This window comes from Syzygium oleosum, unplaced genomic scaffold (genome assembly GCF_021117445.2).
Source record: "Syzygium oleosum isolate NSW1041296 unplaced genomic scaffold, Sole_v2.1 Sole_v2.02, whole genome shotgun sequence".
Lineage (NCBI taxonomy): Eukaryota > Viridiplantae > Streptophyta > Magnoliopsida > Myrtales > Myrtaceae > Syzygium > Syzygium oleosum.
In genome coordinates, this window is record NW_026607486.1 from 16558356 (window position 1) to 16698551 (window position 140196).

The 140196-nt window shown below is 41.1% G+C and overlaps 10 protein-coding genes, 3 long non-coding RNA genes and 1 pseudogene across 28 annotated transcripts in view; 3 read left to right on the plus strand and 11 right to left on the minus strand.

The window, feature by feature from the left end:
- Positions 1-13728: 13728 nt before the first annotated feature.
- Positions 13729-15789, minus strand: LOC115672209 (uncharacterized). Its single transcript, XM_030593989.2, has one exon. It carries the CDS (start codon positions 15304-15306, stop codon positions 14008-14010), a length of 1299 nt encoding a protein of 432 aa, XP_030449849.2. The 5' UTR covers positions 15307-15789; the 3' UTR covers positions 13729-14007.
- A 3206-nt stretch (positions 15790-18995) lies between these two features.
- Positions 18996-22904, plus strand: LOC115683042 (uncharacterized). Its single transcript, XM_030607470.2, has 8 exons — positions 18996-20082; positions 20332-20412; positions 20505-20564; positions 21070-21113; positions 21734-21776; positions 21880-21951; positions 22035-22136; positions 22249-22904. Exons 1-8 carry the CDS (start codon positions 19720-19722, stop codon positions 22366-22368), a joined length of 885 nt encoding a protein of 294 aa, XP_030463330.2. The 5' UTR covers positions 18996-19719; the 3' UTR covers positions 22369-22904.
- Positions 22905-23261: 357 nt separating this feature from the next.
- On the minus strand, positions 23262-32509 carry LOC115682957 (choline/ethanolaminephosphotransferase 1). 5 transcript variants are annotated; one of them, XM_030607362.2, is made up of 20 exons: positions 32371-32509; positions 31737-31921; positions 31302-31311; positions 31153-31203; positions 30303-30380; positions 29472-29547; positions 29353-29375; positions 29172-29272; positions 28660-28754; positions 28461-28529; positions 27762-27831; positions 27363-27426; positions 27229-27269; positions 27063-27147; positions 25822-25884; positions 24845-24903; positions 24700-24752; positions 24387-24459; positions 23787-23832; positions 23262-23632 (listed from the first exon to the last, which is right to left on the minus strand). In XM_030607362.2, the coding sequence occupies exons 2-19, from the start codon at positions 31871-31873 to the stop codon at positions 23811-23813; spliced, it is 1170 nt and encodes a 389-aa protein (XP_030463222.1). In that variant the 5' UTR covers positions 31874-31921; positions 32371-32509; the 3' UTR covers positions 23262-23632; positions 23787-23810. The 5 variants fall into 5 exon arrangements, 3 of the variants coding, with proteins under 3 accessions (XP_030463222.1, XP_056163389.1, XP_056163396.1); XM_056307414.1 differs by having other exon boundaries at positions 31737-31925; XM_056307421.1 differs by having other exon boundaries at positions 23262-23696; positions 31737-31925.
- An 11441-nt stretch (positions 32510-43950) lies between these two features.
- LOC115682546 (protein STRICTOSIDINE SYNTHASE-LIKE 10-like) lies at positions 43951-47515 on the plus strand (annotated as a pseudogene).
- Positions 47516-47749: 234 nt separating this feature from the next.
- LOC115682708 (peroxidase 11-like) lies at positions 47750-49526 on the minus strand. Its single transcript, XM_030607041.2, has 4 exons — positions 49242-49526; positions 48883-49074; positions 48566-48731; positions 47750-48413 (listed from the first exon to the last, which is right to left on the minus strand). Exons 1-4 carry the CDS (start codon positions 49497-49499, stop codon positions 47989-47991), a joined length of 1041 nt encoding a protein of 346 aa, XP_030462901.2. The 5' UTR covers positions 49500-49526; the 3' UTR covers positions 47750-47988.
- Positions 49527-51777: 2251 nt separating this feature from the next.
- Positions 51778-53534, minus strand: LOC115682623 (peroxidase 11-like). The gene is made up of 4 exons (XM_030606933.2): positions 53249-53534; positions 52893-53084; positions 52582-52747; positions 51778-52427 (listed from the first exon to the last, which is right to left on the minus strand). Exons 1-4 carry the CDS (start codon positions 53504-53506, stop codon positions 52003-52005), a joined length of 1041 nt encoding a protein of 346 aa, XP_030462793.1. The 5' UTR covers positions 53507-53534; the 3' UTR covers positions 51778-52002.
- Positions 53535-54454: 920 nt separating this feature from the next.
- On the minus strand, positions 54455-59854 carry LOC115682782 (ceramide synthase 1 LOH3-like). Its single transcript, XM_030607157.2, has 7 exons — positions 59346-59854; positions 58102-58331; positions 57873-58028; positions 56662-56847; positions 55708-55892; positions 55273-55343; positions 54455-54958 (listed from the first exon to the last, which is right to left on the minus strand). The coding sequence occupies exons 1-6, from the start codon at positions 59481-59483 to the stop codon at positions 55312-55314; spliced, it is 927 nt and encodes a 308-aa protein (XP_030463017.1). The 5' UTR covers positions 59484-59854; the 3' UTR covers positions 54455-54958; positions 55273-55311.
- Positions 59855-65414: 5560 nt separating this feature from the next.
- LOC130137429 (uncharacterized) lies at positions 65415-66038 on the minus strand. Its single transcript, XR_008815872.1, has 2 exons — positions 65927-66038; positions 65415-65831 (listed from the first exon to the last, which is right to left on the minus strand). It is a non-coding gene; the product is annotated as an uncharacterized LOC130137429 (long non-coding RNA).
- Positions 66039-66611: 573 nt separating this feature from the next.
- LOC115682458 (chaperonin 60 subunit beta 4, chloroplastic) lies at positions 66612-71500 on the minus strand. Its single transcript, XM_056304384.1, has 14 exons — positions 71219-71500; positions 70946-71071; positions 70383-70520; positions 70063-70158; positions 69633-69875; positions 69327-69561; positions 69049-69218; positions 68671-68748; positions 68499-68570; positions 68312-68416; positions 67912-68004; positions 67681-67773; positions 67124-67256; positions 66612-67028 (listed from the first exon to the last, which is right to left on the minus strand). Exons 1-14 carry the CDS (start codon positions 71372-71374, stop codon positions 66994-66996), a joined length of 1773 nt encoding a protein of 590 aa, XP_056160359.1. The 5' UTR covers positions 71375-71500; the 3' UTR covers positions 66612-66993.
- A 4397-nt stretch (positions 71501-75897) lies between these two features.
- LOC115663020 (protein PHYLLO, chloroplastic) lies at positions 75898-91929 on the plus strand. 10 transcript variants are annotated; one of them, XM_056308452.1, is made up of 29 exons: positions 75898-76246; positions 76582-76791; positions 76990-77204; positions 78124-78241; positions 78410-78526; positions 79054-79155; positions 79449-79525; positions 79634-79694; positions 80193-80297; positions 80362-80556; positions 80886-80984; positions 81098-81649; positions 82094-82318; positions 82711-83013; positions 83743-83810; positions 83991-84149; positions 85394-85519; positions 85607-85744; positions 85976-86093; positions 86517-86672; positions 86824-87066; positions 88097-88264; positions 88526-88669; positions 88813-89271; positions 89879-90181; positions 90278-90435; positions 90546-90653; positions 90861-91135; positions 91750-91929. In XM_056308452.1, the coding sequence occupies exons 1-28, from the start codon at positions 76061-76063 to the stop codon at positions 91123-91125; spliced, it is 5178 nt and encodes a 1725-aa protein (XP_056164427.1). In that variant the 5' UTR covers positions 75898-76060; the 3' UTR covers positions 91126-91135; positions 91750-91929. The 10 variants fall into 10 exon arrangements, with proteins under 10 accessions (XP_056164427.1, XP_056164426.1, XP_056164428.1 ...); XM_056308451.1 differs by lacking the exon at positions 91750-91929 and having other exon boundaries at positions 82711-83017; positions 83747-83810; positions 90861-91328; XM_056308453.1 differs by lacking the exon at positions 91750-91929 and having other exon boundaries at positions 89882-90181; positions 90861-91328.
- Positions 91930-116604: 24675 nt separating this feature from the next.
- LOC130135443 (uncharacterized) lies at positions 116605-117138 on the minus strand. Its single transcript, XR_008814828.1, has 2 exons — positions 117010-117138; positions 116605-116879 (listed from the first exon to the last, which is right to left on the minus strand). It is a non-coding gene; the product is annotated as an uncharacterized LOC130135443 (long non-coding RNA).
- A 6535-nt stretch (positions 117139-123673) lies between these two features.
- On the minus strand, positions 123674-124154 carry LOC130135136 (uncharacterized). Its single transcript, XR_008814624.1, has 2 exons — positions 123996-124154; positions 123674-123898 (listed from the first exon to the last, which is right to left on the minus strand). It is a non-coding gene; the product is annotated as an uncharacterized LOC130135136 (long non-coding RNA).
- A 1990-nt stretch (positions 124155-126144) lies between these two features.
- On the minus strand, positions 126145-132369 carry LOC115670053 (WPP domain-interacting tail-anchored protein 2). Of its 3 annotated transcripts, none has more exons than XM_030591257.2 (5): positions 131985-132369; positions 129146-129679; positions 127920-129049; positions 127386-127574; positions 126145-126496 (listed from the first exon to the last, which is right to left on the minus strand). In XM_030591257.2, exons 2-4 carry the CDS (start codon positions 129648-129650, stop codon positions 127455-127457), a joined length of 1755 nt encoding a protein of 584 aa, XP_030447117.2. In that variant the 5' UTR covers positions 129651-129679; positions 131985-132369; the 3' UTR covers positions 126145-126496; positions 127386-127454. The 3 variants fall into 3 exon arrangements, with proteins under 3 accessions (XP_030447117.2, XP_056164647.1, XP_056164646.1); XM_056308672.1 differs by having other exon boundaries at positions 126145-126492; positions 127382-127574; XM_056308671.1 differs by having other exon boundaries at positions 127382-127574.
- Positions 132370-138980: 6611 nt separating this feature from the next.
- LOC115677952 (uncharacterized) overlaps positions 138981-140196 on the minus strand; it is a 2359-nt gene continuing 1143 nt past the window's right edge. Inside the window, exons 3-5 of the mRNA XM_030601235.2 lie at positions 139688-139796; positions 139278-139598; positions 138981-139189 (exon numbers count right to left, since the gene is read on the minus strand). Coding sequence (XP_030457095.2) covers positions 139139-139189; positions 139278-139598; positions 139688-139796 — 481 coding nt within the window. The 3' untranslated portion in view covers positions 138981-139138. The remainder of the gene's footprint in view (positions 139190-139277; positions 139599-139687; positions 139797-140196) is intronic.

Here is a 140196-nt window from a genome sequence, read left to right on the forward strand (position 1 = left end):
GACTATAATGTGTTTTAAGTGACCGCTCGCAAAGAACAACTCCTGTGTCCCTCCCACAAATCCAGGGCAAACAAGAAGCGAAGTCTCTGAAAGGGAGCTCCGATTCAACGTAGGCCACAACTTTTGACACGTGTGATGGCAGGGTCTTGTCCAGTAATCATCACAATTATGCATTCGGGCTCGGACCACGTGTTTCATATATGGACTTCTTCTAGCACGTTAAGTTAATTGTTACTTACACAATTTGTAGAGCATTATGATCTGGCCTTATAAAGAAAAGCATATATTTCGATGCTAGGATTGAAATTTGGTCATGGACCATATTATAACTATCAAATTCAAAGATGGGCAACCCCAATCTAACAAAATGGAAAAGTCTTTAGAAACAATCCCACATACTACAATGTGTTTTAAGTGACCGCCCGCAAAGAACAACTCCTGTGTCCTTCCCACAAATCCAAGGCAGACAAGAAACGAAGTCTCTAAAAGGGAGCTCCGATTCAACGTAGGCCACAACTTTTAACACGTGTGATGGCAGGGTCTTGTCCAGTGATCATCACAATTATGCATTCGGGCTCGGACTACATGTTTCATATATGGACTTCTTCTAGCACATTAAGCTAATCGTTACTTACACAATTCGTAGAGCATTATGATCTAGCCTTATAAAGAAAAGCATATATTTCGATGCTAGGATTGAAATTTGGTAATGGACCATAATATAACTATCCAATTCAAAGACAGGCGACCCAATCTGACAAAGCGGAAAGGTCTTGGGAAATAATCCCACAGACTACAACGTGTTTCAAGTGGCCACTCGCAAAGAACAACTCCTGTGTCCTTCCCACAAATCCGGGCCCGATAAGAAACGAAGTCTCTGAAAGCGAGCTCCGACATAATGTTGGCCACAACTTGTAACACGCGCAATGGCGATATCTCGTCCAGAAATGAGCTCAATCATGCAGAAGGGCTCGGATAAGAATGGGGCGAGGAGGGACCCGACGGGTGGACTCTTTCTCCATCGCAGCCTCGTTGATGGGGGGGAGTGGGGTGGTGAGGCGATACACGTGAAACAGGCAAAAGATCGAGGACGGAGGTTGTTGTTTTGTGGACGAAGTTGACAGATGTTTCTCTGTCGCGCCCCAACCCAACCCGTCATGTATTCATCCTCCCTTCTGCGCGACTTTCACATTTCACATTCTTCGAATCTTCCTCGTGTGTACCATGCGGTTCGCTAGAATCCGCAAGAAGAATTTGACCTGTAGCACTAATGTTTCTCTCGCTCTGTTCTCCCGGAAGAAAGTTTTGCCTGGACAATCATGCTCTTTAAGTCATACATCAGGTGAGCCCCATACATGAAAGGGAAGGCGCGGCTCGCGCAATCGACGGCGAAGACGGACCGGGTTTATACGGACTCGGATCCAGACGAATTTCGCCCCCAAGTTTGGGTTATGGTTCATTGCACTGGAAAAATAATTCACTCGGATCCTGGTCGTTTTTTGCGCATGTTCTTCGTAGGTTGTCCTTTTTGTTTTTATGTGGGGTGGCGGAAGCCAATTGGCTATCGCTTAATCACGATCGGGAGTGTAGCTGTCCACTCCATCTGCACCATATCGAGCAATTAATAGAGTCACGTGGGTCCTTGACTCTTTGATGGTAGCTCCCAAGCCTAAGGATTTGGCGATGGCGGATGATCGAACTTGAAACCCTTATGCCCAAGCACGCCGCCTCCGTTTGTTTCGCGAGAAACGAATAATTTTAAAAAATATTTTTATAAAAATAATCATATTTATTTCACGAAAAATAAATAATTTTATAAAAATAATTATTTATATCACTTACGAAGAATGAATAAACGAAAATTTTTTTATCGTCTACGAAAATATTTAGATATATGGTATTATCGATACTCAAAATAATTTTCAATTACTAATTATTTTTGAACGGTGCAAGCGATTATTTTCAAAAAAATATTTTATAATAGCACATGCGCGACTTTTTTTTATTGGACAAATATTCAATTTAAAAAGGATTAATATTACGAAAAACCTTAAACTAGTACGTCTGTAACAAATTAATCGCAAACTAATTTTTTAATCTCGAAAAACCCCAAATTAGTACACTTGTAAGGCTGTGACAAATTTACCTCAAATTATTTTTTTTTACAACAAAAAATTATAAATTGATACACCTATGACAAATTTATCCCAAACTAATTTTTTGACCACCAAAAATCCCAAAATAATAATCATGTGATTAATTTACCCTCCGTTAGCGGATCAATTTAGGGTTTTCTATGGTATTTATCCTATGGATTTTCACGTGGACTTACCACGTCACCATACCACGTCACCAAGCAAATTTAACGGTAAAATTTGACTGAAGTTAACGGGGGTAAATTTATCACGAGTGTGCTAATTTGAAGTTTTTCGTGATAAAAAAAATATACCGATTTGAGATTTTTCGTAGGATTAACCCATTTAAAAAAGCTATTTATAATATGTGACGTCACTTAAAATATCATTTCAGCATATGAGTTATGTGGGCCCGACATTACTCTATTTTCGCAATACACCACCGAGTGATCTTCGTCTATAAATGGAGGCACACGCATTGCCCTCTTCAACAACAACAGAAGTGACACACTTCCCAGCTCAACCATGTCTTCTTCGCTCCTCTTCGCTCTCTTTCCCCTCGCACTCTTGGCCGCGCTCTGGGCGGTCTCCTCCTCCCTCGCTCGCAGCGTCCCCAAGCTCCCCCCTCTCTCAGCCGCCGTGGCAGACCGCCTGTCCGCCCTCGCCGGGCCGCTCAAATGGGCCCTCGACTGCTCCCTGAGGTGCTCCGTCCTCGGCCACTCGCGCGGCCACGGCGAGCCGGGGGCTTTCGGAATGAACCACGGGCTCGGCACGGCCCGGTACGGCGGCGGACCTCCCGCGGAGTGCGCGGTGTGCCTGTGCGAGGTCCGGGTCGGGGAGGAGGTCAGGGAACTGAAGTGCTGCGACCACGTCTTCCACAGGGCCTGCTTGGACCGGTGGCTCGGCTACAGGAACGCGACGTGCCCGCTGTGCCGCAGGTTCGTGGCTTGCCGGGCGAGCGTGGGCGCCACCATCACCGAGGTCGGGGCGGAGGTCATATCCTTCGCGTTCTTCGACCTCGGCTCCGGCGGCGACCGCGAAGCGTGGTGGCTGCGGTGACTGCGGAGGTTGCGTCCGCAGCAGGAATAACCGCCTAGATCCCATGTGAAAGTCACCATAATGTGGGTTTTTCCCTCGAATATTGAATGTGGGCCGACCCATGCATACGATCGATCACAGTCTCTGTGTACGGTGGTGATCGACATCTACTGTTTTTCATGGGACAGAGTGCGGGTTGTCGGGGACGTCGACGCACGTTAATGAATGATGTAGTAGTAAAACTGAGTCTGAATGCTTTTTCTTTATCTATGGCTTTCTTCGCTTTAAGCAGTACGGGCTCATTATGATCTTTTTCGATGCATCTTTTATCAGACGAACCTCTCGAAGCTGACGACTTCTGAAGTTATCACACCATGCAGACTTTAAACAGGGATTTAATCCGAGGGCATTTCTTGCATCTGTATATACATACTTAAGCACACGCTACACGTATATTTCCATCGAAAAGCTAAGGAAAGCGATGTATGCTTGCGGCTTCGGCTCATGAAAATCTACTTGCCACCGACCATCTTCTTTACTTATTCAAACCTCACCCGTCTTAAGCATGAAAAAGGAAAAAACGGCTTGGTTAAGCTCGAAACGTTTCGAAATGAAAGAAAAAAAGAGAGCATGGTTTGGTTCGGTTCGGTCTCGAATTTTTCTAACGATATATCAATCTAAGTATATCTTTTCTTTCTATAAGAAATTTGTTGCAAAATATGGAAGTGATGTATTATAATAGGAAAAATACAATAAAAAATCTCAAATTATGTCACTTGTGACGTATTTACCATGAATTTTTTTTTGTGACACGAAAAATTTCAAAATGTGTCACTTGTAATATATTTATTCTGAACTTTTTTTTATGACACGAAAAACTTCAAATTATGCCACATGTGATATATTTACCTCATAATATTTTGATCCATAGGCATTTTCGTCTTTTTCCTTTTTCTGTTTTCTTTCCTTTTTTTTTTATTTCTTCTCCGGCGAGGGCGATCCTCACCGGCGGTGGGTTGGGCGAAGGTTGCCCTCGCCCGATGCCGGCGAGGGTCGCCCTCGCCCGACGCCGGCGAGGGTCGCCCACGCTTGGGCGATCGAGGGCAACCCTCGTCGGCGTCGGGCGAGGCTGCCCTCGCCAAATCTGGCGAGGGCAGCCCTCGCCCAACCCACCATTGGTGAGGACCGCCCTCGCCGGAGAAGAAAGAAAAAAAAAAGGAAAAAAAAACAGAAAAAGGAAAATGACGAAAATGCTCATGGATCAAAGTATTGTGGGGTAAAATGTATCACAGGTGGCATAATTTGAAGTTTTTTGTATCACAAAAAAAAGTTCAGGGTAAATTTGTCACAAGTGGCATAGTTTGAGGTTTTTCGTGTCACAAAAAAAAAGTTCAGGGTAAATGTATCACAAATGACATATTTTGAAGTTTTTTGTGGCATTTTTCCTATTATATTTGTATGACTACCTTTAAGCATGTATGGTTTTTTAGTTAATTAACTAACTAATTAGACATTGAACTTGTTAGAAAGTCCAATTTAGGAGTTTAACCTAATTGGTGGAGGGAGACCCATGTATATAAAGAACATATGAGTCTCGTTGTCAAGAAATGTGAAATTATTTCAACGGAGTTGAACATTCGATTTGGTTTTTATCATATTGGTCCCGAGCTTTGACCGAACGGTCCGAACCCACCAATTTGGTCCCAAACAATTCCTTGATTTGATTTTGATTGTCCGCAAATAGCATTGATTGGTTTCAAAACACAACTAAAGTGAAGTGTCCACGTTCCCGCCATCTTGAGAAGCAATATTCTCGTGCAACTTTGTCAAATCCACCGGCGACTAGACTCCAAAAACATTTCAAAAAATCTTTCGAAGCACGGTGCTCTTCCATCCCGTCCATCCAAGTTATGCATTGTACTTTTCACGCCGTGAGCGGTATGGGTGAACGGGGATGTCGAGTTCTTTGCACAAAAATGCCCCTGAATCGAATAATCCTTCCACCAACTACGGCCATTATCACCCCAAGATTTCACCCCACCTATGAGCATGTTTGATGTTGCTGTGTCCATTCAATTCAAACCAGAAGGGCTTGACATTTCACACTTGCCACAGTACAAACGTACTAAATTTCATGCTGCACGGAGAAAGAGTTGGGTCACTAATTGTGAATGGCCTGATTCTTCCATGTGGGGATAAAATCACTTAGCCTTTTCTCCCCGATGACTTGAACGCGACGATATTGTCGTATTGCCGTCCTTTTTCATGTCTATTTTCTTTAAACGAATGAGCTCCGCAGCCTCGCATGTGTAGACGTATGAAAAGTTTAGACAATAGGGGTGGTTTTTCATAGACCTTTGAGACCACATCTTTTTCGCGCACTCCTTTTGAGGGCTTGACTTGCGTGAATCTGAATTTAACTCGTCACAGGCGGGTCGGAGTTTGTTTCACCGTCATCTCTATCTCCGCAGGTGATTCTCCGTTCTATCTCTTGCATGAGCCACCTTCCCTAGATAGTTTCTGTAGGGAGTGTCTACCGTAATGTATCCTTCTCTTACGCCCAAACTAACCCCATCAAATATAGGTGAAAACCATTGAATGAGGGGTCCTAGAGGATCTGACACCTTCGGAGCCAAAATTAGGAACTACAGCGTGGATCCGATCCCGCAGAACTCGGGACCGGTCATGTGAGCTTTGATTGAACGCAGAATTTCGCTGCTGCAACTCAACCACTCTGTTCGCCGTCCCTTCAACCGCAGTAGTTAATGTGATGGAGCTGCGGTAGTTTAGAACACATCAGTAGATTCAAATGGCTCGATTGTTCAGCCATAGCACCAGCCAAATTGAGTCTCATGGGGCCACCCCTTGGGGACCCAAGAACGAACAAGGTAAAGAACAGTAAGCTAGACGTACATACAGGGAAACCTTCTCATTAGATATTTTTTCTGCTGTTTATTATGGCAGCTGCTTTTCTGTAGTCACTTTTGGTGAAAACTTAATTAGCCATGCTCGTTATGTGAGTGTAGTGGTGGGTGATCACTAAATTGCACTAACCAGCTCATGTAGCTTTCGAGGATGCAAGGTTGGGAACGAGTAGCCGGAGTTCATAACTTGTGGGTCATCTTTATAATAGGTAAGGATAACACTAAAGGAGAAATTTCTGTGCGGGCTTTGCTAGCGTAACAGCTTTTAGGACACTTTTAGAATAACAGCATGTTACGAGCCACAAATTATTAAAGTAGTGAACCTCATAACAATTTATTTATTATTTTTTTTGTGGCCCAAAAGAGACTGTTATTGTCACGCCCCGAACCCCGCGGGCGCACGACACCCCGATATGGTCGTTAAGATGCGACGTCCCAGAACTCGTCGCCGACCCTTCAGTTTATCTTTTAATTACGCATGCGGAAACGATCACAATAATCCCCGGACAACAATAATAAACAAGGATAGCTAGGAAGATAAAACACAACAGTCAAATAACACTATTTTGATTTTCACTTGATTAACCCCTGGGAATATTCTTACAAGCCCACTTCGGGCATTTCCACAGAAAGCCAGCAAAAAGACAAAGGCTAGGGTTAATCTACTCCATTAACAAGTCGAACTCCAAAAACCAGCTTCCAAACACCCTGAACCAACTGGGTACATCAACATGCTAAGGGCCTGAAAAGTGGTTAACAACAACAAATGAGACGAAAGTCTCAATAAGTTAACAGCCTAAGCCCCGCTTAGAAGGCCAACTCGCACGGGGGTCCCTAACCAGGCAATACAGCATCAACAGCACATCATTAAACAACCACAGGCATCCTTACCTCGCCTTGGGACACTCGTTGATGAAATGCACATGTCACAAACTCAAAGCATTTAAAGAGATTTTTCCATGCATTAATGCATCACAGTCGCGCGTGTCTCGATTATAAGGTAAAACCCACTTGGGCACGTCCCATACCATGCCTAGCAGTTTCTACCCCATAATCAAGCACTATGCATCACACGTATCTAGTTATTACGCCCCCTCGGGGCCACTACACATCAAGCGATCTGCAGCAAGATGGCAGTCTACCGGTATAACCGGGCTCCGTCCCGCCCCGTCGGGCACGGCTACGTCAAACGATACACAGGATGACGGCATTCCAATACGGCAACATCAAACGATACACAGTAAGATGGTATCCCGTAAGGAGCATCGAGTCCGGCCTCGGGCCGCGACAAGGCATCCGGGGTATCGGCACTCCAGATTATCCCCAGGCATCCGATAAATCGGGCAACGTCAAGCGATACACAGCAAGACGGCTTCGACGTGTGACCACACGAGCACACAAGCATTCCGGCCAATTATTATCTTTTCAATTAGCCCATGCGTACATGAATCGTGCTCTCATCAATGTCATACAATAATACCAAGTGGTCACACATGCAAACAGTCAATCAATTCTTGCAAGCTTCGATGCCAAACACGTTTATCAACCATAAAGCATCACTATCATCTCTTGGCATATCCATAAAAATAATTTAATTCCCAAAAATCCCATAAATTTTCGCTGAAAACTTCCATTCAAAACAATTAGTCATCTAATCAATTTAATACGACAATTCACGCCATAATCGTCACCATACAAGCTGGAAATCATAATTTGAGATTAAAGATTTTCCGAAATAATAATAAATAAATTCGGAATTTAATTATTTAATAATATCCAAGAATAATTTAATTTTCCAAAATTCAAAATACTTTCTCAAATCAAAATCATTCAAACCGTTTTCCAAATATGCCAACTTATACGGCGAAATCCAACATTGGCATCACAATTTGACATTAGAAATTTTCCGAAAATAATAATATTTAATTTTCGAAATTAATTATTTAATAATAAAATATTAATATTTAATCCGAAAATAATAAAATAATAATTAATTCCGAAAATATTACTATCTAATAAAATAATCAACAATCACAATATAATTGATAACCTATCACCACATTCGCGATAACTTATCGCAATCCAACAATAGTCTATCGAAACTATTACCGATAACCTATCGCCTAATTCTAATTAACTAAACATAATCTTAATTAAACTTAATCTAAACTACCCTAAGCAAGTTTAACACCCTAAACACGGGATTAGGGGTTAACTTACCCGTTTAACGACGGCGATAGCACAAGAACGATGGCGACGACGCGAGCTTGCTCGTGGCGGCCCCGGTTTTGCGTTACGAGCGACGAACGGCGGCGATCCGGGCACGGCGAAGGAGTGGCTGCTGTGGTGGCTGGTTGGGGCTGCTTGGGGGCTGATCCGGGCGTGTAATGGTGTCTGGTGGTGTCGGCTAGGTGGCTGGACAGCAGCGGAGCAGCGGCTGCAACGGCGGGGACGGACAACGGGCGACGAAGCTAGAAACTTGGCTGGAAAACAGCCAGCGACGGGGGCTGTTTCCGGCGAGAAATGGACCAATCCGGCGGCTGGAAATGAAGAAGCCGAAGGAAGCAGAACAAGAAGCAGCAACAGCAAAGCAGTGAGGGGCAGAAGCAGCAGCAGCAAGCAGAAGCAGCAACAGCAGCAGAGGAGCAGAAGCAGAAACAGCAGAAGCAGCAGCGGTGAAGAAGCAAAACCAACGAAGAAGGAGAAGAAAAGAATAAGAAGAAAGAGAGGGGGAAATGATGGGGAGTTGGTGGGTTCGGTGGGGGAGTCAAACACGCAAAAAGGGAGGGTGGACCGGCGGAAAAGAGGGGAGGAGAGAGAGAGAGTAGTCAAATCACAATAATCGCGATCTAACGGCCACGATTCGAATTCAAAAACGATCTAACGGTCCTCGAAAAGTCCTAATTAATAATTTGGGATTTGGCCAAAGGGTATTAATAAAAACACACCGCAAAAGAGATCTACCGGTCCAAATCCGCACCCGGTCAAAAACTCACTTTCCACATATCCCGGGTAATATCGAGGCTGGCCACAATAATATCGACACCGTCCAATTAAATTCGTCTCGTAACTCCGAGAAATTCAACACCAAAGTTTGGGCTCTAAATAACGGCCAAATTCGATCAAGTGCGATTCTAGCGAAATCTCAATTTTAAAATCAATAACCGGGAGTGATCAGTTCCCGAGCGAGATTTTACTATAAGCACACCGACGAATTACACGTTTTATAAATCCCAAAAATGGCCCGAAATTCAGAATGTCACAGTTATTCTCACAATAGATTTAACACAGTCACATAAGCAACCATAGACTTGGCGAAGAATAATTTAGGATTGGGCAGCTCAATCGCAGATCTGGCTCATATGAGGGCGGTGAGATTGGTGGTGATATCTATTTTCCGAAACTAACGAGTGGAAGAGTCTCGAACAACAACTATGGACTTGGCGAAGAATGCAACTGGATGACCACCGTGGAGAAACGTGGCCTATGTGGCTGGCATTGTTACTAGACTCAATGGCGCTTCCTTAGGATAAGGCTCGGTCGGTGTTGGTGTTGGCTGGCTATAATTTGGGGATCTGGCTTGTCTGAAAGTGATAAGTTTGGTGGCGATATCTGTTTATCGAAATGAGCTCGAAGTCCCCGCCACCCCTCAGATCTCAATCTAGCAACGACACTTGGAATCGCATTGCTGCCGTTGCCCTTCAGGCACGCCTCCTACACTCTTGCAACATGCCCCGTTCAGGCAATAGGGCTTTTGTAATACGCGAAGCAGCGATGAGCGATAGCTCTTCAATCGCTCTTGCGATAGCGAAGGCATGGTTCATCCTCTAAGTCTAAGAGAGAGTAGATGCGAAGGTTCAAATCGAAAATCTTCGTAAGACTGTCCATGAATCTCGAGAATCGAGCGGGTGCGCACTTGGGTGGGCACTGTGGAAAGAGAGATGTGAACTTTATGTACATTTTGATAGGTTAATAATGAAAGTATATGAATCTATTTATAGGCTCTACATGATGACTATTTAGAGTAACAGGATATTACAATATCAATCAAGAAGATAATACGCAATCTTAAGAGATATGCAGAATCATAATCATGGGAAATTTATCTCTAAAAATAATAATTGTTCATCCTTGCCTGATGCTCGGTTTGAATTATAATTACTAAATCCATATGTGAGACTAAGACTTGAGATTAATGAGCTCGTCGCAAAAACTATAACGCATGTGTAGGGATGGGCATGGGAAGGGTAGCTTGAGCTGCCCAATCCTAGAAGATAAATGGGTGAACTTGGGCAAAGGTCTTACGTGAGAAAGTTCGGCTTGCCCATCTCGGGTCCGGTCCTGATTGAGCCTGAAAATTCCTCTGTGAATTTTATGATATGGGCGGGATGAGGCAACGCGTCAGGCCTGATCCGAGCCCGATGATCACCTCTATCGAGTGTTGTAGTCCCATCCTTGCCATGGGGAGGTACAAGTGTTTGTACGACCGAAATATTTCACTGAACTAGTCGCACCCTTTCTTCCGCATTAGTCGGGTCGCATAAGTGCAACAGATCGGAAGTGGCGTAACCACGTTAGACAAACAACCGTGAAACTTAACCGAATAAGTAGCAAGAGTCGTAGGCACGTCGATAACACACAAAAGAGGGCTTCTTGGGGTTCGCACTCAGACAGTACATTCTGATATCATATTTGACAAAATCATATTCATAAAAGCTTAAACTTTTAAGGAAATGTGTCGAATAAATGTGTCGGTGTTGTACCGAATAAATCGGAGCACAACAAAAGATATGCGGTGGTGATCTTTCGGCGTTATTGACCCACACCACAAGGATGTCGCGGAAGCGTATGCCAACGTTGTTCTGCTGCGGCCAGGGAAGAGAACGCCCGCAAAACATCTCTTCAACGTTATAAATGTTCCCATTTTTGTATCCTTCGCTAAGGATGTTCGCTGTCTTTATTTTCGTAGTCACTTGTTTTTGGCCATGAAGATGGATAGAAGAAGTTCACGATATCAAGCAACGCACAATTGTTCTTTGTCTCTATTGAATTCTACCCTTCAAATACACCTAATTTCCTTACAGACTCTAGTACGACGACAAAAGCAGCTAGGAGATACGTCAAATCTAGGGGTAAGCATGGCCCGGATAGGCAGTTCCCACCTTGGAATCGGAAACGACCCACTAAAGACTGGTTCCAAAAAATTAGAACCGGGAATCACCTGTTAATTTCATGGACCCACTCGAGAACCAGACCGGCGGATCGGTTCCGAAAAATTGGAACCGAGAATCGTAAATCGAGAATCGTCCGTTGGTTCCCCCGAGCTTCCCTAGACAAATTAGAAAATGGATTGGTCTGAGTCCTGTGGCTCATGGAAGAAAGCGTCTTGGTGGGTTGTGTTGGAGTTAGAGTGACAGGTAAAAGAGGGTTTGAAGGTTGGAAGCATGTTTATGCATTTTGTTTGTTGCGATTGTGATGTTTCTTGCAACTCCAAGAAGAGGGCAGGGCGGGATAAGGGGAATGGCAAGGCATTGGTGCGGGATTTGCTCTGAAGTGGCTGGAATAGAGATGATATTGCTAGAGCAAGGAAGAACCAGGATATTGTAGAGACGACTGTTTTGTTTCTTCAATTTTCACTTCGCTGAAGGTGAATTGAATTTTTTTAACATATATATATATACCGGTCCGGTCAAGTGAGTGGTTGGACAGTTCCACACCTAAAATCGGGAACCAGATTTATACTCTCCGATTCCAATATATTGGAGTTGGGAACCGGACCTGTCCCCACAGGAACTGCCGGTTCCAGGCGGTTCCCGTTTCTTTAGCACAACTCTACTCGGATCCCTCCCTATCGACCTACAATCCTCGAAATAAACGGGTGAAATCCGAGGTCCAGAAAATTGGTCCGACTCGGACTACAAGTAGGGCCGGGCCGCGTCGTGTCTCCATGACATTTTAGTCGAAACTGGTGCACATACATCTGGAAAGAAAGCTAAAGAAAATATGGGTCCATTCATGGGCCAGAGTACCACGTAATTGGGCTTTGGACCGACTCCCCAAGCCAGTCAATTTTGGTTATTTTCCAATAGATAAGGCGGTGCGCAAATCCGGCCGCTACGCTTTGCCCATGTAATCTGCATGATGCACGCATGGATGGATGGCCCTCCGATACTCAAGTCAATGCGTATACGTACGGGAGAGGGAGAGATAACAGAATAGAGTGGCTATCAGCAAACAAAGGGCCTAAAACACTAGTTGGGCCTTAACCTGGGCCTAGAGGTTTCAAGCCCAATTATAGTGTCGCTCACTTTTAGAATCGAAGTGATCTTACGTTTTTATAACAATTTACACTAATAAAAAAGATGTCAATTTCACTCATTCAAATGGACAGTAGACCTCGGGTGGGTTCGGTCGAAAATGGTCCGACCCAAATTGACCATTTTCCATGCGACACGAATCTAGTGACTCATATCCAATTTGCCCATATTAATAAAACACTTCTATTCGAAAAACCCATACTCAGGCTAAGGTGAAAACACGGAGTGAGCTAGCGCGAGATCGAGTGAAGGCGAAAGAGAGAGTGAAGAGAATTATAGAGGTGGATTGGGTCTAAGTAAGTTGTTAAATCACTAACGCCCATATTAAATCCATTGATGACCCATAGAGTTGGGTCTAAATCCATTTATGACCCATTTATTGAATATAACTAATTCATATAACAACTTGGCCTATCAAATATAGGTTACAAAAATTTGACAGGTCTAATGGATAGCCACCCTTTCGTCTCCTCGGAGTGAGTAATTTCCACAACCGATGGGTTTTCGATTGGGCATAATAGGGCAAACGCCGCTCTGCACGTGAGATGGAACGGGGAAAGATATGGTCAGCCAGGGCCGGCAACCCCAACCTTCTTCTATCCGTAGTTTTTTCATCTATAAATCTTTGAACTTATTTTGCGAGTTATATCACTTTTCTTTAACAATGTATATGCCTTCTTTGTTCTAACTCGATTCCTCGTGAAAATTTTCCGAATGAAAGTCATATTTTCCCTGAATTAATTGCGAGTAGCCTTTTTATGAATTTTCTAGGTCTATCATGTAATGTCGAACTGTGCCCACTGAATATTCTAAAACTCGAGATTGAAGTGGAGGGGACAAAAATGGGGCAAAGGAACCCACATACTCGAAGGAGTAAGGATTATGGTAGGGAAACTTGCAGTGCACGGCGCATGCGGCAAGAAAAGGCGTCTCGCCTCCGCCGCTTGGAGCTGCCCCCATCGGACATCCCTAGCGATGCTGAAGCGAGCAATGCAGAGGGGCAGAGAAGATGCATACGCACACGAATCAATCTGTCAACTTCCGGGAAACCATTCATTTCCGACCTCTGTCTCGCCCCGCTCCGTTTAGACATCGACAGCCGGGACCAGGACAACCGTCGGGATCGGCGGCGCCGTAGCACGATCCTCTAAAGACAGTAATTTCAGTACGAGAATCAGAACACGGAAAGAAAGCGAATGAAGCAGATTCTATTTCCTCCGCGACTTAAGTCTGTCTATAAGCACGCTCTCTCTATTCAGCCAACAGGGCAATCAAGCAAAATTCCCATGCGTTTGAATAAGGAGAGAAAACAGAGAGCCAAAAGACTGTTTATTGTTTCCCACTTTGTTCTTAACTTATTATTCGTCTTGCATTTCGTCTTTCGACGATGATCCCACACCGTCACTTGAAAACCGAAACAACTATCAGATACAAGAGCTGGACTGGGCAAAAATATGGAAATAGCAGTGAAGTAATCGACTCGAATAACCCGAAAGGGACCATAGTGTTCGAGACAAGATCGATCGATCTGATCTGATCCGATCCGATTCATCTTCAGTCGGCACGGCATTGTCGTCGAAACCATCTCGTCCTTCATTCTCTGCACAGCACGGCTTCGTCTCTCTTCTTCGCGGCCATCATCCAATTCGGGTGCTGGTGGTGATGCCTGAAACCCCAACTCCACCCCATGAAGCTCCTCCTGCCCTGCTTCACCTTCACCTCCTTCTCGCTCACCGTGACCCGACACGACCCGCTCCTGAAATCGCCCCCCTGCGCTGCGCCGCCGCCGCCGCCCTCGCCGCCTCCTCTTATGCTTCCGAAAGCTGATCTCGAATTCCCGAGGGCGCCCATCTTCGGATCCTGCCTCGCCTCGGTCGAGAAGAACTTCAAGTCGATGAACCCCGTGTCATCCCCGCCGCCGCTGAAGTCGCCTTCCTTGAGAGAGAAAATCCTCCTGGTGGCGGGTTTGTTGCCAGTGGAGTCTAAGCTAGGAGCGACATGATGCTCGAGGGGCAACCCGTTCTCCTTCCTCTCGCCGCCGTCGAAGCCGCTCTTCCTAGGCTCGGCCTCGCTGAACCCGCTCCTCCTAGGCTCCGCCTCGCTGAAGCAGCTCCTCCTGATCGTGTCGGATTCGCTGAACCCGCTTCGCCTGAACTCCGCTTCGCTGAAGCAACTCTTCCTCTCGGGATCAAGAAGGAGACCGCCATTGACGCTAGAGGTCCTAGCCCCTGAAATGGAGCTCCTAGCCCCTGAAAACGTCCAGTGATCGCCCCCATCCTCTGAGCCGTAACAGTTCCTGCCTCCCCTGAAGCTGCTGAGGGATCTCGATCTGGACACGCCCGATTGGTGATCCACGACCCACATCTCGCTCTTCGCATCGAACCCATTGTCGACGCTCTTCTTGCGATCCTTCTTCTTCCTGAAGAGCTTCCCGATCCTCCAAATCCCGTGAACCCTCTTCATCTCCACGCAACTGCTACTGCTCCTCTTGAACACCATAGCTTCCTCTGCTTTGCTGTTACCATACTCTGTACCGCCAACTCTGGGCTTCGAGGATGTGCTGATCTGGCGCGAGAGCAAGAGCTCGCTCTTGTCGCTCTCGAGCAGGAAGGAGATGCGGCCGACGCTGCCGACCTCGACGGTGCAGGAGTTGCGGTTGGAGGAGATGTCGGAGGAGCAGGAGCAGGAGGAGGAGTGGCGTTGCTCGCCGCACTCGGAGCAGACGAGCCTCGCGAGGCGGTCCTTGAGGCAGTGGGCACAGACCCCGACGGAGGAAGAGCCCGGGTGCTTCCGGCACGGGTTCTCCGACGACGCCGAGTAGTAGTTGTCGGCGAAGAATCCGTCGCCGTCGTTGCCCTTGTACGCTTCCACAGCTTTGCCTCTGTCTTTCATAGCTTCTTCACTCACTCTCTGATCCAAACAAGGGAAAACGTCCGACTCTCAACCACAAAATTCAAGAACTTCAGCTAATAATACATTGCACAATTCAAGAAGAGAGAGTGAGAGAATGAGAGTGAGAGAGCAGGAAATTTTCAAATTGGAAAAAAGGGTATAGAACGAGAGCTTTTCTTGATGACAAAAGGGGGGGGAGTGCAAGGTACAATGACGCACATATTGGAGTTGGAGTGAGGAGGGACTGACTGACAGACAGACAGACAGATACAAAGGCGTCAACTTTACGTTTCCCTTTTTTCAACCGCGAGTACTGGAACAGTGGCCCAGTGGCGGAAGCCGAAAGATGATTGAAAAAGGGGCCAGTGTCGCATTGTCGCTGTTCCTGCTCTGCAAGGTTTATCATTGTGTTCTTAGGCAGGCCATCAGGAGGGGAGGAGGGCTTCTCTCGGTTCACCGCCAGGCATTCGTCGTCGTTCTCCGCGCTGTATCCCACCATATTTTCAATCGTCAAGAAAAGCTTTCCGCGAGGAATTTAAATCAAAGCCCCCCATTTTGTTTATGATTTTGAAGGGGGACGTGCGGCCTCGTATCTGTCCAATCCCTCTCTGCTCTGCGCTTCTGTTGACTTTCTTGTGAAAGAAGACGCGTGTCTTTTTTGCCTCTGAGAGAGAGAGAGAGAGAGAGGCACCTGCCTGCGTCTAACTTTTGACAGTCCCTGTTGGGCTGTTGGGGTTGGAAATTAAACCCAAGAAGCACGCACGCACGCATACGCTTTGTGTTTCCCTCTTGTCTGATCTCGCTTTTGCGTTCGACAGCGACGATGATGGGAACGTCGACATGAAGTGTCGTTTACCCCGGTGGATCTTCGGCCACGTGTTGTCCCCGACGGTGCGCTGTGCTCATGCGGGGGTTTGCCCTTGATATCTTTCCCCCTTCCCCAATCTACTTTCTCTGGAAATTGACAATTCCATTGATCTGCTAAGATTTTGGTTATGAGAATAGACCCCGTACGATTTACACCGAGATGTTCGACCGAACTCCTGCTGCTGCTACCGTTTGCTTTCGGCTTGAGATTGTGGTACGCGTCCGTCCTACTTCGGTATCGGATCACATCTCTCTCTCTCTTCGGCCACGGTAGATATCAAAGTTAGGACCCCGTGCAAATATTTTGTTGTCTCTATCGATGTTTTCCAAGAGAAGTCAATATATTAATTTGCCAATTTCGGAATGAAACCGCGAGAATCGAGTTGGATCGTCACACCGAGAGATGTTCGCGCGAACTCGTGCCACGACGGATTGCTTTCGTCTTTAAGATTGCTGTACGCGTCCATCCTACTTCGTATCCGATCACATCTGAAGAGCCATCTCTCTCTCGCTCTCCGGCCACGACAGAGAGTGCGAATATTTTGTTATCTCAATCGATGTTTTTCAAGAGTAGTCGATGTATCAATTTGCCACTTTCGGAATGAAATCGCGAGGATCGAGTTGGATCATTACGATACGTGTTGCGACACTAGATAGAGGGGGACCATCTTTTTCTTTCAAATGAGACCAACAATCGAGCTAAGGAATGCTGGGCGGGACCAGGGAAACCAGAGAGAGAGAGAGAGAGAGAGAGGGAGTGATATGAGCAGCATGATGGCTTCCAACTTTCAAGGCATGCCCTCGTTGGATCACGCTGCACGGCAGGAGTGTTTCGCATCGGATCACGCCAGTGCGGCACCAAAAGAGTCCCACACGAAATTTTGACGTTGATTAAGAAGACTTTGGTCAGCGTACTCCACGACCCATTAGAGTAATTAGGGTTCATCATTGAGATCTACCGAGGAAGATGTACGGATTCAACGACGGCATAGGTTGCTTGCTTCATAGACCATCCAAACTACAATCCTAAAATCCACTAAAACACGTAGGGACACTCCGATTTGAAGTAGGGAGTATGGATAGATTCGTATCGGTCGCGGCCTAGACAAGACGAGAGAGACGGCAGCGAAGGCGTTCCGCTAGCGTGTCGTGGTGGACCGGTGAAAGTAAAAATTTCGTTTTTCCTTGGTCGTGCGTTGCGGTTTTGCACGCAAATTTTTTTCCTTTTCGTCCTTTGTTTGTTCTTTCAAATAAGACACTACCGTGGGTGGATCAAAAACTCCAGCTACTGATAATACAAATCCCATGAATTCTGATGTCGGTAGCGGCAACAAAGAACGAGAGAGAGAGAGAGAATGGGGCGAAAGAACATAAAATAAAGAAAAACGAGAGGTCGCAATCGAATGTGGCCCGACAAGTCATTTTCCCGACGGACTAAACCGAGTCGGTCGATTATCTCTTCTAAACAGAGAGGATCCAACCATTTCGTACACGGAACGACGAGAACGACGGCGGAGGTAAAAAAAAATGACCACCGTACACGTTCGACGGTACAAGTACAGAGACGGTGATGATGCTCGGCCGAGAAGAATTTGTTCACGTCAAGGCTCCCTCCCGGAAAAAAGGATGGAAAAGAACCGAGGAGGATTTGGAAGCGTAGGGAATACAACAACATCATCCGGAGTTTCCAAAGCACGTCCGCTGCTGCTCTGCTCTGCTGGCTGCCTGGCTTGTATGGCATGATTGGGGGGGCGGAGGCTCGCATGACCCCCAAACCAATCATCATCATTCCAAACAAAAAAGCCTTTGTTTAAGGGGGGGGGAAACTTAAGTGCGGCAAACAGCGTTCCGCGATCGCGTCGTCCGTCGCCAAAATCATTGGCCAGTTTTCGATGATATAAAAGAAAAAAAAAAGAGAAAGGAAAGGGAAGGAAGGAAAACGAGAGGGACGACAGACCTCGCCATCATCATCATCATCGTCGCCATGATGTCCCTCCCCCCGCCCCCGGTCTAATCTCCACTAATTATTTTGTTGCTACTGCCATTAATGTCTCTCCTACGTTTTAACTTTTACCGCCACCACCACCACCACCCACCTACTAAAACAATCAATTACGAGGAAAGATGGTAAAATAATGGAAAAGGAATTGAAGGGTAATGGTGGTGGGGGGGAGATCATGATTACGGACAGCTTGGCCGACACGTTTAGGGAAGGACGCATAAATACACGACGCCGCTTTTTGTGTTGTGGGGGGGAGGGGGGGCCCCCTCTTTTCTCCTTTTTTTCGTTTTTTTGCTGCTACGTGCCCGTGGCAACGCCGCCGTGCCACGGCGGTGGTGCCGCGGGGGCGTTTCGTGTGGGTCGTCGTCATCATCATCATTAGCATTTTGCTGAATTAAAAGCTTGATGAAGCCAAGCCTCGACTTGAGGTTGAACCCCTCCTCCTATGTTTTCATTTCATTCATCCCCCTCGCGTGCGTATGTCGAGGAGCCGTGACGGTTCTCTGGCTCGGTTAGCCGTACGTGCTTTTTTCGGGGACAGCCGTGGCCCGTCTCTGCCCTATCCAGATCCCGAAATGCAAACGAGTAGATCGGAAAGTTCCTTTTTGTTTTGCGCATTTAAAAATCCCGGCAGGCGTGGCCAGACTCGATTCGGCTCGACGCGAGACCGCGCGTACTCCCAAAATAAATAGTAATGCCTACTCGGTGCACGATAAGGCATCGAGTTCGCTTTGTAAAGAGCTTTTTGTTTTCCTGGTTTTTCTTCGTCTTGACTAAATATAGGTAATCGAGTCGCAAAAAGATAAAGTCTAAACAATCTAAACCCTCGTGAGAATGTGGAAACTTGCCTAAATATATACACATAGTTTATCATATCTTTTAACCTTTTTTCGTACATTGAATCTGATATGCCTAATCTATCTTTGGTGTATGACCAAGCATTCCGAGTGGGCTTCAGCTCGAGTTTGTAGCTTTTTCATTTTCCAGCGGGATGAACTTTTCCGCCCGAGGCTAAAGTGTTTACCACGCCATCTCATGTATTCGCCGAGTTGCAAAAAGGGGAAGATTTTTACGAGTCCGACATTTCGTCACACCTTTCAATCGATCAGAGAAGGAGCATTCGAACAAAATATGATTCCTTGTTTCGAAAGCTAAAGACTCTTTCAACGTCGACCATTCGGTCCCATTCGTCCGGAAAAAAAGTAGAGCCACAGATGCTGAACCAAAACCAGCAGACGTATGCGTGTTTGGACAGAACCAAACAATTTTCATGCGAATCAACTTTCAGACATGCTAGTTCAGTAGTTCCCTCACACTGGAGTGGCGATGGTGGCGCTTTTCGGCTTTTGCTTGGCGACTCTTCTTCATCTACAAGCCCATGCATGCATCGTCTAACTTGGACCAGTTTTCCTGAGCTTGTTAGCATTGGCCCATGATTTCAACCAGTGTTTTGGGCTTGGCCCAGCCATTCTCTGCTCTCTCTGTGCTCTCTCTCTCTGTGTCTCATTGCGAGTTGGGTTCACTCTCACTGTGGTCTTTTCGCCATGAATCTCCTGAGAATTCACCATGACCGCACTCCCCTCCTCCTGCACCGCACCGCCCCTCGTCACCCCCGTCTTCCCTCGCCTCCACTTCCTCGGCCACCCAGGTTGCGCTCGCGCCCCGTCTCCACCTCCTTGTCGCTCTCCGCAATCTGCAGCTTCAGAGCTCGCGGCGTCTCGAAACGCGCCGCGCCGGCGTACGGCGATGAGAAGGGCGAGAGCCTCGACGGCGAGGCCGTGGAGATGGAGGAGGACTTGTCGGTCGACGGCGTCGTGTACCAGAACACGTTGAGACTGGTGGAATGCTCCATGTTGGCGGCGCTCTCCGGCTTGGTGTACTTCCTCAGCAATTCGCTCTCGATTGAGGTTAGTTTGGGCGGATATGGTAATGGGTCGTCGTTAAATGAGCTTAGGTCTCGACTCATGCCTCAAAGATTAGAGTTTCGGTTGCAATGCTTTGTGGTTGATCGTGAAGCATCGGTCTTGGTGGGTTGTTTGACCGGGTTTCTCGGATAGTGTTCGGGGCTATGGTTCGGTGCAAATTCCTTGATGTTCATTTAGCGATTATCATTTGGCTTTATGGTCTGCTGATGAGCAGTATTTCACTTTGTACAGAATTACTTTGGTTGCTTTTTCGGATTGCCAATAGTAATCTCCTCTATGAGATGGAGCATTGCAGCTGGGAGGAAAACTATGGTGCGAATCCTATTAGTTGTTAAAAATTTTCATCCTTTTGAGTTGAGTTGTGACTGATCGTATTGGCAAACACGTTGTTTTTCTCTCCACAGGTTGCGACAGCTGTGCTGTTACTTGTCCTCTCTGGTCCACTGAAAGCATTAACTTATCTGGTCAGTTCCCTTCCAGGATGCTACAGAACTCTGCCTGGTGGGCATATATCTTCGCGTGCTTGTGCTAATTCTGGATAGTGTGAAGATATTTATCAGTACTTATGTGTGCTTGGTTACTCTATTAATGGTTGAGCCACAATGCGATTTCCTGGGCGCTGACTCTTTTGGCCTAAAGGAGTATCATCCCTCATGGTTTTGCTGATAGTAAACTCAATACTTGTAGACCTTTTGGATTTTGTCATGTACTTATTCACATATCTCGCCGAAAATCGGTTCTCTTCCTAGGCTTGTTGAGGCAGGTTTTCTGGCGGTACCAAATTTGTCATTGTGTGGATACTGTTGTGGTCATTACCGAGAGACTGGTCTTTTTTATTCAGACATATTTGTCACTTAAGAAAGTGGTTTTCGATGCTTTATAGACTTCTCTGACATTTTAGTTCAGACTTTCCGGTCTAAAGCAAAATATTTGTAGTATACTTTGCTCAAGCAAAATTCTCTGTTGCAGCTTATGCACGGGTTACTTGGTTTGACAATCGGTTCTTTATGGAGGTATGAACGGAATTACAAGAAGTTTTTGCTTCTCTCTAGACAAGTAGTTGATCATGTTTAAACATCTTCATGCTATTTTAGCCACTGTGCTTTCACATGTACTACTACGACTATCCTTCTCCTTCTGCAAGTACATTATTTGATACAGTCCTTAGCCCCAAGTTTCCACATCCATCGAAATTTGGATCCATGAGATGCCCAAATAGGTTGTTATACTGCTATTAGATATTTGTTGTGCACAGAGACTTGTTTCATTTTCTGGAAACAAAAGAGTTCAACACGAAGATGTAATTGGTACAGAACTGTCCGGAGTATGTACTAATGCTGTTACTGTCTTGCCATATGACAAACTTCTTTTGATTTTCATAAAAATACTGACTAGTGCTTTTAGTTCTCAACATGTTGCAGTCAACTGGAATCTGAATTGAGAGCTTTCGTTTTGCGAGTACATAAAATCGAAGTCTTTCAGTTGACAGGCTTAACGCTTTTTTGATCTTTTTCATGGAGTCTGCTTCTTAATTCATGCTTTCTCAAATTGCTTCGCAGTTGCGTGTTATCCTGGTGAACTAAATGTCATTGATTAACAACTAACTCGAGCTTCACATTTGGCATTTAAACAGGTTGGGAGCCAGTTGGGGTGCTTCAATCTTCATCTGCACACTTGTATAAGTGCTAGTTATTCCCTGAATTCTTAGCATCTTTCCAAAGCCGTGGTGTTATATAGCTGTTTTCAGGTTATTCTGACTCATGTCGGTTCGACATGCAGGTTCGAGCGCTGTGTGCCATGGGTTATGTTTTGATATCCTCATTCTTAATAAGAGAAAATATACTTGATCTTGTAATTCCTTATGCCCTACATAGTAAATTATCTCAACTATTTTACATGCACCAGTTTACTGACAACATTCTCTATTCCTGTAGATCACCATAAACCTTCATGCTTCCATTTCCTTCTTGTTCACTGCTTCAGGCATCAACACAGTTCCATCAATGAATCTAATATATACAATATTTGGAGGCGTGGTATAATCTCTTCTCTCTCTTTCAATTCCTCCCATCATCGGATCATCTTTCCTGGCCATCCATTGTTTTCATGCATGAAAATATCTGACGTGCTTGGTACTTTGTTCAACAGCTTCTGCTGAACTCCATATTTCTAGTTTTCCTGCTACACCTACTGTACTCGGTGTTCCTTACGAGGCTTGGAATGAGAACTTCGCTTAAACTTCCAAGATGGCTGGAGAAGGCATTATAGAGTTGTTACATCTATTTTTTTGTTTGGGTCAAATACATTAACTGTTGTCTGATATCGAGGGGAACAGATGCCAACTGACAAGTACACATAATGAGAGCCCGACGCTCTCGCAATCACCTCTGCAAGCAGCAGCATCTCCTCATCCGCTATTAATGGTCTCCACCAGGTTGGCGTTCTCCATATTGCCCTGGTGCCAGTACCTCGGTGCGTTGATTTGGAAACATGAGAAGAAATTATATACTGGCCAGTGGACTGGGCTCGAAGTTGCTGACCCTCCAAAGGATGCAGGTGCAATAGTATGGACGCATTCATATTGTCTGCAAACTCCTTTCCTGCAATGCTAGATAGTACTTCGTTTAAGATCAAGATTGCACGAGACTCTTGACAAGCTGTTGATATCATGTATAAGTTGGAAAAGTTCTCATAGGTGTCTTATATCATAGTCAGCTTTACATAAAGTGCCCAGAACAAAAATCAACATATCGAATTGTAAATGGCTCTAGGAGGAATGTTTTTCTCCTCCTTTTCATCATAAATGATCCGCTTGCCCCGATTGAGTCGGGGCCTAAGATCAAAGCCTGAAGGCGTAGTCAAACACTGACTTCTCCACGACTTGATTAATGACCGCACCACTGAAATAATGAAAAATAAACTCCGGAAGCACTACGCTAAGATTGCTGCAAAAATCTAATGATCTCCTCACATGAAGTCAGTAGGCTCATGTTTCAAGTGCATCTTAAGCATGGGGTATCCAACATCGCTGTGTTTCCTTCAACGCGCAAAGTCAAAGTATAGACATAGGAGCAAGCACAATCAAAGGCCCAAAACACATTGGGCATTGTAATCACATGACACCGGTGCAAATATGTCTTCTGTTTAACAATTCACTATCCTGGGAAGAAGAAAAAACATAATAATATTAAATGCTTTGGATGTGTATTTCCGATAGTACAAAATGGTTGCGCAAAAATCGGGAATTAGCAGTTAAGGGATACTTAACAGTCAATAATTGCTCATAGATATCACTCGGCCCTCTAATCAAAAAGCTGAAAAACCTCTCTGCTCGAACACCCCTCTCAATAAGAAACCAATACAGTACACTGTTTTAGGATATTTTACATGCCTAAAACCCCAAATCCTATCATTAAAAAGTATAGTCCTGAGCGTCGTCGAGCTAGACCCTCATGCCACAGCTTCGCAACTGTAACTGAGCAAAAACAATGAGCCACTTCCTCCACTTTTTCCATCGGAACTTCTTGATCCGCTGCATAATTTCAACAAGGCAGATGACAGTAATAAAAAAGAACGCCTCATTAATAAATTTAACTCTGTAAAGCATATAATTGAAAACAAAAGTTTTCATTCCATCACCATAAAAGACAGAAAAAGCAGGAACAACGTAAAGAATGGAGATTTACCCAAAGGCCAACCGCGTCAAGAGTCTAAGCTTCCTTCCTAGTTATCCTGCAGGTTGAGAAATAACGATGAGTTAGACACGAATAATGGCATATTGTATCAACATGTAACAGTGATGTGAACAAGATGTGACAAATAGTCTCAAGGCAGAAAATGTACAGTCGCTAGGACCTGGAGGCAGGTCAACATTCAATTATGCAACTTCAGATTACCAAAAATGTTAATGCACACTAGAGTAGATACACTGAAACTGACCAAAGTAACAGCCATAAGTGATCCTGGCAAGTAGGAGAAAAAATCAACAGAAACGATCAAAACCACTGAAATCTTGTGACTTGTGACCAATCAAGGCACAGAAATGTGGAAGTCCGAGTATGTCGACATTAAACAAATACATTTGAATATTGTGATTTACCAGACCTCAGATTGAGTTCTCCATAAATCCTATATAAAATAAACATCAGAGCTTTCATGGACTTGTCTGTCCCCACTACCAGTAATTCCACTCAACAAATCTAATATTCAAGACAAGTTCAGCCGGGAAGAACATAACCAAGATAAGGAGCACATTGCATACTTTCTTGAATATATTGCATCCATACCTGAAGCAGTAGATTCCCAAGGCTGTTGTAATTTCATGTATAACGGATGTAGCAAAATGTAAGTAGAGCCCCGCTGTATTCAACAAGACAGTGTCAAAACAATAGCATATGAAACATGAAACTTTTATATGGGCAATTAAAAACAAGGTTTCTTACAGCAACAAATAAATTAACCTAATGCCAGAACAAGTAAATGCATATTGTGGCCACAAGTTTCTTTTAATGATTCTCAGACTTTATCATGTCAGTGACCATCAGAAATAGATTATTGCATCAATTATATTGAAAAGTCGTGTTCAAGAAAGTCATGTACCTGTGAAAATACAGTAACCCAGAAGAACCCACAACTCATCTACTAATGGAACTCTGTGATATGACAGTGAATGTAAGCAGTGGTATCTCATTACCAAAACATTCAAAACATAAACATTAATTAAGCGAACAACGCTATGACATACCCGTCATTCAGTTTAGCAGTCAGGACGTTGGCAAGGGCAAAAGGAAGGTACAACAAAGACTACACCGAAGTAAAGACAGATATTAGTAATTCTGTTTTCCATAAAAATCGACTCGATAACTCTCACAAATCAAATTCTCAAGCAACCGACAAGTACAATAAATTCCAAGGAATCTACCAACCATTTCCCTTAACGATGCTAAATTATCTGTCTCCTATACCTATCATCGGATTGGATAAAGTTGGCTTCCAGCGCCATCACAAATTACAAATATTAGTGAGCTTGTGTAGACATAACTTAGTCAACAAGTTATTCCTGGCTTAATTTTGCTGAACTTCTAGCTTATTTTCCAATTTCCAAAGTTAGCCAAACACTAGAAATAAATCAGTTTTTCCCTCACTGTTAAAGATATCAACAATGTCCAGGAGGCACATCATTACAAGCCCAACACCAGCCAAAGAGATCGTGTTTTTCACTTGTCAAATAGTTTTCCCTTGTGATGAATAACAATAACGTCTGAGAAAGAAATGCTGGAGCAGTGACACTCCACTAACTTCCCAGAGGCACATCATTAGTAAGCCCAACACCAGCCAACATGACATCTGCTTTTAACTTATCACCAAACCAAAAAGAAAAAAAGAGATCCTGTTTTTTGGGGTGAGTAAACTATGGACTGTATAAGAAGATAAAACATTAACAGCTTCGGCAATCAAGTTGGAGAATTCTGCCCAGAATCATTCATTTAAACTAATTCTGGGATGTTCTATGTCCATAACAAGTTCTCTCCCAGAGAAAAGGATCAAAGTCTTTACTAACTGAAATTGCCAAGTGCAATGCTACCTGGTTTCAATAAGAACCTAAACCATCAAATAAAGGAGCATATTTTCCTCTGAACATACCTATATTATAAATTCTGGCAAGGAGAAAAGAATAAAATGTCCAAACTAAAGTCATCTTAGCAATGAAATGCTTCTTACCATGCACATGTTAGTTTTTAAACCCTTGGGCTCATCGCACAAATGGGCCAAAATCATCCTTCCCTGTCAAAAGATCTTATGTCAAGAAATAATGTAGAAACAGAAAAGGAACCAATGTGCAGACACGCACTAGTTTAAAAATAACTTCGTGCATATTTGACACTGCAAGAGCAATAACAATGTGCTGTAAACTACATGTCACAATACAACATCCCATAAGGGCTGCTGTCTTTTAACCTATGTATAGGAAATAAAACATACCTAAAAACTAAATATCTAAAAAGCTCAAAACACAATATTTTCAAGAAGACATTTTAACTCATGAAAAATACTCATCAAAACCATGCTGCCCATAAAATCTAAAAGGGGGAAGTGCAGATTAGTAATTCTAAGAACCCTAGACGAGAACACACTAAATGTCACCTTTGCCTCATTCATCGAAGGAAAGGTGTAACCAACTGTAGGAGATGAAAATAAAGCTTTAATGTCTAGAGGCCAGAAAGCAGTACTCTACAGCACAAAGGAGTAGGGGCCATTCGGGAAAGAAAAAAGAAAGAGGAAATGTTGACAAAAGGCTGAATGTTAGATATCATAATTCTTATTAGGACCACCATTCTTCTAGAGAATAATCATTTGTGAATATCCAATTCTTCACAGATACATGAAACAAATTGCTGTCTACAGGTGGAATTGTCCCATGTATCAAGCAAGTATTTGTTGCCACATTTCCTCATCCTTGCCAAACTTGAATCACTTGGGACACATATCATAGCATATAGTGACGGCAAGAATATTAAGAGATGTAGAGCTACTACTCTTTGACAAAGTAAAACCAGCTGGCAAGCTATCCCGTAATTCTGGAGGACTTTTCATAGAAAGATTCCCGGATGGAAAGGAACAGGAGGTAAGAATTGCAAATGCTTTAAAAAAAAATGTGCCAAACTTTTTGAAACTAATTATTGATACCTATGTGTACCAGCTTTTTGTTCAACATAACAGAAAAAATGCAGTTTTCCTTGTCACAATGGAGCTTCACCACTTAAGGTAGATAAAATTGGATTACTCTCTTCTTCTAACATCAGCAATTTAAATTTTCATATGGTTTTCTAGTGAAGATGTAATCATGCTGATACTGCTAAGAATAATTAATCACCTCAATCTTCTTCTCATAGTATTTTCCTGCAAATTCTTTAAAAACAAGACGACTTGAAAAGTAGACAGCTGAAAAACATGTTACCTACCACAAGGAACCCAAATGCAAGTCCAGTTCCCACGACAACCAAATGAGGATATGTACCCATTATATCTGATGGGGACAAATAATCCCTGTGTAGTTCAAGAAGTAGCCATGAGAAGGACCGTTACACCACAAAAGAGTTTATAAGATGGATGATGGTTAAGCCATACCATGCGAGCACTCCTGCCAGGAGAACAGCAAAAGGGTAAAGCTGAGGGGAAAAGAAAATAGATCAGTCAGGCAATTGTACGCTCGCAAAACAAGTCACAGACTAAGAGAAAAAAAGAGCAGGTCATGTTAGTACCATCGCTAGTGCCAGCAACATGTTTCCTTTCCTTGCCTGAACTACCTTATAAACATTTGAGACGCTACAAAGACCATAACAAAGATGAAGTTAAACATATGAGGTACAGAAAGAGAATAGAGTTCATCTCTTTCTCCAATGATGATGTAAGTCAAGGTACAAGCTATCCTTATTTTAACTACTGTCTAAAGCACTGATGAGACTAGACGCCGCGGTTTCATATGGTAGTGTCTTCTGCTTAAATTTTCAAGATATGGCCTACTCAGTACTGATGAGCTCAGCAATAAACTGCTAGTAAAACACCTCCAAGAGGGGACAGTGATGATGAGACCAAAAAGATAATCTGTAACACAAATAAATGCCACCAAGGAAAAGTAAAAACAATAAAATTTTGCTTACTTGAATGTAACTGTGGGTATGACAGCAAAAGCTATCATCATATACAGCACAGCTTTATAGGTAGGAACTTCTGAAGCCAAAAGGGAAAAAATGCCACGTAAATATAAAGAAATAGATGATGTGAAATATCAAAAACTTGAAGAAAAGCAACCGCCAGACTAAAAAAAATTGCACAGAAAACAAATTTTACCAAGAAAAAATGTAACTGAGAAACGTTGATGAGACCTAAAATAAAAAAAAAGGCTGCATCTAGAAAATCATACAACGTAGAAACCATTTCAATCATTTTGTGTCCGGTAAGTCATTCCAGATGCGCACTAAATAAAACAAACACCTCCAATTTAAAGCATGAAACCATCTTAGGCTCACATAAATATAGTTAAATCATCCTCAATGTGGTGAATGGATGAAAAAGACATATCAAGCCTTTTCTACTATATGTCATGCATATCAAGCAACAGAAGGCTTCTCTTGGAACCCTTACGGCAAGTTTGACACCAACAAACATAACGTAGCAGGTGCTACAACAACTTTCTGCTGTGCACCCAAACGAATGAAAGGATTTTGAAACAAATAAAAATTTAGAAATCGAATGACTGTTACTAAAGGACTGATATACTCATTAATTTCGCAAATTATTAATATACACCATTCATTTTCACAGAATTAAAGATACAAGATGAACTACTGCAGTCTTACCACTTAGGAAGGGCACCCAACCAATAAGCGGAATAGATTTCCCAAATTGTTGGGCCCACCACTCAGCACCTGAATGAGAAAGATATATGCAAAATCTATTAACATCAAAGTAGAAAGATAGAAACAAAACCTAGCGTTCAAATCAAAGTTACAAGGACTACTTGAGCTCAAGGAAGTATCAGCTGCTAAAAGATCATACCAACAATAGCCGTGAAAAAATGGCTCAAGTAAATCATCATGAGACCCTCTGTTGGTCCATTAATTGCTGGAAGAATAAGAGTATTGGTAAAATAGCTGCATCCAAAAGACAATGAGGGTCTTCTTTCAGTAACTTCTTCCGATAGTCCATAGTACTAAAACCAAAGACAACAAAACTTCATACAAGTCCACAAACTAAGAGAACCAATATGACCACTCACATCTACACAAGCAAGAAAAGACATGAACTTATAAATAGAAAAACAGATATCCAGGGGAATAAAGAAGCCATTACAATTAACCTATAAAAGTTTCTCAACCTAAGGTCCCAACCAAGTAGTCACAATTCCTAGCAAAAACAAAAGAACATGAGATATATAGAGGAATGACAACTGCATTACACACAATGATGTAATGTTCAGATCATACAGTCCACAACCACAACTCAAATAACCAACTCTATTGACTCTAATTATCAAAATGAGAATAAAGATATATTTTTGAATTACATACTGTTCCCATGTAGCACAGTAAAATGGTACAGCTGAAATCACCCAGAACCAGAAAGTGTATCTTCCACACATGGCAGTGCTCGCGAAAGCCAAGGCTTCAAACTGAACAATAGCAAACAGAACTTGGGTGAATTTATCTTGCCAAGGGTAACCGGTGTTCCAAAGAAAATATCAAAACATACCGCACATGCAAGTGCATCGCATCCTGCAAGAAGTTGGCGATAACAGGAATCAGTGCATCATACTTCCACTAAAAGTGTTAAGTGGCATATAGTTGTCTAGTACATGAAAAGGGAATCACCATGATCAAAAAGCTCCCCAAGTGGACTAGAAGAATTTGTCCTTCGAGCTTGCTTTCCATCAACAGCATCAAATGTCTGGCGACATCAGAATTTAAATAGGTGATTTCCATGGAAAGATCACTATAGAAAAGGAAGAAATGGGATGCCCACTACATACAAACAATCACTTAGATGAGGAAAAATGTTTTAAATCTAAGAGAGTTCTCACAACCTATAGGAGGTGAAAAATCATGTTTAAAACACGATTAAAGAGGAAGACTCCTCACTAAGAGATTGAACGGAAGAGATCTGATGTGCGTTTGGCAACACTCACAAGATTTGCAATCAAGAATATGTAACTTCAGCAGTAGACTTTATTCGAACTGTCACAGGCAACTTCTTTTGATGAAATGTGTGTGCATTCATTCTGGGTGCGTGCATCAGACGACTAATTCCCCCATATCAGTAAATGTCAAAATTGGTCTAATTTTAAAAACTTATAGAGAAAAAACGAGAGTTAATACCTGTATGTATTTATACCTATCTCTTCAAAATAGAGAAAAGAAAAGAGGGAAAAAGTACTTAAAAAATCTAAAAGGATGCTGCATGACATAATGCCCAGGCTGTAAACATGGTATCACATTTGTCCCAGATACTTATACGCTCTCAACTGAAAAGGGAGAGATGAGAGGATGGATTGAGACATAGTTTTTATGCGAGAAAGAAAGAATATCATGCGAAAGTAAAAATCTTTTCATAAGAGACACCTTAAAATACAGTTCAAGATGCGAGAATAAATTGTGCGTAACACATACTTGCACGCAAAGTGATTTTCATATACATGAGCATACCTGGTAGAGAAATAAAAGTAATCCGTGTGCAAAATGAACCCATCTAGGCGGAGGTGAATCCAATTGAGGAGAATATATCTGGAGGAAAGACGTAGCAAAAGTAAGATGTAGCAGAAAGACTGATCTTCAGACGCTTACCCAAATAAGCAAAGCCTTCAAAGAATCTTATAGGCTTCATCACAAAAAATAAGCATGAAATTAATCTAGGAAACCTGCTTCTAGCATCGTTTGTCCTTATTCAGGTATAAAAGCTTCGAGCACCTCTCATTGTGTTTAGGTCACTCTCACATGGATTTCTTTCAGAAACAAATATATCCAGCATCAATTTGGTAAGGAAGCGGAGATGTATACAAGACAACTGTAAACTGGAGACTGCTTTGTAAGGCAAAAAATTTACCACCCTAGCCACTAAAAGCAAAGCTAGGTCTCCGCACTAAACCAACAAACAGAAAAAGTGTATCTCTGAACATCTTAAATGAGAGACAATAAAAGAAAACCATCAATGGCAATTTCGAGGAATCTCTTGATTACCCTTCAAGGCATCATAAATAAATAAATAAAATCTTTCCGATTTTTATCGGTTCGTATCTTCAAAAGACTGAGAATCCTGGTCTAAATCCTTAAGGGTATATCTGGCTGCAGACCTGTCCTGACTTTAGATACATGCACAAGATTCTATATATCAAGATATAAGCAGATCCAGGGTAAAACTAGTCGACCTCTGGAGACACAGCTATCAATAATTGATAATGCAAATTTATTATAGTCATTGGCAACAAAGGAACCACACTAATGTTTCATCAAATGAGTTATGTCCCGAACTGGTCATCTTTAAGGAGAAGTCACTCACATAGCCAAGCAATGCGGAGGTCACAAGGAACAAAAATCCAGTCAGCGTAATCTGAGAAAAGCAATGAAAAAGTCAATTTCATCAAACAATCAGAAATGTCCACAAGAAACTCCAATCGAAATACTCAAGTGCGACGTAGAAAATCTTACCATGTTAGGCCTGGATATGACACAGAAAACCACCAGCAGCAACAGGTTCAGAGGGTCAGCAATTACCAGCAATACGAAAATTAGTATGTGATGGCAGCACAATTAAAGCATCGTAAAGACAAAGAGCGAGCAAAACATATACCGAAGCACACAGAAACTATTTACCCTTCTCTTAATGATTATACTGATATACGAACTACTGAGAGAGGAAGCGAAAGGCATATTGGAAAGACGGAAGTGTTCGATTACTGAGCAAGGAAGTTATGTTCTTTATGCGTGACTTAACACTCGAAAAAATCGAAAACGGCATAATTATGGTTTTAGAGCATGACAAATATCTCCTAAGTCTTGTTTTAGAGCATGACAAATATCTCTTTTCCATCAGCAACCGATGCTAATCGCTTATTAACAACTTCGGTGGGGAGAAGAACTTACGGCATCCATAGCGGAAAGAAGTTGACGCAACGGCTCCAGAAAGGTTGCAGTACGTATTTCGCAAGGTAAGAATGATCCACGCCGCTGTACTTGTATCTATGCAAAGCGACCACTCCATGCGCTCCAACATAACCCATTCCCGTCCCTTTCAGAGGAAGCACTTACAAGAGGCTCCTTCTTGACACCTGCCTTCAAGGAAGCAGCACACAACAACAGACCAGGAATCAGCAAAAAGCAGCTCTTTTCAAGCATTTCAATTCACGGGTCACAAGCCCGGAAACACAAAGCCATCCACAGCCTAATCTTTCACTTCCGGGTCGATACGGACGAGCACGCCCCTCCAACCGAAGCGGGGGGCCAGTTCATCGAACAGATCGGCGACGGAAGCCCGAAATGCGCGAACTTGGCGCCAACCCACGTCGGCAAATGGGCAGGCGAATCGAAACCGCGCGCGCAATTAGGCCGACACGGATCCGGTCGCGGCGGGCCGATTGGAAGAGAGAGAGAGAGAGAGAGAGAGACAGGAGCGCGCAGATCTGAGAGAAAACGGGGAGAAAACACAGACGACGACGACAGCAACAGCAGAAGACTCGAACAGAGAGAATGGGGAGGCGATGGGGGGAGAAGAAATCACCTTCTCCTCTTCCTCTGAAGGTCGAGGGATCGAGGATCAGCTCCTCTTCTTTCTCTTTAGCAGAAAGAAAGCAACAACGCCAGAGGGAGGCAGGGAGAGAGAGAAGGGGGCCAAAGTTGCTTTATGTCTCCCGCCCCAAAAGCTGGAGAACAAATTGGGGAAGAACGCCAGCTTTTTTTTTCCAAGAACGATTTAATTTTAAAAAAAAAATTCAAAATTCAAATTAAGTTATTCATATATATATACTTTTTGTCAGAAAATTAAATTATATTTACAGAGTCTATATGTGGGATTGGGGACAGATCGAGTCTAGCAAGTTTTACAGTAATTCAATTCTCTAACATTTATACTTTCTTTTGTACTCAAATCCTCTTACTTTTTTGATATGGGCAACTTGGTTCTCTTGATTTTCGTCCCGTCCAATCAAATCTTACAAATTTTTTTTTTTGGATAAGTGCATCAGATATCATAAAACTTGTCAACGAATTTGATTGCACTTTTTTAAAATTTTCAGGACTCGATTACATTTTCGTGACAAGTTTTAAGACTTAATTGCACTTTTCGAAAATTTTAGAACTCAATAACACTTTCATGACAAATTTTAGAATTTTCAATACACTAATCTTTTTTCTTCTTCTTTTTTTGCAGTCTGATGTTTTGTTTATCCACTAAGGCCCCATTTGGTTCAGCTTTGGGAAGGGGCTTTGCTACCGAAAGCCCCTTCCCAAAATGTCGAATCTGTTGGCTTGCTCCTGACTCGGAAAGCCGAAAGTCAAGATTTGGAATGCTATCTAAAAGCCCAAAGTCTGGTCCCGATCAGCTTTGGCTTTCAAAGATTTGTGGAACGCCGAAACTTATTTTTCCTTCCCAAATTGCCCTCACTCAAATTTCAATTTTCCGGTTTTGCCCTGTCACTGTTCATCTTCTTCACGTGGCCGGCGAGGGTGGCCGGCGAAGGGCCCGCGAGGGCGGGATCTCCGCTCTGCGAAGGCCCTGGTGAAGGGGCCGGGCGAGGTCGCCCGACCTAGGCGACGGCCGCCCGGGCCTCGGGCGACCGCCCAGCGCTGCCGTCGCCCGGGCCTGGCGGTCGCCTGGAGTCGCGCGACCTGTGTGACCATCGCCCGAGGTCGCGCGACCCAGTGAGCGCCGCCCGGGTCGCGCGACCCAGTGCGACCGCCGATCCAGGCGATGGTGCCTGGGCGGTCGCCCGACCCCAGGCGGCCGTCGCCTAGGTCAGGCGACCTCGCCTGGCCTTCGCCGGCCAGATCCGCCCTCGCCGCCCACCTCGCCGCCCACCCTCGCCGGTGAAGAAGATGAATAGTAATAGAGGCAAAACCGGAATATTAAGAATAAAAATTGCCAAAGCCCTTTGCAAAAAATTTTTTACCAAACACTACTTAGGCCAAAGTAGTTTCACAAATTTTTTTTTACCAAACACCACTTGCATTTCTCCAAGTGGCTTTCATCTACAGATATTTGCATTCCCCCAAGTTGCATTTAAAAAGCCGAACCAAACGGCCCATAAGACTTGTATTGTGCAATCAAGGTTTCTTTCTCCTTGTTTTAACCGTTTGTGTTATGCTCCTTTAGCACCGAATTAGTATCGCGTGTTGCTTTTTGTCGCATAAGTAATGTCGTGCCATTAATTGATTTGACGGCTTAGTTGAAGTGGTTGACCAAGAGAACTTGATTGCACAAAAATAATAATTAATAAACCGACTCTCATAAATTCGAAAAGTTGGATGACTTGATTTAACAAAATAAAAGTTAGAGGACCAAATCACATGAACATTGAAGCTTAACGGATTAATTCTATACTTAACCCGAAGTATATGAATCATTAGATAATGAACGTAGAACTGCGGGCATGGAGGAGTTGAGCACACAAGATTAGTAGTAGGAACATGCAGATCAAGCCGATAAATGTATGCTCAAAATGGAATTGCAATTGCAATTGCAATTGCCATTAGCAATTTTCTTAACTGTATTTGGCATCAGCTCATAAAAAAATTTATTATTTTGCGAATAAAGCTTGATCTTCACACTCACTTTTGCGCCTATTAATTGTTGGTGATTGTTCTTTTCTAGCGTTTCTTGAAAGGCATCTCCGGCCTTGGAGCATCTCTCCATATAAGCTAATTTGATTCGACAGGCATGTATCCATGATTTTTTACGTAGTCTAATCCCACAAGTCCTTGCTTTGCTTTATTCATTTTCATAAAAAAAGTTAAACCGATGAACAAATTCGCACCAACCCTTTTATAAAAAGGAGCAAAAAGACATATATATTCTCGCCTATTAGAATTTTCTATCACATCGCATCTTTCTGTGCTAAGTATGCTTATATGGTCAACCAAATACGGCTTAGTCATTCCTTTTCCTTCTTCTGATGGATTTCTTTTTAAAGCGCAGAGGCCGGTGACCAGGAGACCCAACGGAATATCTTGCAAGCTCACGAACCGATCAAATCCCAAGCCTTCTACCCATGCAGCGTCCTCAATCCAGAGTGGTTTGCGCGCAATTTGTGGGATTAGCATGCGGTGATCTTCCAATTCCTGAACCGAACCCCCGACACCCAAGTTGGCCGCCACCATGCAACCTCGAGGATTATTTTCCAAAAGTCCAAATCTTTGATTCCGTGGAGTGATTTGCCTTCTCGCGTGGGGAATCAAGATGCCGACGTTCGTCTTCGGAATCTCACACGCGAAGGTAACACGAACGCAAGGGAAAGCGAGGTCGGGATGGGAATGATCCACGGCATCTAAAAAATCATATTCGGGCGGACCGTCTCCCATACGCGTTTCCGACGACTTTGATTTTTGACGAGACCAATGCAAAAGTTGCACGAGCAGGGCCCGCGAAAGAGTCCTTGCCATGTCAACGTCATGAGATGGTTAGAATTCTTCTTACTCCTGTTGACTTTTGACGCTTCTAGATCTTCTCCCCCCATCAAACAAGTCGATCGAGGGGGCAAACGGAATGGCCACGGTCCTCGACTTGACCGACCTATCCAAGGATTGTTGAGAAAAGTTGTAATCAATCGTATCGCGTCAATTCAGTTTTAAATTTTTTAATGATATCAATTTAATCTCAAATCTTTTGACGATTTGCCTATTTAGTACTTCCTGATAATTAAAAGAAAACGACTTCTCAACACTCCAACGATGACAAATAAAAGTCGCATGACTGTGCCTTTCTCCTTTTTACTGGGTGTGATTCATATTCCTCATCGATAGGAATGCATGGGGGTCGTGCTCCCCGATGAGCGAGGAGGGATTTGGGGGGGTCGTGGGGGCAGTGCCCTCGAGCCGCCGATGATTTTTATAGTTTGGGCCCGTATTTTATTGATAGTTTGGCTTGAACCTATAAATAGCTATTGCCTATATATAGTCATTTTCTCCTGTAATTGAAAATTGTAATAGAGAGGTGGGAAGTGCTAATTATAGTAGAATCCTCCGTCGTATGTAGCTCTAATTTAAGGATGAACCATAATAAAACTTTGTGTATTGATTTCCCTTTTTCCATTTTCCTTACTATTTCGTTGTGTTTCTATGTCTAATCCTAACACATCCAGTTGAGTAACTTCATTGGCATCCATTCAGAAAGTCATACCTCGACACTGAAAGTTATTACATATATTGAAAAAGTTGTTACCACTTGGAAGATACTCACCCGCTTGGAATATCTTTTATCTCATGCTTTATAACGAGGGATTGTTGATGGACCCGTCCAGAGAGGAATTGGGGCGAAGCATCGGAAAATTCTTAAATGATCTCGGTGCATGTGAGATCAGTGCATCCTAATCCTTCAAAGTGGTTGGACCTATAGATTCTAAGAACTGGAATGCACCGGGTTTGCATGCATTCGGTGGCACAGCAGAACGCTTTCGAATACGGAACTAATATTGACGTCATTATTGGCCGACATGATCATTGAAGCAAGGGGCCTTGATTCGAGGGTATGGTCAAAGAAGATATTTGATTGAGCTGTGTGGCCTCGGAATCAGTGCACTCGAATGGAAGTTTGCATATGTCCCGTGCATGAACATATGTCCATATCGAAGCTGTCAATAGCAAGTTGACATGGCGCCTTAAATTAATACCAGTAACTATAGGGAATGGCCATTGATTATGGACCGACGCCTTGCACGCACGTCCATGCGCACCATTCCTGAGAACTCGTCTCCCCCCCCCTCCCGCACCCCCCCTACTTGCATTTTCATATGTTTTGAATACATGTTTCTCTGCATGCGAAATTCGTATGTATTGTATGATTCGTAACTTTGTTTCGTTGTCTTTTTTTATGGGGGGTTGCCGCAATGGAGTGCTGTTCGGATTTGTTAACCTGTTCTGCCCGATCGATTCCTCGACCAGTCTGTTGGAGATTTACCCTTTTCCGGATATCGGATGATCACCAGAGTATGTGGATTCATGGTACCGGAGATGACCCGAGAGAAAAAATAGTTAAGAAATGTGTCTTCTTCTAAGGCTAGTATTATTCTTATCTATGAAAGATTGGTGCTTGAAATTGAATTTTCCTCGGCAATTCCACGATCAATAAACTCAGGCCCGAGTGATGGTGTAAGAATTTCGATAGATGGACGGATCCCGAAAAGATTTGCAAAAGAGGCCCATTCACATGAATCACTGGCCTTAGGCTCTTTCGATGATTTTCATAAGTCTAGGATGCAACCAAAGACTACAATTTGATGGCCGATGAACCTTAGTAGGTTCAAGAGCAAAAAAAAAAAACATTAATAGGTTCGATAATCAGGTCGCAAAACTTAATCACTATGTTTTCATTTCGTTACAACCATTAACACTTGGAGCTTGTGTTTGACAACTATACTGACCAACCGGTAAAAGTTTTCCCAATTTACTAATCGAGCACGATTTAACTGAAATTCTTAAGTCATCCTTAGCGCAAGATTGTTTCTTAAAGCTCATTCCCAACCAAGTACAATAATGTGCTACATTTTTCAGCAAAAAAATATGATATTCAATCGACAAGTGATATGATAGTGGCATTACACAATACGATATGGACTCTGGGGCGCATCTCAAAAAATTCACGAACTTTCAGCCATAGGTAAAGAAAACAAAATCCCTTAGCTTTTCAAATGACTCAAAAGAACTTTCGAATTACCTGAGGGACAAAAATACCCACCCTTAAAGTTTTCGGTCTATGCAAGCGCTTGTGGCAAATAACTTAGGGCCTGTTTAGTAACGTTTCTGTTTTTCTGTTCTTTTGTTACCCGGAACAGAAAAAGAACAGAAATTCGTTTAGTAATGCCAATTAGTTTTTTTGTTTCCCAGAACAGAAAAGTGGCCGTGGAATAGATTTAGAACATAAATAATAAGTAAAAAAAATATACTTTTCTATTTCTGAAACAAAAAGAGAAACAATAGAGAAACAAGATTAACTCTTTCTCTTTCACAAGATATTCTCATACTAAACCCTAAACCCTATCCCCAAACCCTAAACCCCAAAACCTTAAACCTCAATACCCAAACTCTAAAACCCATAACACTAAAATCAAAAACCCGAAACCCTAAAACCTAAATCCCTAAAACCGAAAACCCGAAACACTAAACCCTAAACCCCAAAACTCCAAACCCGAAACCCTAAAACCTAAATCCTAAAATCGTAATTCCAAACCCTAATTCCTAAAACGCAAAACCACAAAACCCCGAACCTTAAACCATAAACCCCAAACCCCATACCCTAAATCCCAAATCCCAATACCCAAAACCCGAATCCCTAAAACCCTAAATCCCAAACCCTAAACTTAAACCCTAAAACCCCAAACCTGAAATCCAAAACCTGAAACCTGAAACTCTAAAACCTAAACCCCAAACCTAAACCCTAAAACCCAAAGCCCCAACCCCTAAACCTCAAAACCGAAATCCTAAAACCGAAATCCCTAACCCCAAATCCTAAAATCGTACACCCTAAATTGCAATTTCCTCGATCATCATTCGGTATTTGCTTTGTCTATAAGAAGTAATTTTCTTTATGATTATATTAAGGTCATCCAATTCTATATCATAATATATTATTATTCCATTTCTAGTCCAATTTTATTCAAACATGAATTGTTAAGTCCCATAAACTGCAATTTCCTCAACTACCATCCTATATTTGCTTTGTCTATAAGGAGTATTTCTTTATGATTGTATTAAGGTCATCCAATTCTATATCACAATATATTCTTATTCTATTTATAATCCAATTTTATCCAAACATGAATCGTTAAGTCTCCATCGACAATTTTATAATTAAATGAAAAAATTAGGAGTACAAATTTTTAGTGTCCTACCAAATGCATTTCTATTCTTTTTCTACTCCGGGAATAGAAATTTTGTGCGTTTACTAAACGCGTTTTTTTGCTCAGAAACTCGTCTAGGAAATATAAATAAAATAAAATATTTTTGAACAGAAATTATTTTTGGGAACAAAAACGTTACTAAACAAACCCTTATTTATGGGATTGACATGTATAAAAAGACAATTCAACAAGAGCAAAAAAGACGCTGTGGACACTTTAGTAAAAACTAGGCGACATCGCTTCTCTAAAACGCCATTGTTTCCGATTCTTCTAAATTTACACGCTTAGGCTTCCAACCTTCTTGATTTGGACTCATTTGCTTCACCTTTCAATCTGTGAAGCTTTTTGATACTTCAAATTTTGAACTTCGATTCAAGCAAATTTGCGGCGGATACTTTTGTTGCTCGAGTAAAGAGTCCATAAACTCTTTTTTAGTTGTTTGAAAAGTTAGGATAATTTGCAAAAGTTGAAGTTTTGTTTGGCCTATATTTTGCTGAATATTTTCTCCTCAATGGCCCCTCTTCTACGATTCCAACCTATTACGCAGGGGAGAAAAAAGAAAATGTTGGATATAGGGCATCTATGGCTCCTTTTGCTTTGCGAAAAATTGATGATTTAGAAAATATTTTCCTAAATATAATTGCTTATATCGCTCGAAATAATTAATCAATGAAAAATATTTTCACTGTCAACAGTAATTCATATTCAAATATTTTCATGGATGATGAAAACATTTTTTATTTATTTATTTTTATAAGTAATTATTTTTAAAAAATATTTTTTAAATTATTTATTTTTTACGAAACAAATGAAGCCTACGGGCCATTTCATCTCGTTCTCTGTCCAACTGTTTCATTAACCATTCCAAAAATTATTGAAAAGACAAAACGGTCGCGATGAATGCTGTTTACTCCGTGTCGAGCTCCGGCACGTTCTCACGAGCAAGTTGTTCTTTGACCGTGTAGGTTCACTGTTCGGCAATCGCCACTTGAAATTCAAGAGAGTTGTTACTGTTTTGGAGAGGTTGTCACATCACAACGCAATAATGGCTAATTAATCATCGACGAATAATAGAGTCGTTAATATATTATATTCCGTAACCGAGATTGAATGAACTTTCTAAGTGTTGATAATTTCAGGAAAAAAAAACTAGAATTCAAAGACTAAGGAAAGAGTCACATCCAATTTGATGAAGTAACTAGCAGGTCTTACAAGCTTGATGGATTATTTTTCACACCATAGGCCATAGGGTAGCTTGATAGAGTTTTGTGTATCATAACCTTGCTCGAAAACCTTTCGCAAATTAGACAAGTAGATAATAGCGAGCGCCCATTTTCGAATTCAACCTACTCCATAATGATGCCTATCTTCGTATGATGTCCTCTATCCCTATCTGCGGCTTCATGCAGCGCCTCGTTCATTCAGATTATCAATTCATGTGGATACGAACATCACCGCTGATTTGAGCCCTAACTCGCCGGCCGCACGGACACCTCGATTATAAAAAAAAAATAAACAGTCTGAAATTTTAGGACAGAGTGTACATACACATTAAGGTCTATTGAGGTACTATTGGAGGTACGGTGCCCAAAAAATCTTTATCCATGCACACATATGAATATTTGTTCTTTGTGGGTCGTATGCTTTCTTGCAAGGAGGTGATTAGCGTGGAAATAGTTTAACTTGTTGGGTTTGTTATATTTTCTCCTGACATATCACAAGTTCACAACCACACCGACTATCACATAAATTAATAAGATGCTCGTGCGTTGTGCTGGTTTAAAACGAAATTTGTTATGTCACTCTAAATCTTAGTGTTGACATAAATTTTTGTAAGAAATTCTTTCAAAACAAACGATTATTTCCAAACAATTATATAGATATTTCAAAATAGAATCTATATATACATAAACAATTATTCAAAACATTTATTACCAGAATATCCATAATTCTATTGTTTCTTGTACATGGATTAGATACTTATTACCAAAATACACATTAGGAACTTAAAATTCCAAAGTATGCATAAAAGTCGATTTCGTATTATTGATGCAATATTCTTAGATGCAGAATCTGCGCAATTATGGGATTTAGCTCTTATCATGGGATCTAACTTTTAAAGTACTAAATTTGCTTTTTAAACTTATATGTACGAACTTGTTTCATCAAATTTTCTTTTATTGACTTAAAAATGCAGTCTATATAACTTAGATGCAAGACTTAGTTCTCATAAACTTGAAAAATCATAGTGCTAATATTTTAAATGCTGAACATGCACAATCATGGAATATAACTTTCTTTTATAATGTAAATGCAACAATTTCGGCATATAGATATTTCAAAATAGGATCTACATATACATACATGTGATTGTAGATTTATAATCGAAATATGTATAAGAATTAGAGACGTGGGATTAGATACTTGTTTGGATTGGAAATTTGCTTAGATGGCCATGAAAAGTATACTACTGGGTCAAACTCGCACGTAAGCGGTGCACGATCGGTTTCTTTCAATGACATGATAAGTTGTAAGCAAAGATCTACATGGGTTGTTCGTTTATAAAATTTTTAGTAAAAATGATGTAGGAGTTGTCGAACATGTGTCAATGGCATTTAGATGAAAATAACGAATGCTTAGATAACTATAGGCTATATGAGATAGCTATTAAGATAAGTAAATATTAAAACTACCCATATCTGATTTACATTATTCAACCCGAATCAATCACACAGATATAGGCAGTCGAACAAGGTTTGACATTGGAATTGGACAACTTGTTCATTGAAGGTGGAAAATTATCAGTGCAACGATGTAGTTCAATACCAAGTTGGGCTGCAAGTGAATCGCCGGCTGGACCCGAAAATTGCAGAAAAATAATGCAAAGAAAGGGTTCATTGGGGCTAGTGTCCCTGTTCCATGTGCCACTTATTTTTTTCTATCTTTCATAATTCAGGAGGCCAATTAGTATAGTAACCCATCTTTGACATTTCGATTCACGGGCTCTTTCCCTTTGTCTGTGATGTCAAATTGGTTAGCCTTTTTATAATGTGCATCTAGTGAAGAGTATTTAAAAACATATCTAAAACTCATCACCTTTAAAATATTGGCTAGCTAGACAACATCCTTGTCTGGTCTCTGGTCCAATCCCCCCACGATAAAGTGATCCGGTCACTCACATATGTCTGTCAGAATTAAATGGACAAAAGTGTCAAAAAAGTCATAAACCTTTTGTATTGGTGCCAATTTAGTCATAATTTTTTTTTGATGTCAATTCAGTCCTAAACCTTTTGCATTGGTGCCAATTAAATCCTAAACCTTTTTTTGGTGCCAATTCAGTCCTAAACCTTTTACATTGGTGCCAATTTAGTCCTAAACTTTTTTTTGTGCCAATTCAGTCATAAACCTTTTGTATTGGTGCCAATTCAGTCATTCGACATGTGAATAGCTATAGTCGGAAGGACTGAATTGACACAAATGCAAAAGATTTATGACTGAATTGGCACCAAAAAAAGGTTTAGGATTGAATTGACACCAATGCAAATGGTGTATGACTTTTTTTGACACTTTTCTCCAATTAAATGACCCGAGAAATTCAGTTGGAGACATGAGAATAGTCACTTAAATGTTCAACACATTTTTCCTTTTATATGCTATGACCATCGGGGGTTCTTGAGAGCACCCAATGTTAACTTAAAAGAAAATTGTCTGAGAGGGCGAGCGAGGGTTGCGACTCCCTTACTGTGGCCGAGGGCTCACAATGTGCTTGCTAGCCACAGCAAGGGCGAGGGCCCTCACCTAGCTTCGGTGAGGGCCATGACCTTGCCGGCGAGGGCTTTGTGGCCCTTGACTAGGGGCCAGCGAGGGTCTCACCCTCGACTAGTGGACTAGCCTCGTGTAAAAAGAAAAAAAAGAAATATCAATAAAAAATTCTAAAAAATTGTCCACATCAGTGCCAGCTGCGACACGTAGAATGGCCAAGGCTAACTAGATTACCATGTCAACGATTTCCGACCAAAATTAGCCAAAATGACTATATTGGTAATTTGTTAAAAAGTTTAAGATTGAATTGGCAAATCGTCAAAAGGTTTAAAATAAAATTGGCACAATTGAAAGGTTTAAGACTGAATTGATTGCCATACAATAGATTTATGACTTTTTGGATGATTTTTCTGTTTACTTATCTACAATCATGACATACTTCAATATATGTATGTATGCATGTATCCTTTAAATATAAGCGTAGATGCATTTATATAAGCGCAGATTCTTCCTTCAATCGCATTTATGAATGTCGTGCTTCATCTGGCCCGTATCGATAGAGTGGCACTTTTTTCTCAAGTGTTTGGATGGTGCCAATTGAAACTAACAGATGATATCTTTTGTGCCGTGCTTTCGCTTCAATCCAAGACATTATTAGGGTATGTAGGTAACGCATTCAAGACCTTTGATCCAGTACATTTCACATGTGCTGCTAACATGATTTCCCCAACGATATGCTACGTATGGACGCACTCGAGTCTATATTTCTTTTTCTACATATTCTCCTATGCATGCCAACATATATGGCTAGGAGTGACTTTTGTTTGTGATACTAATTATTTACGTTTATTTCAACTTTTTGGTACTTGAAATTCCGCTAAAAATCAAGTCGATTCATTCAAACAAGCACGTACGGACAATTCATTAAGATCATTTAATTTCAGAAAAGTTTTCCTAATTCGTAAAATCTAGTGTTTACTTTCGTTTGAAAAGAAAAGTAAGTTATGTAATTTATGCTTAAAGAACAGGCCAACCATTTCCTAATCATGTGTAGTTGCTCCATAATATCAAAGCGAAGAGAGAAAAGAATGTGATGAAAAGTAAAGACGAAAAGAAAAGGTTGAGGAGAGCAAAGAAATAGTTGTGTGTGAACCCCAACTTCGTGAATCAGCTTATTAATTCTCGGCATTAAAATATGCTTGTCATATGTAGATGGTTTCAGACTCTTTGGTGTCTACTTCTCTCGAAAGACTTCATCTCTCGCTCTTAATGTGAAAACCAAACAAAGAGAAAGAAAAGCCTAGTAAAGGGGGAATATCTAATCTTTCTGAATCTGGAAAGAACACACAAGTAGAGGGCTAGCTTCAACACCGTCAACTGTGATCATTTAAGATGGCGCAGTTCGCTCGTATTAGAGGCCAAGCAGATGGGGGGAGCGAGATCAGAGAAGAGGATTTAAATTTCCTACATTTTTTTTTATATGTACAGATATCAACTTCACATTTCACAACACGACACCTTCCTCTGCCCAGCATAGTGTGCCCTCACCACAGAGAGACCAGACACCATGAACCCACTTCTTAAACACAGTCCTCTCTCTTTCTCCTTCCGGTTCTTGTCCGTGTTCATTCCCTCCCCAAGTTTGGTTTCGCCGTTCGAGACGCTGTCCACGAGCCAACTCGGGAACAAGTACTCCCAGCTCGCCCTCCCGAAGGTCACCGGCCCGAGAGCATCGCCTTCGACTGCGAAGGGCGAGGCCCATATGTCGGCGTCTCGGATGGGAGGATCCTCAAGTGGGAAGGGTCTCGCCTTGGGTGGAGGGAGTTTTCCGTGCCTACGGCGCACAGGCATGTCTTTCATCTGCGAGGAAACCCTAATTTAGCTTCATGCACAACATTCTTGCATGCAGGCATGGTACTTTAGAAACTTCCTTTCCTTTCACGAGCTTCATCTTCTCCACAACACATGCATCCGAATTTTGGTTCGTGTTTTACGTGAGCTTAAAGTCGATGGAATATGTCGTTGAACTGTTTCTTTGGAAAAAACACAAATAAAAGTAAAATTCTTGAGAGAGAGAGAGAGAGAGAGAGAGAGAGAGAGAGAGAGAGAGAGAGAGAGAGAGAGAGAGAGAGAGAGAGAGAGAGAGACCCTCTGTGCATGGAGGGATTGTACTTAATGAATGTATGATTCATTAAATGCCAAGTGACAGTGAGGCGTTGGAACAATGAAGGCCAAAAGAGTTGGAAATCGGAAGAACTCATTATTAGAGTTTGAGAGATGATATATGCATGCAAATTGAAACAATTTTGACTGCATGCACTACTAGTTCACCGCAATTCCTAGTCCTTAAACGTTTCTTTCTTCGATCTTGGGCATAAGCTAAGTAAATCAACCTCTCTGACGTCGGACCGGATTAACTCCATGTAATAATGTCGATTTTCTGTTCTATTTTCCCACAATCATGAAGAGGACTATTGCTAAAAAGTCCAAATTCATGGATTATAACTCTTTACTTATCACACATATAACGTTGACGAAGTCTCATATGGCGTAGAAATTCAGCTACCAAGCGGGTAGGTACACTTCTTCTTTTCTTTCTACTATTATGTTTTTCAGATACTCTATTTAAAGCACGTTGTGATGGACATGTCCTGAAGTTTTTCAGCTTCAATGCAAGAAGGTAGGGCACTCTGTCCGATTCGAGCCGAGGTGTCATTGTCCAGGATGTCCGGAAGCGGCTGAGTTACGAAATTCTCTATTTTTCTGAGAAATAGTTGGCAATTCTAGATGAAAGAACCTCATAATTTTAGGGTGCAAGGAGAGAGAAATTATCTTCTATTTCTAAACATATTTATTTTGGTTATATGACTTGCTCGATCTAAGTGTTAGAGATCCATTTTTAATCTATTATATATATTATATATATTATATATACATATATATTTATTTAGAGGATATTTTAGTAAGTTAAAATTAAACCTTTCATTCTAAAAATTCAGGAAAAAAATTGAATTGATATATATTTCATATCATAGCATTTTCTCCCCCACATCACATGAAAGCTCGAAGGACAAAGGAAAATCGAAGGAAGCGACATTCGTTTAAGATCATGGACGATCTCGAAGGCATGATGGTCACCATCTTGATCGTGAACCGAAACAAGTTTCTCTCGTTCATCCTCAGGGACAGGAAACTGTGCGACAGCTCGAAGGACCCTAATAAGGAACAGGTATGCGGGAGGCCGCTGGGCCTCAAATTCAACAACGCGACGTGCGATCTCTACGTGGCAGACGCCTATTACGGCCTCCTCAAGGTCGGACCCCGCGGCGGCGTCGCCGAGCAGCTCGCGACTTCTGGTGGAGGAGTCCCTTTCAACCTCACCAACGCACTCGACATCGACGCTGGGACGGGAGCTGTTTATTTCACGGACAGTACCATCTTCTACCAAAGAAGGTATATTTGTCATATTAATTTCTCTGCCTTTCTCTTTTCCTTTCTTTTTGACATCAGGTACGGAAATTTATTCTCACCCGTCATTTTGTTCACCTTTTCCTTCCTGTGAATTTTGAAGTTCTAGCATTGATTAGGCCCTCTTGTGTCCGCTCCTATTTTCTGAATTTAAATTCAGAATCCCTGAAATATTTATTGTAAATAATCTTATGGATTGCGTTAGAGACGGAGTTAGAAAACCTAAATGGGTAGATTGCGCATGACTTTAAACGACCAGTGAAGATGATACGAGGAAATCGAACTTTTGTCGACTGTCTAGACTAAGTACATCGGTCTATCATTTTGAACGACAACATCACAAGATTAGTTTCTAAGATCTTACAGTGCAAGATTTCGATTTAGCCATGAGGTAGGATATGTGTAGGTGACATAGAACGGCCCATCTGTTTCAGGGAGACATTGACATGAACGACCGAGAGAAACTGGCCCTGCATTCTAAATGCAACCTCATTTGTCAACATCTCTTTACTATTTGGAGTTGCAACTTGTCGGGCTGATGCCCCATGCGGGGGGGCTCTCTGATAATTGCTTTGCCTCGGTGGGAAATCTCTATGCTCCTCATTAAAGGCATAGCTAGTTCTATCACTTGTACAGCTTGTCGCGTATGTGTGTATACGAACACACGTGTACGGTCCTTTTCGCGACGAGAAACCTCGGCTAGATGAGCGCGTCTCATACTAGGGAAATGCTCTGGTAACGAACTGACTCGAAACCCACGTGGGTGGCTTCTACATATAGCGTTGCTTGCACTCGTCGGCCGTAGAAAATTGAGTATACGTCAATGTCGACATGTGCGTAAATTACACCCGTTCATGTTTTTCTATGAATGAGCTTTTCATATGATGGTTAAAGCTCTACCTTTGGAAGCTATGATGTTTGAACTCCACGTTCCTATTTTGCAAACCTTCACATGTGGATGGCTCATCTGGGTTGCACATGATCGTAATCAGGAACTACATGTTGTCCATTGAGAGTGGAGACAAAACAGGGAGAGTGCTCAAGTATGATCCCCACACCAAGAGAGTGACGGTCCTGCTCAGCGGACTGTCCTTCCCCAACGGGCTAGCCCTAAGCAAGGACAGCTCTTTCCTTGTGGTGGCTGAAACTGGCAACCTCCAGCTCCTTAGGATTCCTCTCAGACCCTCCAAGACAGGACATCATGTGACTCCCGCACAGGTTTTCTACTCTCAGCTCGCAAGGTACCCAGACAACATCATGAGGAATGACAAGGGGGAGTTCTGGGTTGCCCTCAACAGTGGAAGAGGACTGGTCCTTCACAAAACGGAGGGTCCTGAGCAGGGCTCAATAGTGCAGGGTCAGGGTCATATAGATGGTGATGAGATTCCTTGGTTCACCAAAGACCCAGTTGCAACCAAAATTAGTGAAGAAGGGAGAGTTGTGGAGGTGCTGGATGGAGGATTTGGGACGACATTCGAGTCAGTCAGTGAGGTTGACGAGTTTGGAGGCACACTCTGGATTGGGTCTGTGACAAAGCCTTATGTGGGTAAGCTCAAGGCGTATTAAGGCTTTTCTTGGGTGTTTGTACTGTGTGTTTAGGTGGGTGGGTGAGTGCTTGTTGTGGCCTCTCTCTCTCTCTGTTATATTTGTGATTTCCGTCTCTCTTGATGGTTTTCTAGTGCATGCATTAGCCTTTTCTGGTTGGCCAAACAAGTGCAAGCGTTCAGTATTTTGGCTCTGTATTATTCAATGTAGTCGTACAATTTTTTCTCCTTTCTGCAGCTCAACGCCAGGTGACATTTAAAATCGTTCTATGCATCGTACTTGATCGACTTGTCAATCTTAACTTCATAAATGATTACACACAATATATGGGTACAGGGACCCCATTAATAATGGCTGTGTGGAGACAAATCCACGTCTCCATTACAAGAATAGTTCTGACTTCCAAATGAATTTGCTTATCATAATTAGCTCAAGTTCACATATGTCCGACTCCATATAAATAACCAACAAAGATTAAGAAATCAGACAAGTCTTCATATCACACGACTCAATGATCATGCATTGATGAATCTGCAATTCTTCCTCACTTCTCCATCGACAAAGCTATCCGGATTCGTGAGGTTTCCCATCTTTACTATGGAAATGGAGAACTGCTGAAAGAAAGCCGCCGTGTCAAATGCATACTGTTCCACAAGCTTCTTGGTCTGAATGGCCAATACACTTGAATAGAGTTCCTGGTCAGAGTTGAGCAATCCCTCTCCATTCAGGAGCAAATGGTAGTAGGAGTTGTCGAATGTGTTGGGCGTTTCATAGTCCAACGGCGAGATGTTGTTATCTCCCCCTCCTGCGGCTGGGCATGTGGACTTCAATTTGCTGAGGTGCACTTCAGATAATGGACTACGGCCCGACGTCAATTCGTAGTCCCCATATATTCTTGCTCGGAAGTTCTCACAGCGTGCCACGCCGATCGTGTGAGCCCCTGGCGATTTGCATGTGCACATAGTTAAGGAGAATCTCATGCAATTTACTACATACGCATCTTAATCAGTGCGCTTTCTTCTGTGACAATAAGCTCACCTTGGGTGAGTAATTTGATCGATCACTTAAGAAGAATAGGAACTTAGTAATTACCGGAAAGCGCGACGGTGTCGGTGACGGAGAGGCCGAGGTAAAGGAACTTGGAAATGATGGAAATGAGACCTTGATTCGGTGTAGGTATGTTGGTGTTTGCTAGCTCGTAGCTTGCACTTCTCGAGTCCTTCCTCCCCACCGGAACATCCCAATATGGTCCGCCCACCTAACAAGTACGAAAGAGAATCGATATTAATCACATTGAAATTTTCTGAAATATCTCCTTGGTTAGCAAGTAATAACATACAGAGGTTGTAGTTCAGAACATTATTTGACATGTGAATGAGGAATTCAGAGAGCGAGGGGACAATCTATACCAGAATGACAGCATCTCTAGCAGCAACGGTCAATATATCAGCGCAAGAGACAATTCTGGGGCAGTTGGATTCGACCTTGCTCTTGATCCTATCGATGATGTCAAAACCTCGTAGAGAGTTTATATTTGGGGAAGCCGTCTTCTCTCCTTTTAGCGTGGCCGTATCATCTAACAGAACTGAACCGTCGCACCCCTAATGAAACATCACAACCAAAAGATGGAATAAATTCTACCTCTGTAGTTTGATCTATGCTTCATGATGATTGTCACTATCAACACATGGTTTCATTCCCAAGCACATGTTCAGTTTAACTATGAGAGAATGAGAATTTACATAAAATTACGATGTATGCAATGCACCTGAACGAAGCAGTCATGGAAGTGTAGTCGGAGTACTAAAGCAGCGTTGTGCGGATCCGACAGCACCTCGGATTGCATTTCTTCGCGGATGATTTCGAACACGCTCGGGCATGAAGATGCATAGTAATCAAGCGTCAGTGGAGGGTCACTTGCACCGGAACGCATGATAACAGAAACGAAGGCGATCGCGGCCAAGAACTGCATTGCGAGGATTCGTGGACGAAATGAAGCTGCCATTGCCGGTTCTTTGCCTGACATGCATTTCCTTGAAGCTGTGCAAATATATAAAGGAACAAACGGAGAGAGAAGTACAAGCCTAGAGAAGTACAACTTCAGTTCTTGCATGGGTGCTTGAGGATTTTGAATAAAGTTTTCTTAAAGTCAAGAGGGGATGCAACTAATGTTGCTCTGTTTGGTGGGTAATGCCGAGACTAAAATTACTTTTAATTGTTCTTGACTTCTGAGAGAGAGAGAGAGAGAGAGAGAGAGAGAGAGAGAGAGAGAGAGAGAGAGAGAGAGAGAGAGAGAGAGAGAGAGAGAGACACGTGAGCTCAAGAGAATAATATTTTTAGATTTGGGAAGTCACCAAACCAATCGCGATTAGCTGCTATTAGGGTGATTGTTCTAGTCTTCTTGTTTTGAACAGAGTTCTCTCGGGTTTTTGGTTCACAAAAATATGTGATCAACGGCGGGCGGGTAGCCGCCTAAGCCCGCCTAGACCCGAGAGGTAAATGGATGGGCTTGGGGAATGCTCTTACATGAAAAAGCCCAATCTGTCCATATTTATCGGGCCCGAAAGTTGCTACGTGAATTTTATGTGATGGGTAGGCTCGAGCGACATATTAAGCCCGACCTTCAGGCTCGACCTGACCAGACCCGAGTCCGCCCGATGAGATAACCAATTAGTTTAAGCAGCTCTGGAGTGTGGAATTCAATGAACGGCCGGCCAGTCTTACTTTAAACGGACTAGAAATCTTATTACGTATGCCTTCACAGCAATATACCCAAGAAGCCATTCATTAGCGTAAGACTTTCCTGCAAGTTTCTTCCCTTCGTAGTTGCTTCATTTGCCATGCCACAGCTAGGGTACGTTATTGATTTTTGAAGTGTACCAGAAGAAAAAAGAATGTGCAAAGTTTGGAATGGCTCTCCTCGAACTTTGACGAAGTCATGATGTACCTGATAGAGCCAATACGAGCTTATTTAGCCAATGTAGATCAACGATCAAAGGACCTACCAGACCATGCCTACAGAATATGGTTCAGCACAAATTTTGTGCTTACATCGTTGATCGAGTGAATACAGATCTTGTTCCACCAAGTTAGGGGTATAAATCATCATAAGTGTAAAATGAGATCTACAATGACATCCAATGCGGTTAGTAACCACAAAAATTGGACGAAACAGATGGGTTTCTTATTGTACACAGGCAACCAAAAACGTTGAACTTTGAATCTTCCAGAAGAACTACCTCTTCTCTAGACAAAAATCTGCTTAACACCTCAATAATCACAAGTTACATGCTTCTCGGGAAAATAAGAATCATCTCTGAGTTGCGACATTCTCAAGAACCCTTAGCCATTGAGACCTGTCCATCCCTCGAATGTGCTTCCCAGCGAGTTCCTCGAATGGTTTTTGCCGAATCATAATGCCAAAATCTCATAGTAACAACCAGGCCCATATGATCATCACCTCTTCTAATTGCTTCAACACTTGAACTGAATGACAGACATATGTAAACTGGTATTAGCTTCAAAAGAATAGTAGTACAGCAGCCTCTCATCAATGAACTTTTTAGTACATCACAGCATGCACGGTAACAAGGGGCATCTGGACTTTGTAGATATTACAATATTCACTAGTGTTTAATGTAGGAGTAGTGCAGACGTGTTTGACTACAGCAGAACAAGTAGATTATATGGAAGTTTTCTATTCACGCGGGTCGTGTTGAGAACAAATTATTCATGGAGCCTTCAATTCAAAAGGTGCTTCCAGTTCTGGGGGCTTGATGCAAATTAAGAAGCAGTAATTTTTAAGCAGCCTAATTGTCCAAGTATCCAGGTAAATGTTCCAAATCTTTTCTTAGCTCCTTGTGGCAATATCTCAATCTTCATGATCATCTTCACCTTCATATGGCGTAGAATTTCAGCTACCAAGTGGGTAGGTACACCTCTTCTTCTTATTGGTTTTTTCTCTTTTGATATTTTTTAGGTACTCTATTTAATGCACGTTCTGATAGGTATTTCCTGAAGTTTTTTCAGCGACAATGCAAATAGTTAGAGACCTCTGTAAAGATACGACTTGAAGTCATTGTCCAAGATGTCTGAAATATGCTCATCCACAGAAATTCTCTATTTTCTGAGATATAGTTAGCAATTCTAGATAAAAGAACCTTATACGGATTAGCCGTTCCTGGTTGGCCAAACAAGCGTTCGACTTTCTGGCTCTGTATCATTCAATATAGCTGTACAAGTTCTCCTTTTTGCAGCTCAACGCCAGGCGACATTTAAAGCTTTTCTAAGTATAAAACCAGATCGACCTGTCAATCTTAACTTCATGATAATTACACATGATATTTGGGTTCACCATTACAAATGGCTGTGTGAAGAGAAATCCACGTCTCTCTCACAAGAATTGTTTTTAACTTCCAAATGAATTTGCTAACCATAGTTAGCTCAAGTTTGCATATGTCCGACTCTGGATAAATAACCAACAAAGATTAAGAAAATCAAACATGTTTTTATTTCACATAACTCAATGATCATGTATTGATAAATCTGCAATTCTTCCTCACTTCTCCATTGACAAAGCTATCCGAATTCGTGATGTTCCCCATCTTGACCATGGATTCGGAGAACTGCTGAAAGAAAGCCGCCGTGTCATGCGCATACTGTTCCACAAGCTTCTTGGTCTGAATGGCCAATACACTTGAATACAGTTCCTGGTCAGAGTTTATTAATCCCTCTCCGTTCAGGAGCAAATGGTAGTAGGAGCTGTCAAATACATCGGGTGTTTCGTAGTCCATCGGTGCGATGTTGTCCTCTCCCCCTCCTGCAGCTGGGCATGTGGATTTCAATTTGCTGAGGCGCGCTTCGGATGATGGACTACCACCTGATGTCGATTCGTAGTCCCCGTATATTCTCGCGCGGTAGTTCTCACAGCGTGCCATGCCGATCGTGTGAGCCCCTAGTGATTTGCATATGCATATAATTATGGAAAATCTAATGTAATTTACTATATACACGCCTAAATCATTGCGCTTTTTTCTCTGCGGCAATAGGCTCACCTTGGGTGAGTAATTTGATCAATCACTTAAGAGGAATAGGAACTTAGTAATTACCAGAAAGCGCGACGGTGTCGGTGACAGAGAGGCCGAGGTAAAGGAACTTGGAAATGATGGAAGCGAGACCTTCATTCGCAGTTGGTATGTTGGTGTTTGCGAGCTCGTAGCTTGCACTTCTCGAGTCCTTCCTCCCCACCGGAACATCCCAATACGGTCCGCCCACCTATAAAGTACGAAAGAGAATCAATATTAATCACATTGATTTTCTGGTATGCCTACTTGGTTTAGAAGTACAACAACATAAGTTATAATTCAGAACATCATTTGACAAGTAAATGAGGAATTCAGAGAGGCAGGACAATCTATACCAGAATGACAGCATCTCTAGCAGCAATTGTCAATATATCAGCGCACGAGACAATTCCGGGGCAGTCGGATTCAACTTTGTTCTTGATCCTATCGATGATGTCAAAACCTTCTAGAGAGTTTATATTTGGGGACGCTGTCTTTTCTCCTTGTAACGTGACCGTATCGTCTAATAGAACTGAACCGTCGCATCCCTATTAAAAATCGCAACCAAAAGATAAAAGAAGAATTCTCCCTTTGCACTTTGATCTATGCTTCATGATTGATGTCACTACTGCCAGTCTCATTCTCAAGTACGTGTTCAATTTAACTATGAGAGACTTGGAAATTGCATAAAATTATGATGTACGCAATGGACCTGAACAAAGCAGTCATGAAAGTGTAGTCGGACTACTAATGCAGCGTTGCGCGGATCTGAGAGCACCGCGCATTCCATTTCTTTGTGGGCGACGTCGAACACGGTCGGGCACGAAGATGCATAGTAATCAAGCGTCAGTGGAGGGTCACTTGCACCAGAGCGTATAAAACCAGAAATGAAGGCGATCGCCCCCAAGAACTGCATTGCAAGGACTCTTGGTTGAATCGAAGCTGCCATTCCCGGTTCTTTAGCTGACATGCATTTCCTGAAACTGTGCAAATATATAAATGAACAAACGTAGACAAGGTCAACTTCAGTTTTTGCATGGCTGCTTGAGGATTTTGCATGAAGTTTTCTCAAAGTCAAGAGGGGATGCAACTAACACTGTTCTGTTTGGTGGGTAATACCGAGACTAAAATTACCAAGAATTCTTTTGAGAGAGAGAGAGAGAGAGAGACGTGCACATGTGGCTCAAAAGTTTAATGTTTTAGATTTGGGCAAGTCACCAAACCAAACGCATGACAGCTGCTATTAGTGTAATTGTTTTAGTTTCTTGTTTTGAACAGAGTTTCTCACGTTTTGGTTCACAAAACGTGTGAAGTTTCTTAAGCAACTAATTTATTAGCAGAGTTGATCAAGGGCGGGTGGCCACCCAAGCCCACCCAGGCTCGAGAAGTAAATGGACGGGTTTGGCCAATGCACTTACACGAACCAGCCCGCTCATCTTTGGCCGAGACTGGAAATTACAGTGTAAATTTTATGTAATGGGCATTGCTTCAGTGATACATTAATCCCGACTTTCAAGCCCGACCTGGGCTGGCCTAAGCCTGCCCAATAATCACCTCTATTCATTAGCAACGATTGTGGATCAAGATGGCTAATTTAAGCAGCCCATAACTAATCTTTGAAGTGTACAGGATGAAAAAGAATGTTCAAGTTTGGAATGGCTCTCCTCGAACTTGGACGAAGTCATGAGGTACCTGATAAAACAAAGAACGACTTATTTAGCTAATGTGGATCAACGATCGAAGGACCCACTAGACCATAACTACAGAATTTGGCTACAGATCTGAGGCCAGTTGTAATGTTGTGCATTGGAAATTCAGCACAAATGTTTTGTTATATGAACATCATTAATCAAATAAATACCGATCTCGTCCCCTCAAGTTAGGGGTATAAATCATGATAAACGCGAGATGAAATCTACTATGATATCCAGTGCCGTCTGTATTGCACTTCAGAGAAGAAAATCCAACAATGGTAAACAGCAAAACTTACACGAAACGAATTGGCGCTCTTATTGTACACAAGCAACCAAAAACGTATTATCTTATCTTCCAGAAGAACTACCTCTTCTCTAAACCAGAATCTTGTAACACCTCAATATTCATATCTAACATGCTTCTCGGGGAAGTAAGAATCATATCTGAGTTGCCACACTTTCAGTGCCCCAAGCCATTCAAGACCTGCCCATTCTGAGAAAATGCTTCCCAACGAGTTCCTCGAACAATTCCACATGAGATGGTGATCTAATCAGGGTGCCGAATCATAATGACAAAATCTCATATTAACCACCATGTCCACCTAATCATCACATCTTCTAATTGCTTAAACACTTGAACTAAATGACAGACAAATCCCTACAAGCTGGTATTAGCTTCAAAAGAATAGTAGTACAGCAACCTCTCAGCAAGTTTAGTACATCACAGCCTGCACGATAAAAAGCAATCTATCAGGCTCAATGCCAGAAAGTAACACGCTGGGTTTAAACAATTCACTCATGTTTTAATGTAGGAGTCATGCAGAAGGCAACATGCTTGGGCAAATTTTTTGTGATGTTTGACTACAGTAGAACAAGTAAATAATATTGAAGTTTTCGATTCACGTGTGTCTTGTCGAGAACAAATTATTCATGCAGCCTTCACTTTAAAGGTGCTTCCTGTTCTGGGGCTTAATGCACAATAAGAAACAAAAACTTTTAAGCAGCCTAAATGTCCAGGTAAATTTTCCGAAGCTTTATTTACCTCATTGTGGCAATATCTCCATATCTTTTCTCTTGCTGCTCAATCTTCATGATCATCTTCACCTTCAGAATCTGCAAATGATGAAAATAATTCATACACAAGGTGAATAATTAGAAAAGTCCAGTGTACATCATAAACACAAATGACAAAGTGGGACGAAGCACATTATCTAATTGCCTCCTTTTCGTTTCCATTGCGGTTTTATTTTCATGTTTCAAAGGAAAAAGAAGGTCCATCCACTGAGTAAAATGTTGATCAGGCCAATTTTACAAAAGTGCCATGCAAGCTAATAGGACGAACTGAGCGAGGAAGAAGTGGATTGACTACCATCAAGAATCCATAGCAGGGAAGACTTTAATAGAATTCTTGTCTCCACAAAAACCAATGATTGCGAGAATCAAAGACTGATATCTGGGACACTAATGATATACTCACCAGATCTAACATCATCACTGACTTTCCCTCTTGCTTGAATTTGCTTAACAAGCATTCTATAAATCAAGACCCACCAATATATATGAAGGACAAGCAAGCAGTACAGCAGAGAGTTGAAAATATAGTAGTAGAGCGGTCCATCTACTCGGTGTTTTTCCTTGTCCAATGTAAGCATAACCTCATAGCTGCATGAAAAATAAGGATATTCAGGGTTAAAGAACGGACAGCGACTACTTGTCCACAAGTTTTTTGAAAAAAAAGAAAAAGAAAAAGGGACTCCATGAACTACTATAATAAGAAAATGAGAAAATAACTATTACCTATGAGAGCGAAAATCACAGACTCATAGCTCACAAACTAGCAAGATGTGTCGTGGAGGATGATTTTTCTGTAAGAAGCTCCGGACTCTTTTACTTATCCAATTTCAATAACTCATTGGCAGAATTTATGAAACCTGGGACTGAGCCAAAAGTTTACTAAAATGGAAGTAGCCATTGGGAGCAATAAAAGTTGGCATCTTTTGGAGGCTCGTTTGAGAGCATCAGTAAACACCAGTTTTAGACAACTAGAAAGACATTTTTTATCTGAAAAGTTTTTTTCTTATGAACCAGAAAGGGTATCTGCTCGGCTTATGTCTGAGAAAAACACAAACTCTCTCTCTCTCTCTCTCTCTTTCTCAATGTGAAGAAAATTTGCAGATGAACATGTAGGTTTCAAGAGCAATCATTTGGTGCAGCTCACATTTTATTATGTACTAAAGATTAGGAATCCCAGACACGGACCTTTAGTCATGTCCCAAATCTGTTCTAGCAAACAATTTGCCAAACACACTTTGCACCAAGAGATAACCCGGTATTGGTTTTCTTTTGATTCTGAAAACAGGTTTTTAAAACCAAAATTTCAAGAAGAATCTGCCAAATCCATTTTACAAACCATGTAGGAACTGAGACTCACCTTGTACTCCAAAGGATCCAGAAAGGGTAGTAAATGAGGCGTAATATTATCCAAGACAAGACAAAGAGTACAAAAGAGAAGCTTGCAACCTTCTCAGCACCACCGTATTTGGACATCTTCCCTACCTCCAAAAAGACATCGCTGGCGTCATGAAGAGCCAAAACAACTGAACCAACTCGAGCAAACCTGCCAGTAAAGATTAAAGGAGTACAAAACAATAAGTGTTTCAGTAGACCATTTACACCTAATCTTCAGAACAAATTCTCCACTGATCATACTAGGCCTCTAAAATTGTCTTATGCCTCTAGATAAACAACGAAGGGAAAGCACACACAAACAAATCTGAGCAGCTGAATATAATGCACTGTTGTGATCGTACAATTCTCTTATGCATCCAAATTAAGAACAGACATAAACAGATGGAACAGCTGAAAAGGCACTGTTGCTTGTCTCATTCTATGATCTAAATGCAGACTTCAAGTTTCTAGCATTCCCTACTTGACTCTTAAGGATTTGACCATCTGAAAACTGCTAAGAATTGGGAGTTTACTGTTTATGATGCCTAGGGTTCACTATGAAGGATAGTAAAGCGGCTACAATGTAATTAGCTTTCCCCATAACTTTCAGAACAAATTATGGATTTTGCTTATTAAAAATAGTGAATGAAGGTGAACAGCCAGATTTTGTAGAACTCAATTCATTCAATCCACATATATGCAACTAAGGCAAAATGCATCACAAAAAGGAAAAAGATTTCCAGGAAAAATACTGAAGTTGCTTAAAAGAAAATATTAACCTACGATTGGTTTTCCAAGTTCAGTTATGCCAAATATTGATATGGAACTATTAATTAGACATCTTGAACAGCGAAAAAGGTAACTTTAAACTAATTGGCAATATTTCGACCAAAAAAGAAAAAAACTAATTGGAAACATATATAGTTTGTTTTTGCCTAAATTTCCATCCTGAATTTTGTTGAAAGATCTCTCTCGGTTTATTAAGTTTCAATTATTATCTTCTGTTTGCTTGTTTGTTCAAGTCTACTGCAGAGGCCATCTTGGTCCATTTATTTTTGTTACCTCATTTGGACATAAAACTTGCTCATAATAGTTATTAAAGGTACTATAGGACTTTGCACTCTATAGTGGTAACATATAATAGACTTACTATTAAGAGAAGAAGAGGAAGCCACAAAATAAGTAGAAAGTTACCTTAATATGTACGACAGCACAATGAGAATGAGAGTTGCTACGTGATGACTCATTGACACCCCAAAGTCAGATCGCCTTGTTTCCCAAAAGATCAAAGCGAATATGGAATAGGCATAAAATCCAGCTGCATACATATACAATCCCTTCAGTTTGAACCTGAGGTGCAAAAACCAGTCAGGTATTTGCCTTCATGAAATGAAACAGCCAGACATGATGTTCAGAATCTCACTTAATTTTCTGGTCAGGCCAAGCCTGGTTTCCTGGTCCTACCCAAAAATTCATCGTATTAGAGAACCAAGGCTCATCATAAGTGACAGAGAGAGCCAACAGTTCAGCTGAAAGATAGTAAATACATTTCCATGCTGATTCTTTGAATTTCCTTATCCTCTTCTTTCCTTCATCTGTCTCAAGATCCATTCTCTGATAACTCTTTCCAAAGATTAACCTTCTGCCTGCTTTCTGCAAAGTTGGACGCAGACATTATGAAGAATTCAAGGAGAAACCACAAAGAAATGTATATCAAGAGCAAATGGTTGCGACAGAAAGGATGCAGCCGTTATGTAGATAATATATATCTTACAGATGACACACAATTCTAAGTTTCTTGTATTATGAAAAAAAAAAGAGAAGATGACGTGAAGCTGCCCATAATTAATGGTAGTACTTCCTTGGAGTATATTCATCTCACGGGTATAAGGGGCGACAGAAGAGATTAAAGAAGAAAGTTCTTGCAAGTTGATAGAGGGCAAACATACTCGGACAACCAGCTGCTAAAACATAATCCAGAACTAACAAAGTATATATCTGGGGGCTTACATAAGAAATTACACTACACCAGAGCAATTTTGAAGTTTCTCTAAAACATTGAAGACTGGCTGGAGACATGCATAAGTTTGAGTTAAATGAATGCCACCCAGGATCCGAGATTTATAAAGACCTTCAATTGATCATTTCCCAATTCACGAGACCATATAGCTCATGATCACATTCTATTCTCCATTTTTCGCAGGAGTCGTCAGATTTTTTCAAGACAAACTCCCTACTTTCAGTGCCGTAAATGCTCGGAAATTTCGCTAGCGTTAAGGAAAGCATTTTCCCCAGGAATTGTAAATCGGAAACGAGCATCCAATTCACAGTCCCAAACTTTGCAATCCAGCTTCTGCAACACTACAGCATTAGCATCCATGCAACTGCACAGCTCATAGTAATCGACACGCAACTTCTTTCTCTTGTCCCATTGGTCTAACACCACAAGACTATTGCAAACACCATAAGACGACATCTCTCTCCCCACCTTTCCAGCTGAATAGAAAATCAACAGACTCGGACACAGTTACTTCCGAAACAGCAAACGGCATCCGACTACTAAATCAGCTCAGAAAAAAAAAAGGAAGCGAAAGATTCCGTCCACAAAAGAGCAAGGAGCACCGACCAAGAAACCAAATCACGGCACAGTGCAGCGGCATGCCGTACCTCGAACACGAATCGGTCGAGGAAGAACCGGACGGAAGGGAAGAAGAGGGCGAAGAGAGGGAGGAGGGCGAAATCCGCGTGCGCCGGATAAGATTCCCGCTCCCATTCCACGGACAGAGCTTCTCGGATCGACCCCATGACTTTCTTGAAACTCTTATTTTCAATCCGATCCCGAGCTTTTTCCCTAATTCAAGAAGCGAACCGAGAAGACAACCATGGCGGAGCGATGCTGCGCCGTGGGCGGGGGTTTATCGACAAGGCCGCGAATGGGGTATGCGGTTCTTGGGGGACAGGGGATCCCGATCCTCTCGATGGGCTCAAGAACAAGAACGAGCGGATGAGTCCGAGATCAACATCGACCTGGAATTTTATATATAATTACTTGTCTGTCCGAGAGGGCAAGAACAGAAGACGAGGACGAAGAAGAAGAAGAAGAACAGCAGGACATGTTTGATTGGTCAATGCCGTGCCAACGCAACGAGAATACTGCCACGATGGCTGCTGCTGCTGCTCTCTCTCTCTCTCTCTCTCTCTCTCTCTTTTCTCTCCCTCCTTTCGGGAAGAAAAAGGTTGCTTTTTTCGGTCCTAAATCGATGCGTTCGATATTCTAGTTTCGTGGAAAAGCGTAGATTTGAGTCATTTTTGTAAAAGATTTTGGCTTTTGAAAATCATCAATCGTGATTTACATGTTTACTTTTCGCTATATAGAATATAAGAAAATTATATAATTATGTACAGATTTTTCACACGAAAAATAAGCCGATATGACGAACACTAAATAAGCGAACCATATTTAATATCCGACAACAGTTCGTTGCATCGGTCAATTGTAATGCGCTTATTGTTTCTTTGATATTCTATCATCGATTCTTAATGCAGGTTAACAAGCTTGTCCCTGATGTTGTTACATTATAATTATTTCTTTCCGGAATGACTTTGTATAAGCATCTTTATATAAGCGGTTGGTTAGTTACTAAAGGTGGACACTTTTTTAAGTACATCGAAGCTATTGTTTCAGTTGAATGTGCTTCCTCTGTCCCTCTCCTTTCCAGTTCCTGCAACTATCACGGAGAGAACATATGGAGTGTGAAGAGGACGGGACAGAGAAGGGCGACAAGGTCCCGTCTCTCGCCCCTTCGAGCAGAGGGCGAACCTTGGCGCGCCATTGTTATTCGTATACAAATCGCTCAATTTGGATCCCGTGATCTGCGAAATCTAAATTTCGCTGAGCAATATGCGTTCAAGAAGTCATCTGGTGAGAGAGAACAAACTAGACTACTCAGGCACTGAAAATGCGGTGGTTCGCCTGTGAGGCCATGACATTCAATGTAGTATTCTCCGGCTGAAATTGAGCGTTCAATCGGAATCGACAAACTGCACTGCGCCGAGTGATGATAGCTAGAATAAACTTATCCACCTTTAGGCTTTTGCAACATGTACACTTTACATGAATCTAGCTAGCTTCGGCAATCAATGGAAAGATCATGTGCCCAGGGCTCTCTCTTTAAAATAAACCTCAATGCACAATCTGATATTCCTTCTGCAGAAAATGCACAGATCATAGCATGATCTCAATTTTTTGGACCTCTCGGCGATCTTAGACCACCCAGCATATCGATCATCTCATACATATGAGCTCCGAAGTAATCCCTCTGGGCTTGGATCGAAGTAGCTGGCAGCCTGCTCTGCCGATCACAAGTCGATGACATACCCGGGACGCTAATCCCGCGACTTATGACGGCTCTTCTCCAAGCATATTGCCATTCAAACATCACCTGTGCAAGGATCCACAGGAAGATTCGCGTGGTCCGGGTCCCGATCGCGTGCCCCCTTGCTCCGGTCTGGAAACGCCACTCTAGTGAATCGAGTCTCCATCGTCGGACTTATCATCAGGTCTACATGAATCTGATTTTACGTTGAATAAACTTAGAGCTGCTTTTACTTCTAATGAATGTAAAATGAGTACGCACATGGAGTGTCAAGAAAAAGAGAAACGATAATAATAACTCAAATTAGTAAGATACATGACCAGAAAATTATTTCCAAGTTCACATCCCAATCAAAGACAGATACCCAGGAAAGGAAGAAACGTAAGTTGCATTGAAACGTAAGCCAAACTAAAAAATAAAGAAAGAAAGAAAGAAAGAAAGAGAGTTAGATCATCACGTACCTTTGATCAAGAAGCTTGCTTGGCGCATCGAAAGAAAGCGACGGAGCAGAGGATGGAGGTGACGAAAACCCAGAACCCTAACCCGATCACCAGAGAAACCCCAGCGACGATCACATCCAGAACGCCTCTCGCGCTCAACCCCATTATCAACTTCAAGCCCAGCATTTCTCTTTTCTGGTCTGCTTAAGTTTTTTGTATATAATCTCTCTCAACTACACGAATATGGGCATTGACTAATGAATGCGCTCTAAGTAAAACGGAAGCTTGTTTCTTTCTTGAATATACTTCATCTCGGTGGCACGGTTATCGAGCTCTTTCTAGCGCGGTGTCGTTTGTCGTTACTGTTGTGTCCTTATATATATATATATAAGCTCAAGAAAGAAAAGAGTATCCAGAAGAAGAGCAGAAGATAGGGACAGCGCAAACTTTAAAGCAGACGAAAGAAGGCTCGCAGAGGTAAGAGTACACTTATGTTGGGATCGTCAACACATAATATGTGTAAGGATTACTCGTGGATCCGGTCCATCGGGAATCCTGGATCGAGTCCATCTCAATTGCTTGATTAAGCGAAACCCGCGTGAAATCCCCGTCATTTAACGGTGAAGGGGTCTAGGTAAGAATTTACTGTTTAGAACGCACTCGAGCGATGTTTTTCCGGTGCCCCATTTGTCCTTTTGCTAACCATCATTCAAAGTTTCAGTAATTTGGATGGAAGGAGAAAAATCTGTTAGTGATCGAGCTTACTTCCCATGTTGTTACATTCAGCAAATTGCAAATCCAAAACATAACCGAGGTGGTAAAGTATTTCTTTCTTAGGCAGTTGGTTATTTTTTGTGAACTGAACATTACCATCTATTCAGATTAGTCCAACCGAAAGCTGAGGCTTTTGAGGACGACATTTGTGAATATGATAAGCCCAATAAATGAAAGGCTAGGTCGGTACGTCACCAATGGTCGAGCTTGTCCCCAGTAGTTATTGTGCATTAAGTTGCTCATTTGGGAAAAAATATAAAAAGAGGGAGAAGGTAAAACGATCAACATAAGACACTATCTGAGTTTTTGAGTAGTAATTCTTGTAAGATACATAAAGTACCTGTTTGGCTCCAGGGAAAAGAACTCTCACCATGTTCCAATCAGTGAGGAACGCGTAGTACCTTGCTTCCAAGAGTATTTATTCACTTCTAATTAGTTGCAGCTGTACATCAATTCATACCATCGTATCAACTAATAAGAGCAATTATTGAATGCATCGGGTTCATGTGGGCCAACTACACTACAACCGTTAGACCATACAAGGTCCTACATAGGACCCACCAAAACAAATACTCGTTGAAAACGAAAGATAATAATTTCTTATTATGTCATAATTACGAATTACATCAGTATATATAGCGAGCATTAGGGTTCACTGACAATGAAAAAGACTAAAATATCCTTCAATACTCCCCTTCAAGTTGGGGCATAAATATTAAAGAGCCCCAACTTGTTACATAAAGTAGTCACTCTATTACCCTGCAATGACTTAGTGAAAAGATCAGCAAGTTGGTCTTCGGTTCGTGTGTATTGAAGTGTTATGTCCTTGTTCTGAATCTTTTCTCGCACAAATGACAATCTACTTCAATACGCTTCGTGCGCTCATGAAAATCTGGATTTGAAGCGATATGCATGGTGATCGATTATCACAACACAAAACTCGAGGAAGCTAAAGATGGCATGCTAAGTTCGGATAATAACATCCTTAACCAAAGTAACTCACTAGTCACATGAGCCATGGCTCGATATTCTGCCTCTGCACTTGATCGAGACACCACCTGTTGCTTCTTACTTTTCCAACTCACAAGATTGCCTCCCAAGAACACACAGTAGCCAAAAGTCGATCTCCTGTCAATAAGGCATCCTGCCCAATCAGCATCAGAGTAGCCAGTGACATTAAGATGTTCATGATTCTTGGACAAAATTCCTTTACCTGGTGCTCCCTTCAAGTACTTAACAACACGTACCACTGCCTCCCAATGTGTAGTGCGAGGAGCACTCATAAATTGACTAACCACGCTAACAGCAAAGCAAATATCTGGTCATGTGACAGTTAAATAGTTGAGCTTACCCACTAACCTCTTATACTTACTAGGATCATGAAGTAAGTCTCCATGCTCTGCATCAAGTTTCACATTAGGATCCATCGGAGTATCGACAGGCTTAGCCCCAAGAAAACCAACCTCAGAGTCACTACCAGTGACAATAATATCATCCACATACACAATTAGGAGAACACATCCTGCAGAAGAAGTGGAACTAAATACATAATGATCCACGGTACAACGTTGCAAGCCAAACCGAATAACTACATCACTAAAACGACCAAACCAGAACGAGGAGATTGTTTCAACCCATATAATGCCTTGCAAGCGACAAACACTAGTAGACTCCCCGAGCAACAAACCCCGGAGGTTGCTCCATATATACCTCCTCTCGCCAAGTCGCCATGAAGAAATGCATTCTTGACATCAAGTTGATGGAGAGTCCAACCATATCGAGCAGCAAGAGAAATGAAAACACGAGCAGAAGGCATCTTTGCGACAGGAGAAAACGTGTCATCATAATCCACTCCATAGGTTTAAGTGTAACCTTTGGCCACTAGACGCACCTTCAGACGCTCAACAGAACCATCCGGTTGAAACTTCACTGTAAAAACCCAACGACACTGTTGACACCTAAATTTTGGCGTATCATTTAGTGTAATTTGCATAGAAAATTAGGGATTAAATTTTTAACCCCTAAACAAAAATATTTAAATTGCATAAACATATAGTTTAGATCTAGATATGTGTAAGGATTACTCGTGGATCCGGTCCATCGGGAATCCTGGATCGAGTCCATCTCAATTGCTTGATTAAGCGAAACCCGCGTGAAATCCCCGTCATTTAACGGTGAAGGGGTCTAGGTAAGAATTTACTGTTTAGAACGCACTCGAGCGATGTTTTTCCGGTGCCCCATTTGTCCTTTTGCTAACCATCATTCAAAGTTTCAGTAATTTGGATGGAAGGAGAAAAATCTGTTAGTGATCGAGCTTACTTCCCATGTTGTTACATTCAGCAAATTGCAAATCCAAAACATAACCGAGGTGGTAAAGTATTTCTTTCTTAGGCAGTTGGTTATTTTTTGTGAACTGAACATTACCATCTATTCAGATTAGTCCAACCGAAAGCTGAGGCTTTTGAGGACGACATTTGTGAATATGATAAGCCCAATAAATGAAAGGCTAGGTCGGTACGTCACCAATGGTCGAGCTTGTCCCCAGTAGTTATTGTGCATTAAGTTGCTCATTTGGGAAAAAATATAAAAAGAGGGAGAAGGTAAAACGATCAACATAAGACACTATCTGAGTTTTTGAGTAGTGATTCTTGTAAGATACATAAAGTACCTGTTTGGCTCCAGGGAAAAGAACTCTCACCATGTTCCAATCAGTGAGGAATGCGTAGTACCTTGCTTCCAAGAGTATTTATTCACTTCTAATTAGTTGCAGCTGTACATCAATTCATACCATCGTATCAACTAATAAGAGCAATTATTGAATGCATTGGGTTCATGTGGGCCAACTACACTACAACCGTTAGACCATACAAGGTCCTACATAGGACCCACCAAAACAAATAGTCGTGACGCATTAGGGTCATATGAACCCTCCAACAGATTACTATGCCCATAATAACAATCACTGCATTGCTCCAATGCCCACAGACGAAGGGTTTGGAGACCGATATGCAGTGAGGTAAAAGAATGGAGATTGTGAATGAATCTGAACTTTAGCAACGCATAGAACGTGCTTGTAACCAAGTGTTTATTCATGTAAATTGTGACATGAGTGCGAGCTTCCATTGAAAAGAGTCAAGATGGTCCGAGGAAAGATGTATTCCGACCCTGAAAAAGTAGAGTTTGAAGTCGACATTTCCTATGAATCTGCATCAGGTCACAATGAGTTGTCTTTCTTCTATCACTTTGCAGTCTCTCCGCATCTGGTAATATATAGGCATTCGATCACTCTCTTCCGAGGTAAGAACCCGCATACTGACCATCTCTCCTTTGAGATCTGCTCCACTGTAGATACAAAGCTTTGTTGACAAGTTTCCCGTATTAGCTTCTAACTCGAGCAAAACCAAGAGCAGTTGTATGACTAGTATGTTACTAGCGTTGGAGTACTACAAGGAAAAAGGGCATCTCCTTGTGAAGGCGCGGTACTTTGAGCATTTAAGAGCAACCCGGAGTCTGGAACAGCTTTTATCCCTACACAATAAGTGGCATGCCTGCTCGGGGAATACCTGCAGAAAGATAGACTAGTATCCAGTGAATCATAGCAGAAAGTGATGATATTTGTGCAAACAATTAGGTGAAGCTAGAGAAAAAGTAACATTACCTGGCTTTCTAAGAGGCTTTCTCATCGGCATCTGTACGGGCTGCTCTACTTCCTTAATGTCGACCACTACTGCATCGGAGGTTAGAAATGTTTTTGCCACAGATGCTGAATCAAGCTATCCTGAGGAATAACCTTCTGGACTTCGGCATAAACTACAAGGAAATCACGCCCCTTCCACAGGAGAATGACGCACGCACCCACTTCGGACTAGGTGGATTCGGATGGCGATGCACGAACGCAGCAAAACCAAAGAGAAAGATCCATTTGTTTTTTAAATTCCTTACCAGAAAGCGCATCAACACGAACCGTCGATCGGGCTTTGATGTCGAGCCTCGGACCGCGCAAGGACTCGACTGGCCAGTCCGTGCAAGGACTCGACCAACGAATCCGTCACGCGCAAGGACGGAGTTTATGCCGAAACCGGCGACAATGATTTCTCCGGACGCATTAGGGTCATATGAACCCTCCAACAGATTAATACTATGCCCATAATAACAATCACTGCATTGCTCCAATGCCCACAGATGAAGGGTTTGGAGACCGATATGCAGTGAGGTAAAAGAATGGAGATTGTGAATGAATCTGAACTTTAGCAACGCATAGAACGTGCTTGTACCCAAGTGTTTATTCATGTAAATTGTGACATGAGTGCGAGCTTCCATTGAAAAGAGTCAAGATGGTCCGAGGAAAGATGTATTCCGACCCTGAAAAAGTAGAGTTTGAAGTCGACATTTCCTATGAATCTGCATCAGGTCACAATGAGTTGTCTTTCTTCTATCACTTTGCAGTCTCTCCGCATCTGGTAATATATAGGCATTCGATCACTCTCTTCCGAGGTAAGAACCCGCATACTGACCATCTCTCCTTTGAGATCTGCTCCACTGTAGATACAAAGCTTTGTTGACAAGTTTCCCGTATTAGCTTCTAACTCGAGCAAAACCAAGAGCAGTTGTATGACTAGTATGTTACTAGCGTTGAAGTACCACAAGGAAAAAGGGCATCTCCTTGTGAAGGTGCGGTACTTTGAGCATTTACGAGCAACCCGGAGTCTGGAACAGCTTTTATCCCTACACAATAAGTGGCATGCCTGCTCGGGGAATACCTGCAGAAAGATAGACTAGTATCCAGTGAATCATAGCAGAAAGTGATGATATTTGTGCAAACAATTAGGTGAAGCTAGAGAAAAAGTAACATTACCTGGCTTTCTAAGAGGCTTTCTCATCGGCATCTGTACGGGCTGCTCTACTTCCTTAATGTCGACCACTACTGCATCGGAGGTTAGAAATGTTTTTGCCACAGATGCTGCATGCTCCAAAGAACATCTTACCACCTGTGTATCATTTACACTTTGAATCATAAGCCTTTTCAATCCTACGCAAAATAAACTAGATGCTTATTACATGTGTATATTAGGAGATAGATTACAATGCCGGAGGGCACGTGCATGAGCTATATCTAGCTGCGGGGGAATATGTTCATTTAAAGAAGGAAAACTTTTTCCAACCCTTTGCTTCAGGATTGTCTACAAACACTTCTTCTGAGTTCAATATCAATAGTATTAAATCAATCTCAAGAGTGTCTTGATACTCGGCAGATTGAAGAATTAACTTTTCTGGTAGTCAGCCAATTGTATTCAACATTTAACACCTCAAGCTACTACAAAATAACCTCCTACATATTGCTTGCTGATCTGCCTTGCTTAAAACTGGCGAGATTATGCTTTGCACACAAGTTACATCTATAAGATTAAGTACCTTCGTTGGATCCATTATTCCAGCCGCCAGTAAATCCTCATAGCAGTCCCTTGCGGCATTATATCCGTAGTCCATGACGTTACTCGATAGGACCTGCAAAATGCAGACCGTGTGGAGAATTGTGTTTTGCTTTTGACCTCTACATCGAGCAAAATCAGTTGACAAAGCACTAGAAATCATGATGTGCTATTAATATACTTGTAACAAAATGATGAATCTCTGAGAAAGTACCTTCTCCACTACCACACTTCCATTGACACCAGCATTTTTGGCTATCTGCCTTGCAGGGTAGCTTAGAGCTTTCTTGAAAATCTCTGCTCCTATCTGCATTGAAGGTTTTAGGCAAAACAATTTAAAATGCTTAGCTTGAATAATTGTAAGGAAAAAAAATCTGGAAAGAAGAAGGAACTTATTTTAATTGGATAGTGAACATAATCGTTCATTTCGTTTTGAGCGACTTGTTCTCTTGACTATACTCTTCTGAACAGTAAGTAATAAAGAACATGTGTAGGTGTAGAGCATCAATATGATCTTTATAGGACATTTACTGACCGAAAATCGTCTTAAAGCATCACGTTATCCTTTCATACAAATTCAGGTATTCAATTTAATATCTAAGAAACAAAGTTACCTTCTGCTCTTCATTATCTAGACATTCTTTGATGCAATCAATCTTTGTAGACAGTCTCAGAAGACAACAGCCACCACCAACTACCACACCTTCCTCAATTGCTGCCTGCAATACGCTAATTTACTGGCTGTGACATTGGTACTAGAAAACTGAAGTTGGTCAGAGATCTAAGGATATGATTATATACCTTTGTTGCATTCAAGGCATCTTCAATTCTCAGCTGTTTATCCTTCAACTCCACTTGCGTTTGAGCTCCCACCTTTATTTTAACCAGTATAATTCGTCAGTTTGAATGGAAGTCCGTGGTCTCAGAATTTATATTAAACCAAGAAGCCGAAAAGGAGATATACTCAAATTACTTGAAGAATAGCAATTCCTCCCGATAACCTTGCTATTCTTTCATTCAGTATCTTCTTTTGAAAATTTTCGTCAGTGTTCTGCCAAAGAAAAAAAAGGTAACGCATTAGGCGTCTCAGAGGAGCCATTATTAGGAGTTAGGACCGTGTCAGAGGTGATAAGTCACTAGAAGATGCATGAATTTGGGCTGTTATCATCTTGCAATATTTCGCCCGAATTCCACCTTTCAATACTTAGTCTGAGCTGAATGCTGAGTTTTATTTCGCATATAATAAATTTTTACCCTGGATTTTTTCAATGATTTTCTCTGTGTTGAGGTAAAAAATATGCGAAGACGAAAAAGTCATCAGCACAATATTCTTGTTAGGACGGAGAAGCACCTTGACAAGGCCTCTGATTTGAGAAACTCTCTCCTCGACAGCTTTTCTTGTGCTTCCGTCTGTAACTATCAATGTTGAATTTTTGGTTATCACAACCTTAGAAGCTGTTCCCAGTACTTCCTTCGTGGCTTTTTCCAGCGTCAACCCCATATCGTCTCTGATGACAGTGCCTATAAGACGAGTAAAGGGAACATTCAAAAGTGAAAGAATTAGTCTGAGCTCTGAAGTGCAAACACGTGATGAGACTGAACATTTAAGTACGATGCGGGATATGGTACCTCCTGTTAATATGGCAATATCATCTAAGCAATGGCTCTTGCGTTCACCAAATGCAGGAGCCTTGATAGCTGCTACCTTCAGCACGCCTCTGAGCTTGTTCCTTATTAGAGGAGCCAGAGCTTCCTGCTCAATGCCTTCCGCGACTACGATGATTGGATACTTCTCCTTGACAGCACTATCCATAATTTTAAACATGTCCTTCGGGTGTGTGATTTTCTTGTCGACCAAAAGTAACTGTAAAGAAATTCCGTACCATGTTATCATATAACCAAATAACACATTGCCGTAAAATTATAGATTTCTACCTTGCAATTGTGAAATTCCACCGTCATCTTCTTTCGATCGTTCACGAAGTAAGAAGACAGATATCCACGGTCAAATTGCATGCCTTCGACGATCTGTAGGCTGCTTTCAGCACACTTCCCTTTCTCTATTGTGACAACACCTCTCCGACCCACTTGCCGAAGAGCATCGGATATCATGCTTCCCACCGCATGATCATTCCCCGCACTAACTGCAGCAACATTTACGAGTTCATCATCCTCGACCTGTATGGTGAACATTTCTGTACTTTATGAGAAGCAAGCACCAAGATTATGCAAACTCTTCCGCCAGTAATGCAAGATTTATCATCACTCTCTGCTCAAAGCTTTCGCTGTATGTCATCATTTACCATATCACTTTTGCTAACTCTGAGAGGTAACTTTGAGAAGAAGAAGAAGAAAAATTTATTACTTCCCTGGACATCTTCTTCAGCTCAGTAACAAGGGCCTTTGCAGTCTTTCCAATCCCACGAGCAACTTGAACAGGATTCACGCCAGCTGCAACAACCTTTGCAAGTTTAAAGTTAAAACGAAGAAGTTGGCACAACGCAATGAGAATTCGCACAAGTCCCCATTTGTGAGGCTTGATCAAGTAAAAAGTTCACTAAAAGATTTAAAATGAAAGGAGAAAAGCGTGGGCTATCCAAAGAGAGTTGGCCATTGAGGAAAGGAATGTTTCTCTCCCAGCAAAAGGGAGTCAATGGGCTATCCAAAAGAACGGATGAAACATACCTTTACACCCTCGGAGATCAGGCCATGAGCAAGAACCACGGAGGTAGTGGACCCATCACCAGCAAGATCATTTGTTCTTGCGCCTGCTTGCCTCACCAATTTCACCCCGACATTCTCCAGAGGATCCTCCAACTCTATCTACATTCTCATATCACATAAGGGATAATACTATAAACATCCAAACTCAATTAAAGCTTCTACAAATCGCGTGATCCATCACCCAACGAACCCCACCACGAGTGAAGCTAAATTTATCAAAGTCGTGCCATGAAAACACGACTCTGATCAATTAATATTATAACATTTGTCAAGTAACTGCTAAGTAATCCCTTTAAGCACTGCCACGCCGGTGACTTTTCTTGCACAGTTATCCTCCATTAGAAGAAGCAAAATTATTTCCCTTGATTTATTTGAAGGCACCAATAAGCACACGGGATCGAACCAATCCAAACGTGTAATCGAATTAGGACGACATCATCCCCCGAGTCGACAATTGCCAAAACAAAACAGGATTCAAAGCGCACACATGAGGAAGACAAGCAACGGCTAGGACAAGGCAACACCTCTTTGAGAACAGTCTCGCCATCATTGACAATCTTGGGAGGCCCATACTTGTTCTGCAAGACCACATTCCGTCCTTTCGGTCCCAACGTCACACCCACCAGCTCTGCCACCAAGTTCACACCAGCCTGCACCAAAAGAGGGGAAGAACAGAAAGAACTTCAAAGCTAATCACATATTGTGGGTCAGACAAGGTAAAAAGAGGAGGAGAAAGGAAATGGGTTTTTTTTTTCATTTTGGGTTGTACTGAATGAATTTTGAGAGTGGAGTCCGACCAGGAGTTTCTTGGTGGCTGAACCATCGTGGTTGAAGTAGAGCTCTTTGGCGACGGCTCTGGGAGTCAACGCTGGGCTTGTGTACGAAGATTGTAGTCTGAGAGGAGACCGGGTACTGAAGGAGAGTGCAGAGATTGGTGTCGGGGAACACGCCATGTTCTTGATTCAGTTCCAGGTTGGTGCAAAAAGATCAAAGGAGCAGCTTGCGATTGCTCATCAGACTAGACTCTCTCACACCAGGATAAGATGGTTGGGCAGAGAGAGAGAGAGAGACGGAGAGAGATTTTTGAAGGCAAAAATATCCAACTAATTTTGGCGGTATTCCAACGATATGGTTGAGGCCCATCTTTCGTTTGCTGAATCTAAGCAGGCCCCAAAATTCCGTCTGTGGGTTTCAATTAATCTGAAATGTTCGAAAAAATTGAAATATCAACGCGAAAAATCGTCACTCGTATATAATTTTATGTATAACTTCTAGGAATGTAAATAAGATAATTTCTATCCAATTTTGAAGGTAGAATTCAGAAGCAACTAATAAGTACAGGTGAAGAGGTAAAGGAAATTTCTTTGGAAACCAAAGCAATGTGAGAATTTTAGGCGATGGATGGAGGAGAGTACCACTCACCATGCAAGTAGTACAGGAAGATCTTTCGCTGTAAAAATAGTTGCAGAGTCCATTTACAGGCCTAGTCTGAGCTACATGGGGATTTGCAACATTTAACCCTTTTTTTTTTTCTATGATCACAAAGGAATTCCCGCCGTTTTTGCTTGCGTCGATTGCGGCGAGTAAATTCTTCACGGGGCGCCGTGAGGGCCCCATCCCTTGTACCGAGTAAGTCCGAATTGAGCACATCCGGAAGGATTCAAACTCGGCACCTGGAAGTGGTGTCGAAGCGGCACTAACATACACACGATCAATTCACGGGGCAAGTTGAAGCAGGTGGGGGATTGAAACCGTCACCTCCGAGATCTCAAGATGAGATCAAATTAATGCTTGCATCAGAAGAAACTAGTTTCTGCCGGGCGAGCGATCGGCTAACTTCGTCTTCTGACCCAAACATGCGCACAAGCCTGGGGCCTTTTTCATAACCCTATCAATCAACCGTGGAGAATTGAAAGGTCAACATTTAATGGCATTACATTTGTTTGGTAACTTTAGTTAGCATTGATTTTAAAGATTTGATTAAGTAAAAATTTTACTTGATGGAGGTAAGCAAGGGAGTGGTTTCTTAATTCATTATCACAATTAATGGCAGTTACTTGCCAAACATATGTTACTAAAATATACCAACAATTATCATTGTTGTGTGTTATGTACGAAAATAATGATACCCGGGTATTGTATTTCAATTAGTACAAAAAACTTGAACTTTTTATGTTTGTTTTCAGCACTTCGTATCATCAGCACTCAATATTCAGTTCTTAAATTTTCAGCACTTATTTTTCCATTTTATGAAACTGAATGGGCTTATGAAAATTATATTAGCGGTATATATTATCCCTCCCCTTTGGATGTAATGTGTATTCATGACGAATCATCACATGAGTGTTGCATATATGCTTAATTAAATTTGGTTCGTTGAAAATGATGGGTCACCAGATTTGATGGTCCAAATCCATTCTCGTAGATATGCCAGGTTCTCCGAACAATTTCTTGTACTCATGAGTTTAATTCCTTTGCTTTTCCTCCTCATCTTGTCTATGAGAAAAAAGAAACGAAATTGCCCGGTCAAAAGTAAAAAAGAGTCATGAGCCTCGCTTAAAACTACCCTCAACTAGTTGAAGACCATCCGTTCATAAAAAAACTTAGTTAAACATAGTCCGAGGAAAGGACCCGAGCAGGTCTTTAAAGGCTCCATCTTGGTTATCGTTTGGACTGCAAGATCTCGAGATGTAAAACTTTTAGAGAATATTTCTTATCCCTAGGAAAGACAAAGATACGGGAGAACCGCCCGCCTGGGTAGTGTCGCTGGAGCGGGCGCTCTTCCTCTAGCAAAAGGTTGAGCGTTCGAATACCGGGAGCCGCATGCGGGTGAGCTTAGGTGGCACGTGTGTGGTGGTAAGCACGTGTCGCCCTGGGTTTACATGGCATTGTTGGCCGTGCGGGGGTTCCCTCTGGGTTACCAAAAAAAAAAAAAAGTACGGAAGAAAATTGGGGTGCCGGGTGTGCGGACATCAATACATTAAAATAAAGAATGCATTCGTGGAACCTGTCCCACAAGATGGGGACATGATTACAAAATTGCTCGGCCAAAAGTTAAAAAAGAGTAACTCAAACCGCCCTTGACTAGTTGAAGACCATCCGTTCATGGAAAAACTTAATTAGTTAAACATAGTCCGAGGAAATGCTCTTATCCAATTCGAAAACCAGAATCACAGCGTCTGAACAGAAACGTGAACATGGAGCACGCTGCTCTATATCTCACTCATGCTGTGCAAAGAGAGGAGATCCGACGGCGAGGAGCATTTCGGACGTCACGTGCACGGGGCACGTGCTTTTATGTAGCTGCACAGTCCAACAGCCTTGCATGAAGGAGAGGAAACATTGGAGAACGGTGCTCTCAGTTGATGTCGCTGAAGAGTTGATGCTCTCAACAATGAAAGAAAAATGTACTTTGACCTTAGCGTTGGTCCTGCCCGATGTTTTGACTTTGGGGGGTGTTGCACTGCATGAAATTCAATGCTCCTTCATGTAGTCCGATGAATAAACTATCCGGCGAGAATCATCCCCACCAAGTTATTTTTTTTCATTTTATGAGGGTTTCTAGCTACAAACTCTGAAGTACATAACTCCAAGCTCTCTAAGATGTGTCCGTTCTCTCGGTTCAAGCAGAGATGGCGAAAAGCTCGAGTGTTCTCACCATTCTTAATGCCCTCCTGATCCTGTTATCATTATCAGCAACATTAGCAGAAGCTGCGTTTGTTTTCACGAGTTATGATGGGCAAGAGTCCGTACCAAGCTTGCCTGCATCTCAGTTTCAGCTCAAACCAGCAACTGTAAGTGAATACCGGGACTTTTCTTGCCCCAGAAAACTAGACTTGTGATTGTTTCTCTTTGACTGTTTCTGAATTTTTTTGTTCTTTTCTTGCAGGAGGAGGAATGGGATGGGAGTATTAACGAGGAAGCGTGCAGTGTGGCAGAAAGTGAAGAGTGCTTGATGAGAAGAGCTTTAGCTGATGATCACTTGGACTATATCTACACTCAAGACATCAAAAGCTGACTTTCTCTCCGTCCCTTTTTCTTTTCTTCCAAGCTTGGATCCTTTCTCGTCGTTCTTGTTTTCGAGAATCCGTGATATAGAACCTGCAGAGAAGTTGATGAATGGCTTTGTTTTCCTGCTGTATTTATATCTTTCCTCTGATCTTCATCCATACATGTCCAGAGATGCAATCTATCCTTCCCAATGGAGCTGAGACCTCAACCTATCGCCAGTGCCTTAAGCTCAGATTTCTTTGACTCTACTTGTGGTTACAAGAAAATTTTTGAACAGAAATCCACCACAAACCCTCTTAGTCGTTGAAGAGAAAAAACACAATCAAGAAAGGCAATTTTTCCTTCGCGTGCCAAATGGATTTATAACCAATTCATGCAAGAGAGAGGGGTCACGATATAGATCTTCGGCCAAAATCTGTTGATGTGTTATATCCCTCATATGTTTTTGGGAAGTATGTAATGAGAGTTTGTCTTACGAATATGAAGCTATACAGGAATGCAATTCGCATACAAGCCCAAGTACAAAAGGTTTTTGCAACAATCTACCCAAAAATTCATGACTTTTTCATATTTGATGAGTTTGAATATGCACAAAAAGTGTTCGTACATTTAAGGATTACCCATGTCAAACTCATTAGGAGTTCACAAAAATGTTTGCACTAATGTTATATGTGTAACTTTTACATGAACGGAAAAATCAAATCAAACAAGTTGGAATAACATTGTTATTCGGAGGTCTAAGTAGGTTCCAATGACCCTTTGAAAAGACAAAGTACACCGCACAAGCATGGACACAAGTTTTCTCTCATTCGAGCCGAGTTTGAGCAGACCCTACCACCATAGCTCCTATTAAGCTTGGATAGAGATGTCAAACGGCCCGGGCACGACATAAACTTCGTGTCGGTAGGGTTGTGCCGACCCGGCATGACCGGCCTTGTGCCGGGCCAATTTTTGCAAAATTTTTCGACCATATTGGCTACCGATCAAGACGAATTGTGCGGCCCAAGCAGGGCACGGTCCATCATACATCGGGCTAGGCCCGAGCACAGCATGCTCCACAATTGGGCTGAGACGGCACGACCCAATGCAATGTCTAGTATGCGCCGGCCACGGGCCGGTCCTTTTTGACCTTCAGCTCAGACCGACCTGGCCCATAAAAGCTCCATCTTTATTGAGAAAGTCTTTCCATTTCCCGTTTGTTGGAGCCGAAGCCAGGGCAAAATTTTTTTTTTCCTCTTTCGGCATGATTTAAAATATTAAGAGAACTTTATATAATAATATATGTGTAAACATTTGCATTTTGTGAAAGTTCTAAACTTTAAAAAGAAAAAAAATCAAGGCGCGCGCGCGCTGCAAAATTCGATTAATTAGAAGGTAAGGATAGAAGTCAGTTTAGACAAATCTATAAATATCGAAGCACTTGATGGGCGGCTTCAGCATTGCCTCTAAAAAACACCAGCAAAATCGCTTGTCGCCCTATCCGTTCGAGATCAGAACATCACTTCCAGTCTCTCTGTCTCTCTCACGCCGCCCATGCACGGTACTAAGGGCCGTTTCCGCACCCTTCATCTTCAACCTCCAGAGCCTTCCACCGGCACTTCGGACGTATTCCGTCTCGTCGCTCTTTGATGGGTCCCCCTCCAACGTTGTCCCAGGCAGCCGCCTTCCCTCCGCGGACTTTGACTCTCCGTTACCTCTCTGTCCCGTCTCTCTCGCTCCCGCACTCACTGTCCAACTCCTTACCACTTCTCTGCACAGCTTCATTCGGCTCTCATCGCCCCACTCTTCACATCCATCAGATGCAGAATGCAGAGGTGGGTCTTCTTGCTCGTTCAATCCGTTTTGTAATTCGAGTGTCAATATGGACGGAGTGCTTCCGCGGGATCTTTCCATTCTCTTGGTCTTTGATTTGTGAGAAAGTCAGTAACATTACAGTTTCTAGTCGTTAGGTAGTAGCATGAGAAGCATTGTAGAATGAGGGTGCCGATTCAATGCTCTACGACGCTCGCACATTATGTTATCGTGGGATAATGTGTTGGCCAATGCCTGTCATAAATTAAGTTGGGGCATAGCTCGGTTGTTGTTGTTGTTGTTGCTGTAATTCTTATGGATTGTGTGGTTTTACTCTGCTACTTCACCGTTCCTTCAGGTTGCCAAGGCGGTGAGATTCGACGGTCCTATTATTGATGTCGATGCATTATCTGCTATCAAGGACTGTGAGTTGGTGGTGGAGAATTGCATTACGCGAACTCTGCCCCCTGCATTGACCCTCGAACGCGGCCTCCAGAGTATAAAAGAAGCTGTTGAGGAGCTAAAGTTGGATCCTCCTCCTTCTCCTAGCGGAGTTTTCAGATTCTCGGTATGGCCATATTAGATGCCTGGACTTGGGGTTGCGATCGATTTTGTTTTAAGGGTTAAGGCATATAAGAATTCTCGACATTGATTGGAAAAGTACCCTTATGCTAAATGGAGAGAAAAACTGTTAGTGGAAAATTGGAGAGTTCTGAGTACATTTTATCAAGAGAAGAAAACTATGACGGGAAATATGAATTTGCAGGTTATGGTACCCCCTGGTGCAAAAGCTCTATATTGGTTTTGCGTTCAACCTGAGTCATCCAAGGTCTTTCCTCTGTTTTTTATGTCCAAAGAGGAAGAGCCAACCTATAAAACATTGTACTTGAATGAGACCAGGGGAGCTTTTGGAATTGGGGCAGCTGCTTATTTCAGGTGCTCTTCTTCGGGACCGACAGGAGAATCCACTCAGATCAAAAGGTTGGTTTGATACCTTTCCATCTGTAACCTTTTCCTTTAGAATGCTAGTTTGATCGCATTTTCTGTTAGCAGATTAGACTCTGACTTCTGACAATGCTAATAAACTGGAATAAGCTCGTTTTATCGGTATCAGATAGCTCGTCCCACTTATGGCATACAAAATCAGTTTTTTTGTTTCAAAGAATATCATGGAGGTCAATGTCTATGTAGTACATGGATTTTACTAATGGTCATCAAACTGTATTCCCAATTCAATAGCTATATTTGCAGCATCCAAAGAAAGACTGTCAAAAGTCAGTGCCAGTTCTACCTGGGGCCTTTAGTATACCCACCAAGTTCGGTCTAAGGAGATTTGGCCATGTGAGTATTTTGTCATAAAAAAGGGTGGAAGTTAGACAAGTTTAGAAATTTCTTTAGGTTGAACGACTGAGGAGAGGTTGCTTCCATTATCAATTGCTATGTAGTTTCCCATGTTCTGTCTTATGAAGCCGGTTGAGAAGTTGTGTAGTTCGTGTATATCCTTTTAACTGTAGTTTCCATTGGCTAGCCACTTTCTCTGCGGTGAGTATGCTTTCCTTTCCTTCGTAGTCAAGGCTTCTCAATTATCTGGATTCCTTTTTCATGGGAACTGAAAATCTTCGTGCCAAATAACTGGAACGAAACTGAATCTTTGAAGTTAGTTTAAGCTTTAGATCGTGCCCCTTGAATAGCCTAGAGCTTTTATGCGAAGGGGATTGAGACCAACTCTTGTTCATGGATTTCAGCGTTCTATTTTCCTTTCATTAGTATGGTCATTTTCTATTTAATAATTTCCTTTACCGGTAAAATCAATCTTTTAGCAGTTTGTCTGGTTTGTTACTCTATTACGATCATGGTCTTTGCTCTTAATGTAAAGAATGATTGCATATTTCATCTGCAGATATTTATTGAATGATTCGGCACTGATAAAGGCTTATGGTTTTCTGGATGTTAATTTCAACTCAGAGTTGTCTTCTATGGAACATGAAGCAGGCTCATTTTACTTTTTCATTCCTCAGGTAATTTTGCTCCCATACAGGTCTTTGAAGTTCCGATGCGTAATTTTTCCTACTTTTCTTTCTTTTGCCACTATAGTGCGTTCTTGTCCTTGACAAAACTAAAAGCATTGCACTATACGTGAGAGAAGCATGAAATCCTTCATTAATTATAACAGACTATCTTGACAGATCGAGCTGGATGAATGTGAGGATGTTTCTATTTTGTCAGCGACACTGGCCTGGAGTGGGCCTTCCTCCTGTCCGTTTGAGGAGGCTCTCGTTTCTTTCGAGTCATCTTCACACCAGGTAATCTGTGATTGTTGTGCTGGTTCTACTGAGGACCGTAATATCCAAATGTCAGGTCTTGGCATTGTGGGATCTGAGAATTATACTTATTTGTGGGGGGTCATGAAAACAACATTTAGGTTACAATTTTGGCTTGTTTTTGGTGCTTGTTGATTTAATAGAGGGGCTGGCGCAGCAGAACAGCAGGGCATAGCGGCTCTTTAACACTTGTCAATGACAATTTCATGTTTTGGTTGGATGTATCCTCTGTGCGTTATTGCACAACTTCTCATTCAAATTTTATGCCGGACAAAATTTTTATTTCATTTTATTAACTAGGTACCACTTGCTCCTGTAATTAATTGCCCATGGAAGAAAAGGGTCTTAATGAATACTTAAGAGATCTTTGATTGATTGACTGTCCTCCACAGACCGCCCTATGGTGATCCTCACTATATCGAGTAGTACCGTGCAACATGCACGTCTTATGTCATGTCTGTACTCTTTATTGTTCTGTCCCTGTTCACACGTTGTTTTCTTTCTATCAGGTGATCTCATATATTCAGAATACCGGAGAGAAATTCCCTGTAGCTCGTATTCAATCTACTCTTGGAAAGCTCGATGTGGCGGAGAATACTTTAATCTTGATGGTAAAAGGCCACTCTTCTTCCTAGTTACGTACATATGTTTCTAGACTAAGTCAAACTAGATGAAGGATTTCAATTACATACAATGCAAGACTAAGTTGCATGATTGGAATGTGAATTTAATTGAAATACAATAGAACTCACCTTCATCTAGTGTGCAAGTCATGTACCTGCATCGTATCATGTCTTCAGAAGATACACATATATGAGCCATTCATAACCTTAATAATGAGATATGTTCTCCTGACCTCCTTTTACAAATTCAGCCCAATTATCACTTAGTTTGTCCTGTGTAGGCCCACAGAGTCGTGACATCACCAGATGCAATCAATGTTTTATCTGACCCAATGGATCTGGTATTTCCTTCTTTGTGGTAGTTATTCATTTTTGACAATTGCCTCGTCATATTGACCGTTTTATGTTTGTAGATGAGTTGAACGTTATATGAACTCAATTCTTCTTTCTGTCAATGTTATTGCAGGAAGAGGCTTCATCTTCCTCTCAATTTATTGTCAGGCTTTCACCGAAGATTACTTTATCGAGTAATATGGTATGCTGCCTTTCTCCCCGCAATTTATGATCCGTGGAATTTCTAATTTTGCAGTGAGACTTCGTAGTTCTCTAGTTTAAGCACAGGTGGACAGGAGACTGTGGCATACTTAAGTTGAGAGGAAGGAAAGTAGAACTGCCCTAGGTGTCATGGTCACGAAGCTTGTTAAGTGTGAAGAAACAATAAGAGTCTTTATTGTGATAAGGTCTTTTCCTTTGATGTGAAACCACACTCTTAACTGATTGAAGCTGATTCGATGCATATGCTTTGACTCTTGTGGTACCTTGTGCTTTTAATGGAATACAAGCTCTGTAGTGGATTTGGTTTGTTAAAGGTGCTATAAATGTGATTCAACTTTGATTTAGCATATAATGTTTGAAGTCTGGTAATTGTGGGATTTGGTTGGCTACTCCATCAGCACAGATGAAAGAAAAAATATAGCAAACCTCGGTTGTGAACATTTTCAATGTATGTCTCTTTCTGTTGCCAGCTGTCACAAGCAACTGAAAGAAGTTACTCAGTGCGGGATCTTACCAACATTAATGCAGTTTGGGCTTCACTTATCATTGAGGAATGCTTCCGACTTGGCTTGACGGTGAGGCATATATTACCTGATTAGCTTTTATCTTAAAAGCTTGCCTGATTGTTCTTCATTACAGTACTTTTGTATAGCTCCGGGATCGAGATCATCTCCACTTGCTATTGCTGCAGCGAGTCATCCTTTGGCTACATGTATTGCTTGCTTTGACGAGCGTTCACTGGCATTTCATGCTATTGGTTATGCAAGAGGATCTCGGAGACCAGCCGTTGTAATAACGACATCAGGCACTGCAGTCTCAAATCTTCTTCCTGCTGTGAGTTCTATTAAATAGCCAAAAATTTGTAGATTTGAAATGCCTATAAATTTTGGTCATTTGGAGTATGTTAGATTAGGTGCAAGATCAATTCGTCTGAACTTCCAGGAAAATAATGTTCGTAGCACGATTTCAATTCTTAGCACTTAAAAAAGAAAGGTTTTCTTTTTCCCTCTGAATTAACTAGGTTGTATTGTAGTCAACCTCGGTTTTCTCCAGTGTTCTGGGATTTGCATAGATGCTACCTTTGAACACCATCTGCTCAGAAAGTTTGATTATTGATGCTGTTCAGTTGTAATTAATGTTCTCAGTTGTCTATCTTGACACAGGTTGTTGAGGCGAGCCAAGATTTTATGCCTCTTCTATTACTCACTGCAGACCGTCCTCCAGAGCTGCAGGATGTTGGAGCAAACCAATCAATGGATCAGGTATAATTTAATCCCTCACTGGATTACCTACTTGATTGGCAATACTTGATGTACTTGTCAACATCAAATTATACTGTGCATCCTCTTTAATCACACCTAAATTTCTATACTAGGTAAACCATTTTGGTTCTTTTGTGAGGTACTTCTTCAGTCTTCCTGTACCAAGTGATCATATTCCTGCACGAATGGTACTTACAACACTTGATTCTGCTGTGCATTGGGCGACCTCTGCGCCGGGTGGCCCCGTTCATCTTAACTGTCCTTTTCGGGAACCTCTGGATGGAAGACCAGAAATGTGGATGCGTAGCTGTTTGAATGGGTTAGATTTTTGGATGGCCAACACTGAACCATTTACTAAGTATATCCAAGTGCAACATTACCACTCAAACACTGATGCTACACGTCAAATGGAAGAAATTTTGAAGTCAATTCAAGCTTCGGACAGAGGGCTTCTATTACTTGGTGCAATCCACTCAGAGGATGATATATGGGCAGTTCTTCTCTTGGCTAAGCACCTTTGTTGGCCTGTTGTAGCCGACATATTATCTGGTTTAAGGTTAAGAAGGCTTTCATCTGCGGAGAACATTTTGTTTCTAGATCATCTTGATCATGCTCTCATCTCAAATTCCTTCCAAAATTGGATGCAGGTTGATGTGGTAATTCAGGTAGGCATGGTTTGTTGTTATGGCTAGATGTATATGTTCTCACTATTATTTGGTAGACAATCGCCGGATATATAGTGCTTGGTATAACACACTTACAAAGTACTAGATACATCAAATGGTACTGTGCAATACTCTTGCTGTACTCACATATGGCTAATCTGTATACTCCTTTTTGAAGAATTCTCTCTCTTCTGCGGATACTCTCTGTTGGAATAGTGGTAAAGATAAAAGTTTTTCTATAAAGTCTTCTTACAGTTTGCTAGAAAAGAAAATAGATGGAGGCAGAGTCATTTCCTCGGAAAGCTACTCGGAAAGTGAGTACCGACCAGGCTTGGGGAAGAACTTGGGAACGTATCCTCATCTTATTTTTAAATGTTGATTAGGAAGCATTCTTTAAATGCTGATTCCATGTTTATCTTTGCCTTACTTTCTATTTATTTACAGATTGGAAGTAAAATTACAAGCAAAAGAGTTGCTCAAATGCTAGAGAATTCCCCCCCGCGTTTGTATATCATGGTTGATGAGCATCCATGTCGCCATGACCCATCACACATGATGACGCACAGGATCCAGAGTTCCATCATTGGATTTGTTGATGTCCTTCTTAGAGGTCACTTTTTGTACAAAAGCAGTACATGGAGTGACTATCTACAAGCTCTGAATAATATGGTAAAGGATTTATTTTGATGGTGCTCCACTTGTTTTGATCGTCTGGAAATTCTTAGTCTTATCTACTGCTTAATGTTGGTTTAATTCAAAAAAAAGAAAAGAAAGAAATTCTTTAACATAAAAGTTATCTGTTACTGGACAAAAGCTATCATCCATCAAGCTAGCAGCTGGGAAAATAAAACTGCAACAGTTTAATGTCTAGTAAAACTGATCGTACAACTTATTTTAATTATATCACCTTATTTTGTCAATAATCTTTGGATTTTTTTAATTATACTTTCTACACCAAATAGTTTTCTACAGCCCAGTACACTGTCCACATTTAATGAAGTGCGCTTTTGCCTTTTAATTAATATTCATCTCCTTGCCTGCCTTTCCCCCCCATTCCACAGGTTGCACGGGAGTTATCTTTTCAAATTGATGCTGAACACTCTTTAACTGAACCTCAAGTTGCTTGTGTGATTTCCAAAACACTCTCACCTGCGAAAGCTCTATTTGTTGGAAACAGCATGGTAATTCGGGATATGGACATGTATGGACAGAGTCGGACAAATTTTACTGACAATGTCACTTCAATGTTGCTCAATTCAAGACTACAGTATCAGCTGATACGGATAGCTGGAAATAGAGGAGCTAGCGGCATTGATGGTTTACTTAGCACAGCCGTTGGCTTTGCTCTTGGTAGCAACAAACAAGTAAGTAATGAGGAACTTTTTGGCCATTGTCATTAAACTGCTTTGCATGGAAAATCCTTTTGCCTAGTTTTCTAAAAGCCATTGTGGAACCTCCCATGGAGCTCTGAGAGCAATTTTCACCATTGGCTGAATAGTTAGCTGCTCAAAAGCGAAAGTCCTCTAGATTAAGTGACTGGAGTATTCCTCAATAGGGAGTGAGGTGTGGAACTCATGCTCCAGCACTCAATGTTATGCACAGAGAAGATGCATCTGTCCCCCAATGCAGGTCATTAGACTCCATTGACAGTTTTAGCAGTCAATTATGCTATTCATACATTTATTATCTGAAACCATGCTTCCTAGATTAGGTTTTGCAAGCCAACTGTTCAAAAGTTGTCATTAGAGTTTTCTCCTGAATAATTAGTTGAAGATTAGCTTCACTTGTTTTTTTTTTGGTAAGGAGGATTAGCTTCACTTGTTCATCTATGTTTTGTCACATATGTATTAGTTATGTTGTACTTTGAGCAGCTAGCCAGTATTCTCTCTCTCTCTCTCTCTCTCTCTCTCTCTCTCTCTCTCTGTTTTATGATTTCAGGCTTGTCGTGTTTGGGTTTTCATTTTTTCAAAATGTCAAGGGTGCCAATATTATGTAATGAGTTTGATCCATTCAGTTGGTGTTTATGATGTTGTTACTGGTTTTCATCTACCTGATATGTTTGGTTGATTTTTTTGCATCTGTGAATTCTTTAGGTAGTTTGTCTAATCGGTGATGTTTCTTTCCTTCATGATACAAATGGCTTGGCAATTTTGAGCCAAAGGTAACAGCTTTCTCTTAGTTATGAAATGTTTGGTCATCTTCTTGCAATTGGGTTAGTCTGTAAATTTGTTAGTTCTGTCTGTATTTCCCTCACATCCTGCAATGTGTTAGTGTTTTCCTCCCTTGTATTACTGGTCCTCTAGTCACCGAATTTGCTATATTCTGATTTTTTATGATGAAGGACATCAAGAAAACCAATGACAATTATTGCCATAAACAATCATGGTGGTGCAATTTTCAGTCTCCTTCCTATTGCAAATAATACTGATCCTCAAGTGCTGGACAAGTATTTCTACACTTCCCATAACATCTCAATTAGGGAACTGTGCCTTGCTCATGGGTAATTGCTCAACCTTCCAAGTGGGGTGCATCAAATATGTTTTCTAGTATGAATTAATTATGATTTATAACTTTGGCTCTTCTCTGGCGCTTTTACATTCATCATTTCTGAGTTTTATTGATAATGTTGTCATTGAAACTGCTGTTTTGATTATGGGTTGTGATTTTCCTACAAATTCCTTCCAGGTGTACTAAAATAAATTTGCTAATGAAAAAGTAAAGTTTGCAAAGTTGTACTGCCAAGTAGAATGTCAAACCCAGTAACTAGTATGATCCAAAAAATAAAGATGTTTCCTCTCTTCTTTTTATAATCTAGTGGGCTTGAAGAGTTTGGCCCTGAAAAAACAAAAGGGCATGAAGAAAGAGAGACTAAAAGAATGACACGTGCCACACAAAGCCTGAAAAAGGTAAAACCATGTTTGCTCAGAATAACTCGACATTAGCAGTAAGTTTGTGAATTGATTGTTTGAATGAGTGAATAATGGTACATACAATTTGGCAGAAACAGAGGAACATTTTGTTTTCAGCAGAGTTTTGAATCACCAAAATGCTGCTCTTAGTTATTTAGTCTGAAGCTCCTCTTAACTTTACAAAAATCAATGCAACAATTGTTTTTACTCGCTGGAGAATTTACCTATTTTACCAAATTGCGGAATAGAAAAAAAGGGGTTTTTGGGTGACATTAACTAGTTTTTTAAATCATATTCTGCTGAAAGCAATTCTCTGCTATAAAACAGTCACGAACTACTCTGTTGCCTTCTTAGATGCGCTTCGAACGATAAAATTTGAGAACACTGACAATGCTGACTTAAGTGCTTTTTAAAAGATAGGTGATTTGGTTACTAGTATCAAAAACCCTGAAAAGGATCATCACGCTTGAATGCATGCAACAATGCCTGTGATGATTACTTTGGATATCCAGCAGAGTATTAAGTGCATTTTGTCTTGGGCAAATAGACAAGAGAAAACAATCCCTATTACTCGGATGAACTCAAAAATGATTTTGCATCATGGAAAGATAACGTGTATGTGGGATTTTTCATACTTTGCATAACAAATAAGATAATTAACAAACATTTTCCAGCAAAAATGAGCCAGAGCCAAGGTTGTATATGAAATACCCCTACTTGGGAAACCATTCCAAATTCCACGCAGGACATTATTGCAAACTACTTTCTTTCACTGTTCGTAGCAGTTATAATGGGTTTTGTCATTGCTTCTTTCAACTAAAGAAAACTTATGCAGCGTGAAGCATGTCCTGGTGCACACGAAGAAAGAATTTCAAGATGCTCTAAACAAATCTGACAATGAAAGAATGGATTGTGTCATTGAAGTCCAAAGCTACATTGAAGCAAATGCAGTTACTCACAGGTTATTAGATTCTTTGCTGTGAGATTTGTATCCTTCATTACTTAGACCTCCTATTTGCCTTTACTGATGTATCTTATACTTTTTCAGTTCTTTGAGAACTTTTGCTTCACAAGCAGCAAATGATGCTTTACGTATCCTGATGAAGGTTTCTGCACCAGGCTCTGTTACACTTTCACCTCAGTTCCTGGTTTGTGAAATTCTCAGGGTGGAATTCTCCATGTACAGGTCAGGCTTCACTTTGAGTCCCTATTATGAGATTAATTCTGCTGACTAAGGGACTTTAGAGGCCTTTGGAAATGCAATTGCATTTCCCCAAAGTGCTCCAAAAAAATTGCCAAACGCCATTTGCATTTGGCTAAGGGACTTTAGAGCCCCAATACTCATTTCAAATGCTGAACCAAACGGGGCCTAAGAAGGCTCTATATGCTGTCACTGTTTAAAACTTCTTAATGGCAGAATTCCGCTGGTGGCGCCACCCACTTCAGCTGATCCTGATTGCGATTGTGCAACTTTATACAGAGAGGGCTTTCTGTTGCATTTGTATCTTGAAGATGGTATTGTTGGGCTTGGCGAGGTGAGTTTTACCGACCTATCAGTGTATCCAAATTCATTCTTCTCCATAGAAATAGCAGGTTAATAATGCAGATTCACCTGATATCCACCCAACTGGGATTATATTACCCTGATTTGCCTTCTGGAAAGCTTAAGTATGTCAACTCATCTGCAAAATGTTGCAGGAAGGTGGGTGGATGCTCAGTGAGGCATTCCTGTGGCTATTATCTGTATTTTCTTGGGATTTTCATACAAAATCAATACCAAACGGGTTATTCCTTCGATCATCATCAGTTATCCTGATGAAAACACAAAAAAATCAACATCTTGTGAAACAAGTACATGTGCACCCTTACATAGCATCCACTGATGTTGATTCTTGGACTTAACTGTTTAGGGTAGAACTATTGACGTCAAAAAGTAAATTGGTTTGTTGTCTTGGCAGATTGCACCTCTTGAAATTCATGAAGAAAACCTGCAAGATGTAGAAGAGCAGCTTCGGTTTCTTATCCATGTGATGAAAGGAGCTAAGATTAATTATATGCTTCCTACACTTAAAGGGTCATTTTCTTCTTGGATAAAGAGCGAATTGGGAATTATGGTAGGTGTAGTGGTTCCATTCAGTATCGGTATGTCTAGGGCCTAGGCTAATAATGCATAAGAAGGGAGAGGCGAATTAGTTTGAATATATAGAAGTGAAATTCCCTAATTTTGAACATTTTGACATCATTAATCTTGACATTTTCGTACAGCCATGTTCGATCTTTCCAAGTGTCAGATGTGGTCTGGAAATGGCTATCCTCAATGCCATTGCAGGAAAACAAGATTCTAATTTGTCAAGCGTACTTAGTTGCCATACAAATAGAGATGTAGTATCTGAGAAGTCACAGGGTGTCAAGATATGTGCTTTACTTGATCCACATGGGACTCCTGAAGAGGTGGCTCAAGTTGCTAGTATGCTTGTTCAGGAGGGATTTACAGCAATAAAGTTGAAAGTAAGTTGAATTCATCAAAAGCATTATTTGTTTTGCGCATTGTGGAATTTGGTTGATCCGTCTTTCGACGGTTGCATTTTATAGTTATTGCAAAAATAGTCCAAATGAATTTGACATTCCTTTTTTAGCTTCCAAAGTAACTCTCATCAACAAGCGCCATTCAGATCGTGGTTTTTGGCAAGAACTTATTGAATCTATCGTTTGGGCTCATAATAAATCAAAAGTTGTCGACCAGGGGGTCTTACAGATCCAACTAAGACATTGGAATCTTCTTTTGTGATCATACTTCTGTCTTGGATAGTAGCCCACTCCTTCACTTAACTCATTAGCTGATGCATTTTTACGCGGGCTTGGTGCCACTAGACCGGCCTTATGGCTATATACAAAGGTAGCGCTACGAATAGATTGATCTCGATCAATTCTTGGTAGTCTCTCTTTCACAGCCTTAAATTCCTGAAGGAATAAAACAAGGTGTAAGACTGGATTCCCTACTCCGTCTTTACGATTTATGTCATTTTCGATTGATGTATTTTCTAGAAGAAAGTCTTTTTTATAGCCATACAGGGGCCTCGTCACAAGCTGGAATTGAACCAAGGACAGGAGAATCATTTCAATCTCCACGAATTCCCTTTGTTCTGATCGTGACTTTTATTTACCTGGTTCGCCACATGGAAAATGTTTAGACCGGAGTTGATCTTGATTTTGATCAACTCTAGCTCTCTTCCAATAGAGAAAGAGGCCGCTGATAACCATGAATAAAGACAAGAAAGGGTTTATAGCTTGAGTCAAGCCATTATTGTCGATGAAGATAGATCATACCCCCTGAATAGTCAATTGTTGCATTTCCCTGCGATATACATATAAGGCAGCCATACAGTCCTAGCTCCATTACGTTGTCATCCTATTATAAAGCATCAGACTGTCACCTATTAGCTTTTTGATGACTGCATTGTTCTGATCTTCTATTAGAACTTTGCTGTAGTGGCACACCATTAATGTGTTGGTGTTTACAATATTTTTTCACACACAGGTAGCACGCCAGGCAGATCCTATTCAAGATGCTATAATAATACAGGAAGTGAGAAAGAAAGTCGGCTACAAGATTCAACTCCGTGCAGATGCCAATAGGAAGTGGACTTACGAAGAAGCAATCCGATTTTCCTCTTCTGTTAAAAACTGTGATTTGCAGTATATTGAGGTAATGATGCCAGTGAAATCGTCACTTTAATGGTGGCCACATAGGCTTCTTTTAGATGGGCACAAGCAAGTGCTTTCGAATAGAGTTGAATGGTAGAAATGTTGGACAACACTAGAGATAAAACTGCAGAGACCCTTTTTAATGAGTGTGCAGCAAACTCTATTACAAGTCTTTTCTCAATCAATTTTGGATCAGCATCTTCACTGACAAATTACTGAAGGTGGTTTTTTTGCCCCCATCTGGTCCTTCTCGTCCATGTAGGAACCTGTCCAGGATGAACATGATATTATAAAGTTCTGCGAAGAGAGTGGACTATCTGTTGCACTGGACGAGACTATTGATAACTGTGGACACAACCCTCTCAAAATGCTTGCGGATTATGTTCACCCAGGAATAATTGCTGTTGTAAGTGTTTGTTAGGCTGGAAGCCCTTTTATTTGCTCAAGTATTCTTCTAGTACTTAACTATGGTGGGGAAGCTCAGAAAAAAATAAATATTATGCAGCCCTTTTGGAAGATTTCATGTTTATTTTATGCACATTCTCACAGGTCCTTAAACCAAGTGTGCTTGGTGGATTTGAAACCTCAGCTACGGTTGCTTGGTGGGCTCAGCATCTGGAGAAGATGGCTGTCGTGAGCTCTACCTTCGAAAGTGGTGTGGGTTTATCAGCACACATTTTGTTTTCCCATTATATCGATCTGCATCAGGCACAGTTATTCAAAACGAGGAACCATAAAGTTGATCCACCCATAGCACATGGTCTTGGGACTTACCAGTGGCTCAAAGATGATGTGACAACTGATCCTCTGAAGATTTCTCATCATCCAAATAGTGAGTGCGTAGAAGCAAATATCGCTGATGCTAGTAGACTGCTTCAAAATTTTCAGGTCAATGACAAGGTTATAGTTAGAAAATCTACTGATGAGGAAGTCCGTAGATACAACTTGATGGTGAACTTGAAGGGCGAATCGTATTCAATCAATGCGATCGAAGTTGGGCAAGAAACCGTAAGTGAAAATCCTCGAAATATTTCTTAGTGACAACTGGGTGTCCTCATGATGATAATTGTTTCACTGCGCGAGCACATAGTCTTTCTTCTGATTGTTGTCTTGTCTGTAATTATCACACTAGTTTGTTCTATATATGTTCCTTGTGTGCTTGATATTGTCAATCATGTTCAGAAAACCATCTCATAGGTGAGATACTTGGTATCAAGAAGTATCTCATCGATGATTTCACCACAAATGCTGGTGCATATTCGTGGCGCTCAGGTGCATATGATTTTCTCAGTGTTTGAAGATCATCCTCCGTAATAATTTGAGAAAGACTGGTAATATCTTAAAATTATTAAACTTGCAGTACAACATGAAAGATGAAACTATTGAACAATAATCTGGTGCTAGCTTAGATCTCTTGCGTAAGTGAAAATAAATTTATCTTATTTCTACTTCTGTTTCTGTCTGTCATTTGATACCAAATCTTAGCGAAATGGCTCAAGTGTGATGGGAAAAAAAATTGATCTCTAGCTATTGGCACTCTTAATAAGATATGTAGCTTCCGTTCTAGGCAGCCTCATTATTTATTAATCCAATGTTAATGTGCCAAATGCTGCAGCAGGACAATGTACTTGTGTTCCTTCACGGTTTTCTAGGAACTTGCGAAGAATGGATACCAATAATGAAGGCCATTTCAGGATCAGCTAGATGCATTTCTATCAACCTTCCTGGCCACGGGAATTCAGTTGGCCAATCACATGCGACTGAGGAAGCAGCTGAGAAACCAAGACTGCCTATTGAGAAAATTGCAGATGTGTTATGCAACTCACTAGGACAGATAACTTCTAAGAAGATCATTCTTATCGGATATTCAATGGGAGCAAGGATATCATTGTATATGACTTTGAAATTTACCAACAAGGTAGGTTCCGCACGATCAAAATGCCGATTTATTATTTGATGAATGCATGATGCATCTGATTAACATAGCTAACTAAGGAGAATGTTTGTTATTAAGATTAAAGGAGCTGCTATAATATCTGGAAGCCCTGGGTTGAAAAATGCCAGTGCGAGAAAAGTTCGCCGTGCTAAAGATGATAACAGAGCACAGATTCTCGTTACATATGGCTTACCGGTCTTTCTCGATTCTTGGTATGAAGGAGAGCTGTGGAAGAGGTATTCTGGATCCCATGTGTTTGTAGTCAACTCAGGATTCATGCTTGTTTAGCTTAAAGTATTGCTGCACTTGAATCAACGTTCACTTAGGTATGTGTTCTACTTGACAGCTTAAGGAGCCATCCGCATTTTCAGAAGATAGTTTCGAGCCGCTTACAGCACAGTGATGTACATGGTCTTGCGAAAGCTCTATCTGATTTGAGCATTGGGAGGCAACCGTGAGTTTATTCCAATTTTTTCATGGTCAAACCTAATAGAACAATCTTAGCTCATTGCTGTTTTCGTTTATAAACGGAATTGACTGATTAATAAGCCCGGCATTTGCAAAGTTGATGTTTTGGCACCTGATTTTCTGCTCTCTCTCTCTCTCTCTCTCTCTCTCTCTCTCTCTCTCTCTCTCTCTCTCTCTCTCTCTCTCTGTTTAGGTCACTGTGGGAAGACTTGAAGCACTGCGAGACTCCCCTTTTGCTTGTTGTGGGGGAAAGCGATGCAAAGTTCAAGGCAATTGCTCGAAAAATGTTTGATGAAATTGGCCACAATAGAGAAGTCAGGGATGGCTCACCGGATTCTAGCTGCAAGATCGTTGAAGTTCCTGGGAGCGGCCATGCCGCTCATTTGGAGAACCCTCTTGCTGTAGCTCGGGCATTGAGAAAGTTCTTGACAAGAGTAAATAAAGAGTTCATAGACTAAAAACAGCAAAGTCAACAATTAGACTTCTCCCTTTCTTTCGGTTCCTTGCCTTGTGTAAGTTACTGCTATAATTATTTTGCCTGGAGGATCTGCTTTTGCTTCGGAAAGGTTGCTCTCTTCCATCAAATAAATCTAATTTATGTTCTCCTCCCCATTTTTGTGTCTATTCTTTTGGCAAAAGAATGAACTAAAACGTGTTTCCATGAACATCTCTTCAGAAGCAGTCAGATCTTGACAGTAACACATGATGTTATGCTTTTAATATTGGTAACTAGTTGATCCCTTGGGCTGAAGTCATGAGCCTTGCAAGAGTTGCTCAGAATTGATCAAAAACAGGAATAAAGAACCGATATTACAGGAGAAGATTGCATGTATCGTCACAATATTGGTAATTAGTGCGTGTATATTGATGTATATTCCTAGGCAAGTAACTTATATGTGAATTTATTTTCTTTTTGCACTTGGGACTATTTATAACATGTCACTGATCATGAAAAAAAACTGGCTAGCGATGCAAATACTACAGACAGTATCAGCTTTCACCTTTCATTCTCCTCTATATTCCCGGTGAACTCAATCAAAGTCCAGAAGCTTCTGCCACCTGACTCATAGGAAAGTTCACAGGTCCTAAGCTCGCCGCCGCCATTGACCAAGCCAAAGCTCCTACTGCTGCCGTGGCAGCCAAGCAAGCGAGCCTCCGGCACTGCATGGCGGCTTTGGGCCACTTCTTGCGCAATGACATGGTCATTGCGGCCCCCGCGAATGCGAAGTTGAGAGCCAGAAGGTAGGCGTGGAAGCACGCGGGTCTCTTTGAGAATACCACTCTTGGAACCGGGTCTCTTTGTTTTCCGGTCTTTTCTTTCCCTCTCAGCACCTCATCCTCATGGATTGTTACATCTTATAATGTTATACAATGGATGCCTCTTTTGACCGTTGTCCACCTTAGTGTTTTTTCCAAATTAGCTTCTATTCAGACATATTCGGGTTCTTGATGGGGATACACACAACAATTCTCTACTTTATTTTCGATTTAAGTGAAAGTTGGTGATTTTTTATTAGACAAAAAAAAAAGTTCGGCCCAAAATTGTCACTCAAGGTAAAGTTAGTGCTTTTTCGTTGGAATTAGGCCAATAAATTTGACTGACTTTTGCTTCTTTAGTAGCACGGTCGTTGCATAGTGTTGTCCACTAGAAAAATAATGCGCAACAATTTCCCGACTAGGCACACAGTGACGTGACCAAATATGAAGTAGAATGTTGCTGTCTCGCGTGCTCTGAGGCATGCTTCTATCAAGACCTATCCGTGATCAATTGTTGCACATCCTATGATATTGAACTGTTGTTAATTATATTGTCAAGACAATAGCGTGACTATACTCCTAAAGTTTTGACATTTATCAGAGATTTCTTCAGAGCTAGCAGTAGATGCTCTTTCCTGCTACTATAATGTAATTGCAAATTGTATATATGCATCATGCAAAAGGGTTTGGTAAATATACGCAAGGCATGACTTGTTTCCAAAATGACCAGCACTCAATAGGCCTGGGAGTTTTATTCTATATAAAGGAAGAGTAATTTGCAAGTTTTCCGCTGGTGACATCTCCAAAGCTGATGGAAGCCGAAGGCCTCATGCGTCCAGTTTGTATGGTAGATTATTGACTAATTCATTCTACCCAATTTCTGAGGATAAATTTATTAAAGAAGGGTTGTTTTTCCTGCCGGTACCCCGGGATGGAGGGATTAATCAATTGACAATTGACAATTGACGAGTTACAAGATATGAACATCATTTATATTTTAATTTACACAAAAATAAATGCGGGTTATGTGTATATTTGGAATCCACCCGATGAGAGACTTGATTTCAGGAAGTTCCATCAATCAATAATAGAGGAAAATATGAGCCATCATTAATGTTGTAATGAACTATATTTATTGGCCGAAATGTCTTAATGCCTTTTCTTTTGTCAAAAGAAAAATGACATTTCATATATACAATTTTAAAAACCCCAACCAGACTAAACTTTTTGTCTCATGTAACCTCAAACTTTTGCCTGCCCGTCACTCATCTACTTTATTATTTTTTTTAATCTTTTTCTCTCTTTCTTCTTTGCCACCCTCAACCTCCTCGCCGGTCGCGGCCCGGCGATCGGCCGGGAGGCGAGTGGCCGGCGAGGTCGGCCCGCGGCCGCCGGGCGAGGCTCGGGCCTCGCCAGAGCCGGGCGAGGCCGAGCGCCCGCGGCGGTCGGCGGGGCCGACCGCGGCAACCGCGGGCCGAAAGCCGCCGCCCGGGCGAGGCTCGCCTCACACGCCTGGCGAGGTCGGCCTCGCCTGAAGAACGGCGAGGCCGAGCCTGCTAGAGCTACGGCGGGCCGAGCCTCGCGCATCTCGGCGAGGTGCCTTGGCCCTGGGCCGCCGCCGACGAGGTCGGCTCGCCAAGAACGCGCGAGGCCGGAGCCTGGCCAACAAAAACACTGGCTGGGCCGACTGCCTTCAAGTCTGCATTATTGTCCGCTAATCTACTAGAGGTTGAGGTGAAAAAAAAAGAAAAGAAAAGAAAAGAAAAAAGAAAAAAAGAAAAATTCGGAAAAAAATAATATTAAAAATTAGATGAATAGTAAACGGGGTAGATTTGGAACAAAGTAAAAGTTTGTAGTTTTTTATGAGACAAAAAAAAAAAGTTTGGGATATAATTGGACTAAGCGTTAAAGTTCAGCTTTTAATCGCCTATATTAAAATAATACTCGAGAGGTACTTTCTTTTTTTTGGTCGACTCGAGAGGTACTTTCAAGTTTAGCAAATCTCAAATAATTGGAAAACAAAGTTTTGCCTAATGTTCGTTGTCATCTCCAAATTTTTAATTGGTATGATTGATTTATAAACTATTTTGGGTGTTTAATGTCATCGTTGCTTCAAAGAAAAGCTTCCACATTAACAAATCGTCACTAACTTCATACGATGTCATCTTCTTCAGTAAACTTTCAACCCCAATCACGTTATTGAGAATGTAGGGATGAAATTGAGTTCTCCATACCTGTTAGCTGTTACTAATTGGTATTTTAGTCTCTTTTTTCTTATTCTTCTTATCTTTGTACAAATTTTGTGGGATAAGTATACTTGAAATCACTGTCGAGGAGAGTCGAGTGAATGAGAACATCAATCTAAATCGATTGAGCAAAGAAGAATGATTAGTACGCATAGGAAAGGAGCACTTGTTATTCTTTCGCAATTTCAAGTATGTATGAAATTGAGTTGTAAAATGTTCTCCATTGGATGTTAGTGGCCGCATTAGTAAATATAATGCGAGAACAACATTACACATTTTAAAATAGTTTGGAAACTTAATCGAACTTACAGAGAGTTTGGGGATGACATCATGCATTAGATACAAATTTCATAGACCTAATTACACCAATTAAAATGTTGTTGACCGCATTACATAAAAGTTTAGAGCAATTACGCAGGATCCTGGAGGCGAAGGTTTCCTTAATCTCCGACAATTTGACCATTTCTTTCATCTTCCGTCGGATACCATACCGAATGACCAATCGCTTCTCTCTTTATATGCAGCAACTTCTACTCTCTATCTCATCTCAGACGAACTACTTTCTTTCAAACCCTATTCTCTCTATCTCTCTCACACTTCTCTCTCATGTCGTTGAGCTTCGAAGCTTCGGCCGTCCGACGGTCTTGCTCTTCCCTGCCAAAACCTCCAGACATCTGCGCTCGACCCTGAACCATTAATCACGTAATTCGCTGACCTTTCTTGTAAGTTATATTATAGGCGATGGTTGCACCAATAAAGCTGAGCTTCGCCGCCGTTCAATGGGCTTCAGCAACTTGGTCGACGATCGTCTCATACTTCTGGAGCTTCTGCACTTCCCGTGATGCAGGGTCGCCCGCAAGCCAATTGTGCTTGCCGGTGGCGGACGAGTTCTCCATTGTAATTGACGTCCCACCACCCGGTGACACAGAGTGCGCGGACCTGGTGAGCCCTCCTGGGCAACCGGCCAGCGACACTTGGCACAGATGCTGCAGGATCTGCATCCGGGGCTTCGCGCCTGACCCAGCTCACCCGATAGTTGTCCTGTTGCGGAGCCAGGAGCTGGGGAAGGTCGTGCTCGGATTATCCGTGACCTTAATCGCAGGCCTCCTCTCCAACCAATACCGCCACCTGAGCCACCTACATGCGAGCCTGATCGCGCTCGTGCTCTTGGTCGGGTTCACTGCCACGTGGACCGGCAAAATGCTGCATGGACTGTCGCCGAGATTTGCGAGCACGTCGGAGAATATCGGGGTGGTGTCCATTTTCGTGGCCTTCTTCGGACTGGTGGCGTCCTTCCTTCCGCCGAGCCTCGCGTGGGCATCCTGGCTGTGCTGCGGCCTGTCGTGCTTGCCCTTCTTCCTCTGTATGAAGCCCTGACGGTGCGAACAACCGTGTCTTAAACTTGATTTGGTGGGGTATAAATTATGTTGGTGAGTTTCATATGTGCAAATTACCAATAGAAATGCTTCCACGTCAGTCACCATGTAAATTTTATAGCGGTCTGAATACACATAGCTCAAATACTACTCATAAGTTGGGAAGGAGCGCGTGTAGGTCGTTGGCTTTGTAATGGTGTGTTTGATATCCAAGAATGGAATGGAATGGATTGAAAATGCCCGTTATTGCAGTCAAGTCCGGAAGTCCTCCATTAAATGATTCATCAAAAATCGAGTAAGCTCCGGCGGGATACGAAAAGCATGTGAAAATTCTAATAAATTTGGCTGACTTTGCTTCTTTGATAATGCTCTCGTTCGCGTAATGTCGAACACTAGATAAAATAACATGCAACAATTTCTGGTGTAAGTACACAATTACGTGACCTAAGATGGAGTGAAGACTAGAATGTTGCTGTCTCGCGTGTTCCGAGGCATCCTTCTATCAAGACTATTCAGTGATCGATCATTACATATCTTATTATGTTGGACTGTCGTTAATTTAATTAGTGAAGATAATAATGCATATATACAATTACCGTCGCTAATTGTACATACGCGTCATGCAAAAGAGTTTGGTAGATATACGCAAGGCATGACTTGTTTCCAAAATGACTAGCACTCAATGGATCTGGGAACCTTATTCTTATATTAAGGAAGTGTAATGTGCAAGTTTCCTAAGGTCACAACTCCAAAGATGATGGAAGCCGAAGGCCTCATGTCTCCAATTCGCGGGGTAGATTATCAACTAATTCATTCTCCCTAATATAAATTAGTTAATGAAGGGCTGCGTTTTCAATATTGGAGGGATTAGTCATGGCCTACTTTTTATGAAAAAAAACGTTCATTACCTTCTCATGTTATAAGTTTGGAAGTACATATATGACTTGAAAGACGTGGAATTAACGTAGGATCGGTAGATACGATATTTATTCCAATACGATTAGTATGGAACACACTTCATTGGTTTCACGTTAAGAAATTAACAAAGCATATACTTAGGATAAAAAATGTTTGTAAGTATTCCAAGGACCCCCTTAGGGGAGAAAAGCATTGAAGAAATGGAGATGGACCGCCTCATTCGACGAATAAGAAAGGACAAAAAGGATCCATATGAATGCAGATATGCTTATTTCATGTCAAGATCAAGTTGTATTCTCATATGATGTACCGTAATGTAACGTGTTTTGGTATGCCAATTATTGTTGAGTTTGTATTTTTCAGACATTTACAGGTAAAAAATAGAAAACCACATAAAAAGTAAAAGAAAAATTTTTTTGAAAGAGGGAGTAGAGAGTGGGAGCAGGAGAACGTAAGAATAGCATTGGAAGCTATACTCTCCCTTGTATTTGATCAACAAATTGTCAAACCACCAAGTTCAATATATCAAGAAATGTCGAGTGAGCAAAAAAAAAGTTAGTGAATGGACTTAATATATAGATGAATTGACGGCGCCTACAAGAAGAAACCTGGGTGGAATGTTGTCTCGAGTGCTTTTAGGGTACTTGTTTTCATTCTCTTAATTCGTACATCCCCCTATCTAATTCAATTATTGCATATGTTATAATGAGAAGATGTAACTATAATTGCCCAAAAAATAAGCAAAAGAGTAGCATTTATACAGCTCTCTAGAGTCTGACTTTATGAAAGATCTCTTCCTCTTAATTTGGAGCAGGTTCTTTTCCCGTTATTACTATTGTCGTCGTTGCCGTCATTATCACATGGAAAAGAGACAAAGAAGGAGGCTTTATATCCCGTTATAGAATGCTCGCATTTGAGACTGTCACGACCTTCCTAGAGGTGAACCACCAAAAGAAAAGCTAATTGATTGCTAAGCTAGGAGACTTAACACGGACTCTCCCTGGCCCATATCGACCGCAACTTTCGGGTATTAATTAAATCATTTAAGCATGCAAATCAATTCAATTAGGAGTTGCCATTAATCAATTATTGGTGGTTGATTAGACACCTAAGTAAAGTGTAGGAGTGTATTTCTACGAACCAGAGATTCAATGGAATGGGATACTTGATTACGATTGATTAATTTAACGCCCTTTCATTACCTTCAGCCACTTAGTGTTCAATGGGTTCAACCAAAGTTTCATGCTCTTATGGGCTCACTTCAGCTTATCAATTAAGCTCGGAACCATTCACTCCAATCCATTCCACTTAAATACAAACAATGTGGACTTGATTAACTATTGAGTTAATACCACGGAAAACCCCAAACTAATATACTTATGACAAATTGCCCCAAACTTATTTTTTTACCATAAAAAATCATAAACTGGTACACCTGTGACAAATTTACCCTCACATCAATTACTTTGATTTGCTGGGGGCTTTCTGAAGGATGGCTAGCGGTATTTATAATGGCTTATGGTAACTACTTTTCAATCGTTCCCAACAGTTATAATTTCCCAAGTAACTTCTACTAGTTGCCTCCACGTTTCTAAATCTTACATGCACAAATTGCTCCATGACGTGGTTTCTTATAACCAATGTCTATTACACGATCTAGCTTTCAGGCGGTAATTGTTCCCTTAAAAAATGTATGCCTTTGACCTCAACTGATTCATTGGACGACTTGGTCTTCAGGCGGTAACCGTTCCCTCCAAAATCGCGTGTCTTCGGTCTCAACTGCTTCATCAATCTCAAATTTGAAAGCATGTTATTAATATTCTTCTAACAAATATTGTCAATATTCATATTAGCAACTACCTGTTGTCCACCGCCGTATTTCAATAACTTGACACGTGGTGTTGATGAATGCCACCGTTAGTCGACATATGTTGATTCCTATACTTGTCGATAAGTTGGCATGCTTGTATTAATATTCACGCGCTATGCAACCTGACTACCTATACTCGTCTCATGTGATGTTTGCGTGTGTGTGCCAGACAAACTATATTTTTGTTGACACCTAATTTTGCCCCGCCACGATTAATTAAGGCTTGAATAGTAAATGGGCCAAGTTAGTGCAAAAGAGAGATAAAACTAAAATTAAAATAAATAAAGTATATATAAAACTAAAATTAAAATAAATAAAGTATATATATCGGACCAATCTAGCCCGGCCCATCAGCCCTAGTTCCGATCTTTTTCTTTTAATGCTCGATTGGGCCCAGCCCTTTTTGTTTATTTCTGGACGTTTCCCCTTTTTTTTTTTGAAGCCCACCTTCGGACCATCACCCCTACCCTTTATTTTCGGCCCAATCTCTCTTCCACAGCCCAGTTGCATTGTCTTTTCTTTCGGCCCAGCCCTCTTTTTCTTTCTCTCTTCCTCACGCTTGCGAGAAAGACAAACAGGGAGGGGACCACAGTGAGGCGAGCTTACAGAGCAGAACGGGAACGTCGCGTTGCAGGGAGGAGGTCGCGCGTGTCGAAGGCCAGAGATCAGGCGGCCAGTGGTCCAAAAAGGAAGTTGGCGATCTGGGATAAAAGGGCTTGAACCGAGAGGGTTTTGGGGGGGCTTGAACGAAAGAACAGAAAAAGAAGAGAGGAACAGAGAGAGTTTGAGAGGAGATTGAGGTGAAAAAGAGAGATCTTGAGGGTGAGAAAGGAAGAGAGAGCCTCACCCGCTTGCCAGAGGGCCGCCCGAGTCGCCGTCGGTCCCGCCAAGCTTCCAGTCGTCGCGCTTCGTCCCGGTCGGTCACGAACCAGGTGGGTCTCCATAGCTTTCCCCTGTTTTGGCCGCTCCTCTCCTCTGCCTCTCGGGTGCCGGGCACGCCGAGTCCGTTCGGTGGTCGCCCGGCCCCGTCGACCGAGGCGAACATTTTTTCTGACACCCAGTGAGGATGGTATAGATGTTATATGTCGAAAATCAACCATGAACTTCGTGAAAATCAAGTCTGTAAGGTCATTTCTCGTCTGCACCATACCTGTTTGGTCAAATGCCCGAACCGAACTGTTTAAGCTTTATGATGTTGAACCCGGTTGTGCATTTTTTTGGCGTTTCGGTGCAAGCTGAGTTGAACCTGTATCCGGATAGGCTCATTTAGAGCTGCATATATCACCTTTGAGCCAAAAATCACTCTAGATCTCGGTTTTGAATCCCCGTTTGCACTCGCCTACCACTTGTTCGACATAATGCCTAAGTGGAAGTCCCGATGTTCTTTTTTAGAATCAGCGCCTTTCCGTGCTTCTGTATTCTCATACCTGTTAAGCCAATACTGACGTCATGATTTCTTCCTATTTTGTGGCATGAAAATCGCATTCCCGGGTCGGCCATGGTCGAATGAGTCGCCGGAGGTGCTTCAACCTCCGTCGGAGCGACGCCCGCGGATGGAAACCACAGCCGTTAGCCCGCTATCTCTATTTCATGTGTGTTCGTGCTTGTTAGTTTAGTCTTAAGGTCTGTTGTTGGGGTCGGGAGTTTGAGCGCCGGAAAATCGAGTTTTTACTCGTCGATCTCTTTTCCGCGGCCGGAGTTCGACGACGGTTCGGTAGCCACATCGGCCGGCGGCGAGGGTGTCGAGTTGGTGGCAGTAGTCGGTGTCGCCGGCCCGGGCCGAGCCGTCGGACGGCGGTGGGGGCGCTCCAGACGAAGTCCCGGTGAAATTCCATCGAAGATGAGAAGATGTTCTGGGCACGCAGAGGAAGAAGACCAGGAGAGTAAAAAAAGAAAAAATAGAAAAAGAAAAAGAAACAAAAAAAAAGAGAAAAGAAAAGGAAAAGAGAGAAAAAAGAAAAGAGAAGAAAAAATATAATAAAAAATCAAAATTTGAAATCTCGGGCGGGTCCGTAACCCGGGTCGGGCATTCGGGCGGATCGGGTCAGGGGACCCGGTCCGGAATCTTTATTTTATTAATAAATTTTTTTAGAAATTCAAAAATTCCAAAAAATATTAAACTATTAAAAAATTAAAAAAATTAAAAATTCCAAAAAAATTCGAAAATGTTTTAAAATCCCAAAAAAATTAATTAAATAAAAAATATTAAAAAATTCAGAAAATTCAAAAAAATAAAAAATTCAGAAAAATTCGGAAAAATTCCAAAAAAAATCAGAAAATTAGGAAATGTTCAGAAATCAGTTTTGGGCTTAATTTCAGTAGATTTTAGGTTAAAAACTCAAAAAATGAATGAAAAATGAGAAAAAACCCTCTAAAAAATTTCTCAAAATTCGGATAAGCCATTAGGGCTTTACTTTAGGGCTTTTGATTGTCTTTTTTTCTAGAGACGATGCTAGGTCGCTGGTTGTTTATTTTCTTTATGATTATCTGGTTGCGCACTTTTAATATATTAATTGTTGTTTTCTATTTTTAGAACGGTTAGGCGGAATCTTAGTTTTTTCGATAGACTGCCCGATACGTTAGTTTGCGAACATTCAAGTTTAGGTACCGAAAGGGCACTAGTTAGATCGCTAGTGTAATTAAGTTCCCGAATTTTGGAATCTCTGATTTTCGCGCGTATCGAGACGACACTACCGAGTCTCGATCAGGGTTTCTAGCCAACCCTTAATCATGGCTAGTGGCGACTCTAATCGATTGCGTAAATTAGACAATTCTCGTCGCACGAGGTATGAGGCTTGGGAGAGCCTCGGTCATGGGATTAATGAATCATTTGGTTTGTCTTTCAAACGAATCAATTAATGTTCATATCCATCGACAAATACCTATTGGCCTAAACCCGATCCTTGGCGGGACGTAGGTCGCGACAATTTTGAGTGTCAACAGCTTGTTATAGACATTTATTATCAGTTTGTCGCGTCATTTTATAAGTTAATTTTGTAGACTGCTTCTATGATGTATCAAGTAAGAAAGAGGCATTCTTACATGTATCGACGCGTATATAAGTTGATATAACTGTTTTGATATGTGAGTTTGCCTTCGTATGACTACTTCATTGTAATTTATGACGTAAAAATATCTGAAATTGGGTACATGCAATGGAGGGAAACTGATGCTCCGCAATCTCGATTGAACAACTTCCCTCCGATCTAACTTGCTAAAAAACATGTATAGATGAAAGCATGAGGTAATATACTTCGATATATGTTAGTTGAGAATATTAAAGCGAAAGCTAAGAATTGAGAATTTTCTGCATATTTCTATGTTTGTTAAAGAATAATACGTGAGCCTATTTATAGGCTTTATTAGATGACTATATAAAATAACATATCAATCGAGATATATGCGCAATCTCAAGAGATATAGATAATCAATAGAATTATCAAATATCTCTAACATAGGAAATTATCTTAAAGAAATCCCTAATTATATCTAATATCCCCTCAAGCTCAAGGTGTAATAAGTCAACTCGAGTTCGAAATAAAGTGAAACAATGCCAAAAAACTTGTTTCTCCATGAAATTAGCACTCGAATCTGAGGGCGGCGTGTGATGGCTCCAAGCTTCCATTGACGACGAGATTTCAGTATGTTGCTCATTTGACAGCAATGAGTTTAGTGGTGGTGTTGGCTTCTCGAAAGGAGATATGAAAAATCAAGAATCAGAGGCCAACAACATGCGTCCTTTGCAGTCGACTTTGCTGTTGGAGCCGAATAGCATGTGTCATTTGCCTTAGAACAATAACTGAACAAACGCAGCCGATACGCTTGGCATGACTACAACAAGCGGAATAAGCTAGGCTTTGATGAGAGAAGTTACTGTGTGAAGACACGTGTTCGCGGTGTCGAAAAATACCTCCATGAAAAAGAAAAGCTCGACTTGACAACGTGTTGCTGACATCATAACACAACCACTATTGCGCTTGGTCAGACACAAATGAGGCACTTGGGTGAACACTGTCAAGCTATGGGATAGATTTATTTTGCAAGGTGCATTGGGTGCACCGGGATGCACTAGTTGCCTCAGAAAAGGAGGTTTTGAGTGGAAGATAATAATCGAAAAATTTATGTATATTTTGATGTGTATTGAAGAAAAATACATGAGATAAGCTTTATTAGATGACTATCTAAGATAACATATCAATTTGATATCAAGATATATACTCACATCTTGAGAGTTACAAAAAATCAACGAAATCATCAAATATCTCTAACATAGAAAATTATCCTAGAGAATCTATAATCATCTCTAACAATGTTGATGCCTTCAATTTGCTAGCGAATTCAATCATTGCCCCCATTACCCCCCAAAAAAAAGTCATTTATTGCCCTACCAAAACTTTGGTCCTAAATAAGATTTTTTCCTTTCTTGTTCAAATCAGTCAGAAAACTACTGATTTTGACGTTTATGGAAGATTAATTATTATGTTATAAATTATGAAATCCTTTTTGATGTTCTGCAAATCAATCAGAAAACAACTTATTTTGACGATTGTGGAAGAATAATTATTATGTTATAAATTATGAAATCCTTTTTGATGTTGTTTTTATGAAGATACAATGATGGACCTTTAGCCTATATACAACTCATTGTGAGACACCCAACACCACCGCCAGATACCAGCAAAGTCATATCGAGTGTTGCAGTTTCATCGGCAAAGAGTGATGGAGAAGTTTTGTTCAAAGTCTATTGTGCTGCTTGTCCTTCTCATATTTGCATTCGGTCTCTCTCTCTCTCTCTCTCTCTCTCTCTCTCTCACACACACACACACACACAGAGTTTCAGTGAATGTTAACTGTGAAAAGATTGTTAATTGGCAGGTTGGGAGACGAGTGTGGAAGCGAGAAATGTGAGTCATCCATGCAAAACTGTGCGAGATTGTGGAGATCCAAGATATTGCAAGTGTCCTACGCCCCTCAACATCTGTACTTGCTTTTATCCTCCCGCGGGTGCTGCGAGAGCCAACAAGAGGAACCAAATGAAACCTATGACTCCATGATCTGATGTACGCAAATACAGCACAAGTTTGAAATAAAATCTTATGACAAGTAATCCGAGTGTCAAGCGTTCAATGAATAATTGGATTTTCAGCACCGTCTCTTTATATGTGTACAGGCATCAAATTATATCGTGTTGTATATTATCTTGCAAGCAACCGTGCTTGCATTTGAGAAACTTTTCAATTAATACCAACCCCCAAAAAAAAACAAAAGAGATTGAAAATATAGGAGTTTTTAAGATTTTTTTCGAGGGTATTGTTTGGCCTTTGGTTTGAAGATTATATTTATGGAAAAGGCAACGTTAATATATAGCAAGAGGGGTATATGGCTAGAATTGAGAGAAACTAATGGATGGACTCATTTGAAAAAATTACCCAATCAGTCATAAACCTATAATACAGATGCCAATTGAGTCATAAAACTTTTTACTTTTGCCAATTAAGTCCTACACTTTTGCGCAAAATTCAAAAGTAGTCCTTTTGGTCAATTATATATCGCCCCCAATCATTTTAGTAACTTAGTAAGTATCTAACACATGCTTTGTGATTGTTTTGGCTTACCTTCTTATAGAGTTTTAATCACCAGGGAAATTCAGTAATGAGTTGCCCTTAAAGCACCACACCAATTTTGAAAGAAGGAAAATGCTGTGAATCTTTTAGATTTTACAAGAATTCAATATTATGGAGTACATAAAATATTAGTGGACTACTCGCGTCTCATATGAGAACATATAGATTAGAATATACGGAAGATAATTGTATAATTTTTGTGTATATGATAGTGCAAAGAATAAAACCCGAAGGTTGATAAGAATATACCAATAAAACCCGAGGGTCCCCGACCCTTGCCCAGGTCTGCGTGAGGGTCCAACCTAGGCGAGGGCCGACGACCCTCGCCCAGATCTGGGAGAGGGTCATTGCCCTCTCCTGGTTTTGGCCCTTGCCTTTGGCTAACGAGGGTCGCCGGCCATTGCCGCCGCCCCACTGGTATTGGGGCGGCAGCTAGCTGTCAACCCTCCCTCTTGTTTTTTCTTTAAAAAAAAAACTTTTTAAATTTTTAATCTAATTTGACTTATTTTTATGTTGAAAATGCCATTGACCGGTCGGAAAATTTGGCCAACCGGCAAGATGAGGCCCTTATTTGAAATTGTTATAGCCACTTTAGATCCTTTTTTTGAGAAAATGAGGGCATTTCAGGTCCTTATTTGAGGAGAGGCCCACTTCAGGTCCTTATTTAAGAAAATGAAAGCATTTCAGGCACTTACTTGGAATATTCCCTTAATTTTCCGTGCTTGACGAGTCTAAAATCAAGATGGACAAACTTTGATGTCCTGTGCAAGTGACATAGACTGATGGGATCCGTAAGGGAACTTAGAAATCTATCCAGAAGGCATTCTATGCTTTTCTCACTCACCTACAGGCTATAGGAGATAATTATTGGGTATGGTGCAATCCTTCAAAGACTATTTACAATGAGATGGAATCGGTTGACTCGCCCCGACGCGAATACGGGCGTAAGAACCAAATTCAAAGACAAATTTCACAGCAAACTATTAACTCAGTTTGGGAAAATTACCAAAAAAGTCCTAAACTTTTTGCAGTTGTGCCAATTCAGTCCTAAACCTTTTTTTTGGCCAATTCAGTCCTAAAATTTTTGCAAACCAGCCAATTCAGTCCTTTTGACCGGCCGGCGCTGACGTGGCCGCCGGCCGGCTGACGGGCCGCCGGCCGGCGTCTACGTGGCAATATTTTAATATTTTCGAATTTTTTTTCCTTTTTTCTTTTTTCTTTTCCTTCTCCCCCCCTAACCCGTCCGGCCGGGGGAGGCTCGCGGCGAGGGCCCGGCTCAGGTGAGGCGAGCTCGAGCCGGGCCCTCGCCGGAGCCGGGCGAGCTCGCCTCGCCCAGATCCGGCGAGGCGGAGCTCGCCATGGCCGGGCGAGGCTCGCCGATCCGGCGAGGCGGAGCTTGCCCTGACCATGGCGACCTCCGCCTCGCCGAGATCCGGGCAAGGGCGGAGCTCGCCCGGCCAAGGCGAGCTCCGCCGCCGATTTGGGCGAGGGCGGAGCTCACCCGGCCATGGCGAGCTCGCCCGGCTCCGGCGAGGCGGAGCTTGCCTTGGCTAGGCGAGCTCCGCCCTCGCCCAGCGGCAGCGAGGGCCCAGCTTGCCTCGCCGGAGCTGGGCCCTCGCCGGCGAGCCTCCCCCCTGGCCGGACAGGCCAGGGGGGAGAAGGAAAAGAAAAAAAAAAGAAAAAAGAAAAAAAATTTGAAAATAATAAAAAAATATTAAAATATTGCCACGTGGACGCCAACCGGCGGCCCGTCAGCGCCGACCGGCCAAAATGACTGAATTGACTGGTTTGCAAAAGGTTTAGGACTGAATTGGCAAAACTACAAAAGGTTTAGGACTTTTTTGGTAATTTTTCCAACTCAGTTTCTAATAATTAAAATGTCAAAGGTTGTTTTTTTTTCTTTTCAGAAACAAAACGAATAGTTTATACGAACCCTAGTCATAAGGTGAAATCCGAAGCCAACGATCAAATCTAAACGGGACAAAGTAAGCAAAACAAAATGCGTCGAAGATAGAAAAGAGTCCTAAAAGATTTCGAGTTCGAAAACAACATCAATCGGGTTCCCCAATTCGGCACGAGCTTTTCGAATCTGTAGTAGGAGCTTCGTAACTCATCCCAAGGATAAGCGGTCACGGCTCTCGTCAACGACGCGTTAGCACCCGAATTCTCGTTTCGGAGCCCCTATCAAACGTTCCCCAAAAGAAAATCTTGGGGGGGAAATTTGCATCAGCACCAGGGTTGGATCCGGCGTGAAGCTGAAGCCCTCCGATTAGGCCAGGTCGTCCCTTACACTTCCATCGCTCGTTGCATACCAAAAGCTAAGTCGTTGACGATTTGATCTTCTTGAAAATCGGAATCATGGTCGACAATCGGGCAAACTCCACGCATGCGGCTCATATCGCAGCACGCGATCAATCCGACAGTGACGGGCGGTGTTCCCCCCCTCCAGATCAGATGGAGTATGGCCGATGACGACTTTGATTCAGGATCATTTCCCCCTCCTGGGTTATGCGACGGACCCGTGATTCTCTCGAAGACGACGACGGTTCTCTCTTCCGCCTCAGGTTTTTCATTTCTGGCTAGATCCTTTTTCTTCTTTTTCTGACAGAGCCTCTCATTCTATCCGAGATTTGCCGATTTTAGTTCGACATCTGTGCACCAACTAGCAAAAAAAGAAATTATTAGGAAGTTTTTCCACCTAATTTCGATGGAAGAAGTCGAATTTCATAAACTTATGATTTTAGGACGTGACCAAGTACCACGCGTCGTGAAATATATCTTATGTTATTTTACGATATTCTGTAAAGACTCGTAACATTTGATCGTGTATAAATACACATAATATGATAAATGTGTTTTTTTTATAAAAAAAATATATTGCACCGCCATTGACGATGCTTTATTGTAACTGAGTGCAACATATTAGAAAGTATGAGAAAATGTGAATTTATTTTGATATTACAAGCACGATGGTACATAGAGAACTTCCGAAGTTACGTCCGAGGTGCAAATCTTTATAGAACGTGTAATTTTATTTAGATTATCACTTTATTTTATGGTAACCAAGTGAGTATCATTTATTTCCCTTTTTTCATTGAATGAGATATAGACATTTCCACGTTTACCAAAAGCAAAACATCATAGAAATTAGTTATGCAAATCTGTCCTTCTATGTTACCGAATGTGGAATTAGTTAAGCGTAAATCTTAGTATATATCTTCGGTGTAAACTTTTTTTTTTTTTTCATAAAACGATTATATCAACCGATAATCTATTGGCAGTTTTTCTGGTCTTACAATAAGACACGTCGGATCAAACAGCTTGTTAGGTTCATTTGATAAATATCTCTTGGCCTAAAGTTCCCAAGGCTTGTGTCTTATAAATGAAACACCATTCGAAACCTCGTTTCAATTCCATCTAGTCTCAAACAAACATCTTGCAAGCACTCCTCTTTCTGTCTCTCATTCATGTCGTGCCTCTTGAAGGATCGTGCCTCAACAGGGTCCAGCTCTTCCCAACCAAAACCTCCAGATATCTGTGCGGGCCCATTAAACAGCTAGATCTCTTCTCTTGTCGAATCATTCTATAGCCAGGATCGTGCGGAGGTACTTGTCCGGCCGAGAAATGGCCGGTCACTGGACTTGGACGACTTATTCGTGGCTCATTTCGTTCCTCCTCAACCTCACTTCCCATACTCCTTCGCTTGCGTCACCATGCGAGAATCAGATCTCAAACAGCACCGCCGCTTCCGCTTCACATGGTGGAGTTAGCCCAACACATCAGCCGGCAGTGGACGATTCCGTCTCCGTCACGATTGATGTCTCGCTGCCAATGGATGATCAAGCCACACGCGCGATGAACAAAAAGAACGAGTGTGGAACCGGAAGCCCAATGGCCGCCCGAAAATCTTGGGATAGCATGCTCGCCTCATTCCAGCCCGGCCCGGTTCACCCGATAGCAATCCTTTTCCGGAGTCAGGAGCTGGGGAAGGCGGCGCTGGGGTTCGCCGTGCCCATGACCACAGGGCTCCTCTTCAACCAGCACCAGGGGTTGACCCACCTGCAAGCCAGCGGGATCACGCTTGCGCTCTCTGTCGGGTTCGCTGCCACGTGGAATGGCATCCTGCTGCGTGGAATCTGCCCTCGGGTTGCGAACGCGTTGGAGCATTTTGGGGTGGGGTCTATCTTGGTCGCCTTCTTCGGGCTGGTGAGCTCTTTTCTTCCGCCCAGTCTCGTGTGGGCGTGTTGGCTGTGTTGTGGCTTGTCGTGCTTCCCCTTCCTCCTGAACCTTGTTCCTCAGGCCGCGGTTGAGGAAGAGAGAAGCGGGAAATGGCTGGATAAATGTATTGTTTAGCATGAACACGCCCGCCGGATTCAACAGTTGACATGGATATCGAGAGCATGGCACTCGGTGCACCGTGCACGGCGGCGGCATATAATCACTCTCCCCGGTCGAGCCTCTTGTCTCGTCTCGTCGACGCTCGTAGAGAACATATCAGAAAAATAACCAAATAAAGTCATGCATGCATGTTCATGTACGTGTTGTAGCAAAGATCGCGGTTTATCGTAATTTCCATTTCACAATTTCTTGGAATGTGTTTACGAGGGGGAGTACTTCCCAGCATCAACAAATCAGTAGTGTTTAAGCAATTCATTTATGTATGTTCTGTTCATGATTTGAGTAGAAATATTAAATATATAATATTGCCACTGATTTATGAAATTAATATATTAAGTGATATAGCAAATTATGACTAGCGTGGTATATGGTCCACTTATTTAAAAATCCACTGACATTCTCTCATTATATTTAACGTATCAACTTTGTAGACCAATCTTTATATATTGCTAAATTGTGTATGTTTTAACATGATCAATTGATGAACGCACATCATCTGTATATTATAGGTCGCTTGTGAGGTATTATTATAAAATCAGATAATTACAGGTCTTCTATAGTTATCAGACAATATCTTAAAAATGAGGAAAATGCCTCCGTGGATTTTACTCAAAACCCTAAACCTAAACTCTCTCTATCCATGAAGCAAATACGGAACTTGTGGTGGTTGTGAAGCCTCGGCGAAACTAAATTTATGGTCGTCTGAAGCATGGCGAAATAAAAAATGTCACACATTAATTTTTTACTTTCGATGAAATCAGTAATGTCAGCTCAGGCAGATTCTAATTGACTAAGCATTGTCAATGGGAAAAGAAGTGAACGAAGCCTTTGACTGACCTTTGTTCCTTATACGATAGACAACCTCGTCCATTCACTTCCAGGAGTGGATGTATCGCTTGTATCGGAAAACCTAGACGTGAGAACATCTGATTTGGAACAGTAGCCACTCGTTTTTCGATTCATTGCCCTCTAGAATGGGAAAGCTTAGAGGACACTTCGAATTCAAATCAAACACTCATCGTCATCTCAAATCTATTTTCAAGAACCAAAAGTTTAAGTTCGGATGTTTGATGTTGAGCAGCGATCGCCTGAGATCCAAAATGACGGCGATGTCCACGTCAAGGCAGGTAGTTTCGAGCGAACGCCTAAGAAGTAACTCAACATTATCTTGAGTTCTCTCATGCCTCGTCCTCAAACCCCATCAGATCACAGCATTCCATTGCAAAGTTGCTTTTGAATTCGCAGGTTGACGCAGTTGGTTAGAGAGCCGGGAATTTCCAGATTGGCATGACAAGATTTCGCGTTTCAAACCCTATTCCTCAGCCTGCCAATAGTATTGATTCGAGGGTTATGCTCTCCTCGATCGAAATCTATTTCCTCCCCACATCTTACAAGGAAATTAGCCCACTTCCCATGCCAGGCACAGGACTATTGCTTTTCTTTTCATCATTGTAATATAACCCAGTAATTTCTTATAATATTGTATCAACAGTACATAGACCATCATTTTATTTTTCTTGATGATGTTTTTATGGTCTTAAAATGCCCTAAATTGAGAGCATCCCAACATAGTTATGTCTTTTTTTATTCCGATTATTCTTATTTGCTGGGATTTAAGTATAGTTTTTAGTGATCAACCTTATTAAAAACTAAGTGTCAATACTTATTCTGCACATGCTTTTAATTTCTTATTTAGTTGCATATTTACGAAATTTTTGTTGAATTTTACTTTAGTTATAATAGACCATTTCGTCTAATTGTAATTTTAAGCTTGTTAATGCGTTTTGGTTTAGATTCTAGTATTATTCCTAATTACACCTATAATTTTACTTATATCTGGTTGTTAAGTTTCACAATTCATAGCAATCCATCATTTAGTCCAGCTAAATCACAACTTGGGGGCCACCTTTTAGTTGGTTAACTATGATTGGTGTTTTTATAAAACTTAGCCCATAATTTGATTGAAATTTCGAAGTTTTTTCTTTTTGTTAGAGTTTTCTAATTTATATTCTCATATAATTAAGTAAGAGGGTTTTCTATATTACATATTTTTTCTCACTTTAACAAAGATTTTATATTAAATATGCTTTTAAGGATATTGACACTTGCCAAATGACGAAAGCTCCACATGTCGAATCATCATTCAAACTCGAAAAGCTTGAAACTTACAATATCTCACAAGATAATAAGATAAGATTGAAATTTGTTCATAAAAATTTTATATGACGACTCTTGTTCACGTTATCAGAAACCCTAATTAAAATCTCTAGATGGGATCGCCCTGAAACCTGATGCCAAAGATCAGAAGCAAGAGTCGATTCAATAGACGTGGACCAAAGCTTCTCCATTGGTGAAATTGCATTCACACGAACGTGACTGTGACCCGTCCGTACTGGCACAAAGATTTGAGGTTAGCTTATGTTGCTTAGCATTGAAGTATGTACAGGCCAATCCATTCACTTCCAAATTGATTGTTGTTGGTGCCTAAAGTTAGGTGCCAATCAGTTACATCATCTCTTGATGTTCATATCCAGTCTATGATTCAATCTACGAACCAAAAGTGTTCTAATATATCGGTTCACAATGGTACATTTTACAATGCTAGGATCAAAAAAGTTTTATCACGAAAGAGTAAGTATTCCTTTATTTTCTTCCATTTTGAGTTATTTATAACATTTTTCCCTTTATCTCATGATATCCAGTGCATCACGCGGGGTTCATCCTAACCTATCTTTCAAAATTGAGAAAATTATCCAAAAAATCATAAACCTATCCAATCCTAAACATTTCAATTTTGTCAATTGAACCCTAAATCTTTTCACATTTTTCAGACAATACCCTCAAAAAATTTCTGAGAAACTCATATATTTTTTAATCTTCCAAAATCATTAGAGTTTGATCTCTATTTAACCCTTTTAACGAATTCAAACAAAAACTTGGTTACGCCAAAGAAAATTAGAAGACAAAATGAAATTTGCAAGAACATGTGTTCTGTGATTGATTGAGCCAACCTTTACAAAAATCACAACTTGAGTATTTATGTCCCATTGCCAGCATTTTCTTACAAACTTTTATAATTTTTAATCTACGAAAATTTTGGTTATTTGTTAGATTAGCTAGTTTCCTAGTTAGATTGCTTCATTTCCCGTCCATATTGTTCCAGTATAAATAATCCTCGAATTTAACATCTTATTCATCCATGTAATGTGCAATTCCTTTTCTCCATCTTCCTACTTTAGTAAATAAACATGTTCTTCTGCATTTATTTTTGGGGGCTTGGTATTAATTGAAAAGTTTCTCAAATGCTAGCAACCTTTTTTTGGAAGTAAATCGGGAAAAGGACCCTAGAATTGTCACAAGTTTCTTACAACATTCACTTTAATGTCAAAACTTTTTGAGTAATCACTTCAATGCCACTTAAGTAATAAAACGATCACTTCAATGCCATCACCGATTTGGGTTGTCAAAAAATCTGATGTGTATATATATTAATATTTCCCGACTAACGTGGCTCGTCGGCAAAGTGAAGTCAGCAATTATAGTGTGAAACGACATCCTTTCAGCCATTCGTTTTCCCCAAATTAACGAATTAGGGCAAAATTAAGTGATCGCTCGAAAAGTTTAAGCACTGTAATGAACGCCGTACTAAAGTTATATCATTTCTAGTGTCATTTTTCCGGAGTAGATCTATAAAACAATACAATTCGGTGCGCATACACACATATAAAAAGACGGTGTGGAAAATTGAAACTGTTCATCGAATGCACGACACTGAATCACTCATCATAAGATTTTATTTCAAGCCTGTGCTGTATTTGCGCATATCACATCATCATGCGTTCGTAGCTTTTATTTGGTTCCTCTTGTTGGCTCTCCTGACGCCCACCGGAGGAAACTCGCAAACACATAGATGGAGCCCCTCCGAACATCCGCAATACGTTGGACTTGCACAATCTCGGACAGTTTCGCACATCTCGTCCTTCAACCCTCATCTCCCAACCTGCCAATTCATATTTCTCTTCACAATCAACATGCACTGAAACTTATCCTTTAGAGAGAGAGAGGGAGAGAGAGAGAGATACCGGATGCAAATACGCTTGGAACAGAGCTTGACCATCGCTTTCCCTGCTGATGAAAATGCAGCGCCCGAGGCTCTTCCTGGTACGTACTCTGGTTTGTGCTTTGATGTAGTATTCAGTTGTTGTGTTTGGTCCTTTGCTTTCACGGCAATATTTATATAGGCTTAAGAACTCCCACGCGAATCCAAATTTTCTTGACAAGTAAATGACTTTTGTCTTGAACTAGTGCTAGGCTAAATCTTCATAATTGAATTTCCATAAAATAAACATCGAGAGGATTTCTTGCAACAATTCCAGATATTATTAATGGAATATGGGAGTAGCACAATTATTGATCTTCCATAAAAAAACGTGAACACCAATTGTTTTCTGATTAATTCGTGGAGAGGGAATTAAATCTTATTTAGGTTAAAAAAATTAGTAGGGCAATGAATGACTTCATTACCGAATTAAGTGCATCAACATATTGAACTATACTAAAGTCACGATCTTTTTTTACCCATTTAGATTTGGGGCAAGTTACTAAATGGAGATTATAAAGCATCGGTTTCTTTCCAGTACATGAACCCAATTTCAGTTTTCTGTATGTCATAAAGTACAACAAAGTACTCAAGCAGGTATGCGAATGCTAAAATATTATATTTCTGGTTAAGAGATTAAAAAAGAAAATGCCTCATATAATGCCTTTTCAAGCTTAAATTGAGATTTTATCTCTGCCTATTTTAATAGAACTAAAGTTTTTAAGATCTTACTTGTCAGGAAATGTGAAAACTATGTGATTGACTATAGAATTTAAAATCGGGATAATTATAAAAAAGAAGTCATACATTTATTACACGGATGCCACTTCAGTCTTAAACTTTTAATTTTGTCTATTAAAACATATTTTGATGATAGTCCAATATAATCGTTCTGGCCAATGTTGGCTGAAAGTGCTAAGGTGGACAATTTTTACAACTTTTTAAAAAATTTCTGAATTTTTTATATATTTTTTCTTTTATTTTTCTTTGTGGCAAGCAAGGAAAAAATAAAATAAAATAAAAATTCAGAATGAATTTTTAAAAAATTGCAAAAATTATCAACGTCAATGCCGGCCTTGCCATATAGGACGATTAGTGTTCACATCAGCGATTTCCAGCCAAAATTGGCCAGAATGACTACATTAACTTAAGAGTAAGTTTGCCAAATTGAAGCATTTAAGATTAAATTGGCATCCATCTGTATAATTGGTTTATGATTTTTTTTAATAATTTTCTTGATTAAAATCTAAACATGCCACCCCCAATATGCATCTCAATGATCCGTGTGGTAAGTATCGGTGTGAGCAATTTCTACATACCTTTGCAAATTCAAAGAATTCACTATGTTTTGTTCAATAACTTTAATCAAGATAAATACACCACAAGTGTCATAACTTTCATACGGCGATCACTTGAGTACCATAACTGTTTTTTTCGACCACTTCAATGCAATAACTTCTAAAAAATGTTCACTTAAGTGCCATAACTTTCAATTAATCACTTAGTATAATAACTTTTTAACAGTGTTCCAAAGTGCTAGAAATGTGACGTGGCATGGCACTCATAGTGAACATTTTTAAAAATTTATGACACTCAAGTGATCGATTAAAAAATTATATGGCACTCTAGTAATAGAAAAAAAAGTTACAGCACTTGTGAGCTCTGTACATAAATTATGGCACTCAAATTATCGAAAAAAAATTATGACCCTTGAGTGAGGGTCATACAAAAGTTATGGCACTTGTGATGTCCTTTTCCAAATTTTAATCTAAATCCCCTCCCATCGTGCTCGTTCACTACTTACTAAAGAAGTGTATATGCAATCTTCTCCCAACTATGACTGTCCTCTTGATTAGGTCTATCATCTCCAAAGATGCTTGTATGGATTAAATTATGTATCGCGTGCATGGTTTATCAAATTCTGTATTGTGTGCTATTTGGGTTCCAATCCGGCTCTCATGATGAAGCATTATTTGTTCATAAGAGCAATCAAGGTATTTTTTTTTTCGGCAAAATGACACCAGAAGTGCCATAAGTTGTGTACGGAGATCACTTTGGTGCCATAACTTTTTTTCGGATCACTTTGGTGCCAAATCGGAGGAAAATAGATTACTTTAGTGACTCCGGCCAAAAAACTGATGTGGCATTTATATTTAAAAAAATTGGTCTAACTTGTACACGTGAAAATTATGTGGCTTTTTTTCGAAGTTTTTAATCTTTTTTTTTCCTAACTTTTTCCCGGTCGTCATTCCGGCAACCGGCCAAAGGGGAGGGCCGGCGAGGACGACCTCGCCCAGCAAAGGTGAGGCCGACCTCGCAGTCGCCTGGGTCGCGACGGCGAGGTCTCCCCTCGCCCGGCAAAGGCGAGGCCAACCTCGCCGCAGGTGTCGCCTCGCCAAAGAAGGCGATCGCTTCCTACTCTCGGCGAGGGTCGCTGCCCGGCCGGGCCGGCGACCCTTGCCGACTAGGGGTGAGCGGTTCTCGTCCTGGTCCGGTTCAACGTGGAACCGGGAACCGATCAGAGAACCGGTTCCCAATTTTGGGAACCGCGGACCGGACCGGTTGGTTCTAGATCTGGAACCCACTGGCCGGATCGCCTAGCCGGTCGTCAGTTCGGTCCGGTCCAATGGAACCGGGTTACTTAGGAGTTTAGGGTTTTTTTTGTCAAACACTTAAGGTTTTGTTCACATTTTACTAATTTTTGTTAATAAATTTATGTTAATGAAGTTCACTTAGGGTTTAATTCACATTTTACTATTTTTTATCAATGAATTTATGATAATGAAGTTCACTTAGAGTTTAGTTCACATTTTATTAATTTTTAAAGAAAAATAACAAAATATATATTAAATAGTCGGTCCGGTCCGTCAGATCAGGTTTCTCCCCTTCGCAAGGCAGGACACGCCCCCGGCGCTGGTTCCGCTTTTAGGGAGCCGTGGCAAACCGAGGTCTCGAAAACTAGGACTCAAACTCATTGGTCCAGTGGGCCCCGGTTTGGGCGGTCAAATTGACCCTTGCCGACCACTCCGCCCACCACCGCTAGCCCTTCCCGGCGGTGGTGGGGTGGCAGCAACAACGGCGAGGGAGCCCTCGCCGCTGTTGCAATGTTTGATGTTTTTTTTTTAATATAAATAAATATAATATAAATTTTATTTTTCTAAAAAAGTACACGTCAGCGGACTAAACGGCGTCGTTTTTTGTTTTTAATGCTGACTGGACCTCTCCGGCGAGCCATGTCAGCGCCACGTAGGATTTTCGGCAAGTCATGTCAGCATTGGCACTAAAGTGATCGTTTTTCAAAAAGGTTGGCACCAAAGTGATCCGAAGAAAAGTTATAGCATCAAAGTGACCTCCGTACATAAGTTATGGCATTAATAGTATCCTTTTGCCTTTTTTTTTCTATATGTGGTTGACATGATCATTACAGGAGATGACATCAGGGAATAATTAATTTTAAAAAATATCTCAATCTTTCATTATGAGATGCTTGCTTCGTTATTTCTAGGACAAAGAAGTTTCTTTTGGCTCGAATGGCTATTATCTCACTCTAGCCAAATATACCTCCAATCTTATCTCTCATGCAGGTTCGACTGATGATAGGATAAATTCTACCTCGATAGAGAGCCCATTGCCAAGTTGGACCTCCTGGATGGCACCCCTTGCAAGATACTAAACTTTATCAATAGTTGGTCTACAGTCTAGTATATTTAATTATTGCCGGTCATTGACGTAGCCTTTGTAGCTCATACAATGAGTCAGATTGTGTTTGCTTCGCGTTCTATTACTATGCTATTGTACTACATTTTCTGCCTTATGTCAAGGGGACATTATTTTAGGGTATTCACTATTCTTCCAACTCCAGCCTGGAGTTAAAAGCCTACTTGGATGCAGACAATGTCGAGGGTATCGATGATCGCATTTCTCCAGCAAAGTTTTGTGGTGTTCTTGTCAATTCTTCCATTTATTGGCATAGTAAGAAGCAAACCATTAACTCACATTCCAGCTATGAATCCGAGTATTGCGTTTTGGCTGATACTAGCGTTGAACTCGTCTAATTTGTGTGGGCTAATGGAAGACATGGGAGTCCCTCGGAATTAACCCGCTATGATTTGGTGCAATAGCAAAACAGCCATTCAGATCGCCAGAGAGTATGGAAATATTCAACTATTCAATTGAACGCAAGACACGTTAAGTTATTTGTCGCAATATTATTATTGCAAACTAGTGCTATATTTGCGGATCACATCAAGGACTAATAGGTTTTATTCGGTTCCTCTTGTTGGCTCCCGTAGCACCCTGGGGAGGATAATGGCAAAAACAGAGGTTGAGGGGCGTAGGACAGCTGCAGTATCTCGGATCTCCACAGTCTCGCACAGTTTTGCACGGATGACTGACATCTCTTGCTTCCACACTCATCTCCCAACCTGCCAATCAACGATCTTTTCACAGTTTACAGTCACTGAAACTAATCCCTAATTCCTGCAATACACACACACACACACACACACACACACACATAGAGAGAGAGAGAGAGAGAGAGAGAGAGAGAGATACCGAATGCAAGTATGAGAAGGACAAGTAGCACAATAGACTTTGAACAAAACTTCTCCATCACTCTCTGCTGCTGAAACTGCTACAGTCAATAAGTCTCTGCTAGTATGCACTCTTTTTTATGCTTTGGTGCAGCATCTATATGTGGTGTTGGTTGTCTCGCAATGAGTTATATATAGGCTAAGGTACTCACATACGAAATCAATTTTCTTAGGAAATGAATTAAATATTTGTCGACTTAAGGCCTGGTAAAAAATCTCCATCATTGTATTTCCATAAAGTTAAGATCAACAGGATTTCATAATGGTAGTAACACAATTAATCAATCTTCCATAATGGTGAACATTAATTATTTTTACATTATTGTGTATAACATCGAGGAAATAATATCTTATATATGGCAAAGGTTTTAGTAGGGCAATGAATGAGTACACTAGCAAATTAAATGCATGAATATATGATGACACCTCAATTTTTAGCAACTCATTTAGTCATTTACTACATAAGAAAAATTAGGGATCGACTCTGACCCCTAAACAAAAATATCATTAGTTCACACTGGCATTATAGGCGTTAGTAACACCTTCATTTAATAGACATAGGTCCGCTTAAATTGCACTCAAGTCGGTCCGTTCGTGAATGACATTGGCTCAGTCGGGATTGCATTGTAATCAACCTAATATTTTCCTTTTACTTGAATAAAGATTGCATGCTGTGATCATGGGGAGCTAAAAGGAAACAAATCTGATGGGGAGCTAAAGGAAAAGCCTGTGCAGATTCGGTCAACATGAAGGGATCAAGAAGCTTGCTTGACCATTGCAAGATTATTGGGCGCAACAAAGAGGAAACTGTGGGCGACCCTTGGCAAGAAAAGAGTAATAGGCGCATGATCGGGGGCAATCGGAAATTAATCTGGCCGTGAGATTGCAGAGTTATTGGGTTGTTCTGCCAATGGGAAAAGTCTCAGAAAAGTCTCGAACCATTTGCATTTGTGACAATTTAATCATAAACCTTTATTTTGTACCAATTTAGTCCTAAATATTTTGTCTTTGTGCCAATGCAGTCCTTCTGGCTAATTTTGGCAAGATATTACTGACGTGAACACCGGGTGGCCTACATGGTACCGCCAGCGCTAACATGAAAAATTTTAAATACTATTTTAATATTTTTTAGATTTTCTTAACTATTTTTCTGATTTTTTTTATTTTTTTCCTTCTTTTTTTTTTAACCTTTCTTTAACATTTGGCCGGTGACTAGCCACTAGCCATGGCTGTGCTGGCCTCGCCTGGGCGAGGCTGCCATCGCTTGCCACAGGCAAGGCCAAGACAACCCTCACCAAATTTGGCCTGGGCAAAGCCAACCCTCGCCTATGGCAGGCAACGGCAGCCTCGCTTGGCCATCGCCCGGTCACAGACCAAAAGAAGAAGAAAGGAAAAAAAAAAAAAAGAGGGAAAAAAATAAAAGAAATAAATAAATAAAATATTATTAAAAATTGTCCACATCAACGCCAGTGGTGCCACGCAGGCTGGCCGACCTCCATGTCAGCAATATTCGGCCAAAATTAGCCGGAAGGATTGAATTAGCACAAAGACAAAAAGTTTAGGACTAAATTGGCACAAAAAAAGGTTTATGACTAAATTGACACAAATGCAAAAGATTTAAGACTTTTTTTATGTAGCCCAAAGTTGACTACTCAAACAATAAGATCGGGAGAGTGACTTACACACACAGAAACTCCGTCACAAAAACGTGCATAAATTTCAATTCTGCGCTAGTTCGGGAAAATGGTCATAACTTTCTCGATACAGATCGGATTAACCTGATTCCAAAGCCAAAAGTACGAAAGATCCTGGATCTACAACTTTTATGTTTTGAGTTTTCTCATATAAGCACTATGAAGCTGTCAATTTCGGAAGGAAGTGGACGGTCGTGACTTGTGAGAATACGAAAAAAAGATAGGAACTTCAATGGTTGCTCTTCTAAGCCTCCAAGGAAGTTGAAATGGCATCAATTCTTCTGCAATGATAGTTGCAACTCTTCAAGGATGCAGACTTTAGAAACTCCGACTCTTTAAGGATTGAGTGAAAACTCTTCTAGGTTTCCAAGGGGATTGAACTCTTCAAGATTCAAGAGAATTGCACTAAACAAATTTCATTAATCAAATTTAGTCTGCTTTCTACATAAACTCAATGGCCTTTTATACAAAAACAAAAGAAAAGCAAATGTCTAAAGTCAAATTTAGAAACTAAAAATTATTAAAACACATAAAAACTAGAGCTATTAAAAGTACAATATTTATAATGCTTGTGGCCATCTCGATGAGTCTTGTTGCAAGCTCTCAATGTATCGGTAATGACAAAGCATTCATGACAAAGTCAAAAATGAGACTTTTCACTTATTGACGAGGTCGTTAAATATTAGGCTTATCGATGAGAGTCGTCAAGCTTGAAAGCGTGCTGACCTTTTCGGTTGAATGAGTTGGTCTTGAATATGGGCTGTATCATTTTCTAACACTTTTCCCTCTTGCCAATATAATATGACTAAATGTGCATTTTGAAAATCGATCCATTTTTGCAAAGTTCATAATCAAATTTATCTTATAGGTGGTCAACTTTAAGCTAGACTGTTTATTAAAACTCTAGAAGATATGGCTCAATTGTAATTTTTTGTCAAACTAATTGCGCACGTTAAAATATTATATTTCTCGTTAAAATTTTAAGAAAAAAAACGGATGTTCGTGGTTATTAAAAGTCGAATTTAACTATTTATGCGCACAAAGATTTCTCAAAAGCTCTCAGTTTCAATCTTCCAGAATTCTAACGCTCGATCTCTATTTAACTCTTGACGATGCATGCACTCTCGTCATGTGGCGGAGTCTGCAATTTATAATCTCCACACTTGCTTTTTATTGTTTTTCACGATAGATATTGAAGAAGATACACCCTTTTGGAATTGAGCTGTGGCAATGGAGGTGGCGACGAAGCAGTGGGAAAGAGAGAGAGCCAGACATGGGATTAAGGTTGTTTGTGTTGGTTGACGACTCCCACGTTTGTTAAAAGATCTTTGCAAAGGACGAGTATAACTCGGTGGTGTATATATGTTTATAGTTATATCACGTGCTATTTTCCAGACTATTATGTGAGACTCACATGATCCAACGGTGCATGTGAATTAGGCTCACTAAATGATATATAATCAATAATCTAGTGTGCTTTGTTCGCGCGCGTGAGAGAGAGAGAGATTGAATGGATGACACTGGGATTTGTCATAAGATTTTATTTCAAGCTTGTGCTGTATATGCATACATCAAATCATGGGATGATTGGTTTCATTTGGTTCATGTTGTTGGCTCCCAAGAAACCCAGTGGAGTGTCACCCTTGCAAACACATCTGCCGAGGAGGAGGGGACAGTCGCAATTGTTTGGATCAGGACATTCTTGAATAACCTTGCAAGGGTGATAGCGAACCACATGTCGCGCTTCAACCCTCTTCTACAAACCTTTCAACGAATAACATTTTTCACAGTTAACAATAAACTCAAACGCATTCACTAATTCATGCAATACAAAACAATCTATATGAGAGAGAGATACCGCACGCAAATATGAGAAGCGCAAGTAGTACAATACACTCGGAGGAAAACTTCGCCATCACTCTCTTTTGGTATGTAATCTTGTTTATGCTTCAATGTAGTATATGTATGTTGTGTTGGGTCTATTGTTTCGCAATGAGTTATATAATAGGAAAAAGGATTCACATGCGAATCCATATTTTTTGACAAGTAAATTAATTTTTGTTTAAATTTAATGCCCAGTAAAAATATGTCAATGCTAGCCTAGATCTCCGTCATTGAGTTTCCATAAAATTAACATCAGAAGGATTTCGTTCAATTAAGAACTTCCACTGCTTTTATATCTATTCGCCCTGCACCAAAGGAAGAAAATCTTCTAGGATGGAATAGGGCATTGAATGACTCCACTAACAAATGAAATGCTTCTACATGTTGAATTGACTCATGCTTATGTCTTCACACGAGGAAAGTACCAAAAAAAACCTAAAGTTATTGCATTGATATCAATTCAGTTTTAAACATTTCAATTGGACCAATTTAGTTTTAAACATTTTGCATTTGTGCCAATTGAGTTCATTCGATAAATTTTGATCGGAAATCGTTGACGTAAATGCCAACCGTCTTATGTGGCGCTGGCATGGATATTTTTAATAATATTTTAGTAATATTTTAAATATTCTTTTCTTTTATTTTTTATTTTTTTTCCTTTCATTTGGCCAGCGACCCTCGCCAAGGCCCTCACCCAGAGCTAGCGGGCCTGCGAAGGTCGTGGGCAAGGCTCGCCCAAATCTGGTGAGGGGCATGACCATCGCTTGCCAAAATGAAAGGTTAAAAAACTAAAAATTAATTTAAAATTTAATTTTAAAAAAAAACTATTAAAATTGTCCACGTCAACATCTGTCGTGCCATATAGGAAAGCTAACGTCCACGTCAGTGATTTCCAGCCAAAATTAGCCGAATGGACTCAATTGACACAATCAAAAGTTTTAGGACTCGATTGGCCAAATTGAAAGATTTTGAACTAAATTAGTAACAATGCAATAGGTTTAGGATTTTTTTCGTACTTTCCCCGTCTTTACATCATTTCTATGGCCAATTTCAGATATTTTTCTATGTCACAGATTACAGTGTAGATCGCAGCAATTGTTTCTCATTTGCATTATCCACATTAAGTAACAACAACGGTCCAATCAAGAATTTCTTGCCTAAACTCACGCACCCATTATGAGTCGTGTTATATGCTAATGGCGATGGTGGATTGCACTATGATCCATTAATTATAGGTGTATCTTTAATCATGCTCGTGCTAGTATATTCTCTCTTCTCTTTGTATATCCTTAGCCTCTATGAATTGTTTCCTTTTATCTCTGAAAGAATAAAGATAAATCTTGTTCTTATACTTACAAGGAGCTCCGGATAAATCTATCCTTGTAATTCAATTCATAGAAATTAGTGCAATGACTTACACAATACACACACTCCGATCCAAACCCGGGTCTATGGATCCCAAATAATCATATTCCTTTGATCATGTGGCACCCACACATGAGGCCCGTGCAATCCATCGTTGTGATGGAATTGACAAAAAATATCGTTTGAACGGCATATCTCTTTTGGAGGAAGCCTGTCTTACATACACCCAGTAAAATTCTTCGAAAATATATTTGATATACTACGTCTGATATTTGCAATATTAAAATATCGAGTGACGTGGCAAACTGTCATTATGATGTATTGAATATGATCCGCTTATCAAATGTCCACTTACAATATGGTACGTCACTAATGCCAAGAAGCGGTATGCATTGTTCTTTTCCTTTTTTTTTAGGCGTGCGTGCGTGAGACAGCATGTCAAAAAAATAAATAAATAAATGGTTTCGGTAGTATAGAACAACGAGCCTAACCGGGCATTTCATTTATTTCCAAATTAACATGTACACTTGTTAATTCTAAAAGAAAAAATTAAGGACACTGGCTTAATCCTATCTGACAATAGATGTGGACAAACATGATAAGGCACAAAAGCACTTTACTAAGTGGAGTGATTAAATTGAGATAAACTTGAATTTACTGGGGAATTTCACCATTTACGAAGCCCGTGCTCACTTTTTCCTTGAATTTCGAGGGTTATCTCCGAAAGCAGAATCGACAGTATCGAAGTCAAAACGCATGCATGCCGTGGAATTCAACGCATGTAAAACCAAACATGCTCGAATTAGCATTTAGACAAGCTTAGGTCATCAGCATGGCCAGAATTTTTTTAGTTTATAAAGACCACAGAAAATAGTTCCTCGAGCTTTTTTTTTTTTTTTTGAGTTTAATATAGCAAAATTTCTATTCAAGTAAGACATATAGTAGAAAAACTCTTAACATAATCATTTGTCGGCTGGGTTCACTCTCATGTGAAGAAAGCCTAATGAATTGCAAGCTCAAGATTTGAGCCCATATGATATTCATATGGAGAAATAGGGTTTTTCACTATTATTATGTTGTAGCCGTAAAAAGAACGTTTTTTGAGACGCAGTAATAAGAGAGAAAGAGAGAGCGGAAAATATAGGTTGAGGAAATACCTAATTTTCATCAAGCTACCATCGGAGGTCAATTCGTGGTCCGATTGAGCAGAAATTTTGTCAGCATGCTCTTGCCACATTCTTCTCGAATCTGATCGGTCTGATTCGGTTGATTTTCACTTGAAACTCCCTATGTCAGGTTTCTCGTGGGTTGAACCAAAAGTGCGTTTTTTGTGAGATTTATCATTTGTCTCTTATGAAGTTCATGTGTATTTACAAGAATTATGTATCTTGTGAAGTTTCTTGATGTCTTTGCTGTTATGTATCTCTAGTATTTACTAGAGAAAACTTTGTTCGCCCAGTTTTGAGTGACGAGTTTTTGGTGGACTCTGGTACCGTGGTTTTTTATCTCCTCACACCGAGGAGGTTTTCCACGTAAAAAATATTCGCATGCTTGGTATCTATATCTCTATATTATATTGTTTCTTATTAGGTTTGCGCAAGAGAGGGGATTATTTGTTTCGCTGCGCTAATCCGATATTATTCGGATTGTCATTGTTCTCCGAAGGTATTTGGCTGGCCAGAATTGGACACATAATCTAAACGTTATTCCATTAGAATAATGGGACAAGCTAGAGCTTGAAGCTTGGTGGATTAGGCGGTGGGAAGTCTTCGCCGCAGATGCATTTCCCGTCCACGCAGTGGTAAGGGAAGCCTTGGCACACTTGAGTGCAGTTGATCATGCGCGGACACCGGAAATCGCCTCTCGCTTCGACCGCCGGCATCATCGGACCATCCATGTATAGAATACCTGAAAAAATAAATTCGCAGAAAACTACGTGACGCCGTAGACGATAAAACCGTCTGAAACATAGATAGATTTAGATTAAGAAATTTGAGAAGCGTACCGAGTGCAAGAGCTGAGAGCACGACACAGAAAACAAGCTTGGACGAAGTAAGTTTCTCCATCTTTGGCCTCTGTGCTTGAATGGCAAAAGCGTTCAAGTGTTTTTTGCAGGATCTCTTAGATTTATAAAAGCATTGTCATAGGAAAACCCTATTAAATATGGCAATCGAGGTATATTAAGTTACCTAAAAAGTGAATCTCGTATTTATTTATTTTTTTGTCAGAAAATCTCATATTTATTTACTTGCAATAATTTCATGATTCGTTCAATTTGAGTAATTATGTAAAAGTGCTTGTTCTTTTTTTTTTCTTTTTCTTTTTTTGTCTGTGCTATTGTAACTCTCAACTCAATCTCAGATTTTTGTCAAGGCTCCCTTCCCAAGTAGGAAGGGTGACCACTGGAGTTCCCCAGTGGTTACGTAAAAGTGCTTGTTCTACAGAAGGAAAACTGTTTCGACCCAAAAAGAAAAAAAAAAACGAGAAGGAAAACTGCGGTGGCAACAATTAGATTTTTGTGATTAAATTGGGCTCCAATCAATTTAAAGAGCAGATGGATGTCTTCTACGGTAACACTGCTCACTCTTAGAAAAATTAGTGCCTATCAGAAGACTATACTTGCGGATTTAGCACCACCGTTTTCGAATCGTACATAAAAATTGCCTGTTTTGGCTTAAAATCATATTGAACAAATTAGAACGTTAAGATTTCACGCCACAAAAACCAAGGCAAAACAAGATGATCATCAATATAAAAGCGCATTCAACTCGAGCATTAAAATTGCAATACGGCATGTACATGTATTTTGGAGCGCCTTTTTGACGAGCTATGCATTCTGATATCGTTTCCATGAGAGGTTTAAACGAATGGTGCTTGAAAAAGGACATGGAATCTACCCAGCATGAATTCAGTTTCTTCTTAGCAATGCCCATTTTTCACTAGATCAGGGGGTGTTTGGTTCAGCATTTGAAAGGGTCTTTCGGCCTCGAAAGCCCCTTGGCCAAATGTTGAACCGTTTGGTTCAGCTTTTCGAATCCGAAAAGCCGAAAGTTAGCATTTGGAATGCTTTGGAATGCTGAAGCCTATTTTTCACTTCCCAAATTGCCCTCACTCAAATTTCAATATTCCGGTTTTGTCCATGTTACTGTTCATCTTCCTCACCGCGAGGGTGGCCGGCGAGGGCGGATCTGGCCGGCGAGAGCGGATCTAGGCGGCGAAGGGCCAGTGAGGGGCCAGCGAGGGCGGATCTGAGCCGACGAGGGGCCGGCGAGGTCGCCCGACCCAGGCGACGGCCGCCTAGGTGGCGCGAACCCAGGCGACGGCCGCCTAGGTGGCGCGAACCCAGGCAACCGTCGCCTGGGTCGCGCGACCTCAGGCGACCGTCGCCTAGGCAGCGCCGCCTGGGTTCACACGACCCAGGTGACGGCCTCCTGGGTCGCGCGACCCAGGCGACGGCGCCTGGGCGGTCGCTCGACCCCAGGCGGCCATTACCTGGGTCAGGCGACCTCGCCGGCACTTCGCCGGCCACCCTCGCCGGTGAAGAAGATGAACAGTATAAGGGCAAAACCGGAATATAAAAAATATAAGTTGCCAAAGCCCTTTGCAAAAAAAAATTTATCAAACACTACTTAGGTCAAAATAGCTTTACAATTTTTTTTTTTACCAAACACCACTTACATTTTCCCAAGTGACTTTCACCTAAAGGTATTTGCATTCCCCCAAATAGCATTTGAAAAGCCGAACCAAACGGCCCCAATCCAAAAACGAATTTGAAATAAGCAAAGACAGAGAAGATTAATGCATATTGTGAAGGCATAAACTTTCTCTGGTCTCTTGGGGGATGAAGTTCCAATGGAAGAGAATTTGATCCCCTGAATGCCATTGTTTACACTTATCTTGATTACACAAAGTGACCGATTAAAGCCAGGGAGCTTCAATTATTTAGACTTGAATTAGAGAAACAAAATGACTGACTAAAAGCAGAGAGCTTCAACTGTTTTGGTTTCAAAAAAGAAGAAAGAACAACTATTTACATTTGATTAAGCCAGCTGATGTGTGTGTCCCAACATATCCATGGCAAGGCGCGTTATAATATCAAACATCATCAAGCAGAGGATATCTCAATTTTAAAAGGATTCCTAAGGAACATGACATTGGCACAAAACAATCATATAATTTACATATCAGAATGAATGTGCATACAAACAATGTAAAGACAATGACAGAGACAAGCATACGAGGACTTCGAAAGATACAATCGCTCTGAGCAGCACATCTGAACTAAAGACATGCCCTCTTAAATAAATCAATAATTGAACATCATGGAACTGGAAATTAGCTTCTTTCTGAACACGTACAGAACAAATACCAAAAAAATGTTCCATGATAATGTACATAAACCTGGAATGCCTCACATCTTCATTGGATATACAGGTGCCTGCCAAGATGGAAATCCAACTTTGTGGGCCACCTCAAGGTGCATCTCTGAATGGATCATCCACCTCACTGAAAATGTAACCAACAAGGCATAAATGACAGCTCACATCCGCCATGAAGAGGGAGAAGGCAGAAAGTATCGTTAATCACTTAAATTAAGCTTCGTTGGTTTTGCGGAAACAATTTTGGAAATATTTTCCTAATTTTTGTCGTTTATATTGCATATGAAAATAAGTTACTGGAAAAGGTTATCATGATCAACAAAAATGTTTATCCATAGATAGTTGTCGACAATAACAACATTTTCCGTTGATTCATTGTCCTAAGCGATATAAACAATAAAAATTAGGGAAAAAATACTGATTTTCAGCTAAACAAAAGAAACCTAATAACCAACACAACTTAAAACTATCATCAGGTTGGGCTCTCCCATTTAGCAGGAAACTATCCTCATCATACAGTAAACAATCATAACCATCTTCAATTGTTACCAGAGCCCTGATAGCAAGACATTTACAATAAAATAGACAAAAGAAAAGAAACCTCATGCTCAGGTTTCCATAAATACAATCCGGAACCAAACCTAAAGTTCTCCTTTCACCAACCGTTTTATAGTATAAACCTGTCAAGTGAATAAAGAGATTGAAGAAACTTTAACAGAAAGGAATGAAAGCAATTTCCATTAATTCACCTTAGTTTTGTTAATCATTCAAATAATTTAGCTGTCAAAGGGAGAAAATTATGATAAGATCATATCAGCTTGGCTTATGCTTGCTACTAAATACAGTCGAAAAATTTTATCGTTTAAACATTCAGCATTTGGTCTTGTTAGTGAATGTATCTATCGCCTTCAAGATGTGATCAGAGCCTTGTACTTTCGAGTATGTAATACCTGATCAACATTAAGCTTAACAACTCTCTTCACAATTTGACTAGAAGTATCAGGTAGAGTACCTGCCTTGGAAGTTCCAGGTAATGGTACTCCTGTCTATGAGATGTATCATCATAAGCACAAGCTGTTGAACCGCTATAATGGAGGCTCCTTTTCATTGAAATCCTTATCACAGGATATGGAACTCAGTGACTCTTCACTCACTTTTTTTAACTTCCCAACCAACATTGGGTCATCCTTTGTCAAAAAGTATAGCTGCCAATAATACTGAACAGTGAATTAAGTTGTAATAGTAATTACAGTTTCACGGACAAATTGCAAACTAGAGAAACTCAACTATATGCATCTTTTTGGCAATTCCTTTCTAAGCACAAAAGTGCAAATGGAAGCAATATATCAAACGAACCTGCTCATACAGAGATAAACTTACCTGCATATACACAATGATCTTGAACTTTAAAAAAAATTACAAACAATTGATAATTGATTTTTCATGACGTCATTTGAGATTATATCCCAGGGCTTGCCAGCTTAACCACTACCAACGTGCAACTATGAAAATAATAAGAGCAAAAGGAAGGAAAAAAGAAACCCTGATACCTGCTTCTGGATCCGCTCCCTCTCAAAGGCTAGTTGCATGACTGTATCCATCATGATTTTAGTTCTTAGGTTGACTTCATCAGCAATGGCAACTTTGGAGTTATTGGCATCGTCCAGTGACATCTCCAAGTCTCTTATCTTAGCCCTCAGCAGGCTGACTTCTTTCTTAAGCTCGAAGTTGGCTTCAGATAGTTCAATACATTGCTCTTCCACACTATCAGTCTTGCTTTCTGCTTTTGAGACCTTCGATTTCAAATCTTCAATTAGAGTTTCCATATCCCATATAGCAGAATACAACATGTTCTGCTGCTCTTGACTTGCTTCCGAGGATGCCCTTGCATGCTGTAATTGTAACTCTAATTCCCTCAACTGCTTCTCAAGTACACTAACCTTCTCGGTCTTACTATTAACACTACCCTTAAGAAAATTTAACTCCTCCGTGAGTTCCAAGTTCGAGTCGTTTAACTGTGTCACTTTACCTTCTGCAGCATCCGCCCTGCTTTCAGCTGCTTCAATACCATCTTTGAGTGTCTCGACTACATGTTCCATCTCATCGATTTGATGTTGACTTGCTTCCCATGAAGCATTTGCTTCCTTCAGATGGAACCTGGTTTCTTTGAGCTGCTCCTCAAATACCTTCACTTTGTCTCTCAAATTTACAACCTCGGAGCATTTTGCGACATAATCGGCATTTAAGCTCTCAAGCTTTTGCACGATGATATTTCTACCTTTCAGCTGTTCCACTAGATCCTGAATTTTAGATATTAACTCTGCTTCACGCTGTACTGAGCTGTTAAGGTTAAATTGAATGACTTGATACTTTCCTACCAGCTCCTTGGATATACCCATCAGTATCTCCGAAGCATTATCTGCTTCTAAAAACCTTCCCCACACAACTTCTGCCGCTTCTTCCATGTGAAAAGCCACCTGTTCCGTACAATGCAGTTTCCGTTTCAGATCCTCTTCATTCTGTCTGGATTCCAACAATTTCTTCTCGAGAGCTAGCTCCCTAGCAAGAGATTTCTCCAGCATCCTTGAGACATATCTGGGTAGCTCTTTCGTTTTTGATCTAAAACTTAAATTGAAGAGTTGATTTTTGTCAGACAGATCCATAACATTGTCCTTCTCGCCTGCAAAAATATAGTTTAGGAGCAAGCAGGAATTTATCGAGGAATTTATTGGATCATCAAGATTATTAACAAAAAAGTAGATGGGTGATCACTTACTTTTCTCAGATTGGACAGCCGCAAAGTCCTTCTGAAGATTGACTATGTGTCTCTTTACCTCTAAAGCGTGCTCCTGAGACTGCTTCAGAGATTCTTGACATTTATGCAACTTCTCATCCATAACAGAATATACTTCTTGGAAATGTCTGCATGAAGATATTTCATGATGGGCATCATCGATTTCTGCTGGTAAAGTAGCCAAGAAAATGTCCACCTCTCTTACCTCGGAATCTAGAATGCCAATTAACAAATCATATCTCAATGCTTTCTCAAGAAAATCTTCTTTGAAGTAGCCATTATCCACCGCCCTTGGGTCGAGTTCATCATTTAATGCAAGTAAATGCATCAGAAGAAAGTGTAAATTTAGTAACTTCTCTGACGAATATGCCAAGTCCATGTCGACTTTTGTCAAAACTTTAATAGCATTTTCTAGCGCTTGACCACCCCCGGGTATAGAAATTGCATCTAGATCCAAATTAATATCACTAACTGCCAGGTCATCCATACCGACAGCTTAATCTAAAGCTCAGCAACCTGCACAAGCAAAGGGGGCAAATAAGATCTCACAACTCATATATTGTTTGTCTGCTTCAATAGTCCCTTTGATGAGTATAATCAACAAAGCAATAAAGGATCAGAGACCTAAATAAATCAAGCACGGAATGCAGCAACCATAAAAAGCAAACCTAAAACTCTTCAGCTGTATGTCATATGAGACTGAACAGCGGAGAAATTATGACCAGAGACAGATGGCAAATTGACCTCAACAGACCAGTTATCACCTAGGAAATCCATTTATTGCTGAATAAATACCGCTGCTCAATGCCAGAATTTAACCTGATTTTCATATTAGAAGGAGCATGCACAGAACACTCATCCTGATCCACCATTTTTAATGCATTTCTACTACAGGAAGTCAAATTCTGATAACATCATACCTCTCAGCAACAATTACAGAGAGAGAATGAAGATAAATATTTCACCGCCTCCTTTTACCCTTCGGTCAGCACCCACGATTGTAGTGAAAAGTATTAAACATGTAGTCTTAAACTATCTCTTCAATGAAAGAGATACAAGAACAGGGAACTAGATGATCTAGTTCTCATACGACCGATAAAAAGTATGCAAGGCTATCTGGGACGTTGATTGTCATCCTAAATTGAGAGTATTTGTATGGAAGCTTTGTGTTAATGCCCTGGCACCAGGCGGCAACCTTTTCAAAAGAAGAATTAGTTCTTCTAGTGATTGTCAGAGCTGTGGATTAGAAGAGACTCCTGAGCATATGATGTTGCCTTGTGACTGGGTGCAGCATGTTTAATTTGGTTGCTTAGGTCCGACAATAAAAAGGGAGGAAATCTCAACTATTGATAAATGGCTGCTTGGGATTCCTCCCAACTTTTGATAAATAGCTGCTCAAGATTATAGATCAAAAGTTTAGAGGAAGTCTATGATAAAAGAATTGATTGCCAAGATAGCTATGGTATGTTGGTTGATATGGAAAGAGAGATGTCATTTAGTGTTCAAAGTGTAAATCCTAATCCTGAAAGGATGCTTAGTAAGTTTAATACTACTTGACAGGAGTTTTGCTTGTTAACAAAGGGAGGTAATATAGTTCACAGAAAAAATGCTGGGGATAGTAGTAGTAAGCAGAGGAGCACAGGAACCTCCTTCAGCAGATACTATTAAGATCAACTGTGATTGAGCCTTTTAAAATCAACATACTGATGCAGCAATTGGCATTGTGTTCGAGACAGCAGGTCTGGGTTGGTTGGTGGTCTGGTTTGCTTGTGAAAGCTTCCAGTTCGGAGGTTGCTGAGGCTTTAGCTGTGCTTGAAGGTTTGAAGTTTGCCAAAGATATTAACTGGAAGAAAGTGGTTATTGAGTCTGATGCTAAGGCAGTGTCAAAGATATAGGAAGTGCACCAGAGAAGAGGAATTGGGAAACTGCTGACGTGTTGAGAAAGTGAAACAATTTCGAAAATCTTTTGTCAATTGTCATTTTACTTCTCTAGAAAGATGTTGGAAATCAGCGCAAATTGGGAAGCTACCCGTGTTAGGAGGATGTGCCCTAGTGACTCGGTGTCTTCACCCCCATCGTCCCTTCTAGATTTGCTTTTCTCTGATGTAAGGAAAGCTAAGCCTCCTGATGGTAGGACTTCGTAAGGCATTTTGATGGGCTGAATGAAAGCTATGAGTTTTTGGCCAAAGAAAAATATCTCTTCAATGTGTTTCCTAATCCAATGAATGCATAGCAAGAACTTCAAAGTTACACCTTTCCACCCCAGGGGACATGCGTCAAAACCATCTGTGCATTCGCTAAACTTGACACAGGCAAAACTCCATTCTTCAAAGAAAAGGCCCCCCCAACTCAAGAAAAAACCAATCACCAGCAAACAATCGAGCACCACTCCCAGTTTTCATAATCAAAACAGAGCCATAGAGGAGTGCTACCTAGACTTCAAAATCGGAAAATTTAACATTCATCTGCTTAATCTAACAGTTCACATTTCTAGAATATGCAGTCCATGAACCCTGCTTCTCAGACTCTGCTGGATAAATCCAACAGCGATAACTCAATCCTCTAACAAACAACTATCAAACTAAGTTCCCAAGTCTTAGGTGTCTCCATAGTTGTCAAATTCAGATCAAGAACAGTGGCAAAAAGCACACTCATTGAACGAAAATGCAAGAATCGACCGAAAAGTAGCTCTTTCAACTCACCAACCAAAGGACACTGGAGCTCATCTGGGCACTACCCACCAACCCATGAGTAGCATTTTCGCAGCCAAAACTCCATAATCACGCCAAATCAAAAGCCGAGCGCAGAGGAGTACAATTACCTGGCCGCAAGAGAATCTAGAAGGGTCTATGGGAGGATCAGCAAGAAACCAAAATTGCTCGACCAAGATTGGCCGGAGAGGCTGCCTGAATCTGGGGGATCGAAGGAGCTCGAGACGACCCAGCAAGAGCAAACAGGAGGTAGCAGCTGGTAAGTCAACACAGGGAAGCCATGACAACCGCTGAATCGGGTGTGGTTTTCCCGTATCATTTTTTCATTGGATGAATCAAATGTTAAAGAACGATGTGCGGTGCGTGCTGGGCCAAACCTCGCTCCGCGTCCAATCATTGTCTTTTTTGCTCTCTCGGGGCGAGACCCAGAAAAAGTAAACATTTGACAGATGACGCGACACCCATGTTGCTCGAAACCCGATAATTACATCAAAGATCGAAACTTTCATGGAGAATCTCGCGATTGCTTTTTCAGCTTTCACTGACAAAAATGTAAACATGGGTTGTCATCGAGATGCGTGCCTCTCTATCCATTATCCTGGTTTTGAATTTTAGAATTAGAAACTATAGCTGGCTAGCGATACCGCGTCATAATGGCACCTAAAATTAATGTCTTTTATGTAAAAAAAGTTCTTTCTCGACATCCCGGAAATAAAAATTTCATTGTGAGAATCTCATATTTTGTACGGGCACGACGATATTTTATAAGCCCTGAAGTATCACGTCAAAAAGGTAAAAATGGGATCAAATCTGTACTTTTCATCGGAACATCGAATACATTATATCGAAATTGACTTTTGCTGCTCACAAGCACTTGATGTAGGTGCACTAATTACGTAAATTTTCTTCTTTAGCTGAATTATTATGTAAAAGTGAAATTCATTTTAGTTTCTATCCTTTTTTTTCTTTTTTTTGGGGGGGTGGTCTATCTTCCCTCTTTCTACGTAGCATTATCTCATCAACATCGAAGGGATGATTGTCGAAATATATCCATAATTTTGTATAGATATTTTTCGTTGAACTTAATTTGAAATTACCTAAGTCCATTGTTATTCGCAAAATCTCTACTATACTTGACTCTAGTGTTTTTATGTGGTTTGCTTTGAAAATCATTGGTGAACCCAATTGGCAAACATATTACATATGGAAATGCTTTTCTTTATTAGGCTCTATTTGTTTCGCTGAATATAAATAATTTGAAAAATATTTTTCTAAAAATGACCGTTCGTACCGCTTGAGATAAATCGTCAATAAAAAATGTTTTTATTATTGGTAGCAATTTATGTCTAAACATTTTCTCGAACCATATTTATTTATTCATTTTTGCAAGCGATACAAGCGATCTTTTTTAGGAAAATAGATTTTAAATTATTAATTTTTCAAGAAACAAATGGAACATCGATCACTAAAAATGTTCCCTTAGATTTTTATTTCGGACAAACAGGACATAGTGCTTTCCGACAATGGAGATCTATAGTTGGCGTTATTTAGGATCAATGGATGTATGGCCATGGCTTTCCCAAACTGACCATTTCAAACTAAGCCTCATTGGTGGTTTCTTGTAAATCTTTTCTGGTGTCCTACCTTGACTAGTAAACCATTTCGTGTGAATGATCCGAGAGCATGTTGCAGTCTCTCTCCCTCTCTCTACGCGAGAAGCAGAAGAAGGAGCAGAGCTTTCAAGGAGATCACACAAGAAACTTGGGACCCCATTCTTATCCTTTTCGTGACATGCTTCCTTTCTTGTAAACATTGTAAATGTGACTTCTCCATTTACGCGCAGAAAATAGCGAATCAGTTGAAAAAAGAGAGCCATTTTTTCATCAAGATCTGGTGAAGCAGCCTATGAACTCTAAAGGGTAGTGTTACTAAGCTGATTAGAGAACCCGCAGAAAAATAACGAGAGAAAAGAAGGAAGAGAGAAGAAAAAGAGATTGTAAAATCCAAGAAAGGGGCTCTTGGTTTCTGTGTCTAACAGAAACCCTACACCCATCACGATATATTTATATTAAATATGAATTGTATATGACCATAATGCCCTTATATATGTAAAAAAGGAATAAAACCTAGAAAATAAAAAATAAATCTACTCTAACACTCCCCCTCAAGCTGGAGCATATAGGTCTCCCATGCCTAGCTTGGAACAACCAGCAACAAAGGCAGGACGAAACAACGCTTTAGTGAACATATCAGCAAACTGATCTCTAGAGGCAACGTAAGGAGTGGCAACCAACTTCTGCTTCACAGCATCACGAACAAAGTGACAGTCAACTTCTATATGCTTAGTTCGCTCTTGAAAAACAGGATTTCCAGCAATATAAATAGGCTCTGATTATCACACATCATATCAATAGGATGATTAATAGAAAATCCAAGTTCCTGGATAAGAGATTTCAACCACAACAATTCAGCCACGTTTGTGCCATAGCACGATATTCGACCTCGCACTAGATCGGCAATGGTAGTCTATTTTTTGCTTCTCCAAGTAACCAAATTACCACCAAGAAAGGTGCAATACCGGTCGTAGACCGCCGATCACACTTTGACCCAAATAATCAAGATCGAATAGCCAACTAAGGTGGAAGAACCATTCGGTTTATAAATCGAGTCCCTTACCAGAGAGCCTTTCGGATATCGAAGAATGCGACAAACAGCATCCCAATGAGCCTTCTTGGGTGATTCCATAAACTGACTCACCACACTAACAGCAAAAGAAATATCGGGACGTGTAACAGTAAGATAAATTAGTTTCCCAACTAGACGTCAATACCGATGTTTATCTTCAGTATCATCTCCATCATCAACTCCAAACTTTTGATTTGGATCCATAGGAGTATCAACTGGCTTGGAAGCTAGTGTACCAGTCTCAGATAAAAGATCAAGAACATACTTTATTGAGACAAATTAATACCTTTCCTACTTCGTAAAACTTCAATACCTAGAAAATACCTAAGAGCTCCCAAGTCTTTAATCCGAAATTCTTGTTGAAGAAAAGATTTAACCTCAGAAATTCCGGTCGCATCACTACCAGAGACAATTATATCATCCACATAAACAACAAGAATGACCACTCCCGACTCCTTCTTGCGAACAAAAACAGAATGATCAGAATAACATTGGTGAAAACCACACTTGAAAATCACTGAACTGAATTTCTCAAACCATGCTCTAGGAGATTGTTTCAACCCATAAATGGCTTTATGTAGCCGGCATACTTTTTGCGATCCTCCCCCTGGGCAACATACCCAGGAGGTTGCTCCATATATACTTCTTCGACAAATCACCATAAAGAAAAGCATTCTTGACATCCAATTGATATAATGGCCAATCAAAATTCACAGCAAGAGAAATAATAACACGAACAGAATTGAGACGTGCCACGGGGGAAAAAGTCTCAAAATAATCCACTCCATAAGTTTGAGTAAAACCTTTAGCAACGAGCCGAGCTTTGAGACGCTCAACTGAGCCATCCGGGTTATACTTGATAGTGTACACCCAACGACACTTCACCACATCTTTCCCAAGAGGAAGATCAACCAAGACCACGTTTGGCGGGACACCAAAGCTTCCATTTCTACATCCATAGCTCTCTTCCACTCGAGATGAGACAAGGCCTCAGTGGTAGAAGTAGGAATTGTGTGAGTATGTAATGATAGAGCAAAGTCATGTAATGGAGAAGGAAGATGTGAAAGAGACACATAACGCTCGATAGGGTAAGCAAAGAGGATTTTTGTGTACAAGAACGAGTACCTTTTGCGAAGGGCAATCGGAAGATCGTCCGGACCGGAGACAAGGAGGGAGATTGAACGGAGGGCACGGAAGAGCCGGAGACCGGTGGTGCGTAGATCGCTTTCGCCGCCGATATACCCGCAAGGGAGGAGGTACGGAAGGACTAACAGAATCTAAGGGAATAAGTTGTGGAATAGGAGGATCAGCTACAATATCAATTGAAAACTCTTTACCCTCAGTAGAATAGTATGGTGTGCCCTTGAAAAAGTAACGTCAAACTTGACATATTGAGCACAAGTCATAGGATCATAACACCGATATCCCTTTGAGTACGTGAATACCCGAGAAAACACATTTAGTAGCACGAGGGGATAGTTTATCGCACCAGTCGTAGATTATGGACAAAGCGAGACACACCCAAAGACACGCGGGTAAGAGGAAATAACGGCTTGTCGGGAAATACAATCGATTGGTATGTTGATTGAGGACAGTGGAAGGCATACGATTTATGAGGTAACAAGCAAGTAGGACAGCATCACTCCAAAATGATTTTGGGACATGCATATGTAACAAGAGTGAACGAGCAACTTCTAGAAGGTGACGGTTCTTTCTCTCGCCACACCATTCTTTGAGGGGTATAAGTACAACTTGTTTGATGTATAATGCCAAGACTAGAACAAAACAAAGAAATTGATTTTTGTGAGTATTCTAGAGCATTATCTGTTCGCAAAAATTTAAGGGATGTATTAAACTGATTAGTAACTTCACGATGAAATAATTGAAAAACATGTAAAAATTCAGAACGATCATGAAGCATATAGAGCCATGTTAGACGAGAATAATCATCCACAAAAGTAACAAAGTACTTAAAACCATTTCTATTAGCAACACGGGAAGGTCCCGGATGTCCGAATGAACAAGTTCTAATAAAGTAGATGCACGAGAATCACTACGACTAGGAAAAGAACTACGATGATGTTTCCCAAGTTCACAAGCCTCACACTCAAGAGTAGAAATTGATTTACACTCGGGAATTATTTGTCAGTAACTTAAATAAAGATAAATGCCCTAAACAGAATGCCATAATAGGGGGTAATAGGACTAGCGGCTAGACCATTAGCGTCGGAAATGGAGACACCATCCGGATAATAGAGTCCATCATGTTCATGCCCTCCACCAATCTTCTTCTTTGTCTCGAAGGTCCTGAAAAATGCAATAGGAGGGGTAAATGTAACAGAACAACTAAGATTTTAGTTAACTCGACTAACGGATAACAAATTCAAAGGAAGTTGGGGAACATGTAAAACGGAGGACAAGGATAAGGAGGGTGTAAGTGAAAAACCCGATCCAACCACTTGAGTAGAGGAACCATTAGCTAGAATAACTTCGGTGAAGGACTAGAGTTATGGTGGGAAGAAAATAATTCTTGCTTACCGGTCATATGACTAGAAGCTCCCGAGTCAATGACCCAAGAGGTGCCAGGAGACAAAGTAGAGAAAAGGCCATGTTACCTGTATGTGCAAGAGTGGCGTAGATGAGAAATTGGAAGCCTCCAGTTGTTGGACACGCTTGGTGAGTTGTGCGACCGTATCATCCCGAGACGCGGACTCGGAAGAACTACCCCACTTGGGATAGATGGATTCGTGTCGCCGTAAGACACATTTCCAACACTCCCTTTGACCATAAGCAAAGCATTTGCAGTAACTCAATCGCCGAGCCCACTCAGCTTGCCATGCTTGGCCCAACATGTGTCAACAATATGACCGGATTTGCCGCAAGATATACACCGACGGCTATCTCGATCGAATTTTGTCCACTACGTCCACCACCACGACCGCGACCTCCCTAAACCACGACCTCTATTAGAAAATCCACCACGACCACGAACACCACTACTAGCCACAAATGCTGAATTATCTTTAGATGATGTAGAAGACGGAGGGACAATGCGCTGAATCCGACAAAATGCTTCATTCATAGAAGGAACTCTCTCTCCAAAGAAGAAGCGACTCTTCATAGGCGTAAGTCAAGCATTCAAGCCGATAAAAACTTGGCCACACGAAATTCAGCTCGTTGTGTCTTTAGTGTCTCAAGATTAGTAGTGATGGGTGATAAAGATTAAGTTCTTCCCACATGCCTTTCAAAGCACTATAATACTCTCCAAGAGACTTGTCCCCTGTTTAAAATTAAAGATCTTCTCATAGAGCTCATAGACTCTAGACATGTTTTTGTCTTGTGAGTAACTCTCCATAAGATCATCCCACACTCCTTGGCAGTTGTGTGGAACATGACATTAGCAAGAATGGATGGTTCCATGCTATTCCATAACCACACCAAAAGTGTATCATTCTCTCTCATCCAGTCACTATAGTCTTTAGAGTTTTCAGCGGGGGTTACGTAGTAAGATAATTAAGTTTCCCTTTGGCATTAATATAAACCTTCACACTTGAGCCCATAGCAAGTAATTGGAGGATCCATTCAATTTAATGGTGGTAATCCGAACATTGACACTTGTCAGTAGAAGACTTAGTGCCATTCATGGTGAAAATCTCAATATAAATATATCTACCACCGATCAAAAAGGCCGAAACTTCAGTGCAAGAAATAAAACAGCAATACCAACATATAATCGATGCGATTGGCTCCATCAATCAAACAAAGGGATCCTGAAATTTTATAAATATAGGCTGCATAATCAACGAAATACCCCGATCCTTGAATCGCGATCGAGGAAGTGTTGTAATCCATTGTCACAAACAAAACCCGATAAATCGATTTCTCCGATCTTATATGTATCGGGACTTGAAGAGAAAATAGGTAAAAATTGTAGCTTTAGGTGGCTACGCACAGAGAAGGAATAGGGTTATTAGGGGACTCTCAAACCAGCAATAGGACCAGGGAATCAGGTAGTCAAACCGTGCTCGATACCATGTTACTAAGCTGATTAGAGAACCCGAGAAAAATAACGAGAGAAAGAAGGAAGAGAGAAGAAAAAGAGAGGAGAAGAAGAGAGAAAGAAAGAGATTGTAAAATCCAAGAAAGGGCTCTTGGTTTCTGCAATGTAAATGTAAACCCTACACCCATCACGATATATTTATATTAAATATGAATTGTATATGACCATAATGCCCTTATATATGTAAAAAAGGAATAAAACCTAGAAAATAAAAAATAATTCTACTCTAACAGGTAGAATCATCCTGTCCTACGTGACTTGAATGTCGTGAATTAGTTTATTAAACATCACTATTTTGGTAGTTGAGTTTAAGTATTAGAACAGCAATCGAACTGAGTTGCATCATCAGTAAGGCAAGAACTCTCCAAATGCCAGTCATTTCATTCAGGCCAAAACTACAACCCCAGAATATCATTGATGAACAAACTAATGAATACTCAGAGCTTAGTCTATGCTGATCCTCGCAACAAAACTGTCTCTTTTGTTTGCAGAATTCACAGCAACATAAGACCAAAATTGTTACAAAATTTGATATTCATGTGAAGGCTCCCCTTGATTTTGATGTGGATTCTGCAGCCAAAATATGCACAATCAGTAACAGAAAAGTCACTTGCATTGAAGAAGTGTCAGAACCACAGAAAAATCTGTATATATTCACCTGCAATTGACTACAGATCTCGACAACTTCAGCTAGAGGAGCCCAATCACCGAAGTTCCTCTCAATGAACTGATAAGCAATCCCACTCTTGCCACTCCCAACTATAAAGAGCCCGCCTTTTATCTCGCCTTCTCCTTTGAAATTCTGCTTGGCCCCTATTGCTTTTGCGCGCTTGTAATTAGCTATCGCTATCGGGTTGAGAAGGAACCCCGACATGAACTTGTCCTTGAGCAGCTTCCCGCCGCCAAGCGCTTTGAAAAACTCCATCCCGCGATCGTAGAGCACGACGCCGCCCCAGTACCGGGGCCAGAAATCTTTAACCTGTTGTATTGAAATTTTATTTACCAGCGAGAATATAAAATAAGAGGATGGGGAGAAAAAGGAGAATGAGAGAGTGATCAGTGAGTTACCTCTGATTCGATGTGTTCATGAAGAACTGCAAATAGTTGGACCCCGAGAGCGTCAAAGATGGGCTTTTTCGAATAGAGTTGGTAGGCTTCGGCTCTGCACATGATGCACCTGTTTTGCCATTCATAGAATGTGAAGCAGAAAGCAGTATCAGAGCATATATGTCTTACAATTCAGGATAACGATGATGCAATCGCAAATATTGTGCAGCAACCCTTCTGGAAGAAACCAGACAAAATTTTTCTTATACAATGTCTGATGTATTTTTCGCTTCATTCTTTCACCATTCTGAAGTTTAATTCTGTCCAATTACGTGATTGTATAAATTTGTAATCGTCACAACTAAATCTGGTAGCAATCTGGATGGAATGTTTACTTGGAAAACAAAAACCATAATATAAAGCAACCTTGAAGGAGGAAAAAAAAAGTTGGACTTTTCGAATTGAGGGTCTCTTGTCTATCTAACCCAACCAAGATCCGGATGTTTTGCTATGATTTTACGAGACAAAAA

What these genes read in the sequence shown, in the direction of transcription:
- LOC115682458 (XM_056304384.1), bottom strand. Translation starts at nt 71,374, where the DNA reads ATGGCGTGTTCCCCGACACCAATCTCTGCACTCTCCTTCAGTACCCGG. An exon ending in AAATCAGAGGCCTTGTCAAG is followed by an intron (nt 68,749 to 69,048) that starts GTGCTTCTCCGT and finishes TTTCTTTGGCAG; the next exon opens with AACACTGACGAAAATTTTCA. An exon ending in TAGATAATGAAGAGCAGAAG is followed by an intron (nt 68,005 to 68,311) that starts GTAACTTTGTTT and finishes CCTTCAATGCAG; the next exon opens with ATAGGAGCAGAGATTTTCAA.
- LOC115683042 (XM_030607470.2), top strand. Translation starts at nt 19,720, where the DNA reads ATGAATCTCCTGAGAATTCACCATGACCGCACTCCCCTCCTCCTGCAC. An exon ending in CAGCTGGGAGGAAAACTATG is followed by an intron (nt 20,413 to 20,504) that starts GTGCGAATCCTA and finishes TTCTCTCCACAG; the next exon opens with GTTGCGACAGCTGTGCTGTT. An exon ending in TGAAAGCATTAACTTATCTG is followed by an intron (nt 20,565 to 21,069) that starts GTCAGTTCCCTT and finishes TCTCTGTTGCAG; the next exon opens with CTTATGCACGGGTTACTTGG.
- LOC115663020 (XM_056308452.1), top strand. Translation starts at nt 76,061, where the DNA reads ATGGGTCCCCCTCCAACGTTGTCCCAGGCAGCCGCCTTCCCTCCGCGG. An exon ending in CAAACCAATCAATGGATCAG is followed by an intron (nt 80,985 to 81,097) that starts GTATAATTTAAT and finishes TTTCTATACTAG; the next exon opens with GTAAACCATTTTGGTTCTTT. An exon ending in CTTTGAAATTTACCAACAAG is followed by an intron (nt 90,182 to 90,277) that starts GTAGGTTCCGCA and finishes TTTGTTATTAAG; the next exon opens with ATTAAAGGAGCTGCTATAAT.
- LOC115682623 (XM_030606933.2), bottom strand. Translation starts at nt 53,506, where the DNA reads ATGTCAGCTAAAGAACCGGGAATGGCAGCTTCGATTCAACCAAGAGTC. An exon ending in TTCATGACTGCTTTGTTCAG is followed by an intron (nt 53,085 to 53,248) that starts GTCCATTGCGTA and finishes GATTTTTAATAG; the next exon opens with GGATGCGACGGTTCAGTTCT. An exon ending in CTAGAGATGCTGTCATTCTG is followed by an intron (nt 52,748 to 52,892) that starts GTATAGATTGTC and finishes CGTACTTTATAG; the next exon opens with GTGGGCGGACCGTATTGGGA.
- LOC115672209 (XM_030593989.2), bottom strand. Translation starts at nt 15,306, where the DNA reads ATGAAAGACAGAGGCAAAGCTGTGGAAGCGTACAAGGGCAACGACGGC.
- LOC115682782 (XM_030607157.2), bottom strand. Translation starts at nt 59,483, where the DNA reads ATGGGGTCGATCCGAGAAGCTCTGTCCGTGGAATGGGAGCGGGAATCT. An exon ending in TCGACCGATTCGTGTTCGAG is followed by an intron (nt 58,332 to 59,345) that starts GTACGGCATGCC and finishes CCAACTTTGCAG; the next exon opens with AAAGCAGGCAGAAGGTTAAT. An exon ending in GTGCTGTCGTACATATTAAG is followed by an intron (nt 56,848 to 57,872) that starts GTAACTTTCTAC and finishes CTTTACTGGCAG; the next exon opens with GTTTGCTCGAGTTGGTTCAG.
- LOC115682708 (XM_030607041.2), bottom strand. Translation starts at nt 49,499, where the DNA reads ATGTCAGGCAAAGAACCGGCAATGGCAGCTTCATTTCGTCCACGAATC. An exon ending in TCCATGACTGCTTCGTTCAG is followed by an intron (nt 49,075 to 49,241) that starts GTGCATTGCATA and finishes ATGTTTCATTAG; the next exon opens with GGGTGCGACGGTTCAGTTCT. An exon ending in CTAGAGATGCTGTCATTCTG is followed by an intron (nt 48,732 to 48,882) that starts GTATAGATTGTC and finishes CGTACTTGTTAG; the next exon opens with GTGGGCGGACCATATTGGGA.
- LOC115670053 (XM_030591257.2), bottom strand. Translation starts at nt 129,650, where the DNA reads ATGGATGACCTGGCAGTTAGTGATATTAATTTGGATCTAGATGCAATT. An exon ending in GGCTGTCCAATCTGAGAAAA is followed by an intron (nt 129,050 to 129,145) that starts GTAAGTGATCAC and finishes ATATTTTTGCAG; the next exon opens with GCGAGAAGGACAATGTTATG. An exon ending in GGGAGCGGATCCAGAAGCAG is followed by an intron (nt 127,575 to 127,919) that starts GTATCAGGGTTT and finishes TATTATTGGCAG; the next exon opens with CTATACTTTTTGACAAAGGA.
- LOC115682957 (XM_030607362.2), bottom strand. Translation starts at nt 31,873, where the DNA reads ATGGGTTATGTTGGAGCGCATGGAGTGGTCGCTTTGCATAGATACAAG. An exon ending in CCTCCGCATTGCTTGGCTAT is followed by an intron (nt 30,381 to 31,152) that starts GTGAGTGACTTC and finishes TCTTTCCTCCAG; the next exon opens with ATATATTCTCCTCAATTGGA. An exon ending in TTGGGTGCCCTTCCTAAGTG is followed by an intron (nt 27,832 to 28,460) that starts GTAAGACTGCAG and finishes TTTTGGCTTCAG; the next exon opens with AAGTTCCTACCTATAAAGCT.